General features: G+C 34.5%; 7 protein-coding genes and 1 pseudogene across 7 annotated transcripts; 3 read left to right on the top strand and 5 right to left on the bottom strand.

Annotated features, from left to right (window-relative positions):
• Nucleotides 1–16,429: 16,429 nt before the first annotated feature.
• Nucleotides 16,430–19,345, bottom strand: LOC106415416 (wall-associated receptor kinase-like 14). Its single transcript, XM_013856120.3, has 4 exons — nucleotides 19,090–19,345; nucleotides 18,097–18,911; nucleotides 17,910–17,981; nucleotides 16,430–17,805 (listed from the first exon to the last, which is right to left on the bottom strand). The coding sequence occupies exons 2-4, from the start codon at nucleotides 18,872–18,874 to the stop codon at nucleotides 16,538–16,540; spliced, it is 2,118 nt and encodes a 705-aa protein (XP_013711574.2). The 5' UTR covers nucleotides 18,875–18,911; nucleotides 19,090–19,345; the 3' UTR covers nucleotides 16,430–16,537.
• Nucleotides 19,346–31,061: 11,716 nt separating this feature from the next.
• LOC125592024 (uncharacterized protein At1g43920, Chloroplastic-like) lies at nucleotides 31,062–31,561 on the bottom strand. Its single transcript, XM_048767004.1, has 2 exons — nucleotides 31,403–31,561; nucleotides 31,062–31,313 (listed from the first exon to the last, which is right to left on the bottom strand). The coding sequence occupies exons 1-2, from the start codon at nucleotides 31,559–31,561 to the stop codon at nucleotides 31,062–31,064; spliced, it is 411 nt and encodes a 136-aa protein (XP_048622961.1).
• A 1,212-nt stretch (nucleotides 31,562–32,773) lies between these two features.
• Nucleotides 32,774–39,076, bottom strand: LOC106413972 (annotated as a pseudogene).
• Nucleotides 39,077–52,377: 13,301 nt separating this feature from the next.
• LOC106414097 (GDSL esterase/lipase At2g23540) lies at nucleotides 52,378–55,217 on the top strand. The gene is made up of 5 exons (XM_013854805.3): nucleotides 52,378–52,782; nucleotides 53,886–54,016; nucleotides 54,104–54,352; nucleotides 54,440–54,695; nucleotides 54,769–55,217. The coding sequence occupies exons 1-5, from the start codon at nucleotides 52,479–52,481 to the stop codon at nucleotides 54,990–54,992; spliced, it is 1,164 nt and encodes a 387-aa protein (XP_013710259.1). The 5' UTR covers nucleotides 52,378–52,478; the 3' UTR covers nucleotides 54,993–55,217.
• Nucleotides 55,218–55,891: 674 nt separating this feature from the next.
• Nucleotides 55,892–57,933, bottom strand: LOC106411787 (methylesterase 2). Its single transcript, XM_013852609.3, has 3 exons — nucleotides 57,385–57,933; nucleotides 56,374–56,508; nucleotides 55,892–56,299 (listed from the first exon to the last, which is right to left on the bottom strand). The coding sequence occupies exons 1-3, from the start codon at nucleotides 57,757–57,759 to the stop codon at nucleotides 56,018–56,020; spliced, it is 792 nt and encodes a 263-aa protein (XP_013708063.1). The 5' UTR covers nucleotides 57,760–57,933; the 3' UTR covers nucleotides 55,892–56,017.
• A 16,762-nt stretch (nucleotides 57,934–74,695) lies between these two features.
• LOC106414291 (reticulon-like protein B13) lies at nucleotides 74,696–76,205 on the top strand. Its single transcript, XM_013854970.2, has 4 exons — nucleotides 74,696–74,835; nucleotides 74,959–75,148; nucleotides 75,262–75,473; nucleotides 75,915–76,205. Exons 1-4 carry the CDS (start codon nucleotides 74,796–74,798, stop codon nucleotides 76,094–76,096), a joined length of 624 nt encoding a protein of 207 aa, XP_013710424.1. The 5' UTR covers nucleotides 74,696–74,795; the 3' UTR covers nucleotides 76,097–76,205.
• Nucleotides 76,206–79,700: 3,495 nt separating this feature from the next.
• Nucleotides 79,701–80,661, top strand: LOC106414204. Its single transcript, XM_013854897.3, has one exon. It carries the CDS (start codon nucleotides 79,995–79,997, stop codon nucleotides 80,487–80,489), a length of 495 nt encoding a protein of 164 aa, XP_013710351.2. The 5' UTR covers nucleotides 79,701–79,994; the 3' UTR covers nucleotides 80,490–80,661.
• An 11,330-nt stretch (nucleotides 80,662–91,991) lies between these two features.
• On the bottom strand, nucleotides 91,992–93,653 carry BNAC08G34360D. Its single transcript, XM_013854930.3, has 3 exons — nucleotides 92,663–93,653; nucleotides 92,284–92,586; nucleotides 91,992–92,202 (listed from the first exon to the last, which is right to left on the bottom strand). The coding sequence occupies exons 1-3, from the start codon at nucleotides 92,751–92,753 to the stop codon at nucleotides 92,123–92,125; spliced, it is 474 nt and encodes a 157-aa protein (XP_013710384.1). The 5' UTR covers nucleotides 92,754–93,653; the 3' UTR covers nucleotides 91,992–92,122.
• Between the last annotated feature and the right edge of the window lie 11,773 nt (nucleotides 93,654–105,426).

Genomic DNA, 105,426 nt, shown 5'->3' with positions numbered 1-105,426 from the left:
ACGTTTAAGAACTAACTGTAGTTTAAAAAGAGTCGCAAGCACGAACTTGCCCATTTTAAGGACTGAACTTAGGTTCACTCTCTAGGATGAACCTGTAAATTCACCTCACCATTTATGACCAATTAAAATGACACATAAATTATTAATTAAAAAACGTTAAATTAAACAAAAAATAACTACAAAAAATAAAAACACTAATTTTAACGACGCTAACGCTTTCAGCCAAACCCTAAACCCTAAATCTTAAATTCTAAACCCTATACCCTAAATTCTAAACCCAAATCCAAACCCCTAAACCCAAACCCTATACCCTAAACCCTAATCCTAGACCCTAAACCCAAATTATATACCATAAACCCAAAAACTAGACTATAAACCTAAACTCTATACCCTAAACCCAAGTCCTACACCCTAAACCCAAACCGTAAATCTTAAACTCTAATCTTAGACCCTAACCCCTAATTCTAGACCCTAAGCCCAAATTATATACCTTAAACCCAAAAAATAAGCTATAAACCCAAACCCTATACCTTAAACCCAAGTTTTAGACTCTAAACCCAAACTGTAAACCTTAACCCAAACCCTATAGCATCTAAGTTTGGGGTTTGAGTTTAGGGTTTACCATTTGGGTTTTAGGTCTAGGATTTGGGTTTAGGGTATAGGTTTTGGGTTTAGGATTTACAGTTTGGGTTTAGGATTTACCGTTTGGACTTATAGTTAATGTTTTGGGTTTAGGATATATAATTTGGGTTTAAAGTTTACGGTTTGGGTTTAGGGTCTAAGATTTGGGTTTAGGGTATAGATTTTAGGTTTATAGTCTAGTTTTTGGGTTCAGGGTATATATTTGGGTTTAGGATCTAGGATTATAGTTTAGGGTATAGGGTTTGGGTTTAGGGGTTTGGATTTGAGTTTAGAATTTAGGGTATAGCGTTTAGAATTTAAGATTTAGGGTTTAGGGTTTAGCTGGAAGCGTAAGCGTCGTTAAAATTAGCGTTTTTATTTTTTGTAGCTATTTTTTATTTAATTTAATATTTTTTAATTAATAATTTATGTGTCACTTTGATTAGTCATAAAGGGTGAGGTTAATTTAAAGATTCATCCTAGAAACCCGCGTACTTTTAAGAACCATAAATGTACATAATAAGGAAGCCACATAAACTGTGGTTTCTGTTAATTTGTCCACAGCTTTTCTTTTCAGTCTGTTGAAAAATTCGTAGCCAATAATATATAACATACAGTTTACATGTTAAAATAAAATCTGGACTAAGTTAAAATTGCTTAAAAATATATTTTAATTATAACAAGCGGAAGAATGTGTTAAAGAAAACTGTACTGAAGAATTTGTCAACAGAAATGGTGAAACGTATATATGATGATGAGAATTTGGTTTTCTTATAATTTTTTTGAAGTTTTGACATGAATTATGGAGTGGATGAAGTTCCTACAGTTTTCAGAAGCGGTGTTGCAATAGAGTATTCTGGTAAAGATAATTTTTACACAACGGAATAGATAGTTTTCACTTTCCATTTGGATGAATTTCAATGATGTAATTTTTTTCCCCTAATTTTATAATCCGGCATATTCCAAAAACCAAAAGTAATACGGACGAGTTTACGGTGTTAAAATCTTGGAGAAATTTTATGTTTAACATTTTCATGGTACCACTTTTCATCTTAACCACCAATAAATGGATATTTTCAAAAATATATTATTCATTAAGTGGCAAAAGATTCTTATACCCTTGCTATCTATATATATAATAAGTGGCAAAAGACTCTTATACCCTTGCTATCTATATATATAATAAATCATTATTTAAATAAATAAATAAAAAAAGAAAAAAATAATTTTTTTTAATATTTTCGAATTATACTTTTTCAAATTCGAACTTTTTAAAATTATTTTTTTCAAATTTTTTTTTTTTCAAATCGAAAATTATATTTGAAACTATTTTTTAAAAATTTTTAAGTATTTATTTATATATTTATTAAAATCCTAAATTTCACATTCCAAAATCCTACTCCACCGCTCAACTCTAAATCCTAAGTCTAGATTAGTTAACTTTAGGAGTATAAGTGTCTTTTACCCTTCATTAAAAGTGAGGGTAAAAGTGGTTAGTGTAAACATGAAAACTGATATTATGAATGTGGTATTTCCGACAATTTTCCTAAAATCTTCTTTCAGCTATAGTTCATGTTGACTATGTTTCACTGGTTTGAATTTTTTGATTCAGTGTAACTAGTATAGTTATTAGTGGCAAAAGAAATAGCCAATATGTTTAACCGAAGAACAAATGTACATTTTTCTTCTTTTTTTACCTTTCAGTTTTTTGTTCCAAATATTAGATCCCTTTTCAGTGAAACAGACAAAAGGATACTATTTTCAGTAATCTCTTAGGAATCTGCACTACAAAAATTATACATTTTTCATACATAAGTAAATATCGTTGGGGATTTTTATCAAGTAAACAACAATTCGACTGATTACCATTTGACCCTTTTAATTAGTAATTGTTTTGTTTGAAAAAAGTGATATGTTATTTTGACTAATAGTACACTACTTTAGCAGAAGAGGCAACATCGTGCACATTTATTTATGATACATGATTGCGCTATTCATAAATAATCTGTTACTATTTTAGCAGATGTCATGCTTTTATAAAATAACACAATTTCGCAAACACGTAGATACTATTTTTTTCCAACCCTGCAAAATTCTCAAAACTAGTTTTACATTTCACAATAAAAGGTGATTGGTGATTTGTTATGACATTAAACTAAACAACTAACATTAGTTTTTAACATTTGCACCAAAAAACAACTAACATTAGTTAATATTATTTACTTTATATGTACCGAAAATATAGTAATGCCAGATTCTAAAATTTTAGCTATAAAAAGCAATAGTTGACTTTTAATCAAAATAACTAAATCAATAGTTGATGTGATTCTGGTTATGAATGGAAGGACATGACAAGTACAGATCTCTTGCACGTGCAGTTCTTCCGCAATACATTCACCATTTACTTTTTCTGTTTGCAAAAGCGGTTTAAGCGGGAGATCTGCATGCAGTTCAATATTTTTGTCTTTTTGTGGAAAAAACGGAAGATCTGCATGCAAATCTCACCTGCTAACATTTGGTGGTGTTGATCTGCTTTCTTTTTTCTTTTTGATGATAAATAATTTTGTTACAAACACTTAACTTTAAAATATATTTATCTGATTTTATAAATAATGTACAATCATTAGCTCAAACTATATAGTTTACACTAATATTGTTTGTGTTGTTTTAAAATTATAAGCATGACGTTCAATCGCTGACAAAACACAACATTTTCAAAAGAAGAAGATATAAATCTTCCTACATAAATATCAACAAGGGTAAGTAGTTAATATTTTTTTTTATGTTTTAAAATAGTTAATATATGGGTAAATGATTGAAATTTTGTAAATCTATTGAGAGAAGAATATTTTAAATGAAATCTTAACCGAGAACGTGTATTTATTGAGTTGTACGATCAAATAATTTTCATGACTAATTACCGTTTCAAATATCTTACATCCACTGGTAGAGAGTTTCCCGATGGTAAATTTAACCAAAAGTTCAATATTAGTGTAATCTACCGCTTCTCTCAAGAAAATCTTGATCACCTAAAAAGAAAATAAAAGAAGTATAAAAATTTTATAAAAGATTTACAGGCATTTCGGCCGATCCTATAACATCTAAGATATTTGTTTAGATATCTTGGTGTAATTTTTATTGTTTTAATATATGATCTATAGTTCTGAACTGATTTTGTCATTCATAAGTTATAATAAATTATTTGATCGGTTTGATATGCTTCTCTCCTGCATGATCCGCTTGATCTGCACTTGTCCCGCTTGATCTGCACTTGTCCTGCTTAATCTGCTTGATCTGTCCCGCTTCAACTGCTTTTACCATTCGAAACCTATGTGGTGACTAAACGCACAATTGACAGTTTTTAGAGAACTACTGTTTGTGTTGATTACAAGGTTAAGTGGTTTTTTTTAAACTAACATACTCCCACCGTTTCGATTTAAATGTCGTTGTAGGGAAAAAATTTCATTTCAAAATAAGTGTCGTTTTAGAGTTTCAATGCAAAACTTATTAATAAGATTTTTCAGTTTATTTTTCTATTGGTTGAAATATGGTTAGGTGTATAGGTAATTATGTTTTTATTTTGGAAATATACAAAATCATATATTTTATTAATCTGTGTGCATAAACCTAGAACGACAACTAAAATGAAACGGAGGGATTACATGAAATTTCAGTTCTTGTCTTCTTTCATTGATTATAGAAATGCTCAACTTGAGTTTAAAATGTTTGGTAAGATATATATAATATATATATTTTATATATGTTTGGGAAAAGCAAATCGTACAAAAAGAAACCAAATATCCTAGGATTTTTTTTTTTTTTATCCTAGGATTTATTAACTTGGCCTCACGTTATATTGGACCAAAAATGTTAAGTTCAGTGATAAATAAACATAAGATAGACAAAAAAGTGACTAAGATCGTGAGTGAGATTCGAATAATGTTTAAAAGGTGTCCTGTGAGCCGCTAAAATATTTCGTAGGCTGCAACAACCAGTGGGATTATTAATTTAGTAGATCGTAGTACTTCTTTTGTGTTCAATATTTGGCAATAGCAGTAGTAGTCTTAACTAAAATATTAGACATAATTATGTCGGCGGGTAAAAAAAAGAGACATAATCATGTCAATAACACATGTGTTTAGTACTTCTTCACTGATTTCTTGTTTAACTGACTACATAGTCCCAAGTCACAACTATATAGTGACTATATATCTTCATTGCTAAAAACAAAGATCACACAATGCTGTCAGAAAAAAAGATCACATATACTCCTAGATTATTAAGTTCACTGTGTCCAACTATTGTAAAATTTAACTAATATTGAGATGAGATTTACAAACACATCTTTTTGGCATTGATAAAACTGACTGTTACCAAATCTTTCGTGAAAACGTTATTCTTTTTTTTGAGAAAAACATTTATTGTTTTCTCTGACAAATTATTTCTATGAAAAGAGATTTATTCTCGGATTCATTGCTGAGCTATTTTGTGTAGCAATATGTACATGATTAGAAGATACAGTTTAGAGTATTTCGTTTTTTTCATAGGTGAGAGCTGACTTTCAATGTAGCATTTTGTTGTGAATAAATTTCAATTGTCCGATTTCGCTGTGAAGATTCTATCGGCACATTAAAACTTGTTTCGAATTTGATGTCATTTTCCTATAAATACTTATCTTTCTTTTTTTTTTTTTCGTTTGCTATTTTAGTTTATGTTTTTAATCAAATATAATGGATAAATTTTCTTGTGATTGTATTCAAAAGGTTTGGCATTAATGAAAGTAATATTTGTTAAAAAAAATATTTCCGACCTTCTATTCTGAATTGTTTTATGCACCACTGTTTTTTTTTTTTGATAACTGTAATGTGATCCTAAAAGTTTTCTAGGCCCAAAGACTAATCACTACGACGCCCGCAGGATCAGCGTTTTCTTACCACTCAAAGCGCTTCGGATCGCCAAGAAAAATCAAACCCAGGACAATACTTACATCTATAGCTATGAGCCTTTTACCATTACCATTAGGCCGAGACCACTTGGTTAAGAAAATTGTTTTTTAGTTGCAACAGTTTTGAAAATTTAAATGTTATCAACAATCGATTTGAGCCTAAACGATTTAAACCAAGTCATCTTCGACATCATCCATGATCCATACAACATATACCACATTTTTATGATTACTGATAATTTGCTTTTCACAATACAACATCATTGTCGTGGTGTAAGTTGTACAAATTAATTTATTAAAAAGGTCAAATACATTCCACATACACACTCTAGTACTAAATTATGAAATTCTAAATTAAAACTAAAATTGCTTTTGATTAAGAAATCAGCGGTGATAGATGCACGACAGCATTGCAAATCAATTTAATATATGTATATGAATTTGTTTCGTGGCGCATGAGCTTGTTTAAAGCAACACATCCTATATGGCTCCTCTTAACTTCCAGTAGCCAACTCAAATGATTTCCACTCTTTATTCTTCTGTTCTTATGATCATAAGGATTTGCCATATATACATATAGAGATAAATACTTTAATCTATTGTCTATTGAACTAAACGTTAAGCGGGGTCTATTCAAGGGACTTCCGAAAAGGCAGGAGGAGCCAAGAAGAATAAAGTCAAAGTTCTAAAAAGTACTAGTAAAAGTTTAGATTCCATTAGTGCTCCACAAGATATAAGCGGTGTAATTAAGGAAGGTGCACGGTTGAAAAAAATTAGATGAAACTTGAAAGCTTCTTACCCCACCTATTAATTACTCCTTCCGTTTCAAAAAAATACATATTTTAGACTTTTCACGCATATTAAAAAAACACATTAAAACTTGATTCTAAATGCATTGTCTTTTTGTGAATAATAATTTTCCATAACTTTTAGCCAATATAAATCTAATAAACATCATTAACTTTTTTTTGAAATTTACAATTTTTCATTAAATAATACATTGAAAAGGTAAAAAATGTATATTTTTGAAACAATTTTTTTTTTCTAGAAAGTAGATCTTTTTGAAACGGAGTGAGTATTAATGATGTTAATTGTAATGAGAATTTCAATTTAATCACATATGTGATATCAACAAATTTATCCTTAAAGAATAATTATTTTCATAACTATTTTAAACTTGTGATAAAAATTAAATTAACTCTTTTAAATCATAATGATTTAAAAATAGTTTATAAAATATTTATAAAAGTTTATAAATCCAACTTTCCCGTAAATACTAAACCGTAAACAATAATCACTAAACCCTAAACTTTTTCATCGAAGACTATAGATATTAAGTTTTACTCAGCGCAATACACACTAACGCGATTGAATGTATATCTAACATTTTTGAAGATTGAATCCAAAGAGATTTTTACTATGGTTCTTTCATATTGAAGTATAAGTAACAAAAAGCGGTCGTAATTGTTTTTTAATCAAGCGAAAATATAAATAGAATAATTAATTAAATGATATAAAAATTTGAGAGATAAACCGTTAGGTGTTAGGATGAACCACGTGAAATTAGCGGTTGTTAATCAGTGAATTAAACATGGAAATCATTTTAAACGCTCTACAACTCAAATCAGACACACACACAATATAAGTTCCTGGCTCTGATATTTGATTTTGAAAACAAAAATACAGTATAACATCTTTAAATTAGTACTCTATAAATTAATATACACTAAAAATCTCTATAAAATAATATAATTTTATAGTCCCAAATTGAGTTTTTGGTTCAATTAGTATATCGATAAATTAATATCTCTATAAATTAATAAAAAATTATAGTTTTGGTGTAGTCCCAATATTATTAATTTATAGAGATTTCACTGTATATATAAGTTTCCTCTTGTTGTAGTGTTAATCATTATGTTTAAAAACCTAAGATCCTAAAATATTGTTTGAATTCAAGGAGTTATACATGCAAGAAATTTGGGTTTGATATGTTCACAAATCGTAATAGTCAATTATCATTGGCTAACGACGATTTACTCATTTACGTTATTTCAAGCATTTAATCAACCACTCTTGCTGTGTTAAACAATCTAAGATCCGAAACTTAGCTAATCAATTTTTAGCATAAATAACACCAATAGATGAAGACCTCCAAGATAGATCATTATTATAAACAATCTGATTCAACGATTCATCAGTTTCTTTGAACCCTAAAACTTAACTACATAATTACCAGACAACAGAAAAAATCACAGAAGGAGATGAAGAGAAACTCATGATGAAATCCATATATAACAAATTAAGGGTTAAAAAATCTTCTCCAAATTGTCTCAACTCACAAGAGGATTATAAATCTTCTCCCTTCCAATCTAAATACAAAAAAAAACATAAAATTCTCAGGCCAAAAAAGATGGCTTAAAATAGGTCTGAAAAAAGTATGTGTGCGATTGTGACAAGTTCTGGGATTATTTAGGTCAAAATTAGAATTTTCGTCGTGTTACTCATCCTAAGTAGCAACTGCTCCATTCTTGGCTTAATTGTTTTTTTTTTGAAACGCCAGTATCCAACATTAGTTATGGCCTTTTTTTAATTGTGACTATGTTTGCTTTCAAATTCAATAGTGGATATTTATTCAAATTCAATTCACTTAAAATCTAAAACCAAAAATACTATTGAATTCTTTTAGAATATTATATCAGATGTAATTTGATTTGGATATACTTTTCTAGTCAGATTGGTTTGGACTTTCGAGTTCAATTTTTTTGCCCACCACATTCAATTCTATTTTTCTCTCACAAATGAAATCAATAGTATTACCTCCGTTTCAATTTAAATGTCGTTGTAAAGTAAAATTTTCGTTTTAAAATAAGTGTTTTGAATATTTATTCAAATTCAATTCAGGTAAAATCCAAAACCCAAAATACTGTAGAACAAGATCTATTAAAATATTATGTCAGATGTAATTTGATTTGGATATACTTTTTTGGTCAGAATGGTTTGGACTTTCGAGTTCAATTTTTTTTTGCCCACCCCCATTCAGTTCTATCTTTCTCTCACAAATGAAATCAATAATACTCTTTCCGTTTCAATTTAAGTGTCGTTGTAGAGTAAAATTTTCGTTTTAAAAGTGTCGTTTTAGAATTTCAATGCAAAATTTATTGACTTTATATTCTAATCTATTTTTCTATTGGTTAAAATGTGGTTTGGTGTATTGGTAATGATGTTTTTATTTTAGAAATATGTAAAATTAATTTTTTTTAAAATTTGTGTGTCCAACTCTAAAATGACAATTAAAATGAAACTGAGGAAATATTTTTTATTAATTAATTTATGAAATGAAAGATAAATCAATATACCCTCTTTGTTATCATTTTAAGTGGGTTTTATGTTTTTGCACAATATTTAAGAAAATACATTTTTTATGTAATTTATCTTTGTTTAATAAAAATTACATTAAATAAAACTAGTTTAACCAATAAAAAATATAGTATTTTATAATTGGTCATAAATTTTAAATGACATTAAATTTTCTCTAGAATAGTGAGAACATCACTTATTATGAAATAAAATAAAATCTTTGAACATCACTTAAAATGATAAGAAGGGAGTATGTTTTTGATCATCCAGATTTCGGGTCCAACTGGTAACACCAATTCAGGGAAAAAATTGCAGGGAATACTACGTTCCTCTCAGTTCCTGTGTTTTTTTACCGGTCAAAGGAAAATTTTATTACTTGTGGGAATTAGAAATTCCTCCACGTTCATTTTCTTATGAAGAATATAGTGTAAATATATTCCATGTCAAATTAGATAAGGAACCAAAAGGAAATTTTATAAAAATGGTAGAAGATATATTAATATGTTAATGTACCAAATAAACATTTTAAACCAACTTCTCAATGTACGTAGGTTTGTCTTCTTCTATATAATATTAGTTCATCAAGCTTTTTTTTCATATAACCCTAATACATCTAGAAACAAGAGAAGCAGGTAAACTATATTTTAAGATTATTTATTATGTGTAAAAGAAAAAACACACGCAGTTTATGAATCAAAGTGACTATGGAGAACAATGATGTGCATATGCATCAAAGTGAGAACGATTCAGATGATGAAAATGATGTACGAGGAAATGAAGAAACATCAACGACAGTTTATATGAAAATTGTTCGAGATCAAATTGCTACACAATTGTGGTCAGATAAAAGACTTGGCTCCCGTCGAGTATAGGTCAGTTTTTGTTTTTCTCTTTATTATTATATATATTTAACTCTTATAAAATACACATTCTTGGATACGTTTATATCTCCTAAAAAGCACAATATATACTTTCAGTAACACAAGTTTTTGTTTCGTAGTTATGAGATACATGCATTGTGGCAACATGAAGTGTAGACCAAAAATCTTGCTTACATTCTTTATTATTTTCTAGAGTTAATTATCTAATTATTTATTGTTTGAAATTTTGTTTCTTGTTTTGGTTACCATTCACTAACAATTTGTTACATTCATTCTCTACAATTTTTCCTTCTAATTAATTCCATATCATTCCTTTGGATTCTTTTTCCTATGGTTTGTTCCTATCATTTTTAAAGTGGTCACCGGTTGGAGCCGTCATTGAAATGAAATCATTTTTTCTACATACGTCTAAAAGAGAGACATATGTAGCTGGCAGAAAATGAATTAATCCGCAGAATATTAGAGTTAAAATATTCCTAAAATGATATACGGTGGGAATATTAGAGTTAAAATATGGTTTGTGAGATTTGAGATTTATGATAAGTAGTTAAGGATTTATTGGGTTTAGGATCCGATATTACAAGATTCGGTTAAAGTTCATTGATTCGAACAATATTTGTTAAGTTGATTAGAAAATGAGGTATTCCAGAAAATGTGTATGGGCAAGTGTGTATAGGCGGAAAACGTGTTCAAACTATCAAATTAGATCTGAGATTTCATTATCATAAATTTAATCAAGAGGCCACTCCAATTCCTAAGTCCGTTTGATGATAAAAGATTTCCTTAATAATGTAGCTTTTGGTCGAAATTGTTGAAATTTATTGCCTAATTGACATCTAATTTTATAGTCTTACTAGATTTTGATATAAGCGCAGATTTATTTTTGGACTTAAATAAAAAAAGTTAAAATGAATGCTATATTGCCTCCTTTTCAATTTAATTATCGTTCTAGAATAAAATTTATGTTTAAAAATAAGTATCGTTTTAGAATTTCAATGCAAAATTGATTAACAAAATTTTCTGTTTATTTTTCTATTGGTTGAAATATGTTTAGGTGTATATGTAATTATGTTTTTATTTTGGAAATATACAACATCATATGTTTTATTAATCTGTGTGTATAAGATAGTATATAAGTCTGGAAATACTTATTCGGAGTCGAGGAACCAAACCATACCAAACTGAAAAAATGAATTGAATTTCATAAATAATCGAGCAGATCTTATATCTATGGAACAAAACATTGAAATTGAACCGAAAACCGAATAAGTATCTGAAGTTTTAAAATACAAATTATTTACCTACAAATATATTATATTTAATTTCTAAATAACCAAATATTTTAAAAATAATATTTATAAACAGAATTACCCAAAAAAAATTATCCGAATAATTTTTATTCAAAATATAAGCAATGTTTTCAGATCCGATCTGGGCCCGCGGTCAAACCAATAAACCCAGTGGCCGTATATAATTCGGATATGCTTATGTTCTTTATGTAGCATTCTATTAGATGTTCTATCAACTGATATATTTTCACAAAATTCAGATTTATGAAATTTTATTAATTAAAAATATGATAAAACCCAAAAAAAATTCATTAACCCGTGAACTGACACCGGCTGACCCGGTCAAAACCCATAAAAAAACTTAATATGCTCTTATAAATTGATTTAACTTCTCATATATTTTATAATAGTACATAAAACTAAATAAACTATTTGATTTGTCATATAAGGTAAATGCATTGTATTTATGTTATGTATTTTAATTTATAAGATTTTTAGTGATTATCAAAAGTTACATTTATGAATTTTGAAATTAAAATTAGTTATGATTTGGTTTTTCATAAAAAAAATAGAACAATGTTATCACACATTTGAACAAAATATGTTATACCATAAAATAGATATGAGAATACAACATTTATTATCGTGATCATGGTTCCCTTACAAAGTTATTAAACTTTTATACTTTGAATAAGGGTTTATGATATAACGATTGATAGAATATCACTGACACATGATACAAATACACATGAGTTTTTATTATATGGTATATAGCAGTATATATGGATTTATGTTTTCAATATTATAATGTGGCATTGTCTGTAAATGGTGTAACATAGAAGAACGTGTTAAGATATATTTAGTTTTGAAATTAACTAAACCAAACTGAGCATAAATCATAACTGACCGATTTCAATTAATTTGCTTTGATATTATATATTGGATCTATTAAAATTAGGTGTATTAAAAGGCAAAAAATGAAAAGATAAATAAAATCATTTATTATGATATAGTTAGAAAATATAAGAAAATATCAAATAAAAGGTTAGTCTAATGAAAGGTCCAAACAACTTTCATAGGTAGATTTGTTAGGATTCATTCCCTTTTTTTTTTTTTTTGACGGCGAACGGCCATTCTATTACCCAAGCTTGAGATAGTCTGGTTTCAGAATAGAACAACCAATGAAAAGTAACTCCCGACGAAAGGTCCTAGCAGTCTTAGCTAAAAAATCAGAAAACTGGTTGCGCACTCGTGGCACATGGGTGATTTTGAAGTCCGGGAAACAAATATGCAGCGTCTCTATCTTCTCCAATTCTGTCGTGAAGCTTGGCCACTCCTGGGATTTCTTTATCATTGCAATCAGCTCCTTGCAGTCTGTTCTAGAGCTCTGGCATGGCGAGTGTTGAAGCATATTCTCCATCGCCCATCACAGTGCTTCTACCTCCGAATGCAATGCTGATCCACATCTAGTTAAATTCCGTGTTCCCATAAGTTGTATGTTCTCCTCACTATCAATCCATACCCATCCACATCCACTAAAGCGATCATAAGCTGTCCAAGATCCATCTAACAGGCAAATATTACTCAAGCTTAAGACTTGGTTTTCCTCATTATTGTTGGCCTGTACTACTGGTGGTATCATCTCATTTGCATTAAACCAGGCTAGACATTCACTTTCTGCGTATCGAACTAGTTCCAAAGGGTCTCTGTCTTTTCCCCTGAAAAGTTTATCATTACAAGCCTTCCAAATATACCATATTATCCAGGGATAAGGATCACTGTCTTGGTCTGGTTCTAAGATATCATTCTTCCTCCAGAATAGATAGTCCATGTTTGTGTAGACGCTTGACACTGGAAATGTACATGGGCTTGTAAGAGTTGCTGATAAGGACCATACTTGGAGAGCTGGAGGGCATTCAAATATTGCAGGAGTTACAGATTCTTCTATTTTTCCACACCTTGGGAAATAATTATCGCACCTCATATTCCGCTTTACTAGATTCCTCGTTACTGCCACCTGACCTGTTATCAATTGCCATATAAGATGGCACATCTTCCTTGTCGCTTTCAACTTCCAAGCAAAGGCTTGAAGTTTAGTGATACTTAGTTCCAGTATTTCCTTTTCCTCTTCTGATTTCTACAGATTTTGAGCAACCCAGTATCCAGATTTAACTGTGTATTGGCCATTCCTCGTGTAGTTCCAGCAAAAAGTATCACGGCGATGAGTAGAGCTTATGGCCATACTACGTATGAGTGGTATGTCATCGGGATGGACATAATCCTCTAGTAGCCCTACGTCTCATTCCTTCGACTCCTGATTAATGAGGTCACTAACTCTCATATTCAGGTGCATCACAGGCGCTACATGTGTAGCTGGTCTAGCAGGTGTCATTGGAATCCACATATCCTCTCACACATTGACTTCATAACCAGAATGAATCTTCTGTCTGATCCTCAGAAGCAAAAGCTTCCTTGCTGCGAAAATGCTTGTCCACACATAAGATGGACTACTTGCAGAGATTGCTCTTAATGGCGAGGTCATTCTATAATATATGCCCCTCAAGACTCGGGCAACCAGTGAATCATGGTACTGAACCAATCTCCATAATTTATTTGCCAATAGTGCTAGATTAAACTCATGAGTTAAGCGGAAGCCAATCATGCCCTCTTCTTTTGGTAGACAAACATTTTCTCATTTCGCCCAGTGTATTCTTCTTTTTGGTGTATTCGAACTCTACCAAAATTGTGCAATGACTCTAGCGAGGTTTTCACAAATCTCCAAATGGAACAGAAACGTCGACATAACGTATGTCGGAAGAGCGAGTAAAATGGTTTTGATCATTACATCCTTCCCCCCTTTTGAGAGCCATCTACCTGTCCATCCATTTACTCTATGCATTAGGTTATCCTTTAGAAATGCAAAGAGTTTGCATTTGGAGCCACTAATATCCTCTGGGATTCCCAAGTACTTTCCCATCCCACCATCATTATATATTCCAAGTGCATCTTTAATCTCTTACCTAATAGCTGTATTAATCCTCTTACCAAAGAGTAAGGAAGATTTGTCAAAGTTAATACATTGGTCAGATGCTTTACCATATGTCCTGGCTACTTTCATTACTTCTTCACATTCACGGGGCTCCGCCTTTCAGAAGAAAAGACCATCATCATCAAAGAGAAGGTGGAATACCGAAGGACATGCGCGTGTGACACGCATCCCCGTTATCTTCCATTGGTTCTCTGCATGATTGAGAAGACTAACGAGCGCTTCCGTGCACAGAATAAAAATGAAAGGAGACAAAGGATCTCCTTGATGTAGGCTTCTACCTGGAATAATATTTCCTCTTGGCTGCCCATTCATAAGAAGTTTATATTTAACCGACGTAATGCACCTCATAATCCAGGTGATTCATGTTTCGGAGAAGCCCATCTTTCGCATCACAGCTTCAATAAACGACCATTCCATCCTATCATATGCTTTACTCATATCTGTCTTGATGGCCATCCTTTTATTACGTCCACTCGGTTTAGTTCGCAGGGCATGAAACATTTCTTGAGCAATCATGATATTATCTGAAAGCTGTCTTCCAGCAACAAAGGCTGACTAGGTTTCTGATATCAATCCTGGCAAAACTTTCTTTAGTCTCTGGCATAAGACCTTTGAGACAATCTTGTAGCTGACATTGCACAAGCTTATGGGTCTGAATTGAGGCTTAGTTGTCTTTGGGATAAGACATATATTTGTATCATTCAGACCATTGGCCATAGTCCCATCAAAAAGGAATTTATTAACCATAAGAGTTAAATCCTCCTTGACTATATCCCAAAACTTCTGGTAAAAAAGTGCACTCATCCCATCTGGTCTCGGGCCTTATCTGGATGCATGGCAAAGAGAGCTAATTTAACTTTCCATTTGGAAACAGGAGCTGTGAGGCTGTCATTCATTGATCCCGTAATCGTCGTAGGAACTTCAGATAACGCCTTTTCAATGTCTTCTGGAATAGAAGACTCAAAGATTTGCCGAAAATAGCTAGTAGCAATAGCTACCAGACCTTCCTCATCCTCGACTATGTTACCATTTGCATCTAGTAGCTACGTGATTTTGTTCCTTGTTCTCATTTGCTTCGTTAAGGCATGGAAGAATTTTGTATTTTTATCTCCCTCTCTCAGCCAAAACACTCTACTCTTTTGTTTCCAGAACATGTCTTCTGCTTTAAGAGCATCAGAGAGTTCTTTCAACTCTGCTGCAATTTCCTCAGTCGTCGCATTATCGTCTGCGTATAAACCCTCGACTTTCTCTTTTAGCTCCTCCACTAGATTCGCCGAGTTAATAGTGTGTTGTTTTCTCCACTCACTCAAGGCTTTTCAGCAGTTGGAGATATGTTCCATTATAGTCGCACCGGGGAAGATCAAGAGATTTCTATTCTCCAGAATGACAAGTATAGATAGATGAAACAAAATAAGACAAGTTACGATAAGATCATTGTAGTTTGTTCCTGCTCCACAGATGTTGGTTGGTCAACAAATTCGTTTATAATTGAATTAAAATATACTCCCTCCGTTTTATAATATAAGTAGTTTTGGTTAAAAGCGCGAAGATTAAAAAAATTATTATGTTTTTAAAAAGTATTTTATAATAAATAGGTTATATATAATTTAACCAATAAAAAATAAGTCTATTTAATTTGATTGGTCACACTGTATTCAATAAATGTAAAAGTTACCTAGAAATACGAAAACTATTTACATTTTGAAACAAATTTTTTTTCCTAAAACTACTTACGATATAAAACGGAGGGAGTAATAACTAGGAAAACAATAAATTTATTTAGTAAAGAACTCCGAGTTTGTTAGCAACGACAATCATACCTGAAAACGCGTTCAAATCCTATTTCAAATCTAATCATGACAATTTAACATTAAATTGATCTGTTTCTTTTCTCAACTAAAGAAGTCATTTCTATATATTATCAGTTCCGGCGGCTCTTCGATGGGGACAATGCGACCGAAGTCTGTTTTGTGTACCTTGATAAATAAAAAACTTAATTTTCATGTATTTTCTATTAAATTTTGCAAATATTAAAAAGACCCAAAAAATATTTTTATGTATATATTTTCTTTGCATTTTAAAATAATTTCATAATCTTTTAAAAATATGAAAATTTTAAGGGTTTTAAATATTTTTCCTGGTTAGGGTCTGTATAAATGTTAAGCCAGCCTGAATATTTTAACTTCTAATCTGATACGTACGACGATTAGAACATTCTTACTAGACTTTATGTGGTAATGATTGAAAGATCGTTTACATTTACTCATGTATAAAACTGTAGCCCCCATCGTTAATCTCGCTACTTATCATTATGAAAACTGAATGATGTTACAAGCTACACAAAGATGAACTTACAAACAATAAAGTGGTACAAAGCGTTTTGAGATCATTATCATCACCTGGGCATGTTACTGAGTAATGTATTTGTAGACGGTGAGCTCTGTGCACTTAACCAAGGATCTTGAACCGAGACTGGTGAGTTATCATTCATATCTTCAACAGAAGCGAGGATATCAGGTTGCTTGGGAGGGACAACAAGTCTTCTGCTTCCTGCTAATGCTTTTTTAACTGATGCCGATCTTTCGCTTCCTTGATCAGATGACCTGAGAGAACCGGTTGGTGAATCCAAGCTCATGTTTGGGATCCAACCGCTGAGCCGTATCTGTTCAAGCTCGTCCGCCACTTCAGTCATCGTAGGTCTCATGTCACTGTGAAAGGCTAAGCATCGGAACGCGAGCTCAGCCACGCTGTGTATAGACGAGAGGGTCCATGCGTCAAGGTTCAGGTCAAGAACCGGGTCTATAATCTCGTCTAGACAGCCTGACCCGATTTTGTCGACAGCAAGAGCTGCCAAGTTGATTTCAGTATGCGGTCGAGTGAAATCGACAACTTTCAGTCCTGTAATAATCTCAGCAAGAACGACACCGAAGCTGTAGACGTCGCTCTTGTCAGAAAGATGGAAGCATTGATGGTACTGCGGGTCGAGATAGCCAGGGGTGCCTTGAGGAGCCGTTGAAATGTGAGAGGTTTCAGTCATTCCGAGCCTAGAGAGACCGAAGTCTGCAACTTTGGAGTTGAAATCATAATCAAGAAGGATGTTGCTAGATTTGATGTCACGGTGATAGATAGGTGGGTTCATTGCAGAGTGGAGATACGCGATAGCTTTAGCTGTTTGAGTTGCAACAGTGAGACGCACAGTCCAAGGAAGACCGTCTCCTATCTCTCTTTGTAGATGTTCTGATAAAGTACCATGTGGCATGAACTCGTAAACGAGAACCGGGTCACCTTGGTCTATACAGCAACCCAAGAGACGGACAAGGTTCGGGTGACTCACAGAGGAAAGAAGTTTGATCTCATTCATGACTTGCTCAACACTTTCCGAGTCTCTGTGTTTGAGTCTTTTGATAGCAACCCATTCATCGTTTTGGAGCTTTCCTTTGTAGACTGTACCGTAGGCGCCTGTTCCTAGCCTCTGCTTTTCTGAGAAACAATTCGTTGCTTTCTCGACGTCCTTGTAAGGGAAGAACGCGACGCTTGTGTTCCCTGTAGCTTCAGTCAAAAGACGCTTTGCGCTTAAATGGCTTCTCAAAGAAGCAGACCGTCTCCGCTTACAAACGCACAAAAGAGCCAATCCAGCTAGCAAAAATGCTCCACCAACAGTTCCTATGCAGCAAATAAATTAACAAAGCCAAAGATCCATAAAAACGAACAAAAGTTAGAGAATCTAAAAAAAAAAAAAAAAAAAACACACTAAAGCAAAGAGTTACCTCCTACAACAATAGCAAGATTAGATCTACAATCTCCCCGGACCAGCCTTGAACCATGGCAGTTCGGTATTGCTGCAAAGGGAGACAACAACATCATTAAAAGAAGAGAAGTAATAAATAATCTATACATCAAACATCATACTTGAATCATCTACTCCAACTTTTGAAACCATTCCCACTGACTAACCTTTCCGGCAAGGAGACTTGATGTACCCGTCGCCGCGGTATCCCTCCAGACATGAGCACCGGTGTCCTGCACTTCCACCAGGAGTTTGAACTGGCGTACACAAGGCATTAGCCCCGCAAGTAGAGTCTCTCGTCTCACACTCCCCCTTCACCCACCACCCCAACCTAACCCGTTCAAACTCCAGCGCTATTCCCGCATTAGCACCTACAGACTCGAATGCAACCGACGAGAAGAGCTTCTTGCACGAGCTCCTCCTCAAATCCTTCATACTAAAAAACCTGGCTGAACCGTTGGAGCTCGAGTTCGTCTCAGTAGAGAAACAACTCACGTTATCCTTTCCCAGAGGATCACAGCTCCGCAGATTCAGCTGAGTCTCCAAGAACTTCTGTTTGATCGAACACCCGTCCGTCGCGTTCGTGCATTCCTCCATCAGGAAGCTGTTCTCCGACGTCGGTGCGTAAAGCTCCCCGAAGAGCGGCTTCATGGCTTCGATACTCCGGTTGCAGTCATGTGGAACCCCTACGAATATGCTCCCTTCCGTCACGTTCACGTTTTTCACGGAGAAGCCTCCGATCTGCGCTCCCTCGGTGGCGGAGCAAGTGAATTTGATCGGGCAACCGTGTGAAAATCCGAAGGGGTAAGGCAGGATCATTCCGCGGCATGTGCCGTTACAAGGCTCGGTGGAGTTAGACGGAGATGACGAAGAAGAGACGGATCCTCCGATGATTACGGTTAAGATTAAAAATAAATTCAAGTTATGAGAAATCGCCATCATCATCTTCGTGACGTATCGATCTTAATGATAAATCAACTTCCTGCAACAATAAGAATCATGTGATGAAGCTAAAACCCTAAGAGCTAGTAGGAGATTTAGTTGAGCTATTAAAGCTCTCTCAGCTCCTCAACCGTAATAAATAAATACACACATAGAGACGAAAGAGAGAGAGAGAGAGAGAGAGAGAGAAACTGAGTCCTCTCCATCGAAGTAAGTACCTCTGTTCTTCCTCTACGACGAGCTTTTTCTCTTCATCTTCTTCGCATCAATTTTAAGGGTCTTCCACTTCAAGAAACTTTCAAAATCGTCAGCTCTTCGGTGGAGATTTCGGCTGGTACTGATCGGAGAATTGATAAATCTCCGTTTTGGGGTTTTCCGGTGATCTGCTTCCTAATCGGGAAGAGATGATTGAGTGAAAAACTAAAAATTGAATTTTGATCAGAGACCGCAAGGGAGAGAAACGTAACGAGTGGGTGTCTATTTTTTCTATAAAGACGGATGAGTCCTTAGTAAAAGTGTGAGAACGGTTGTGAAGTGACGGATATACCCTTTTTTGGTCAAGGTCAACGAACAACTTGTTTATCTTTGACTTGGCATTGAGACATTTCTTTATTTTTATTTAATAATTGATGCGTGTGTGAGTGGACAGCATACAACTTTTTTCAAAGTAAAATTTAATTATGAAACAACGGAGAAAACTTTTCAAAAACAGACTTTTGACGGAATGTAATACTCCCTCGGTTTTGTAATATAAATAGTTTTATTGTTTCACGGGTAAATTTAACATTTCAATGCTATTTTGTATTTATTAAATATTATATGATCAATTAACTAATGGGAAAAATGTCAAACAAATTCTCAGCTTTCTGAATTGGACCATTATAATCTACAGGGTTCAGACTGACCATAAAAACCTCAAACTTTTTGTCGAATGAGTCAATTTAAACCCGCGTTAATTACACTAACAGAACGTCTAAACGCAGTTAATTCCCGACGTTAATCAAAACGACGCCCTATTCTGCTCAATTAGAAAAACACATCTTCTCATTATCTTCCAAAATCGATTTGGGGGTTTTCTCAATTAGGAACCCTAATTCACGAACCACCACCAAAAATCTCGAATCAAACATGAACAAGAGAGAAGATATGGGTAATGAAAAGAACAAGAAGTCTCGACAAGGGAACCTCGGTGGTGCCAGTTCTGTAGCCAAAAGAAAAGGTGGAGTCGTCACCGACGAAGCTGATGTATGTAAGAAGAAAAAGAGCAAAACAGACGACAGGGAAGAAGAAGGGGAAATCAGCGAGGATGACTGTGGTATTGTCGGTGACGACGAAGCTGATGAAGCCCCAGACAACGAAGACGTCCCTGATGATGAAGCAGACGGTCATGGTGGTATCGACGAAGAAGGATGTCGCGATTTGACTGTCTTCTTTGGAGAAGTAGCGAGAAATGATGATTGTGAGAATGCTGAAGATAGTGGGGACGAATGGTATTGGGAGCATGAAAAAAAAGTTCCGGATCCTCTATCATCAGATGATGAAAATGAAGAACAATCAATTCCCAGTTTAGCCTACATAGAAGATGTGGATCCAGAGGCAATGCTTGGAGTCAGATGATGAAAATGAAGAACAATCAATTCCCAGTTTAGCCTACATAGAAGATGTGGATCCAGAGGCAATGCTTGGACTGGGAAACACTTTCTCCACTACTGAAGAATTCAAGCATACCCTTCTCAGGTATACATTAAAAACTCGGCGTAACATCAAGCTTTATCGGTCCACTTCTTTGAAGTTAGGTGCGAAGGGTGAAGATAGCTCGTGTTCCTGGAGGGTGTATTGTTCTTATGAGAAGAGCAAACAGAAGCTGATGATCAAATGTTATGTGAATGAGCACAAGTGTGAGATAACAGGACACTCAAAGTTTTTGAAGTGTTCTACTATAGCAATGCTATTCGCTGAGAGGCTGAGATTGAATCCGAAAATCACCAAGCATGAAATTGCTACTGAGATCCAGAGAGAGTATAGGATGTTTGTGAGTGTTGAAGCTTGTGGGAATGCAAAGACAAAGGTTATGAAAGAAAGGAAAGCAAGCCACGAAGAACACTTCAACAAGATATGGGATTATCAAGCTGAGATTTTTCGAACCAACCCTGGCACTACAATGGATATCGAAACCATCCCTGGACCGACAGTAAGAAGTAAACAGAGATTTTTCCGGCTATATGTTTGCTTTCATGCGCAGAAGGAGACTTGGAAGACTACTTGTAGACCAATAATAGGTTTAGATGGAGCATTTCTAAAGTGGGACATACACTACAAGAAAACACATGCTTAACGACGAAATTTAACGAGGAAAAACAATCCTCGTAAATTTACGTCGAGTTTACGAGGAATTTAAGTGAAAAACTAAAGTCATCGTTATTTCCTCGTAACGTAACGACAAAAGTGTTTCGTCGTAAAGTGGATGTAATTTTACGAGTATTTTACGAGGAAAAAATATTTCTTCGTAAATACGACGTAAAATTTGCGTGTTATTTACGAGGAAATAGTTTACGTGTATTTAGCGAGGAAATTTTTGAATCCACCAACTTTGTAGGTGTTACACGTTTTTTTTGCCACCTAATTAATTTTTGTCGTAAATTCATAGGAAACTTGCAACTACCAGATTCGAAATTTTCTAAAAATATGGATGTTTGAACATCATTTTAAACACACCAACAACAAAAAACGTGAAAGAAAAAAAAATGGCTGGCTCCGGGACTATTTACGAGTTGCGGAAGTGGATGTATATGCATAGAGATGCTAACGGGAGAGTGACGAAAGAATACCTTGCGGGTCTGGAGACATTTATGCATCAAGCAGATTCAACACCGCTCGCCCAAGAAAGTGGTAAGATGTTTTGTCCTTGTCGGAAATGCAACAATTCGAAACTGGCAAACCGTGAAAATGTTTGGAAGCATTTAATAAATAGAGGTTTCACGCCAAATTACTATATCTGGTTTCAACATGGAGAATGTTTTAATTATGATCAGAACGAAGCTAGTAGTAGTAATAGCAATTTTCAGGAAAAAGAACCGGTTGATCATCATTTGCATAATGAACATAGTTACCATCAGGAGGAGATGGTAGATTATGATAGGGTTCATGATATGGTAGCTGATGCATTCGTAGCTCATGATGAAGATGAAGAACCTAATATAGATGCAAAAAAGTTTTACGAAATGTTAAACGCGGCGAATCAACCACTTTACAGTGGTTGTAGAGAAGGTCTCTCTAAATTGTCGTTAGCTGCTAGAATGATGAATATTAAAACTGATCACAATCTACCTGAAAGTTGCATGAACGAATGGGCGGACTTGTTTAAAGAGTATTTGCCGGAAGACAATGTGTCTGCTGATTCTTATTATGAGATTCAGAAACTGGTTTATAGTCTTGGGTTGCCTTCGGAGATGATAGATGTTTGCATCGACAACTGCATGATCTATTGGGGAGATGATGAGAAGCTAGAAGAATGTCGATTCTGCAAGAAGCCACGATTCAAGCCGCAAGGACGGGGACGTAATAGGGTACCGTACCAAAGGATGTGGTACCTACCAATTACAGACAGATTGAAAAGATTGTATCAATCAGAGCAGACTGCTGGAAAGATGAGATGGCATGCCGAGCATACTCAGACGGATGGTGAGATGACTCATCCATCAGATGCAAGAGCCTGGAAACATTTCAACAAAGTACATCCGGATTTCGCTAGCAATATCCGGAATGTGTATCTCGGATTATGCACAGATGGATTTAGTCCGTTCGGAATGTCAGGGAGACAATATTCATTGTGGCCAGTCTTTCTTACTCCATACAACCTGCCACCGGAGATGTGCATGCAACGGGAGTTACTATTCTTGACCATATTAATACCTGGTCCGAACCATCCAAAAAGGTCCCTGGATGTTTTCCTACAACCACTGATAAAAGAGTTGAAGGATTTGTGGTCAACAGGGGTGAGGACGTATGACTGTTCAACGAAGACGAATTTTACGATGCGAGCGATGCTTTTGTGGACCATAAGTGATTTTCCTGCCTATGGGATGTTGTCTGGATGGACTACACATGGGAGATTAGCTTGTCCATATTGTAATGGAACGACAGATGCGTTTCAACTGAAGAATGGTAGGAAGACAAGTTGGTTTGATTGTCACCGTCGATTTCTTCCCATTGGCCATCCTTACCGAAGAAACAAGAATTTGTTTAGGCACAAAAGGGTTGTGAGAGACACTCCTCCTCCATATCTAACTGGAGAACAAATTGAAGCGCAAATCGACTACTACGGAGCTAACGAAACAGTTCGTTGGGGTGGTAATTGGCATGTCCCTCGTAATATGCCAGATTCTTACGGTGTTCATCACAACTGGCACAAGAAGAGTATATTTTGGGAGTTGCCATATTGGAAGGATCTTCTTCTGCGCCACAACCTCGATGTGATGCATATAGAGAAGAATTTCTTTGAGAACATCATGAATACAATATTGAATGTCCCAGGGAAGACAAAAGACAACATAAAATCGAGGTTGGACTTGCCGGATATTTGCTCAAGAAGCGAGTTACATATTAAAAGCAATGGACAAGTTCCCGTTCCGATATTCAGATTATCTTCAGAAAAAAAGTCGGTGTTGTTCAACTGGGTGGCATCAGAAGTGAAGTTCCCCGATGGGTATGTTTCGAATCTCTCTAGATGTGTTGAAAAGGGTCAAAAGTTCTCCGGGATGAAGAGTCATGATTGTCATGTCTTTATGCAACGACTACTGCCCTTTGCATTTGCGGAGCTACTTCCAACAAACGTACATGAAGCACTTGCAGGTACGTAGTGTATTATATCACAATAATTTACAAAATAATATATGACTAACAATGTGTTTAATTTTTTTTTGAATATAAAAGGCATTGGAGCATTTTTCAGGGATCTGAGCACACGCACTCTTAAAGAAGAAGTTGTGGAACAGCTTCAGGAGAACATTCCCATCTTATTGTGCAACTTGGAGAAGATATTTCCTCCCGGATTTTTTGACGTCATGGAGCATCTAGCTGTCCACCTCCCATATGAGGCATTGCTTCGTGGACCTGTACATTACGGATGGATGTATCAGTATGAGCGAGCCATGAAATATTTGAAGGGAAAAGCAAAGAACCTCGCCAAAGTTGAAGGTTCTATAATTGCTGGAAGTTTGACGGAAGAAGTTTCTCACTTCACATCGTACTACTTTGCGTCAAAAGTACGTACCCGGAGAAGAGCTCCAAGAAGATATGATGATGGTGGTGTTGCGCCAACATATGCAGTTGCTGGTGTTCCAGACATCTTTAGCCAGATTGGGCGACTCGGTGGGAAGTCTAAAGAGGTTTGGTGGTCGAGTGAACAAGACGCTCATAGTGCACACACCTATATTCTACTCAATTGCGAAGATCCATTGATGCGTTATTTTGAAAGGTAACATATATTGACACTTCGAAACACATATAAGTATAATTAATTGTATAATTGCGAGAGATTCATTCCTATAAAATGTGATTTTACAGCCTATTTGTTTCTCAAGTCGAAGAAACATTTCCTGGTATATCCACAAGTGACGTAGACAAAAGGAAAGATCAACACTTCATTAAGTGGTTGCGGAATCAGGTATTAACTCAAACTTTTTTTTCATACATGATCTGTATTTCATTAACATTCTCTTTATTTTTGCAGGTTGATTATGACGACGACGATGCAGATTATCCTAAGTGGTTACACGAAGTAATTCAATCTCCACTTGTAAAGGTCACCACATCACAGATGTATTTCACACGAGGCTATACTTTTCATACATATGACTATGGTAGACAGCGGGCGACCAGTAACTATGGAATATGTGTGAAAGGGGAAACAGATTTCTACGGGATCTTGACGGAGATTATTGAAGTCGAATTTCCAGGGATACTGAAGCTGAAATGCGTCCTCTTCAAATGTGAATGGTTCGACCCCGTCGTCAACAGAGGTGTTCGGTCTAACAAATTCGGTGTAGTTGATGTCAACGGTGGACGAAGGTACAACAAATTCGAGCCTTTCATCTTAGCTTCACAAGCAGACCAAGTTAGCTTCCTTCCATACCCTCGGATGAGAGATTCAGGTATAAATTGGTTAGCAGTGATCAAAGTTACACCTCGAGGACGAATCATCAGTGGAGAAGAACCACCATTGCAAGAAGAACAGATAAATGAAGTCGAGGATCCTGAACAAGAAATTGATGACATCCTTCTCATTGATCCGCATAATCACGAGTACGAAGATCTTACCGATGATGCCACAGACGAAGCTGTTGAAGACGAGTTTAATGAAAATGATGATGTTTCTAGTGATGACGAGAATGTCGATGTATCCGATTGATGTATTTGTTTTATGAATAAGATGAGTGAGTTTGTTTTATGAATAAGATAATGTGGGGTTTGTTTTATGAATAAGGTAATGTGGGAGTTTGTTTTATGAATAAGCAAATGTGGGAATTGTGGTTTGGAATGGAAATAAAGATGGGGTTTGGAATATATGAAGTAGAAAATAAGGAATATGGGGTTTGGGGTTTCGGATTCTAAGGATTTAAACATAACACTCGTTAATTCCACGTAAGCACAAATCGTCGTAAAGTCCTCGTAGGTCAACGAGGACATAATGACGAAATATAAAAATAAAGAATGCGGGACTCGTTAATTCCACGTAGGATGAAATCGTCGTAAATACCACGTAGGATGAAATCGTCGTAAATACCACGTAGGGTGAAATCGTCGTAAATACCACGTAGGATGAAATCGTCGTACATATCACGTAAGACAACGAGGAAATAACGACGAAACTTAAAAATAAAGATGGGGTTTGGAATATATGAAGTTGAAAATAAGGAATATGGGGTTTCGGGTTTGGGGTTTGGGTTTAGGGTTTCAGGTTTCGGGTTTCGGATTCTAGGGTTTTAAACATAACGCTCGTTAATTCTACGTAAGCACAAATCGTCGTAAAGTCCTCGTATGATGAAATCGTCGTAAATACCACGTAGGATGAAATCGTCGTAAATACCACGAAAAGGATTTAAACAAAACACTCGTTAATTCCACGTAAGCAGAAATCGTCGTAAACACCACGTAAAAGGATTTAAACATAAAAATCGTTAATTCCACGTAAGTACAAATCGTCGTAAATATCTCGTAGTGTAAAAAATAGAAAAAAAAAGGAAAAGGAGAGGAATACTAGATTTACATGTGGCAAGACTTCCAGCAATTATAATACGTAAGTCTCGCCCACATTAATTCTAATATCTTCTCCTTTTCCTATTTTTTTCAAATATTTATATTTTGAATAAGATTTTGCTGAGGAATGTGATTTGAGATAAGGTGTGATTTGGGAGTTTGTGTGTGGTTTGAGAATGAGAGTTGTGGGTATATTTATAGGAAAGCAAGCCTCGTTAATTACTCGTAAGCTAAATCGTCGTTAATACCTCGTATAAAAAACACGGGCCTTTGTGATTCCTCGCAATTTCCTCGTAAAAAAAAACACGGGCCTTTGTAACTGCTCGCGATTTCGTCGTAAACTTACGAGGAATTTGCGACGATATGTAATCTTATATATACACCCGAGCACTCACTCTTTCTTTCCTCTCTACTTCCTCTCTACTTCCTCTCCATTTCGTAGCAATGGTAAGCCTCTCTGATTCCTCTCTAATTTGGTTAGTTTAGGATAGATTAGGTGGTTAGTATAGGGAATTTAGATAGGTTTGCGGATTTTATGTTATTTAGTGTTGATTAGGTGGATAATGTTGGGAAATACATTGTTGATGTTAATTTTAAAAATTTAATTTTTTTCCCAGGTTCGAAAAGGAAGACTTACTGCCCATTACAGAGAGATCTTCGGTGAGCCGGGTAGTCGTTTAGACCCGGCCTCTTCTTCCGCTCCCGGTTCTTCGGGTCAGGAGACTGTCCCCGAGACTCAGTACACTCAGAGAGTCTCTAGGTCTACTTCTTCTAGTGCACCATCGGCTCCTCATGTGCCTTCCTCGATGGCTCATCCGACGATGCCTCCTCATGTGCCTCCTCCGATGGCACCTCCGATGGGCCCCGATATTCATCCTGATTTGATGGTGCCTCCGAGTGCTCCTTACTCGCAGTAAACTGTAGAGGACATTCTCAGTCTGCCCAGCATAGAAGGTTTACCAGTCATCGACCCAGACCGACCGGACGGAACTTTGTGGTATGTTGCATTAATTTTTTTTAATTCGTTTAAATTTCTTTTATAACATTAAAAAATAATTTATATTTTAAATTTGTATTTTCCAGGTGGGGGATTGACGGATGTCTTGCATCGGACGTAACCGACACGATCAAGGGTTACTTCTCCATGCCACATCCAAACTGGAGTAAGACGCCTCACTACGTCAGAAAGACGTGGTTCAAAATTTACGCTGTAAGTTTCTATTAATTAATTATATATACTTTAATTTTTTCATGATTTATATATATACTTTCTAAAAAACTAATTGTTAATTTATTTTTTCCAACAGCAAAAATATAATTGGGCCTTGGGGATCACTGAGAGGGTGAGGAAGAAGTTTAACGCGAAGGCGAAAGCTCGCTTGTTGGACACGGTCTCCAACTGGAAGGGTGAATGGATCGTGAAGGGGTATGAGCGTGGCAAACCCGCTGAGCTCACCACGGATGTGTGGGATGACCTCATCCGTTATTGGCGCCTTCCTAATTCCATTAGAATCGCCCAGGCTTGCTCTAACTCCCGTAACACGGTCGATGAGCACGGAAACGGGCCGATGCTTCACACTACGGGCCAAAAACCCCACGCCGGTGTCCGTTTTGAAATGGTAATTAAATATTTTATTAAATAATTTTTTTAATATATATATTTTATTCTAACTTTCTTAAATGTTTTTTAGGCCAAAGAGACGGGAGATGTCCCGTCTCTTATGGAACTTTACGAGAGGACCCACAAGAACAAGGCGGGCATATTTGTAGATGGCAAGTCCGAGCAAATCTACAACGACGTAGTTTCTCGGGTTGAAGACCGCCAGACTCAGCTGACCCAGCAGTCTACCGACGGATTACCCGTCACCTTATCCACACTTGAAGTGGATAAGATTTACGAGGAGGTAAATTTTCAAAAAAATTAATTTTTTATTATTCATTTAATATAACTTTAAATTTTTACTTACAATATTTATTTTTTGTTTTTAAGGTTGTCTCTAAAAAAAAAGGGACGGACGCTGGGGATTGGTTCCGTCAACGATGTTCCGAGAGCGACATCGCCTTATGGTCAGTGACGGGATGATGAAGTCACTGAGCTGCGTAGAGAGTCCGCTCAGCTGCGTAACGAGTTGACCGCGACAAAATCTCGTATGGGTGGAGTCGAGGGCTTCTTGGACGTTATTGCGGCCACAAATCCGGAATAGGAGTCCATGTTGAGAAAAATGCGACAACAACATCCCATTCAAGGCGAGTCATCCGACGTACATAACGAGGCGGATGTTACGAGGAGGAGTGATGAATTCTACCAGGCGATGAACGACCCTTAGTTTTTTTTTTCGGTTGTTGTATTATATAAATTCAAAACTTATTTATATATAAAATATTTTCATATTGATTTATTTTTATTTTAAATTTTAATTTATTATTAAATTAAATAATTTTAATTACTTTTTAATTATATTTTTAAATTCTGTAAAATAATAAAAACGAAGTAAATTCGTAGCTAATGTACGACCTCTTTACGTGGAAACCTTACGAGGAAATGACGAGAAATAGTAAACGAGTATTTTACGAGGAAACATTTACGAGAAAATAACGAGGAAAGATAAACGAGTATTGTACGAGGAAATCCTTTCGTGGTTGTTACGTGTATTTTGCGAGTAAATGCTTTCAAGGTATTTACGTGTAGATTACGAGGAACTCGTTTCGAGGTATTTACGAGGAAATATAGCGATGTCCTTACGTGGAATATTGACATGGTCTTTACGACGAAAAGCTCTACTTCGTCTTTACGACGAAATATATTCCTCGCTAAGTTACGACGAATTAGCGAGGAAATATGTGTTACGACAGATGAGTAACGAGCAAACGCGCTTCCTCGCTAATTCGTCGTAAAGCCTCTTTTACGACGAACTAACGAGGAAAACCGCCCTCGTTAAGATTATGTTTTCTTGTAGTGATAAAGGGTCATCTCTTGGCTGCTGTAGGACGTGATGGAGACAATCGGATTGTTCCTATTGCATGGGTAGTAGTAGAAGTGGAGAATGACACGAATTGGGACTAGTTTGTGAGACACCTCGCAAATGACTTGGGCTTAAAGGATGGCAAAGGCTATGCTATATTGTCTGACAAACAAAAGGTAAACGTCTGATCTTGATTTTTTAAAGCTTTTAGTGCTTAAAGCATTACTGTATCTCAGTGTTCTTAACTGTCCCATGCTTGTAATTGGCATGGTTTAGTGAAAGCAGTCCACACCATTCTTCCAGAGGTTGAGCATAGACAGTGTTGTAGACACATTTTCGATAATTGGAAGAAAAGCAGCCATGACATGCAGCTACAAAGACTCTTCTGGCGAATAGCAAGGAGTTATACAATTGGAGATTATAAAATGTGGTGTGAGAAGCTGAAAGAGTACAATCCAGGCGCCTATGCTACTCTTCAAGTCACCAAACCAGAAACTTGGTCCAGAGCATATTTCAAATTAGGGACCTTGTGCAACGATAATCTCAATAACCTAAGTGAGTCCTTCAACAGAACCATCCGTGAAGCAAGAAGGAAGCCATTATTGGAGATGTTAGAGGATATAAGGAGACATTGTATGGTTCGAAATGCGAGAAGGGCTTTAATGGCTAAAAATGCTAAGACAAAGTTCACAAAAAGGACGCATTTTCAGATGGCTAAAGTGGAGTCAAAGTCTAAGGATTGTATGAGCTTTCCAGCAGTTGGTCCAATCACAGAGGTTGATTATGGTGGTGTGTCTTAGGCTGTGGATATGGATGAGCTAAGTTGTGGGTGTATCTAGTGACAAATGGCTGGAATTCCTTGCATTCATGCCGCCTATGTGATCCTTAAAGAAGGTAAAAAACTTTCTGACTTTGTTCCTCCTTGTTATACCATAGCTATGTGGCATCAAACTTATAGTATGGGGGGTAAGGCCTGTTCAAGGGAAGAAGTTATGGCCTGAGACGGGTAGATTAGGTGTCCTCCCACCACCTTGGAGAAAAGGAAACCCAGGAAGACCAAAGAACCATGATAGGTTCAAGAGAAAGGGTGAGACAGAGAAGGGCCCGAAAGTCTCTGCAACTGATAGTACGAAGCTAACTCGTGCTGATCGAGTTATTATATGTTCTAATTGCAAGCAAGATAATCATAACAAGAAGACATGTAAGAATGACTTTGTTGAAAGTCAGCCCAAGAAACCACGAGGCCGCCCTAGGAAAAATCAGGCAAGTTTCAAGATGTTTTTGGTTTGTTTCTGATCTTCTTATGCTCACTTGAATTTTTTTTCATTGCCAGTCTAATGCATCATCGTCACAACCAAGCCAGGGACAGTCTCATGCTTCATCATCACAACCAACCTAGCCACAAGTGTCAACACAGCCACAAGAATCAACACAGCCACGAGGGTCAACACAGCCACAAGGGTCAGGAAGATGGGAACAAGCCACACATGCACCACCAAGCTCAGATGCGTCGGGATGGGGACGATGGTTTTCGTGATTTCGAAGTTAGAAGGGACAAGGGTCAGAAGATAGTATTTTCGGATTGGTTTGTGTCTGTGTTTCAGAATCTATTTTGAAGTTTTAGTGCTTTGACACTTATGTTTCAGTTTTAGTGCTTTGACACTTATGTAATGTTTCAAGGTTTCTGTCTTGTATATCAGTATTTTCGGATCTATTTTGTAGTGCTTTGACACTTAACTTATATTATGTTTCAAGCTTTATTTAAGATTGATTTGTGTCTCAAACAACAACAACAACTTAGTTCATTACTTCAAACAACAACATAGTCACTGATAAACATAATAGTCATTGAATTAAGCCCCAAACATAGTCAAGACCAAACATTAAAATGGTCACTTAATCAAGTAAATACAACAAGAACAAACACCAACAATTTAGTTCTTCACCTCAAGCAAAGAACTAACTTAATTCTACATCAAACTAACTACTAGGACAATGATGATCACGCACATGATCACAAACAAGATCGTCATCATCACCTTACACCTCTTCACCTCTGTTTTGGTTCTTACAACCTCTTCCATCAACTCAGTGACCACGCCTTTCAAATCCTCAATATCAGATTTTTCTTTGTTAAGCTCAGCTTCAAGCAGGACGATCTTTGGTAAGGCATCTTGAACCTCTTCATAAACAGCATCCTCAACCCATTTAAACAAGTGGGTCTATGCAAAAACCATAAGATTTTAGGCATATTGCTTCATGTTCAATTTGAATAAACGACAACAATATAATCAAGAAGATAAGAAGCTACCTTTCTTCTCGTAAGACATCTGAAGAAAGGTCTCCCCAGATTCTTGTTAGTCTCCGACGTGTAGATTGTTGTCTTAGTCCCGCAAACACATCTCGCCGGAAACCCGCGAATACCGTATGTGTTCACGGTTGAACTCTCAGCTGTCGATTCCGAACTCATCTTCGTGCTAAGGGAAGTCAATCGTGTGGGATTGGAGGATTTTGAGTTGTAAATCGTGATTTTTAGGGTTGGTGTGTCAAGAAAATCCCCAAATCGATTTGGGGGAAAAAGATATTAGGGTTTTGGATCTTATTTTGAAGTTTAAGATAAAACGTCGTCGTATTGGCTAACTGCGCAAATTAACAGGGTTAACACGTTCCGTTAGTCTAATTAACGTTGGGTCTAATTTGATCCAGTCAAAGAAAAGTTAGCTGTTTTTTTAAAGTCAAAGGAAAGTGTATTGTTTCCGAAAGCTGGGGATTATAATGGTCCAAATGAAAAAGCTGAGGATTTGTTTAACATTTTTTCCATTAACTAATACTTTTTTAATATTGGTATTTTGAACTAAAACTACCCAATTTGAAACATAGGGAGTAATTATCGTTCTTTTCCTTTTAATACTTCTTCAGTTCCACAAAGATAAACTTTTCAGTGTTTTCACACATATTAAGAAAACACATTAAACTACCATAATAAATGTATCGTTTTCTGTAATTTTCAGTTTTCAATAACTTTTAACCGATAATAATTCAATAAAGTTAATTAATTTTCTTGGAGTTTACAAATTTTCATAGAAAACACAAAAAATACATTTTTGTGAAACAAATTTTTTTAAAAAAAAGTCTATCATTAAGGAACGGAGGGAGTATATTTTAGACAGCATAACTAGCAAACAAAATGGTTGCGTTACGTAGCTGTTAAACCGTTTTGTGTTTATCAAACAAATTCGATCAATTTGTTTTTTTTTACATTTAACAATCAAAGTTAATTGAATATCTTCGGATATAATGTTTGGTATCAGGAGATGAGATCAAATGGTTCGATAAAGATCTTTAACAAGTGTGTTATATGTTTTTGGTATTCATAGCATTTTGATTTAGATGGCCACGACAAATTGGTTCAATTGGAAAGGACTTGAGGCACTTGTGAATTGTGATATAGGTCCCCGGTGATCAACAAAGAGAGAAAGGATTAAATAACTAGTTTTTGTCCCTGGCTAGCCCATGCCTAAAATCAAGTACAAGTTTGAATTTCTATTACGTACAAGACATGTTAAGTATAGAAAATACCGAAATGGAAAGTATATATCCAACTTGTGTCCAGCCCCTACTCTATGCACAGCACTCAGCCAAGTTCCCTCTCAATTTTTTTTTTTTTTTTAAAATCACATTATGTAAAAAACAGTCTAAATGTAAATGGTATCACTTTTTGTGTATAGATTATTACACTTATTGATGTTAACTTATTAAGTCCCACATCAAAGAAAAAAAGTTTCAGTTTAGAGCATTCATCTCTTCTTTAAACTTAACCATTGCAGCTCTTGTCTACGTAATCATGACTTGAACCCCTCTGACCATGGAAGGTTCTAACCTCGACGCTGGCATGAACATACTAACAATTCTAGCTATCTCTGCTGGAACCACCGGGACAATATTCACCGGCTCACCCCACCCAAAATCCATCGATCCAAAAATCCCTATGTTCCTCCAATCCGTCAAACAAAATCTACCTTTGATCTTTAAATTCATACTGATGATACTTTGAATGTTCGCAAGCTCTTCTTGGAGATAATCTTTATCGTATGCCTTTCTTTTTGCTTGTTTTATGAGCTTCACGATGTCTGAGATGGTATGTTCTTCCACTTCCTTAACAGTTAATGGCACGTACACGTCTATATATGCATTGCCGTAGTATCCATCGGGCAAAGCTGGATTCACTGCGTTTCGGATTCCTACAGCTACACCTAAAGATGTGACTCCATCTCCATCCAAACTCAGAGCTTTAACTCTTGACTTCCACAAATAAGCCCCTATGACTTCGAAAGTAGTGAGTGTCTCAGTAGAGAAGTCACACTCTTTTAATGTAGCTTCTTTCAGTCTTTTTATGCTCTCAGCTCTAATATTTATTTTCTCAGTTACCTGATTACATATATCAAAAATGGGTAAAGTTTGAAATATTTTTTTGGATTATAAAATAAGAATAAATAAGTTAGCCCATCTATTTCTTTTAGTTGTTATAAAATGAGTTTTGATAAATGTTTCTGTCAAAAGAGTCATAATCATTTTTTCAAGAGGAACAAAAATATTTTGATATTTCTTTAACCTAAACATCTTAATTCTATTATACTTGTAGTCCAAATGTTGACCAGAAAAGTGTTATTCACATTAAAAAGTTTGTTGTTATTTTTTCTTCCGAATATACCAGGAAAAATGTTGAATTGTGGTTTCAAATTAGAGAATCACATTTTTTTCTTCCAAAACAGGAAATCCATGTTTTGATTTATAGATATAATCGTGATTTCAGTTGAAGATATCTTTCATTGAATATTGCAACCCAAAAAAGTAAGAAAGAGAAATGAAAAAGTTTTATCTATAAACTTTTGAGATATCTATAAAATATTTGTAGTTGTTCAAAAAAAAAATTTAGAAAATATTTGTCTTTTTATGAACTGTCAATTAGTTTTCTTTTTCTTAAAAAAAAAACTGTATTACTAATTTATAATAAAATAGCAATAGTTTTTTGGAAAATCGAAAATAAGAATCGCATGGATAATGCTCCTGGATAATTCTTCATGTAAGGAGAACCGTTCCCAGCCTATACTTGTAGGAAAATTATTCAAGTGGGAACCACTAAACAATCCTTAGCTAATTTTGAAATATACCACAACTCCAAATATGTTAAAACTGGATAATATCACATATTGTTTTCTTGTTTTTATCATAAGGGTTCATAAACTCGTGTGAAAGGGTCCGAAATCATTTGCAGGAAAGTTTCCTAAAACCTTCCTAAAGAAAATAGTCTTTTAATATTTTTAGAAGGGGGAATTGATAGATAAATTTTAAACGAATTGAAAAGTTTAGAGATTCCATTGTTAACTAGTTTAGGTTTTCAAAATCTTAGTAGAATTATTTGTTATTGGCTTAGAAACTTATAAATTCCAATAAAATCTTTCTTTATTCAAAATATTTCATTAATTTTGTAAATATATATTCAATTCTCTTGTTATTGCTGCATAATTTTTTTAAAAAGTTTTACTCATAAGATTCAATTTTAGAAATATATTCTTAAAAATTATCTAACAAAAAACAGATACACAAACACGCATTTTTATTACTTTTATTCTAAATGAAAGAAATGAAAAAGAGAATTATAGATAACAAAATCATCAAAAAGTGATGTAAAAACAATTTGATAAAATAGTATCTAGAATCATGAAAACATTATAGGTTGATCTTGAATAAGAATGTGAACAAAGATCATACAAAACTTGAAACAAAATCAAACAAAACAATACAAAATGTCAAAGAATCATTACTAAAATGCAAAAAAACTATTTTAATATTAAAGAATTATATTTTATGTGAAAAGTTCATAAATTTTTAGAAAACCTGTATATATATATCGGCGCCCGGACCAACTGGCACCGGCAGTTTGAAAACTTTGGTGGACGTCCTTGAGGCATTATACAAAATAAATTCAATATTTGTTAAATCTTAGCTTATAAAAATCTTCTAACTTATTAAATTTTCAAACTCCACGGAATTTCGATTTCCAATAAGCCTCTCTTGGTTTCTTTAGGGAATTTCAATTTTTGTTTTTTCTCTGACTATAAGATTTATGTTGGGAATTTCAGTTTTTGTTAGTTTTTCTTTTGGGAATTTCAATTTTTGTTAGTTTACTCATCTATTTGTAGTTTCTATTTCCTCTTGCCTTACCAAATCTAATGAAATTTTCAAAACTATGTGATCTTGTATTGTACACATACCCAATCATCAGTAGGTAAGTAGGATGAAGCAGCCGTGTCGCCTCCGGGAATAAAAGAATGTTTATCGTTTTCTTTAGGCTTTCCCACGAGCCTCTCTTTCCCAAACCGGCGTCGCCATTGGCTTCTTTTTCCCCCGGGCCAACTCCGTTAAGGCACACATGATAGAACAAAACCATAGGGGTGAACCCAAGTTTGGTTCCACATGATATGTCCCTCTCCATATCCATCGCACATTGAATGCGACAGAGCAATCCCTAAGATGAAGCCTCCACATTCAAAGTTGGTCACCTGTCATCATGATTATTTCACTGAAGGTGTTTTTTTTTTTCTTCGGAGAAAATGGACAAGAAGACAAGTTTTAGGGGATTTGGGAAGACCAGCCCGATTTTATTTTATTTTATTTTTCTCACACTCTCGGTACTCATTAAGGTAAAATCTAAAGGTTTCAAATTACAAATCCACTATTCTTAAGAAAAATCAACCTAATCTATATTTCTTAATTAAACGTGATCAAATCTATGCAAGATAAGTAATCGTTCTAGCTATTTGCATGCATGAAATGCTCGTCCTTATCATATGAAACATAAATGATTTATGTACCTGCAAGGCAAAAGGTGGATAACCGTCCTTATCCACTCGAAGCTCTGGCAAGAACTTCAAGGCTGTATCTGATTCAATGTTCTCTAGATACTTCAAAGAAGAAAGCTCCACGTTTGCAGTAGCCACCGTGAAAGGCACACCGCCTCCGTCGCCGCCACAGCTCAACTGAATCTTCCGATCAGTCTCCCGCCGCTTCATAGTCCCCGAAAGTGGGTAGTAGTAGCCAAGAAGAACAGACAAAGCCTCCCTAACCAAATATTCCGGCTGGTTATCATCACCAACGACGTTCCTGGCTTTGAAAACTTAACATAGCTTGTAAATAACTTCGTTGTAAGGAGCATTGTCAAGTGTTTAAAGAGAAAGAGTATGTGAAGGTATGCGCTTTGGGGGTTTCACCATTTCGGTGAGTTTTTTCTCGACCAATAAAGGGATCGATGAGCTTTTTTGAATCGACATGTTATTTTTTCTACTTGTTTGATGAATAAAACTCCTAAGAACTCTTTCGTCTTTTATAGAGAGAAGGGCATCTGTCAAGATGTTAATTCCCGTTTTGTTTTCTTAGTGAATTGAGTGGCGGAGCAAAGTTAGGTTACCGGAAAGGGACATAAGAAGACTATAGGTTGTCCAGATCTGGTAAATATAGCCCCTCCCTGACACGCACCAGATCTGGTCACTTATCAAGATTATAATTCACTTTTGTTTTCTTATCATAAAATGGCCCGCAACGTTAAAATGGTCCGCAACGTTGACGGTGGACATTATAATAGCGCACGTTAGTCTTGGCCACGTCAACCTTTAAGTTTTTAACATTTCAACAACTGTTAATCTTTGCATATAAGACTATCAGATTTGAGCAATAGCTGAGTGTGTCTATGAAAAGTTCTACAGGAAATTTATTTTCCTAATCACACGCTGCTCCTATTGTTGCTCACGCTGCTCATATTGTCGATGTTGCATTGTCTGCTGCATTTATAGTATTTGTTGCAACATTTGCATCTCAGTAACAATTTTGTTGTTGCTAGCGTTGTCCATGATGGCGATATTTTGGTCTTTGATTTGGTCGATAATAGAGAGAGTAATGTTACATATACATAACAGAGAGGGAAACAAAAGAGGTTAGATTTATCAAGGAGCTTGAACAAACAACAAAAGAAACATAACAGAGGGAAATGGCAGAGTGAGGAAGAGAAAGACTGAGAGATAGTTTAAGTTTTTCTTTTTGAAAAAAGGGCTGATAGTTTAGGTTTTTCGTCCCAAACATCTTTTAAAAGCCATTTTGGTCCTTCTACTCTGCATTAGTCTTGCACCAATGCTATCTAGATTAGATTCTTGAGTCGGTTTCCTCTTACTTCAGTTTCTCGAGTATTCACTGAGTTACCTATGGTCTTTCTCTCCGGGCTGAGAACCTGAACATCGACCGCAAGACGAGTCTGATGTCCTATCTTTTCTTGAGCTCTTGGAATACTATATATCACCAATGTGGGAACATGAATGATCTTGTTTATCCTGCTTTGGCGGCTCAAGATCCTGAATATCATCAACCAAAGGAGTTTGATCATGCACTGAGGGCAAGACGAAACTTTCGTCTGTGTTTTCATCTTCCTGTTTCTTCAAGGAATCACCATTTTGACTTTCCATATTCTGAAGCTTTGGTACTTCATTAGGGAGATCATCATCAACAATGTTCGTAAGTTGTTGTGCTTCTTGTCGCCGAGTTTAGATATCTGGAAACAATCCCAATAAATTAAATCTTCAGCTCTTGATTCTATTCAAATGTCAGAAACACACACAAGATGAAGTAAAGGGCTGATAGTAATGCACCCTTCTGCAGTTACAAATCCCGCGACAAACAGGGCATATCCGGTTTGGATTCTCGATAGCTTCGAGCACATGTTCCCCATATCTATTCAACAGACAAAACAAAACACATTCGCTACCAACAACAGAAAACTCCATTGCTAGTGATCTTACACAAATGTGTCCAAGAAAAAAAAACGGAGTGTACTCACCTCATGAACAAGCAATATCCACAGAATTGTCTTTGGACCAAGTTGCATTCGCTGCACTTTGGGCGATGATCAAGAGTTTTTCTGCCTGTAAAACACATATACACTAAAGCATTAAGCAATTTTCCATATCAAATTCTCTGATGACAAAGACATGTGGGTTTAATTTACTTGTCTTCATCTTTGATTCAGATCTGTGTAAAAGAGGACTAAGCACACAGACAGCATCAAGCAACTTCGTTTAACAGAGTTGAAAAAAAAAATTGGTTTTCTAAAAATTACACACTGAAGTATTCAGATTTATGTGGAAGGAAGGCACAAGAATTTGGTTCATTTTAATTATGTTTGAGTCATGAGTACATAGAGAAGACTAACCTGCACAGGTGACAAGTTTTACCCTTAAAGGGAACGTAAATCCGTTTCCCATTCCTGTAATAGCCATCAACAAAACAAGTCCAGCTTCGTTCTATGTTCCCAAGCAGCTTCTCATGTTCCTCAGTATAAACCTCGAGCCTTGAGCCTTCAACAACCACCAAGCTCTCTCGTTTACATCTTTAACCCTTCACAGTGGCACTGGCACCCACACTGTAGATAACAGGAGCTGTGTTCTCCAATCTAACAAAATGACAAGACGGAGAAATCATAAACCCTACTCAAATAAACCCTAAGCCCTCCCCTGAAAACCCTTCTTTCAAACCCCAATCTTTCATTTAGAGAAGATCATAAACCCTAAACCCTGAAACCCTTTGGTAAGTTGTAAGTAGCACCAGTTGATGACATGGAATAAGAAAGGAAGGAAGCTAAGGCTCTGAGAGAAAGGGAGGCTTTGACAGTGACATAAAGTGATGGTATAAATAAAGAGATAGAGTGAACGATGATCTTCATCGATGTATTAGCTCAGAAGTTCCAATTGATACATTGTATTGTGAGAGAGTGAGAACTTGAGGAGAGATTCACTAGAGGTGCAGTGTATTGTGTGTGTTATGGATCAATCTAGAGTTGGTTCATAACACCCTTTTCTACAGAGAACTCGTAAACCCTTTCATGTTCTCATGGCGAGCATGATGATGATGATGCTATTAATTCCCACTGGTTTTCAGAAATTATTTTCTTAATCCCTCTCTGATTCGGAGTAGTAAGTTTCTTTTACATTTTTTTGCAGCAACGGTCGGATGTTTAAATTGAATATGCGCGCAAGGATCTGGAGAATTGTGTTGGAGGGGTGTATTGGTTTTCAAAGAAGGTTTAAATAGCTATCTTGGGCAAATCCAAAGAAGGTTTCCCGGTGCGTTCATCACAAAAATTTCTAGATTTCAATATACCCAACGCCAAATAGCTGCCAAGAAGTACAAGCCAGAAAACACGATATGTGCTGCGGCTACCCCTTCGTAACTCCAAAGACCCGGATTCGTTATAGTCTCTCCTGTAATATTCCAACCGCTCCATGAATTGGTTATTCCTAAACGAGTCATGAAAGGTATAACAAACATACCTTGTCTCCACATTGGATCAAGAACATGGTCGGAGGGATAAAAAGCAGCTAATTCATATAGAGCCATGGAACCGGCCCAACCAGCAACCAGTATGCATTATATGAACCGAAAGCAAACGACCGGGATCATTCAATACAACAGTATATATGAACACGATACCAAGGTAAACCCATGGAAATACCCCTTTATCAATGAAAATAGATACTATGTAACTTTATTGCATTGGAAAAAACTATGTTACGGACCCTCTCCTCCTTTTTTAGGTAATTATTTCAGAGAAATGATTAATATTTGTTATATTCTGTTAGTAATAATGGAACAATTCGGTTCATAGGAAAAAAGGGAAGCGGATATATTCTATATCTGATAAGTACCAATACGCAATGGGGATGAATCCTATTTTATATGAACCAAGATAACTATTTAAACATCCGACCGTTGCTGCAAAAAATCTGTACGTTCCATAATATTTGCTTCACTGCTCTGATCTAAATATTTGATAGGTCTTAGAAGTTTTTTTTAATACTATGTATCATTGAGTGGCATGGGCAAACAGTTCCATAATATTACAAAAAACAAAGCATAAGGTTATACCAGTAGGTATGTCACAAGAGAACATATAGAAAATACCAAAGAGTTTATCCGAATCAAAGAAAAACAAACGCAATACACTCACAACAAAGACAAAACTCATATGATGGTATGCGTTTAAAGAAGTCCTATGATGCTGTGTTTTAATAGGAGGCTGGAAGAGATGCTAGTGCTTCCGCATAAACCAAGTATTATTTTACACCCATCTGCGATGAAAACTCATTGCGAAAACTCTAGGCAATTTCTGAAATTCATACCTTTTTTTTTTCTCATGAGCTCGAATTCTCCAAAATTTTTTGGCTCTTATTTTATCCACATTAGCGGCTTGAAAATAACTCGCTTTCTGGAAGTTTGTCTTCAAAAGATCAATCTCACAATTCTGACTGCCGCAACAAAGGAGATTAAGCAAAGCGCGACCATTGCCCTTACTTTCCATCAATGACAAAGACCTCAGTCCATTAGAAGAAAAAATAGATGATAATACCGTTGCTCCATAACGAGTCGGTGATATCTTATGTACTTGCATGATTTTAACCATCTTTTTGTTTACATATAGATCATCTAAATTACCATTTAGGTATATTTAGGTTGCATTGCATTACATTTGTCTAGATCAGGTGTTGGAGATGCTTATTGGTGAGTTTGAAGACATTTGAAACGTTTTGAGGCCAAAGAAGTGAAGTTTGAGGCGGATTTCCCAACCTAAGTATCATAGAGACCTCGGTGTAGTGACATGAAGAAGTCGTTAGGACGGTTTGCGAGTGTCCCTAGCAACGTGCATAGCGACATGTGTAGGTCGCTACGAGTTCTGAGAAGCTGAAATATTCCTAAGTGTTGTAGCGACCAGACCATAGCAACCAGAGCATGTCGCTACAGACAAAAATACCCAACTTTTTATGGTCAACCCAGGTTTGTTGGGTTGACCCAGCTCATTTTCAGGCTTCTATATATATTTTTAGACCTAATTTTAGATCTCTATCTCATTTTTTTTCAAGATTTTGTCTAATTTTGTAAAAACTTGAACTTTTTGATCATTTAAAGAAGTACCTCATTTTGTATGTGTGTTTTTCATGCTCATTAACATGATTAGCCTTGAACCTCATACGGGTTTAAGGTTTTTCATGGAGATTAGTGAGTAGTCACTTTGTGATTCATGGGTTAGATAGATTAGGGTGATTAGGTGGATATTTAGGATGTTTCTTGTTTGATTAACAATGTTCTATACTTGCTAAGTGTTCTTAATGCTAGACTAGACTTGATCACTCTCATCTAGACCTTAAGTTATTTTATGTCCGAAAGGTGTTTGTTAAAATGCTTGAATGAACTTAGTATTGCTCTAGCTTAAATAACCAAAGAGATTTGATTTTAGGATTGCTAGATGGTTAGTAGACTCGAGCATAATGCATGCTTGAATGTGTTAGGCCACTGGGAGAGTTGATGTTTACTGCATGATTAGCATAGAGATTATTGTCACGGGAGTGGATTAATCTATTTGAATGAGATCTTGATCTATAAACTTATTGATTGTTTTGTTTGAACATCCTAGATTGAACCTTGATCACCTTATATCAATTATCTTTGCCCATAGATTCATCCTTAACATTTGATTGAAAGTTTAGTTCTTGCACTTATTTCTTGATTGGATTTGAGATAACATTTTTTTATATTTTTAAGGATCATAGCTTATTACCAATCATCAATCTTCTTATTTTCTTAGATTAATGAAGTTTGTGTATTATTACTGTTATAGCTCACTAGCTTTTTGTAGATTCGATCTTAAAGTACTGCATCGATATACCATTCGATTGTGGTAACATGCACATTAGGTTAAGACTTATTCTTGAGTTCATCCAATAGGGTGAACCTCTAGGTTTACCAACCAATAGGATTGTGTTATTTCATATTTGATATCTTTTAAGAAACGAAACAAAATATTTTCAAGTTATATTATGTTTTAAAAATAAAAAGATAAAAAATAAATAAATAAAAAATAGTAGTAGTTACAAAAAAAATGTTTTTTTAAATAATATTTTTAGCGTCATCAGCAAAACACTAAATTCTAATCCCTAAATCCTAAACCCTTGGTAAACCATAAACCCTTAGATAAATCCTAAGTTCTAAATCAAAAACACTAAACACTAAAACACTCAAGGGTTTAGGGTTTAATGTTTTAGTGTTTAGTATTTTTGATTTAGAGTTTAGGATTTATCCAAGGGCTTATGGTTTAGGATTTAATGTTTTATTGACGACGTTAAAAATATTTTTTTAAAAATTATTTTATTGTAACTCCTCTTATTTTTTATTTAGTTTTTACTTGTTTATTTTAAAAACATAATATAACTTATAATATTTTGTTTCCAATTTTAAAAGATATCGAATATGAAATAATTAAATCTTATTAGTTGGTGAATCTAGAACCTAGAGATGAACGAGAAATTCTTGGGTTCACCCCCTAGGGTGAACCTCTTGGTTCACAATCCAATAGTGTTTGAGTATTTGATATTTGATATCTTTTGAAAAAGGAAACAAAATTGAATTTCCAAATAAGATTATATTTTTAAAATAAAACAATAAAAATACATAAAAATAGTTACAAAAAAATAAATAAATAAATATTGTTAAACCGTTAGCAAAATACTAAATCCTATACCCTAAATCCTAAACTCCAAACCCTAAATTATAAACCTTAAATCTTGGATAAACCGTAAACCATTGGAAAATTTTAAACCCTAAATCATACATTAAAAACTAAATCTTAATAACACTAAACCCTAATCACTAAACCCTAAACCCTTGGATAAACCCTGAACCCTTGGATAAATCATAAACTCTAAATCAAAAATATTTAAAATTAAACCCTAGAGTTTATGAATTATCCAAGGGTTCAGAGTTTACCCAAGAGTTTACCCAAGGGTTTAGGGTTTAGTGATTAGGATTTAGGGTTTAGTGTTATTAAAATTTAGTTTTTAATGTATGATTTCGGGTTTAAGATTTTCCAATGGTTTAGAGTTTATCCAAAGTTTAAGGTTTAACGTTTAGGGTTTAGGGTTTAGGATTTAGGGTATAGAGTTTAGTATTTTGCTGAAGACTTAACAATATTAATTTATTTATTTTTTGTAACTATTTTTAAGTATTTTTATTATTTTATTTTAAAAATATAATTTAATTTGGATATTTAATTTTATTTCTTTTTTCAAAAGATATCAAATATCAAATACTCAAACACTATTGGATGGCGATGAACCCAAAAATTTTTTGAGATGAACCCAATAATAACTCTTATTTAATTGACTTGTGTAAAATGCAGTCGTCTCAAAAGTTACTACACCACACAAAACGAAGAAGATCTGAATCACATCAACTTATCCGCACAGAACCTGAAATTCTCAAACTCAAAAATCACCACCAAACCTAAGAAACTAATAGTGGACAGATTAGTAAGAGAGTCTACTCACAACGTCAGTGAAAATCAATGTTCTAAAAATCGTTAGACGGTAACTAGGCGCTTTATAGAGGGCTAGCGACTAAGCGGATTATTCGGAGCCTAGGCGAGGCCTACGCGTTAGCAAATTGTTGATTTATTTTATATATTTTATACATTTGTATAACATATTTTAGTTTTTAAGATTAATTATAAAATTATTGTGATGAATTATCAAAATTAGATATACAAAACAGAAGAAAGTAGACAAATTTGTAGATTTGTAATAATATTATTGCTTTATTTAACATACATAGACAATTTTAGATTGATTTTAACCAATTTTAACTGATTTAGAACAATTTAAACCAATTTGAATCATATAAATCGGTATAAATCGGATTTTAAAAAAATCATTTCGGATAGGACCGAGTTGCTGCCTAGGGACCGATTTTTAGAACCCTGGTGAAAAGTCAGAGCAAACCCTCCAAACGGCAAAAAAAAATCAGAGAAAAAAAAAATGAGAGAGAGAATAAACCAGGATCGATTTCCTTTGGAAGACTACCATTATCACTTTTAATTTGTTTTTGAACGTAAGGCAACAAATCTGCCTAATAGTTATTATGCGTAATTTGATTCTATAGTTGGATATGTGTGACTAATTTAGTTATTATCCAACTATATTAAAATATATTTATTGTAGTTAACGATTATTAAATATAATTTTAATATATCTTAAACAATCATTGTTGTTAAATGAAATATATCTTAAACAATCATTATCTTAACCATAATTTTTATTGACTAATTAATTCCATTTCTAAGTTTCGTTTGTTTACTTAATGATATGCGTAACTTTGTTTAATTAACAAAAATTTGAGATCTAGAATGAAAGTCACAATTTGGTGTTTTAAGTTGTCTGCGCAACAATAGATATTTGCTTTAACTGATGGAAATGTGAAAGTTGAGACTTTTTTTTTTGTGCCCAACCATTTTCATTAATTTTAACCCAAGTTTGTTACAAACCCACTAAGGGCCTGCTTTGCTAAACCATCTTCAAAGCATAGAGTATTACGATGGCAAAATTTAAAGGAAGCGGAAACAAAAGACGATGAAAGGAAATTGATATCAGACAAAATCCCGTGGATGTCTGAGAAGCTAGGACCACCCGCGATTGCAGAGATCAGTTGGAGTGAGTCCGATTCAAAGCACACTCTGTCCAATTGCATAGTGAGTGCATGTTCCATAGCTGTGCGCATTGCCAGTCCCTCCGCCACAAGAGACGAGATCACAAACGCCACTGTTTCACTGTGAGAGGTAAATCTCTCATTTCGATTGTTGGAGAAGCTCCAAGCCAGCCCCACCCCGTTCACTTTCTTCTTCCATGAGGCATCAGACCTACAGATAACATCAAAGTCTCCATCGAACCGAGGATGGGGTTTGGTTGATTTCGAAGGTATCAGATCCAATTGAGCTGCTTTCCACTCTTTAGCATCACAAATAGCTTTAGTCATTGTTTGTTGAGCAGAGAACTCCCGTTGTTGGAAAACCTTATAGTTTCTGGTTGTCCAGATCGCAGAAATTATCCATGGAGCCATGGGGCAGCTTAGGGGGCCAATCGGAGGTAGGAGAGTTGCTCTGAGTGCCTTAGTCCACCCCGAATCAAACGAGTTCAGAGCGAGAGTGTCGAGGCTCTCTAAGAAAGGTACCACTTCCCAAACTCTTTGTTCAAAGGGGCATTGGAAAATAGATGTAAGATAGATTCGTTACCATAACAATGAATGCACTTAGCAGAAGGTAGGATATGTCGTCACACTAAGACCTCCCCAACAGGTAGAACATCGTGCTTGATTCTCCAGAGGAGTAGTTTTAGCTTAGGTGCTGTGTCAAGGTTCCAAACCTCTTTAATCCAGTCTTGGTGATTTGAGTGTGGGATTAGGGCTGTTGGATGGTGCTTTCCCAAAGGTGCATAGTACCCAGTTTTTGCAGTATAGCTTCCAGACCTATGCTTGAGCCAGATTCTCTTATCTTCTCCGCCCCATTTGCTTGGTTTTATTGACATGATAGAGTCCATTAGGAGTGGGAACAGGTTTTCAATTTTCCGAGGATCCCATTCTCGTGTTTGATCTTGAAAGAGGTCAGACACTTTAACATTACCAGTCTGAGCAAGGGCATGACCTATTGGGCATTGCCAGTTGTCAGAAGATAACCATGGTTCCTTCCACGCAAGTATTTTCTCCCCATCTCCTACGCCCCAGCCTAGGTGTTCTTTGAGTAAGTCCATGCCTATTAAAATGCCTCGCCAACCATGTGAGCATGAGCTAGGCACTGCCACATCTAGGAACTCTTGGTTGTGGAAATATTTACCCGCCAGGATCCGAGCTAGTAGGCATGAGGGAAAGTTAATTATGCGCCACCCTATCTTTGCCAATAGAGCATCATTGAAGCTTTCGCTATCTCTGAAACCGAGTCATCCATACCTTTTAGATTTAGTCATTGTGTCCCAACTGATCCAAGACATCTTCTGATGAACTGGCTTGTCATCCCACCAGAAGCGTGTCAATGAGCTTGTATTCTCTTACAGAGAGAGTGGGGTAGTTTAAAACTGTGCATAGAATGATTTGGAATCGACGATAGCTGATATCACTCAAATTACCCTAAGGAGTGATTTATACTCTCTCAAATAAGAGGTTGAGTTGTAGTACTTAGGGATTGAATTCACACGGAGCTAGGGAACCTAATGGATCTAATATGATTAGGTTAGAAAACTTCATAGAATAGTAAAATAGATATTAATGGAGTTCCAATCACAAATTATAACTTTGAATCTTCTCTCCAATCTATCACAATCCTAAAACCTTTTGCTGAAAGTAATAAAACTAAAAACACAGAAAAGCACACTTTGCCTCTAACATGGTGGCAAAGCTTATATAGTTAGGTTAAAACTCGTCAGGGGTAATCTTGTAAATTGGTGAAGACTTGGGCTTCAAGTCGGCTGTGACCAAAAGGGCTTTTTGTGCGATTCGCTGTCGATCGATGTTCAGGTGTGAACATCGATCGATATTCCTTCTCCAATATCGACCGATGGTCGAGCTCGATGGTCATCTCGGGTGCTTGCTCCAAATATCTCCAAAATGCTCTAAAATCATCACTTATCTCGAAATCACTCTTGATCTTATAAATATAATAAATAGACTCTATAATATAATAATAGATAGTAAAAACACCTATAAACTATGGATGAAAATGGGTCAAATCCATGGTCTATCAATAGCACAATTTTGAGCAGAGTAAGCTTGCTTGCCTTTGAGAGATGTCTGTTGGAATAACTCGCTGCCCTTTGCTTGATTCTGTCTACTATGGAAGTAAACAGGTCTCTCTTCTTTCAACCAAAGTGTTCAGGGAGTCCAAGGTACTTTCCATTCTCTCCTTCTTTTTCAATTCTCTGAGTTGTCTTTATCTTCTCTTTTAGCAGCAGCGAGGTATGGTTTGAAAAGGTGATACCTGACTTTTCAGTGTTGATTCTTTGACCAGAAGCTTGCTCATAGAGTGCTAGGATCGAGAGCAGAGCTGAGACACTTTTGTCGTTGGTTCTACAGAAGAATAAGGTATCATCCGCAAAGAGAAGGTGATTAATCCTTGGGCTATTAGTGGCCACTCTGATACCCTCTAGCTTCTTTTCCTCTTGAGCCTTTCTGCACAGGCCAAACAAGACTTCGCTACACAAGATAAAAATATAAGGGGAGAGGGGGTCCCCTTGCCTTATTCCACGCTGCGGTTTTACCCTTCCTTGAGCCGCTTCGTTTATCAAATAGGAATAGGATACTGTCTTTATGCACTGCATGATTAGGTTCATCCACACCACGCTAAAGCCAAGTTGGAGGAAGACAACTTCAATGAAATCCCATTCTAGGCGATCATAGGCCTTACTCATGTCAGTCTTCACTTCCATGGAACATCTCTTAGAAGCTTTGAACGTTTTAAGGAAATGCAGAACTTCATGGGATATGAGGATGTTGTCGACTATAGCTCGCTCCTGGACAAAGGCCGATTAATTTTCTGAGACAAGGTCCGGGAGAACTAGTTTAAGCCTTTGAGCTAGCACCTTAGAGATTATCTTGTAGTAGATGTTGCATAGTGCAATTGGTCTATAATCTCCAACAAATTTAGCTCTAGTGCTTTTTGGTATTAGCCGGACATGGGTATCATTAATAGATCTCGGTAGGGTACCAGAGGTGAAAAAATATTGGATCTCGGTCACTATATCAGGTCCCATCGTAGGCCAGTTAGCTTGGAAAAAACTTGCAGAGAATCCATCCGGACCAGGAGCCTTATCTGGATGGATTGCAAGTTATGCCAAGTGGATCTCTTCTGCATTAGGGACTGCAACGAGGTATAGGTTTGTGATCTCCGAAATCTTTGGGGTTAGGGCTTCTGCTACAATGTGCTGTCTGTCCCCCGGAATATTTTTGAATAGGTCAGAGAAGTAATGGACAATCGTTCCAGTTATTTCCTTCTCGGTAAAGACATGTACACCATCACCATTTTCCATAACTGAAAATTTATTTAAGGCTTTCCTCCCCCACCGTTGAGTTTTCGAAGCAAAGTCTCGTCATTTACTGGACTGACCATTGCTTGTTCCAGCTCCTCCTTCCACTTACTAATAAGTAACTTGTTGTTTCTCTGTTGTTCCTTATTCCATAGCACAATGGCTCTTCGGGTTTGACTGATCTTGAACTGGACAGAGCTTGGGCCTGCTTTACTCCAAGTATCTTCGACCAGGTTCTTGATTTCAGGTTTGTCTCTAAGTCTTCTATCAAATCTGAACAGCCCTTTCCATTTTTTTCCTAATTAGGTCGAAGCAAGTGAGTATAGGTCTATGGTCTGACCCTTCATAGTTTAGATATTCACAGCACCCTGATTGGAATCTTTTGAACCATAGACTGTTATCTATGGATCGATCTAGTCTGCATCTTACAACTTCTTCATTTCTTATGCCTCTCTAGGAGAGGAAGTCACCAGTATGAGGAAGATCAAAGAGATCACATTCGGAGAGAAAGGTTCTAAAATCTCCAAAGGAGGCTTCTGATCGAGTTCTGCCACCAGTTTTCTCCTGGTTGGTGATGATATCATTGAAATCACCAGACAGTATCCATGCAACATCTCTATCACGAGCTTCATCAACAATTTTTCCCCATAACTGTCTTCGTAATTGGTAGTCTGGATCTCCGTAAACGAAAGAGGTAAGAAAAGGCTTCTTCTCATAATTTATTTCCGCATTGATAAGGTTCTTACAAGAAGATATAACATTAAGGTGTATTCCTTGCTTCCAGAACAGCGCTAAGCCGCCACTTCCATGGCTTTCAGGAGGTATTAAGTACGAGTTCAGGAACTTCAATGAATTGCATTTCTGGAGGACAAATTCGTTGACATTCTTTGTCTCCAAGAGGAATATTATGTCAGGAGAGAATCGCTTGTGGATCTCTTTCAACTTCTGGACTGTCAAGGGATTCTCCAACCCTTGACAGTTCCAGCTCAAAATCTTTAAGGAATTGGATCTTGTGGATTCTGAAAATCCACTTTCCTTCTTACAATGGCCGGAATGATTTTGGCCTGAGGTTGCTTGTTTGTAAGAGGGGGTTGAGGTCCTTGAGCTGAAGTCCCCTGAGAGTTTGTCGCTTTACCCTTTGCACTGGTTCCTCTAGTAGAAGAAGAAGGAGCATTACGTCTTTTTGGGGGATATGCGAACTTGGGTAGTTCTCCTCTTCTTTGCAACTGCGCTTGTACTGACCCCGAGAGGATTAGGTAGCTTGTTCTTTAGAGGGGGCCGCCCTAGCCTCTTTTTTGCTGGAACTCTAGTGCTTTCAAGGTTGGAGTGTATAGCATTATCGCCATTCTCAATTGGAGGGCCTAGGCGTTCAGAAGCAGGGATTCTGGTTGGGCTTTGAGTGAATGTATCATCTTGTCTGTTCTCTCTCCTCCCACCCGTTGCATTCAATGCATTAGCTATATTGGCAATATTAATCACATTGGCTGTGATAACCATATTGCGAGCTACCTCCTCTGTTTCTCCTTTCTCTTCAGCTAACCTCATTCTTTCCTTTCTTGCAGCACTCTCACTTGGATCTGCATAGCTAACATACTGTACCATAACCTCTCTCAGCTCTTCACGGGCTTTAATAAGAGCGTCTTATGGGATTTGGATATTGAAATGTGGAGGTGAAGAATGCAGGGTGTTTCTAGCCTGAGAATCAGCATCTTTTGAAGGTCTCATGCTCTGGTTAGGGGAGGCTCTGTTTCCAGTAGATTCACGGTCTCTGTTTGCACTATGGGAGGGGGTTATGTCTATAGATCTAGTTATTTCCGGAGGGATCCTCCTGCCTGTATCGACCCATCTTTGACCTCCAGATCTGTGAGAGGAAGCTCAGAATTGCTGAGAGTGTTGTTCAGATCTTGAGGCATGGGTACTCTTCTGTGTACTTCTTGTGTCACCAGCATAATATATATTATCAAGGTGACTTCTCAAGTCTTTTTGATTATATGGCAGATTTGCTCTTCGAGCATCTCTCATAAAGCCTGAAAGTTGGCGAGGGTCATTTCTAGCGGAGTGCCTTTCCACTGAAGGTGCGATACGGTGTGAAGGTAAGGATTCCTTCCTCTGAGATTCCATATGGGGGTTTCCTTCCAGCTTTTGATTAGTGTGAGGGTTTAGAGGGCAATCTTCCTTTTCATGGTCTAACCTAAAGCATAATTTACAATGTTTTTCCAGTTTCTCGTAGAGCAGAGAGGCCGTGACCTCATCACCATTAGAGTATTCCAAAGTTGAGGTGAATAAGAGTGGGAGGAGACCATTGATAATGACTCGCACTATGGCCTTAGTGTCAGTAATCTCCCCTCTGCCAAAGAAACCCAAATCTTCAGCAATACTGCAAAGCATCGCTTCGCTCCACAAATGGACTGGACCCCTTGTACTTCAATCCAAAAGGGTATTTGGTAGGGAAATTCAGGAGAGATTGTAGGCTCCCACTTCTTGCATACAATGTTTAGCAATAAGTGTTGTTTCCCTATATGTTCGAAGATATAAGTGCAAATATCTAATACTTATCACATGAATATTTATATTGAAAACAAGATATTATCTTACTATATATATCAACTGAGAAGTCACTTAATTGACTTTTGTTTATGTGTCGCTTATATGTAAAATTTTTTAAAAATATTATAGTTTAATTGGTCAATGATTTTTATTATTTATTTATTTGAATGATGGATTATATTATTAAACCATATAATCAAAGAGTTGTAAACAAGGTGAACCACGAAAACTTATAAATAATTGTTTATAATTGGTTATCAATATATTTATAATTACAAAATTGTATATTCGTTGGAATGATCATTGTGTATAAAAATTACTTTTATATATTATTATTTATTTTGTGTTTATTTACATATTATGAAATAATAAAATAATAAACATATATTAAATAATTGAGAAGCTAATAATTATTGTGTTTATAGTTTAATTGGAGCAAGTCATAAATCAAAACAATCACTCTTGTTTACTTAAAATCATTTTATGATAAATTAATTAAAACAGTCATATTTATTAATTTTATATGTTGATATAATATTATAATTAAATTTAAATGATATCAATATAAATACATATAGAATGATTTTATGATATTTGTATCTTTGATATAACACAAAAAATTAAAATGTTGTATCACAAAATTTTCAGTGTGCGTAACTTTTAATTTTTTTAGTAATTTATAGTTATTTTAAAAAATTCAATGCAAATTTTAAAATTAAAATATTAATTTATCTCTGTTTAGGAGAATTGTTTAAAAAATATATGCAATTTTAGTGGATTTTGCAGCAACGGTCGGATGTTTAATTGAATATACAGTATTCAAATCACAGTAGTGAAGCAATACACCCCTGCAATTGCATATCTAAAAAAAAAATATGTGATAGGTCTTAAGTAGAAGTTAAAATCTTTTTTTTTCTAATTGCAATATCAGCTGGGAATATGGAAAGTTGTAAACGATACTTCCTACAATGGAAAGTTGTGAAAGATACTTGCTATAGCTACTTTCTGCAGATTACAAATGAGTGATAAAGTTTCAACTTCTTGAGAGAAGTTCCCAAAAAATGAGTCTCACCTTCTTGACCAAATTAACACCTAATCTCTTTTGGAGGAAAATTCTCTCATTTACTGCAAAATACTGAAATAGTATACGATAAAAAACTAAAACATAGCTGTATTTAAAATTATTTACTTAAATATTTGACACACGGTCTCTTTCTCTACAAATCTTTTTGTAACTTTTCTCCACTTCTACCTCAATTTTGTTACGGTTTACATATATATATGAATAAAAAAGTAGTAATAAAATATACTACTTGTATTTTAATTTTGATTGTAAAAACTACTCTCTCTCTCTCTTCTAAGATTTTCTAGAATATACATGCTTATTAAGAATTTAATAAATGTTTATAATTTAATTTATTTTGTACTTTATTATACACTTTCCAATAACTTTCCACCAATGAAATTTAATCAATTCAAATATTCTCAATTAATGTTCCTCAAAAGTATAAAAATGTATCTTAACAATATAGAAAATCTATCTTTGTGGAACAAGAAAAAAATCTAAAACATCTTATTTTCAAAAACGGAGGAGGTAGTAAAAAGTAGTAATAAATAATTTTTTGGAATGATGTGCATCAGTAATTACTTTTCTTCTTGGAAACTGATATTTTATTTATCCAACAAATGTGAACTACTTGGATTAGATGTGACTCTATATCCGGAGATCTCAAGCGTCCAACGAATCAATGGTTCACAAGCAAAAGGAAAAATTAGTCCACGTTGATGAACCACCACTTGAAAAATCTTGAAGCACAATCTCACAAGTTTCCTTTCGATCCCAACCCCATCTTTTATAATATAAATTCCATACAGAAGCACCTAAACTTCTCAAAATCGTGAGAAATGGCCACAAAAGCTTGTAGTCCAAGAAGAGATATGGACGTGACTATCTTCTTGTTCTCCTTCCTCTTAACTCTCACTGCTCTAGTGGAAGCTGCTGGTCGTGGAGTTTCCAATAATAATAACAAAAATGGCGGATTAGGAGCTTCGTTTATATTTGGAGATTCTCTAGTCGATGCCGGAAACAATAATTATCTACCGACCTTATCTAGGGCCAATATGAAGCCTAATGGTATCGATTTCAAAGCCTCCGGAGGAAACCCTACCGGTCGGTTTACTAATGGCCGGACCATTGGTGACATCGTTGGTACGTAGCTATCTATATTCGGTAACGCATATCCCCTCTATATTAAAAAAGAATCATTACAATATTTGAGGTAGACAAGTGTAATGATTTTTAAAATTCTTAGAAAAATAAGTTGGTTTTTCTAAATATATAATAAGATTTTTATTAAACTAACCATAAATTAATTATTAATATTCTCAATTATTTCCTTAAATAAAAATTTACGGAATTGCCTAACATGACTAAAGTATATATGACAATTAATGATTTTGAATAATAAAGATTTGATACAAATTAGTGTATTCTCTATCATTTTTGTTTAACTTTAAGTTATTAAAATAAATTAAACAATCACATTAACAATATAATATAAATTTAGATTTTTCCGTATATGTTATATTTTGAACTTTATAAAAAATCTCACATTGAAATTTTTATGATCCATGATTTAATTTTTTTTTATGACAATATACAAATTATTACAAAATCATGTAAGTAGAAAGTTTCATATATATTAATATCTTTTAATTAAAATATATACCATAGAAAATACATAAAGATTTTAATTTTAAATTTTGCTTTGAACAATTTTTTTCTGATAAAATCTTTGAACAAATACTGACAACTTAATATTTAAAATTTAAAATTTGCATTAAATGTTTATAAAAAATATAAATTACTAAAACTTTCAAAAATATTGCACAGTGAAAATTTGTTATCAGCGATTTAATTTTTTTGTTATAAAAGATACAAATAAGTAGAACTCATCATTTAACAATATATCAATATTAAAAATATACTATTTATCTATGTATATATTATGTAAATTTAATTATATAAATATAAAATAGAAGAAATGATCGTTTGGATTAATAAAATTTATTTACGTATTCACACCAATTTAATTATATACGTAATAGTTATTGATTTTTTATTATCCAATATTTATAATATGTTAAAAAAACATATAATATGTAAAATAATTTATATATATACGATATTCATCTCACGCAAGTCTTAATCTAGTATATAGTAAATGAAATGTGGCATACATCATTAATATATATGATATTGATGTTTATTTGCTCTATTCTATATGAACGGTTTGATTTATGATATTTCAGGGGAAGAGTTAGGGTCAGCGAACTATGCGATCCCGTTCTTAGCACCAAACGCTACCGGAAAAGCTTTATTAGCCGGAGTGAATTACGCGTCTGGAGGAGGAGGAATCATGAATGCAACCGGGAGAATCTTTGTAAGTTTTAGTCATCTGGATTTGATAATATGTTAAAAATGTATTTTAGAGCTTTAACTTTGTGGGTAAAATGTAAATATTTGGTAGGTGAATAGGTTAGGTATGGATGTACAAGTCGATTTCTTCAACACCACACGAAAACAATTTGATGACCTACTTGGAAAGGACAAAGCAAAAGAGTATATAAGCAAGAAATCAATATTCTCAATCACTATCGGAGCCAACGACTTCCTCAACAACTATCTATTCCCACTTCTCTCCGTCGGAACACGTCTCACGGAAACTCCTGATATCTTTATTAACGACATGCTTGATCATCTACGCGACCAACTAACCGTAAGCAAAACCAACAGATAGTTTTGTTACCTTTTGAGTCATACGTTATAAGCTTACAGTTAATGAATCTTTATGGTTACAATGAAGAGGTTGTATCAATTGGATGCGAGAAAGTTTGTGATCGGGAACGTTGGACCGATCGGATGCATACCGTACCAGAAAACCATTAATCAATTAAACGAAGACGAGTGTGTGGACTTGGCTAATAAGCTAGCAAATCAATACAACGTTCGACTAAAGAGTTTATTGGAGGACCTAAACAAGAAGCTTCCCGGAGCAATGTTCGTGCATGCAAATGTCTACGATCTGGTCATGGAACTCATTACTAACTACAAAAAATACGGTAAATTTTTGTTTTATTCTTCTATAACTCACACACACATTACTAACACATACGTACGTTTTATGCCTTGAAGGGTTCAAAACTGCGACAAAGGCTTGTTGCGGTAATGGAGGACAGTATGCGGGTATAGTACCGTGCGGACCGACTTCGAGTTTGTGCGAAGAAAGGGATAAGTATGTGTTTTGGGATCCCTATCATCCGAGTGAAGCAGCAAATGTTATCATCGCCAAGCAATTGTTGTATGGTGATACTAAAGTTATATCTCCGGTTAATCTCAGCAAACTTAGAGATATGTGATTTGATTGTCTGCTGAACAAAGCGTCTCCTTGGATATTCTATAAATATTTTTCTTGCATTTACGTTTGTTATACGCAAAGCTAAGATCCATCTTTGTATCATTGTATGTGTTTGTGTTGTGTTTACTTTTAGTGAGAATGCTTTTTTTTTTGTCAAGATATATGATAGAAAATTCGAAAATGTATTTGTCAAGAAAGTGATAACAAATTTCTGGTTCTCCTTCTACATTGCCTTCTTTACTTTCCGCATCTTGGTTTAATCTTAGACGGTTAGTTTCCCACGTATACTCTTTGTACATTGACTATTAGTTCTCTGAGATCCAGAGAATGCCAAACCAACACTACATTGACTGTTAGTTTTTTTTTTCTCTTTTAAAGCATAGAAAGCAATAAACGTCTTGAATTTTAGAAATTTCCATTATAGAACACAAACTTTATCGCATCTAATCTACAGTGTTCCTTATTTTTTAGGATATGCTCAGAGCCTCAGACAGAGTGACGGAGCATTATTTTTCTAAGAATATGCTTAAAAGAATACAGAGCATTAAAATGATTATTTTGAGCAACTGAATGTCCCACAATATGCTCGGACAGAGTGACAGATTTCTGTAAGGACATTTATGCTTTTAATTACTAACTTACCCGTGATGATGTATCACTTTTTACCCCAGGTACTACATTTCTGACTGAAGAAGAAGTCCATGCGCCGTGGCAGAGCCCATGGGCGAAGACAAACCGCTTCTTGTACTCCTTACCTATTATTATATGGGATACTTCTGCATCTTGGCTCAACACTTATATAGACGACTTTCTCACATATACTTTCTGTATAGTACTGAATACTGATTGTTAGTTTTTGGTCGTTCTCTTAGATCTAGAGAATGCCAAACCAACACTACATTGACTGTTAAGTTTATTTTAAATTATGTCAAACATTTGAACGCGATAAAAGTCTTGATCTTTAGAAAGACCCATTTGCAGGACAACACTTATTTGTATCCAAATACATTTTCATAACAAGATAATTTAAGCTAATTTTTCCGCGATTTCCAAGAGATAGTCACTTAGTAACTGAGGCTTGCAGAACATTGGCATATGATCTGTGTCCTCCATCTCCTTCACTACTTTCGTCGGATAATTATCGATCATCCACCACTGAATTTCTTTTGTAATTGTTTTGTCCTCTTTGCACACAATGTAAGCTCGAGGAACAGATCCATACCCTTTGTCCGAAAAGTTCTCCACCTTGGATAAATCGTTGATGAACAATGATCCGGGCCTCTTTAAAAGCAATCCAAGCTCAATATCCTAAATCAAGATTACCATATACATGAGTATTTATCATTTTATCATGAGATGTTGATGATGATACATCAAATTACCTCAACAGGAGAAAGTTGATAGAGAGCGTGCTTCATGAACTCAGTGCTGAAAGACATTGACACACCGGAATTGTCTGAGCCATATGATTTGAACTCCGAGCCCAACCATGCTTCTGGTGGCGTATCCCGTTTAAACTTGTACGTGATGATCATAGAGTTAAAATTTAGATTTATCTTTCTGGTTAAAAACAACTAAATTATAGAAAGATACGGCGGTAAAATTTTAACCACTTTGAAAGTACACTACTTGGACTTTTAGTAATATAGGTGAAATTAAACTCATTGTACCCACATACACGTTCGATGGGGCCATGGGGGAGATATATCTAACATCATATATATAAGAACGACAAATCCATTTAAAAATACTTATCTTGATTATAAGTGTGAGACATCGCATATGACCACGAGATTTCAAAAGTAACCCATTATCTTGAAGACAAAGAGATTGTCTAAGATGTAGGCGATTTTTGAAAATAAATCCAGCTAGGGTTTTTGTTAGACGGCAAAGTTTCGTGTTGATAACGTGAATAAAGAAAAATAAGAAATCGGTTGATCTTATTATTCCATAGATAATAATACATATATGTGTACAGATACAAAGCTAGGGTTAAACCCTAGAACATAGGTTTAATGGGCCTAATGGACATTCACACGGTTCATGACAATTTGTGTGTTTCATGATAAAAATTCATAGTTTAAAAATTAGGATCAGAGCTATGGATCATATGGACGATTTCCCACGTCATACCGGCCCATCTTGTAGTGATATTTCTTAGATAAGCACAAGATAACATATAGAACTAATAATTATATAGAAGTAAGTGCTGCGGATGAAATAATTAATTTCTAGATAGTTTAAGCTCCTACGTTATAATTACTTTTATTTAAGCTCGTAATTACTTCTGTTTAAATTTCAATTCTTAGAGATTTGGCTCTCTCTTTTTTTGAACAACTGAGAGATTTGGCTCTAAACAGGAAAAAAGGTAGTGGTCGTTAAACAGATCGAACCTTATCCACGACGAACGATGGTGAGTGTTTGGTATCGGGCATGAAAGCAGTCACGAAGACTGAGACAGAGATTTTGTCTGGAAACTTATCCATGGCCATGGCTAAGCTGAACCCTCCAAAGCTATGACCAACGAGCACAACCTTCTCATCACTTGGTAATGAGGCGATTAGCTGTATCAATGGCTCAGAGTATTGTTCGCATGTGGAGATCTCAGTGATAGACCTGGTTGTGTCTATACCCGAAGCAGCTAGGTCTAAGGCGGTTACGCGGTGGCCGGAGGCCTCGAGAAGCGGCTTAACCTTGTTCCAGCACCACGCGCCGTGGCATGCACCATGTACTAGCACGAAGTGCTGCTGATTCTTCTCCTCACCCATTTTTTTTCTTAACCTTTGATTTTGTATATTATTTCCTACTCCTCACAGACCGACACCACACAACATATATAAAGAGATTTTCTCTCTCTCTAAATGCCGATACGTCAGCGCGTCAGCCTTCTGTTACTAGTTCTTCAGTTTATTTTCCAAAAGAACAATCCACGTTAACCAACGCGGTTGGCCTAGTGGTAGTTGAGGAAGAAAATTCAATACGCTCCCCGCAGGTTTGACTCGCGTTGGCCATTCGGGCCCTCCCTGCTAATTCTTGGGGAGGAAATTACGTGGCTGCTGCGGGCCTCGTGAGATTAGTCGGTTGACTTCGGTCGTCGGATCCCCACGATTACAAAAAAAAAAAAAAAAGAACAATCCACATCAGCACAATTTTAAAGCAGCTTTTTCTAAATAAATAGTTTGTGATTTTTTAACTACATATGAGAATATTCCAGACATTATTTACAAATTGATTTTAACACATGTACTCTCTACCATCAATTCTACTAAATAAATCTGATATGGCATGTTAAAATGATGACATGGTTCATGGTTAAATGTAACAAAGACGATTACATTTAATGTGTATTAATAAATTTGTTAAACATTTTAGATTATGGTAATAAAGTATGCATCAAAATTAAAGGAAATCTATTCAAATATGACATTAAATAGGGTAGTAAAGTATGCACAAAATTAAACTAAATCTATTCAAATTTTGAAATAGTTTTTTTAATAATTATACAATTTTATTACTAAAAAATTTTGCAATTTCTTATTATTATTTTTAAAACATAAATTTTAATCGTAATGCTATTATATATCTACAAATTTTAAAAATATTGTTTAGTTGTACTTTTTGATAATTATATAACTTTTATATCATAATTAATTTTATACAAGTTGATTTAATATATTTTATCCAAAAGAAATAGATATAAAAAATCTGTCTAAGATTATAATTTTAAATATATACATATCTATTTTAAATATAATTTAAAATAAACATAATTTTTTTTCATCTTAATTTTATGTTCAATTCAATCAAATTTATATTAAAATATTACAAAAAATAATAAACTCTAAAATAGTAATAAAATATTTTTAAAAAATTTAAATTTAAATTTTTATTACTGCACGTGGTATAGGAAAACATCTAGTAAACTATAAATTTAGTGAATTTAAATGTTTAATAGATATGATTACATATGAAAAATAAACTATAGACTAAATAACAAATATTCAACTTATGGTGAATATATCAAAATACGAAAGAATAAGCACAAAAATATGAACTTTTACATGACGATTGAATTTTTATTTTTGTTTATATTTTTTTACTTAATTTGGAAATAATATCAAACCTTATAAACTCTAACACCGATAAATCCTCAAGTTGATCGTCCAATCTGCATTAAAATCGTCACAATCAAATATGCTGATCAAGATATGCTCTGAGCTTGCGAATTTGGTTTGTATGGTTAGTTCAGTTCGGATAATTCATTTTTTTGGTTAGTTCGGATCTTACAAAATCTTACAAAACTGAATAAAAGATTAATTCGATTTGGTAATTAGTTAGTTTAGTTTTGTATTTTTCTACCAAACTAAACTGAAGTTTTTGATTTTTGTCAGATTTTAGGTTTTAGGTAAAATTTTCGAACATTATGTTTGGTTAGTTCGGATATTTCGATTAGTTTGGTTCAATATTTGGATATGATTTTGGTTTAGTATGGTATAAGTTCAAATGTTTTAATTAATAAAATTCTAGGAAAATTAAAAAATAAAATCAAAATAACTGTTCACTGATCCGAATCGATAACCAATTTTTTTTAAAAAAATGTGTGAATTGAATCTTTAATTAAAGTTTAACTGAAAACTAAATATTGTGGTTCAGTTTTGGAAGTTCAGTGTGGTTAGTTTTCACAGTCCTAAGAACAACAATACTAGTAAAACATTTTTGAAAGTTTTCGTCAATAAAATGTTAATATTTAAAAATTTATTACTAAACTTTAATTTTAAAATATTAAAGTAATTAAAATGGCGCACATAGAGAATCTCTCAAATATTTTGGAAAGTATTTTGCACATGTAAAATTATCAAAATAAAATTTTCTTTCTCCTCTATTTTTTTATTTTTATTATTTTGATACTGAAGTGCTAGATATCAAATGATAATAAAGAAAAAGAATTTTGAAAACCAAGGACGATAATGATTTTCTAATAAATTATCACTAAGAGCATCTCAAACCCCACTGCATAATTTACTACAAAATAGAATGGGAAATGGAGTAATGAGTTTTTTGGAGTGGAGTTGGAGATGCACTATAAGTCACTATATCCAATATATCCAATGTAACTCATATAATAATAACAAGCCTTTTTTCAGAAAAAAAAACTCATATAATAATAACACAAAAAATATGAGATATGTTATAAAATAACTTATAATTTTATAGTATCGAGAAATTTTAAATAGGACAAAATTTTATACCCGCTGGAAGAAAATAACACTGATAATGAAAAATAATGTGTTATAAGAAGAAGAAGGGATGATGTATTACAATTGATCGAAACGATCGTTTATATAGAAGTGAAAAAAAAAAAGTTATTGTGCGTGCATAGTGACAGTGGGCTCCACACTTATTATATGCACAAGCAGTTTTCGTTATTCGGTGCTGTCATTTTTGACATTTGATTTATGCACGTTCATAACACTCCCCCTTGGAGACCAGTGTCACTATCGTTTCTTGCTTAACGTATATGTTGCCTCGTTAAAAACTTTTCCAGGAAAACCCAATGGGAAAAACCATAGTAAGGTAAAAAGAGTACAACTACGTAAGCTCCCCCTCGAATGAGCAGTCATAGATCCTTCTGATAACGCATTCCAATGTTATGGACATGTTTTCTGAATACCGAAGTCGGAAGTGATTTTGTAAAGAGGTCACCTGCATTGTCGCATGATCGGACATATCTTACTTCTATCTCTTTCTTCTTCATGAACTCTTGAGTGTATGAGAAAAACTTCGAATGAATATGCTTCGTTCTATCGCTTTTGATATATCTGTCCTTTGTTTGAGCAACACATGCTACATTATCTTCATATAGAATAGTTGGCTCCGTATTTTCGTCAATCCCGCTGCTTGAACAGATGTGTCGGCTTATTGATCTTAGCTATACACATTCTCTACTTGCTTCATGAAGTGCAATGATCTCAGCATGATTTGAAGAAGTAGCCACGAGCGTTTGTTTCTGAGAACGCCAAGATATAGCAGTGCCTCCGATCGTGAAAATGTATCTTGTTTGTGATCGGGCTTTGTGTGGATCTGAAAGATATCCTGCATCTGCAAAACCAACCATTTGACCTTTTGAACTTTTAGGATAAAACAAGCCTAAATCAATGGTCCCTTGGAGGTAACGAAAAACATGTTTAATCTCATTCCAATGTCTTCGAGTTGGAGATGAGCTGAATCTTGCCAAAAGATTCACAGCAAATGATATATCAGGCCGTGTACAATTTGCAAGGTATATCAACGCTCCAATTGCACTTAGAATGGTACTTCCGGACCAAGTATCTCTTCTTTCTCCTCAGGTGGTCGAAATGGATCACTTTCAATATTAAGTGACCTAACGACCATCGGGGCGATAAGAGGAGTTGATTTATCTATGTTAAAACGTTCCAACACTCTTTTAGTGTATGTGGATTGATGCACAAATATACCATTTTGTGAATGTTCTATTTGTAGGCCAAGGCAATACTGTGTCTGTCCAAGATCTTTCATCTCAAATTCTCCTTTGAGATAGTCTAATGCCTTTTTTATTTCCTTTTGAGTTCCGATAATGTTAAGATCATCAACATATACCGCGATTATTACAAATCCGGATATTGTTTTCTTGATGAAAACACATGGGCATATAGGATCATTCACATATCCTTCTTTTGTTAAATGATCACTGAGACGATTATACCACATACGTCCAGATTGCTTTAACCCATATAGTGATCTTTGCAATTTTATTGTACATAACTCTTTAGGTTTTGAACTTAATGCTTCTGGCATTTTAAATCCATAAGGAACTTTCATGTAGATATCAGTATCTAATGATCCATATAGATAAGCTGTAACAACATCAATGAGACGCATCTCTAGATTTTTATCAGCTGCTAGACTCATCAGGAATTTAAATGTGATTGCATCCATAACTGGAGAATACATTTCTTCATAATCGATTCCAGGTCTTTGAGAAAAACCTTGAGCCACTAAACGAGTTTTGTATCTCGTAACCTCATTTTTCTCATTTCGCTTTCGAACGAAAACCCATTTGTACCCAACTGGTCTCACATCTGCAGGTGTGAGTAAAATAGATCCAAATACGTCTCGTTTATTAAGCGAATCAAGTTCGGCTTGTATTGCATCTTTCCATTGTTCCCAATCATGTCTCTTTTGACATTCATAGACATATTTTGGTTTTGGATCATCGATTTTTTCAATTATTTCACTTGACACAATATATGAGAAAGCATCATCAAGATCATCTTGTTCATTTCTATTACATATCTTCTTATTATGGATGTAGTTGATAGAAATTTCATGATTACTTTCCGACTCATAATGCTCAACTTTCTCAGCATCCTGATTATTTGTTTCTTCCAAAATACATTCTGCTATTTTGGATGTGTCATTAATCTTGACATCCTTCTGTTTTCTAGGATTTTTATTCTTAAAACCAGCAGGTCTGCCACGCTGCAAGCGTGTTTTAGATTCTAGTGTATTATCTGCTTTTCCTTGCTCATTTGATATTTTGATACAAGCAGGAGCATTCACGGCTGGTATATGAGATTTAGTTACCGTCTTGGTATCCGCAAATGCATCAGGTAGCTGATTAGCTATACTCTGTAAATGCATGATTCGTCGAACTTCTAGTTCAGACTCTTTAGTAGGAGGATCAAGATATAATAACGAAGGTACACTCCATTTGATATCATTTTCTACATTTTTGTTTTCTCCCCCTAGAACTGGAAATACTTTCTCATCAAAATGACAATCGGCGAAACGTGTCATGAAGACGTCACCAGTCTGTGGTTCTAGATATCGTATGACTGATGGAGAATCACAACCAACATATATTTCCAATCTTCTTTGTGGTCTCATCTTTGTACGTTGTGGTGATGCTACAGACACATATACCGCACAACCAAAGATTCTAAAGTGAGAAATGTTTGGTTCTCGACCAAATGCTAACTGTAGTGGGGAATACTTATGGTATGCACTCGGTCTGATCTGAATGAGTGCTTCTGCATGCAGAATGGCATGTCCCCATACAGAGGTTGGAAGTTTTGATCTCATGATCAATGGTCTTGCAATCAATTGCAGACGCTTAATTAAAGATTCGGCCGAACCATTTTGCGTATGAACATGAGCAACCGAATGTTCAACTTCAATTCCCATTACCATACAATAGTCATTGAATGCTTGGGATGTGAATTCACCAGCGTTGTCTAGTCTAACTTTTTTAATAGTATAATCACGAAACTGTGCTCGCAGTTTGATTATCTGAGTTAGAAATCTCGTAAATACCACATTTCGAGATGATAATAGACAAACGTATGACCATCTACTGGATGCGTCAATTAATACCATAAAATAGTGGAATGGTCCACAAGGTGGGTGTATAGGTCCACATATATCGCCTTGAATTCTTTCAAGGAACTTTGGTGATTCTTTATGTATTTTGATTGGCGATGGCCTTACGATCAATTTTCTTAGAGAACATGCAACACATGTCATTTTATTCCCTTGAGAAATCTCCTGGATTTTCAGTGAATGACCATGTGAACTTTCTATGATTTTACGCATCATTGTAGTGCCTGGATGGCCGAGGCGATCATGCCATAATGTAAACTCTTCTGAGTTCCGTTTTACTATAAGATTTGATTCGATTTCATCGATATAAGTATGGTGTAGCCCGAAAGGAAGTTCTGGAAACTTTTACAATATGTATTTTCTGCCACATTTCTCAGAAGTTACATACATGTATTTCTTTCAGTTGCAGACTGAGTATCATATCCATGAAGATATATGTCTTTAAAACTCAACAAATTCCTTTTAGAACTCAGAGAATATAGAGCATTATTTATGGAAAATTTTGTTCCATTCGGCAACGTAAAGTTTGCTTTACCAGTTCCTTCAATTACGTCTGCAGGACCTGATATTGTATTGACGACAATTCTTGTCGGTTTTATATCGGAAAAATATCTCTTTTGTCTCAGAATAGTGTGCGTTGTTCCACTATCTGGTATACATATTTCACAGATCCGTTTCTTGGATTTTGCTCCATTAGCATTTTGATCCATTTCTGAAATTGTCATAAATATTAATAAAAGAAAACATAAAATTTATTCATATAATAACCATATAAGGAAACACACAATAATTATACATTAAGGTGACGTTAAAACATCATTATTTGTTTAAAACAGGAAGAGGTTGATTGTTTACAGATTTTGAAGTAGTTTTTGGCTTTTGTTTTTGGAAAAACCAATTTTTAGACAATCAAGTTTTTAAGAAAATAGATTCCCTACATTTTAGGAAAACTAGTTTTTCAAATAACTGTTATTTTCTACAGAAAAACCAAAATCTCAATTTTCTTGGTTTCTACATCTCACGATGCTTTTTCTTGTTTTTTTTTTTTTTAATTTAAAAGTTTTGTTACATTTGTGCATTAATATACGAATAAATAAATAAAATGCTAACTACTATAAGTATGAGCAAATAAGTTTTAGTAATAAGAACTTGTTTAACATATATAATACAAAATAATATATAGTAAGAACATTCTTTTAAATTTGCCACTAAAATTAATTTGATTATTTAAATTTACTTTTATGTAAAGTTTGCATTTTTTGTTAATAATCTATTGGTGTTATTTTATTGAAAACTGTGATATATTCGTATAGTAATTTTAAGTTTGTTTAAAAAATAAATTAAATTATAGGTTAAAGTTTTCAAAAAATAACAGAAAAACTGAAATATTTTAGTAATCAAATTTTAGAAAAACAAAAATGCAAAGAAATAAAATTCAGAAATTTAATTTATTGTTTTATTTTTGTTATTAATTTATATTTCAACTTCAAACAAAAATAATTAACTAAAATATACTAAAATTAATTAAAACCTGAAAAAATATCATTTGTGTTTTTCTAAAATCTAAAATTACAGTAAAATCAAAAATCTAAAGCTAAAAACCAAAATCGCCATTCGAGTTTTTTCAAAATCTAAAAACTACTGCAAAATCAAAAACCAAAAACTAAAAACCAAAATCTAAAAACTAAAAACCAAAAGCCAAAAAACCAAAAACTAAAATCTAAAAACCCTTCAAACAATCATCACCGAAATGTAATAAGTATACATGACAATATTGAAAACTATTCAATAGTCTTATTATAAGCATTTCGGCTCTCTTCAGGAGTAATCTAGTCCAACTCATTTGCGAAGTCGGAGGCATCGAGGTACGATGTCCCTTCAAATTTTTCAGTGAGGTTCACTTCTTTAGCTTTTTCTTTCGTGGACTTTTGATATAACTTACAGAGATGTGGAGGAGTACGACAGGTACGAGACCAATGTCCTTTATAGCCACATCTGTAACACACTGTCCCACGCTTCTGGGTGGTATCTTCTTGAGTTTCTTTACCCTTAGAAACTTTTTCGGATCTAACCCACTTGTTAGATCCCTTCCATTTGGGATTGTAAGTTTTTCCACGTTTGTTGTTGAAACGGCGACCATGACCTCGGTTGGTCTGGTTTCTCCTTTCCGAATTTTCTACGGCCGTAGCATTCACTTCAGGAAATGCTTTGGCTCCCGTAGGTCGGGAATTGTGGTTTTTGATCAGGAGCTCATTGTTCTTTTCAGCCAACATGAGCGCAACAATCAATTCAGAAAATCTCGTGTACCCGCATTTTCTATAAATTTCGGGCAGAAAGTGAAGCTGTTTGTGGAAAGTGTTGTATGTTTTATTCATCATTTCTATCTCAGAGACAGGGTTACCACAATACTTCAAGAGTGAAACTATCCTCAGGACAGCGGAATTGTAATCCTCAACCTTTTGAAAATCTTGGAGCCTCAGATTTTTCCACTCTTCTAGAGCGTGAGGGAGGTTGACTTCTCTCTGGTTATCGAACCTTTCTTTTAAAGTTTGCCACAGTTCAGCTGAGTCTTCTACGCTTGCATAGTCGTGCGTTAGATTTTCATCTAAATGCTTCTTCAGGAAGATTATCGCTTCGGCTATATGCTCGGGTGGCGATTTGTTACCGATTTTTACCGTTTCGGTTATCTTTTTCATTACAATGTAAGGTTTCACATTTGTGACCCATCCGATGTAACTTTCGCCAGTTATTTTCAGAGCCGGGAACTGAAGTTTCTCGATGTTTGCCATTTGTATTTCTAAAACACAAAATAATATATTTTATTAGAATTTCGTAATTTAAAAACAAACCATTTATATTAATAATACACGCAATTACAAGGAGAAAAAACACATAGAAAAGTAAACCGACATTAAGCGTAAATTCTTCAGGAGAAAATTCTCCAATAAAAAGACCGTACATAGAAGCAAAAATAAAAATTGCACATAAGACCAAAAATATGCGAATCATCTTTCTTGCAATGAAAAACCGGAATGGAGCGATTTGAAAATATTTGAGAGAAGATAAAATGTTTTGGATGAAGTAAATGAGTGAAGTATGAGTGTATTTATAGATGAAAAACACTGTTCATAGCCGTTTGAAAAAGGGAAAAAATTTGAAAAATTTTCTTTGTGACCGTTGGGATTAAATCGTATGAACCGAAAATCAATCTGAAAATATTGTAATAATCAGTCAACCAAATTCCGTAAATTTCATAATATTCGATATAGGTGACCAAACATTTATATAATAACCATTATTTAATAAACAAACAAATATCAATCATATTATGGTGATATAAAAATTATAACATTAAATAAATTATGCGGCGGTAGAGCCAAGCCAATAATTATAGTGTAATTAGCAATCAAGGTTTATTAACGAAGCGACATACCGCCCGCATTAATAATAATAATTAAAACTGCCACTATAAAATTATTAATAATATAGGCGATATACCGACCATTATAGCAGAGTAAATATGATACATATAAATTTTACTGAATCGCAGAGTGATCGTGCTGATAACGTGTTATAAAATAACTTATAATTTTATAGTATCGAGAAATTTTAAATAGGGTAAAATTTTATACCCGCTGAAAGAAGATAACACTGATAATGATAATGAAAGAGAATGTGTTATAAGAAAAAGAGGGGAGAGTGTATTACAATTGTTTATAAAAAAGTGAAAAAAAAAAAAGAAAATTACTCTACATGCAATGCATAATGACAATGGGTTCCACACTTATTATATTCATCCGCAATTTTCGTTGTTCGGTGCTGTCATTTTTGAATTTTGATTTATGTACGTTCATGACAAGATCATAACATATTTCGTGTAATGGAGCCCACGTTCATGATAAGATCATAACATATTTCGTGTAATGGAGCACAGTTTTGCTAACGAAACCGTCAATGATTGTCTCCTAAATATATAGACAAAACGGCTATTTTCATGACTGGCTGCAACTCGTGATAAAAAAAGATTATACTCTTATTGATTGGGTTGCAAGTCGTTACCATCGTGATTTGAAACGCATCCCTGAAACTGACGGAAGTGGCTTTATGCTACCCACACTAGTGGTCTGATAAATAACTAGGTGTTTTCCTGCACTATGTACGGTAAGTAACTTTTTAAAATTAACTTATATTTAAAAATAAATTTTATTAAATATTATATATTTTACTATTTTTTTACTAATATTTAATATAGATTTGATATATATTAAATCAATTTGTATAAAACTAATAAAAATAATATAAAATTGTATAATTATCAAAAATTTAGCGTAAACAATGTTTATAAAATTTGTAGATATATAAGAAACTAATGATCTTGCGACTAGATATTTAAATTTTAAAAAAAATTGTAGAAATTTTTGAAAACTTTAACAATACAAATTGTATAATTATACAAAAATAATAATATTTCGAAATTTAAAATGTTATATATGAATATATTTATTTTATAGATAATGTATGAGTTATTACCATATTTTAAAAAAAATTTACCAAAAAAAAATATCAATATTAAATGTAATATATGAATTATTATCATATTCTAATAAGTTTGCCAAAATATAAATCAACATTAAATGAAATTAGACATGTCATATTTGTTTTGTGAAATTGATTGTAGAAATAACATGTGACAAAATCACTTCGCAAATATAGTCTAGCCGATAACCTAAAATACATAAGAAAAAAAAATAGCAATAAATGAGTCTAACGGGACCTTTGGCCTTTCCGCAAAACAGAGCGTTGAGAGGTGGCTTGGCCTCAGTGTAGAGAGATCTCAAGTTGTTCCGGGTACGAACATGGAGTTCTTGTCCTAAATATCTTCTTGACCATATTTGTGACCTCACATTCCAGTTCCACATACCCTTATTCTCTAGTGATGCCAATACTCTCGTCAACGATATTTACAGAAGGATTTAGAACCATTTATACTAGATTTGATATAGATATAAATATAGGTGTGTTGTATCAAGCACGAGGAATAGTAAGTGTTGATTAAAAATCATATTTTAAATCTAACTGGTTTCGTTAGACATAATTTCAATTTATTTTGTTTTATAATTAATCCAATTTTTCAATATAATGGTTTGGTGTCTGGCTGCTCTTATTTCTTTTCTGTAACAGTTCATATACACGCATTAACTTGCCTAAACTCGGGTTGTGACAGTGACATCATCAATACTAAACCAGTAGAAAACATCAATGTATGTGCTATTCAAAAGGCCATTATTACTGCTGTGTATAAAATAAACAATCGTTTCTTCCTAGGCAACGGGCTATTTTTGGTTTTTAGATCGGCTTCAACCAGTGAAATACCATGTATGGAATCGTTTTAGGCTTTAGATTGGCCCATGTTTCATGTGCCCGTCTTGTATTTGATTAGATGCAGTGTTTTTAAAACCGGACCGACCCGATGGTTGGATTGGGTTCGACCGTGAACCGGTTATATAGCTGGGTTGGTCTAGTAATTGGTTTGACCATGAACCGGCCACATAGCCGGATTATATTTCAAACTTATTAAACCAATAAAAACCACTAATACTATCGAAATCTATAAACCATCCATATAAACAAGAAACTAATTTATATTTATAATATTTTATGTTCAAAATTGATTTATCTTTTAATTATGCATCATGTTTACTAATATTACTTTTATATTTACATAATAAAAAAATATTAAACCATATTATTGAACCAGGTTTGACCCGGTCGAACCATATTGAACCGTGACCCAAAATATTTCCGGTTCAGCTTCTGGTCCGGTTTTAAAAACACTGATTAGATGTCACAACTTCATTAACTGAATCAAACCAAATATTTAAAATCTTGATCTGATTGATCTTTAAGTAGCATTATAGCAATGGGAAAAAACGATCAAAGAACTAGGGATATTTATTGTGTGTCAAGACTGGAATACAAACTCATGATGAGCGAAGTCAAAGGTTCCGAGAATACATAGTCCTCGTGTAGGAATGTTCTCAATGGTCTTGAACAGTGGCGAAGCTACTTACGTTTTAGGTACGCCAGTTGCCCCCTAGAACATCCAGTTGCCCCCTAGAACATCCAGAAACTATGGTGAAACTGTTTCGATTTAAAATTATGGTTCGTATACATAATGTTCTGTGTACTGGATGTTCCCATTGATCCTCATTCTTCTGTTGGTTAAAAGTTAAAACCAAAGTGATTTATCTGTATTGTACCATAGTGAAACGATCCTTGGAGTTCAGTCCTTGGTGGTGCATTCACCATCAAATTTAACCTAAATTCAACTTTAAATTTGTTATGTGTTGAAACAGAACATTATGTATACGAACCATAATTTTAAATCGAAACAGTTTCACCATAGTTTCTAAAAATTAATAGACCTATATAACTGAGCTGAATTTGCATCCCTGGTGCGAGTTATGTAGCCAAAAACACACCTACGTTTCTTGGTTAGTCCAATGTGATCTTTTAGTATAAACTATCTAATAGTTCTTACTTGTTTTTTGGACCAGTGGATATGGCAAGTATGACCAATGGAGAAGGGGGTGAGATGGTCTTATTTTTGGAGTCTTGATAACAGAGGATTGCAGTCGGACAGTACTGGTTTGGTAAACCAGGTTGAAGCCACTGTGAAGTAGTCCTACGCCAGAGCCTTTAATGTGACCAGAACAGTCAAGGACTGACCAACGTGTATATCAAGCGACTCATAGACCTCCTCCAGAGTGTGAGAACCTTCTACTTCAACGAGAGTTATCATGTGTCCTTGTATCCCAAAGTTAATCGATGTCAATATTCCAACACTCATTATCCAAAACCTGTAAATGTTGCCATTAGAAACTGAAGAAATATGACATCACTAGAGAGATCAAATAATATAGTCTTGATTTTAAGGGGAAACAAAAAAGGAACCTTGGTATAATGATGAAAGTTGACCGGTAAATGTTACACTTTTAGAAGGATCATCGATCAGAAGATCATCAGGAAAGGGAATATTACGAGCAAAGTCCAGTTTTTTTCTAGCACCTTGATTAAGGCGTTTAAGCACACACCAATTAACCTAATGTGCCAACAATACCACGGTCAAATGATATGTCATTGTAGCATTTTAGGATCAAATCCACGAGGAACTAATGATCTATAACACTAAGAATACACAAACTTTCCTAATCTAAGCAAACCAGAATATGGATGATTTTGTAACAAGCTAATGTCCTAGGAATATAAACAATGTGATCTCAAATTCAATAAATAAATAAGTGCAAGAATTCAATCAAATACTAAGGATGGATCCATGGGCAATGATAATTGATATAAGGTGATCAAGGTTCAATCTAGGATGTTCAAACAAATCAATCAACAAGTCTATATGTCTAGATCTCATTCAATATAGATTAATCCACTGTCGTGGAAAAAACCCTATGCTAATCATGAATTAAACATCAACTGTCGTTGGCTAACGCAATCAAGCATGCATGAATCACAAGTCTGCTAACCACTTAAACATCTCGGACATCAACTGTCGTTGGCCAAATATGTAAAAGACAATACTAAGTTCATTCAAGCATTTTAACAAACACTTTTCGGACGTAAAATAGCTTAAGGTCTAGATGAGAATGATCAAGTCTAATCTAGCATTAAGAACACTTAACAACATAGAACATCGTTAATAACATCCTAAATATCCACCTAATCACCCTAATCTATCTAACCCATGAATCACAAGGTCACTACTCACTAATCTCCATGAGAAACATTAAACTCATGTAATGATCAAGGCTAATCATGTTAATGAGCAAAAAAACACAAATATAAGATGAAGTAATTCCTTATATTATAAAAAGAATTAAGCTTTTACAAGTTTAGATAAAGTATTGAGAGAAAATGAGATAAGTCCCAACTTGGGGATTACAAGAGTATTTATATAGTCTTTGGAAAACCTAATGGTTTCCATAGAAAAGTCTAAAATACCCTTTAAAAACACTAAAATTCGACCAGCTGAAAAGCGTCCCGGGGAGAGGTTGGGTCGTCCAACCCGCGCTGGATCGTCCTAGGTCGTCTGCGCGGGTCGTCCAACCCGCGGTGATCTACCCGCGCTGGGTCGTCCTAGGTTGTCCGTGCAGGTCGTCTTAGGTCGTCCGTGCGGGTTGTCTAACCCATCCTGGATCGACCAGGGTTGATAAGCATCTAGTAAATCGATCATAACTCCTCCAATACAGCTCCAAATGACTTGAAATTCCGTTGGAAAGCTAACTCAATTTACTATGTCTTCCCAAAATCTTAGCAACTGGATATATCTTTAAGACCTCCACCCATGTTCATCTTTTACCCTTTTGCATCACAAATGTCTCTAAACACTTCCAAAAACTCCATAGCACACTCGAGCACCTAAAAAAGACTCATGCATGCATAATGCAACCTAAAGATGACTAAATTCTAATCTATATGATCAAAATATACAAGAATGAATGGATAAAACAATGCAAATATGCAAGATATTACACCTGCCAGAAACAATAGCAAGAGGCAGTGTGGAGGGAGATCGCTAGTTAAATCCTAAATAATAATTTGATTACTTGGGAACTAAGTTAAGTCAAGACTTTGTGGTACCTGAGTTATGGATAAGGGAAAAAAAGAAGATTGATCTCTAGTTATTAGTTAATGTTGAGTACACCAAAAGCACCATTTGCTATGTGCATCGACGCTTAAAGCAAAATATGTATAATTTGCAATTTGGTCTTTAAGTTGGAAATGGTATGTCCATTCGAGTTTGGTTGGATATGATAGTTTGTGCCTAAAACTCCATCTTGCCAGTACATTCTTCTATTTAATTATGTTCCGACATATTTTTCTCAATTGTCAAGTTGTAAATTAATAATAAAAATGTTTAATTATAAATATATCATTAATTATATAAGAATATTATATATATATATATATATATATATATATATATGTCATTATTAAAAACAATAGTTTGATTTCCTCTTTCTTAATAATATCTTGATTTTATATTTTTTACCAAACCATGTGAATATGAAAAACAAAAGTATATATAATTTTCTAATCTGGATATTTTATATATAAAATAAAAACGTGAATTCAAAATTAGTTTTTATGTTTTGCTCTCCCGTTAATTTTTAAAACGACTAATTATAAAGATATTCATACTAATGTATTGATTGTTATTAAAAATAATAGCTTGATTTCTTTTTTTTCTTAATAATATTTTGATTTTGTTTCGTATATTTTCTTACCAAGCCATATAAATATGAAAATCAAAAGCTATAATTCTTTTTAATATGAAGATTTTATAGATAGAATAAAAGCGTAAATCCAAATCAGTTTTCTATGTGCTATTCTCACGTTAATTCTTAAACCGTTAATTATAAATATATCTATAATAATAATAATGTATTAATATATATATATTATTATTTGTGATTTGATGTTTTGGCATTCGAACTCTCGTGTTAAAATTAGTCAAAACATGAAAGCAAATTTATATTTATTTGATTAAATAAGTGATTAAAATTAATAATAATAAAAATGATCTAAAATCTAAAAATATATTTAAAAAAATATATAATTCATATATATATATATATATATATATATAGTGTTGTTATCTGAAATATCTTTTAATAAAAATTAAAAATTAAAAACAAAAAATACACAAATAAATATTAATCAAGTTAAACAATTTTAATTTTATATAATTGAAAGTATAATATTGACTGATTTCTAAGATTTATTTATTAATAACAAATATAATATACAAAGAATTTTTTTTAAAAATTATAATACTTAAGCATTTTCAAATAGAAAAAAAAAATTATTATTATTTTATTTTAATTAGTAATGCATGGATTAATAAGTAATTATAAAATATTTATACCTGCATTTTTTATATATAAATTTCACGATTAAAAATAATAGTTTGATTTTCTTTTTTTTTTCTAAAATAATGGTTTTGATTTAGTTTGCATTTTCTATAGTTACCAACCCATATAAATGTGAAAATAAAATATCTATAACCTTTTTAGGATAAAGATTTTATTTATAAGACAAATACATGAATTCAAAATTAAATTTCAAAATATCTATAATGTTGTTTGAAAAACAGTTTCATAAATTCAAAGAGAAAAAGACAAAAATAGTACTAAATCAAGTTTTTGTTCCCAAACTATCAGTCAAGGTCAAAAGTCATAAAAATAGCACTTAATGTTTTATCAAAAGTCACAAACTTAGGGTTTAGAGTTAAAGGGTGGGGTTTAGGATTTAGGGTTTAGGGTTTTGAGTTTAGGGTTTAAGGTTTAGGGTTTAGGGTTTAGAGTTTATAGTTTAGGGTTTAGGGTTTAGGGTTTAGAGTTTAGGATTTAGGGTTTAGAGTTTAGGGTTTAGCGTTTAGGGTTTAGAGTTGAGAAATGAGGTTTTGGGATAAGATTTCAAATTTTGAAAAATAAAAAAATTAAAATTTTCAAAAGATAAAATGCTATTTTGGTCATTTTAGTTTTTAAGTGCTATTTTTGTGATATAAACTTAGAAATGTGTTATTTTGGAGATATGCCCAAATTCAAATGTCAGTGTATTTTAAAAATGGTGGTATCTAACGTATTATAGTTCAAGCAATTTCTTCCTTTTTTGTCATGATTTTTAGATCATAGATTTGGTTGATAAGTGTAATAATTTTTTTCACATTTATGATTTTCTAAAGTATCAAATCTCTTCCACATGCTTTATACACTTTTTAAAAAAAGTTATATTTTTTAAAAAATAAAATATTGGTGTTTTTGTTTTGAAAGATTAATGAGTAAATCATGAAGTTTTCTTAAACCTATACTTCAAATTTTAGAGCATTAAAATCTACAAGTATAACAACTTAGAGCATTAAAATCTACAACTATAACAACAGCAAAAATCTATAATCTTAATTCTACATGCAATCCGACTTACAACCATCGGATATGGATATGTGGCTTCTGTCCAAACATCATTGATTCTCATAAATCGGATTTTGTTTTCTAAAGATATAATATATTTTTTTTTCCGAAGCTCTATCGGTTATCAAATTAATACAATTCAATCCTTTACTTTCATATCGAACCGTCCAACGTAGTTTTGATAAAAAAGAAAAAATATTTGATAAAGAACCGTCCAACATATTTTCCGTAAAACGAAACACATATCAACTTTGCATGGCTCCCACGTCACCGCAAAGTCACCACGACGTGTTACATCAAGAACTAATGAAGAAACCTTTTTCACACACACACCATTCTCTAGAATCCTTTCAATTATATACATCGTAAGCTTTTATTTTCTTATTTTACTACCAGCATCATCTATTACCATAACAGACATGGCCAACGATGTGTCCAAAAATACATCACCTAAATCTGGTAAGAACAATAGTCTGAGAAACATAATGCTAAAAACTAGAAAACCTACACTAATTTGATCTGAAAGTTTTAGACATCATTTAACTCTGATATCTTCTTCGTTATGTTTCATGAATTACATAGAAGATACTACTTTGGAGGACATATACTTATGGAGGAGGAAGAAACTAGCCTTCTCTGTACTTCTTGTCTCAACAGCGACATGGGTTTTGATCAATATTTATGGTTTCAGTTCTATAACCATTGTTTCTTGGGCAGCCATGGCCATTGTCTCTATGGTCTTTCTTTGGGGCAGTTTACTTCGCCTCAGCAAGTATTCAAATAATTCCTTCTCAAAAAGTTGGGCATGTTGAAAGACGTTCATGAATTAATATCTATATTCTGAGGAAAGCTGTTTTAATTTTTGTGTTTACTAACTTCGGACAGGGTTGAACCGGACTTGTCAGGGTTAGAAGTGTCAGACGAGTTTGTAGCAGAGACGGCGAGGTCGTGTCGAAAGCTAATGGAAGAAATTGTTAGATGGATGTTCACGGTCGGTGTTGAGAGTGAATGGTTTGTTTTCGCTAAAACCATTTTGGGGGTCTGGATCTTGTCAAGAATAGGAAACCTTCTCGATTTCCATACTTTTCTCTTCATCGGTACGTAAGTACTTAAAAGATTTGCAATATCGACCGTCCCATTAGGTATACCCATTAGGTATAAGTATAACTCGGTAATATTCCAAAAATTTAACTTAACATAAATAAGACTATCAGATTCTTAAACTGATCATTTATGCTATACGCCAGATTTGTCTAATGGTTTGTATCACCACCTTGGTTTAAACATATAGTGCATGTTTGTGACAAACAAAACAAAAGGTCGAACTTGATCAAACATGATGGTATGTTTTGTTTTACGTTGCTTTTGATTAAGCAAGCATTCGACTTATGTTTTTTAAGAAACTAGCAACATTAGGAATATTGTACGAATATGGTATAAGTAGTGGGAGAAGATTAGCATTACCTGTCTTGTTACCGTTTCAACCATAGTACTACAGGTAATAAATCTACTACTCCTTAACTCTTTGGTATATGTAGGTTTAGTGATCGGCTTAACGCTTCCGAAGTTGTGGGAGAAGCATGGAGATCGACTACAAAAGCTATCGAGGAATCTTAAAGATAGATCAAATGAAGCGTATAATAACAGTCGTGAGAAGATTTTGAAAATGAAGAAAAAGTTACAGCATGGTACAGAGGAGAAAGTTAAAAAAGCAGAGTAAATGGTACCTGGTGTTTTGTTTTGTACAAAAATGTTACCTGTCTTGTAAAGCAAAAGTATATGTGTAAAATGTGTAAACAAAATGGAGTAGTAGATTATTATTACCTGTCTTGTTACCATTTCAACCATAGTAAGAATCTGAGATGATGAAAACATTGTGAGAACGATGTTTACCCTTTCTATGTAGGTTCGATCTCATTAAGTCATTAAGTAAATAAATATTTTGATGGGCCAAGCGTGTTAATGCTACGAAAATATACTGTATTAATGCAGTTCAGGCCAGCCCAAGAGAAAAAGTGGAAAGGAAACGAAAGCCGTTATCAGAGTCAAGTTTCGACCCTAGAGACCTGTGGAAATGGACCAGAAATAGACCACAGTTTCGGTGCGCCACTTTTAGACCATTTCTAATTCAGTTCTATCATTTTTCTAAATTTACTCTAATGGTTGTTTTTATAGTAGAAATACTCTATTATAGAAAAAAAAATACAGAAAAAAATAGGATTAGGTTAGAGAAACCATAAAAACATTTAGATTGAATTATATAATTTTTTCTATACTTTACCATATTGTGCATATTTACTACATGCTATTTACTACATGCTATGCTTGTTCTTCAACATTTGTTCTGGCCAAATCGTTTAAATTACACCAACCACATTTATTTTGTCTCATATACTTGCCTTATATCGGCCATTTAAATATTATTATCATCAGTTTTATATTCTTTTATAACTAAAGAAAAAATAATAAAGAAATTGCTTAAAATATCATATATTAGTATTTATTTTTAAAAATAATTTCAACTGAAAATATTATGATATTTAAGTTTTAAAATATAATGATTACTGTTTAAATTTTAGTATTTAAAGAGTATAATTGTATACAAATTTATAATTAATTATCAAATATTTCTAATTAATTTAATAAAGAAGTTAGTTAATTTTTTTAATAGCAAATTTAGATAATTATTAAAATGATCATCTTTCATAGATAAATTTGAAAATAAATATCAGGTTTGCAGTAAAATTATAATTTTTCAAAATAACATTATCCACAACACATTTATATTAACTTAAATCTTGATTATAAACAATAATATGAAAAGAGATATCACAGACCAATAGAAGACTTTGACAAACTTGTCCAGTTCGGTCAGGTAGGACACACATCTTGATGACACGTCAAAATGATTTGACACGTCATTGCTTAACTACTATGACATATGTCAGATTTGGCCACGTCATATGTCCCGTTCACTCGATCTTTTGTTGTCACCGTCGTTCTCGTGAAAGCCACAAACAGAGCCGGTCCCAGTATTTATGAGACCAGAAGCAAATATTAATAAAATGGTCTATAAATTAGTTGATTCTAATATTTTTTAAAAAGTTAAAGAGGAAGAATCGAACCTACTTCCTCTTGTCCACATAAGAGCATCGCAACCATTAGTGCTGTAGAGAACTTTTGTAAAATTTGTGGCCGCTAATTAACATAATCTCACGGCGGCCGGAAGCACAAGCTTCTTCCGCTTCCGTCCAGGGCCGGCACTGGCCACAAATTCTTTTATTTTTTTTACCTCTCTCATTTAAATTCTGGTCATGCAAAAGCCGCGTATACATTTCTAAATTCGTGTACAAATTATTTTCAGTTTTGATAAAACTAATTAAATGTGACAGATTGAAACATAAATACTGTATTCTAGTTCCAATCGGGTCTTGTTTTTTTAAAAAAAAATTCTTAAGGATATTAGGGCCCTGTTTTGTTAGAATGTATAAATACTAAGGTTTTAGTTGTGAAAGTAACAATGATATACCTAAACTTATTAGAAAAAATTCAACTCAGCGTAGGGTCTACTTAATATTTAAGCCGGGTAGTCACCAGTGGGCGTATAGATTAATTTACTTCATATTCGAATGTCAAATAAAAATGTACAGTTATTGTATAAGATCATAAGAATTGCACATATTTGCTTAGAACTAGTTTGTATACATCTTACAGAGAGCATATGTTTTATGGACCTTGTAAGTGATAGCGAGTTTTTGGTGTTGATAAGTTCATAACAAATTAGTTTTATAAATGTTGTTGACTTGATGCAGAACACTTCTCTATTTAATTTACTAAATAATTATGAAAATTAACTCATGAATATCTCATAAAAGCAGATCAAATGAATATATCTCCTAGTTCTAGTGGCCATCCCATCCCTACATACTCGACAATGAACTTAGATAATATTAACGATTGTATCTCGTAGCTTCTTGGCCAATCAAAATCGTTGTTTAAAGGATATGAAAGCCAATAATCTCTGTCTGTTCGACATAAATATAAATAAGATGCTTTAGGAATAATGCAATTTATAATATAAAATGCATGGTCCGTATTCGTTTACTTTTATGGGCCCCTACTTTTATTACGTTTTTGTCAAGCAATGGATTTCAGATCATGCAACTTATACATATCCCCACATTCAATCATCATCATACATATTATACATATAACTATGTTTTCAAAATAATAATAATAAATAATATTGCGAACCAAACAAATATGATGGAATAGAAAGCTAAGAGCATTTGACCAAAAAAGGGAAAGCAAGCCAAGAGTACTTCCATCTGTCAGGAAATCCAATGGTAATTCTTAACAAAATTATATTAGTATTTTGCTTAATTATATTGTAAAAAACACTTGTAAGATAGGTATCTAAATTTTTATAACAAATCTAAATTGAAAAATTACCCCTTCGCCTTTCTTTAATATTTTATTTTTATTAGTGGATGACTACTACATTCATCTTACTAAAGGAAATGCTCAAAAAAAAAACATAAGTTTCTTAATATTTGCTTAGAATGAAAAAAATCTGAGTAGCAATTAAATAAAATGATAAAACATTTTTTGTCTTCAACAAAATGATTGTTATGCACTGTTTGATATTTCAAACATTTGTGTCTTCAACAAAATGATTGTTATGCACTGTTTGATGATTTTACCTTTTTCGTAAATACTATTAAAATTTGGTATTTTTTCTTAGTATCCTCCGTTTGAACGGTATAATTAAATATAAATTTTATTTAAAACATCATCTTTGAATCTTTTAAAATGAATTTCTAAAAAATATTTATTTAAATTCTAAAACTATTTAATTAAATTTACTATTTAAAAATGGATAAAAATATCTTGTTGTTTACTAATATTAATTAAATTCTAAAAAAAAATTACTAATATTATTGAAAATTTTAAACTATCTTGTTGTTTAAATACTTGATGGATACTTATGCAGAGAGTCTCTATTTTTCTTACAAAAATATTAGAGTAAAAATTGATATTTCATTTTTTCCTTTTTTTGAGTTTAAATGCTTTTGTGTAAACAACTTAAAATACTTTTCAAAAAATACTAGCAACTATATTTTTATATAATACAAGTATTGCAGAAGTGTATAATTTTTTCGTATCATGCTTCTACAGAAAATACTTTTTTATACACTTCTAAATTTTCTGCCATATTAACTGTGATTTTTTTTTCTAATTTCTATATGATTCTTTATATGTTCAGCACATCTCTGATCAATGTCAATCTATTTATGGTGAAATAACATCATAAGTCAAACTGATCGATGAGTTTGTTCATAAACACAGTCCCCAAAACTTGTAATTATACCCTAAAACGAAGGGTAGACTAGTCTCAACATAAAGCTGTCATCCTCCCAACTTTCATACACAGCCTGTCATTGCTTCCACTGGTCGTTCAAACTTCAAAGTTCAATAACAAAAACACTATCACAAAAAGACAGAATCCTACGTGGCACGTCCTTTTTATATATACACACACATAAACTCATTACCCATCATCAACTCCAACGATTCCTTTTCACCGGATACCAAGTCGACTCAGTCTATCTACCAAAATGGGTATATGTAGCTCGTACGAGTCGACACAAGTGGCGACGGCGAAGCTTATCTTGCAAGATGGGAGGATGATGGAGTTCACGACTCCAGTCAAAGTTGGTTACGCTCTACAAAAGAATCCAACGTGTTTCATTTGTAACTCAGATGATATGGATTTCGACGACGTCATATCTGCCATTAGCACCGAGGAGGAGCTTCAGCTTGGACAGATTTACTTTGCTTTACCTCTCAGCTCGCTCCATCAGTCTCTAAAAGCGGAGGAGATGGCTTCCTTGGCTGTTAAAGCTAGCTCTGCTCGTATGAGAAGTGGTCATTCTTGCGGCCGAGATAAATGTCGGTGTCGCCGGAAATGTGTCGCTCCGGTTATCTTCTCTTCCCAGAGAGTGGCGGCGTTGGGATCCGACGGCCAGACGAGAAACGGGAAAAGACGCGGCTGTAGTGGTGGTAGTGGGAGAAGGAAGTATGCGGCAAAGTTGAGTATGATAGAAGAGTGAAGGGTAGTTTGGGGATTTAGTTATTGTTGTAGGGTTAGTTTCGTGAATATCTATATTATTAACGCAGGATCATATTGTCCTTTTTTTAGCTTAGACTGTCATTTCTTTACTAACATTGCATGTTTCATTAAGGCCAATCAAGTAATATTAATAACACATCTATATTGGGCCATTTTTTTCGGATCCAGCCCACTGTCCACGTCAGATCTCTCTTGGGTCATTTGGGCCGATTAAGAAATCAGATCTAATTCTCACATTTTTTTTTCTTTGGGCCATTGAATCCAAGTTCAAATAATTTTTTTTCAACAATTCTTAATTATTATTTTTTTCTTAATATAATTTAAGCCTTTATAAAAAAAAATTGATTTTTTCATTGAAAAGTATAAATCTTTATTAAAAGTATATAATTTTTTTTATTAAAAATATTAACCACATAATAAAATTAATTTATTAGAGTTATACCAACTTAATTCATTAAAAAAATACAGTTTAATTTTTTAAACATAAATAGTCATTTAAAATGAAATACGATAAAAAAATATAAAATGTTTAAGTCTTTTATAAAATAAAACACAAATATATGAAATATAACATTTACTAAATATTTTGACGAACGAAAAAATAATAATAATAAAGGAGGATGCATATTGCATTTCAAAACGTGGGAAATATGATTGTACTTGGTTTACTATCGTATCATTGGATGATTTTTCCCAAATTTCATACCAGAACAAAAAACATCTGATTATGTACCGAAGTTACGATTGTATCCTTGTCTTTTACTTCAAACAAGATCAAGTGCGGTAAGGTTTAAATGCAATGCGATACAAAACATTTATCGATTAAATGCAATTGTATTCAAAATAATTATTTTTATAGTACTAGTTTAATTATTTTCGCAAATAAATATTTTTTAAGTTCATGTTACCGATAAGCTTGTTTTTTTTTTGCAAACAATTATTGTTCGTTCAATCCTTTTGTTGTGTATCGTATGTTCCTATGTTCCCACGTTACCATTTAAGCCCCAGGTTAATTGGATGGTCCATATTATTGAGACTAAGATGGGTGTAGTTTAATCCAAGTAGACTACATTTACGGATAAGAAAGGTCCATGTGTCCGATTTTTCTTGCTAGTATTTGATAGGAAAATTAACAAAAGAAAGCAAAATAATAATAATAATAATAATAATAATAATAATAATAATAGCTTTTGGATAAGTCTACATCATGGTCTAAACACCATTCATTATAGACCTTTGAGAAAGTCCATTTTTGCTCAGTAAAACATTTGGAATCTGGCATTTCGCTTGATCAATACATCTATACATAACATGGAGTTGTAATTAGTAAGTAGTTGCATTGGTGATAACAAGTAAACAAAAATAATGATAATAATCTTTTTTTGAACGAGTAACATACTGCATTAATCGAAATCAGTTCAGTACAGGGGAGAAGGAGCCATGATCTAAGGCCGATTTCGCAAGGGAATCAGCGGTAGAGTTTTGAGCTCTTGGTACAAAAGAAAACAAGATAAAATCGAAGCTAGAAGATAGGAACTCGACATCCATTAGAACCCCAAAGAGCTCCATTGGATAGGTTTTCGAGTTGATTGCTCTAATGAGCACTTGAGAGTCGGATCGCATCCAGACTTTGGGAAGAAGAGCCTCCTTCGCGGCTCGGAGGGATTCTCTGATAGCAAGCACTTCCGTGAGTAGGGGTGAAGATACATGACCGCAGGCAGAAGTTCCTTGGAGTGTATGTGAGCTGCTCTCATGAGATATGACCCATCCTAAACCCGCTCGCAACGTTTGACGTGACCATGCTGCATCTGAGTTGCAAATAGCCGTATTCAGGGGTAAGGATGCGGGGAGGATGGTCGTTGACGGCATCGGGTTCGTAGGTCGGGGGTTTGTTGCACCTGTTTCCACTCTCTCGCATTGGATATGGCATTAGTGATTACAGCGTCTGGAGAGGTCCTGCGGTTTTCAAACACCAATCGATTACGAGAGGTCCAGAGGTTCCATCCAATCCAAGAAAAGAGATAAGCGGTAATGCCAGTACGAGGTAAGCAAACGAGTGCTGGAGCCATCGTAAGAATTTGGTAGATGGAGACTGAGTTGAAGAACTCTGTGGTAGGACTGATAGGTGCAAGCTCCCAGACTTGCTGAGCGAATGGGCAATGGAGGATGAGGTGTATCGCTGTCTCTAGAGCATTGCAGTGGGGACAGTTGGTGTTTGTTGTTAAGCCCCTAGTTTGGAGATTAGCACCTAGCGGTAGCGCTCCTTGTGCTAGCTTCCAGAGAAACAATCTAAGTTTTGGTGCTGTCTCTACCGCCCAAATATTCTTGTGCCAGTTAAACTCCCGGTTGGTTACTATTTGGTTAGTAGTTGCCTCTGTACACTCAATCATGGAGTAGTATCCGGAGCGCACGCTGTAGATACCTGACTTCGTTCGCTGCCAGCAGAACTTGTCCTCGGCGTTCAAAGAACTTGGGAAGATCTGATAGATAAAATGAGCAACTGTGGGAAGGATATATTCGACTTTCGATTCATTCCACCGAGCTGAACCACGCAGCATTAGGTCCGCAACGACCAAGTCTCTATCAGTCTCATTTGGTGGTCCACATATTGCAAGATGCTCTGTCGTAGAGAGCCAAGAATCTCCCCACACTTTCGTTGTCTCGCCATTACCGATGGCCTTTCCTAAGTGACGCACTAGGAGGTCCCGGCCCGTTAAGATACTCCTCCAGCCATGAGATGAGGAAGTGGGACATGAGACCGAGCGAAAGCTATTGCTGTGGCAATATTTCCCAAGCAGTGTGCGTGCAAGAATGCAGTCCGGCCTATTGAACAAGCGCCACGCCAATTTTGCCAGCATGGCCACATTAAAGGCTTGTATGTCTCTAAAACCGAGCTCACCAGTGTCCTTTGAGTGCACTTATTAAATATTAACCTAGATGTACGGGTTAACCTCAAAACTTATTTTCTTAATATTAACCTTATTAAATATTGATTTGAAATATATTATAGACAATATTATCCAAGAGATAATATATATCGATGACGTCAAAATAATTATGTTCTGAGTGATAAGAAGATAAACAAAAGACATTCTCATATTACAATATCATATGATCATCTATTACTTTTCACCACCATACAATCACAATCTCATGACTTAAAATGGAATTGCCTTCGAGGAATGCCTATGCAATCACAGCTGAGTAATGGACTGGCGAACTAAAATGGATAGCTGCTGGGAAGGAAGAATCCGCAATGCTTTGACATTCCTTTTCAAATGAGTTGTGCCCAGCCCACTTAGTCTAATAGGGGTTTTAATACTTTGTCAATTTTGTTCTAGAAGAGTTCATTCTAAACAATGTAAAGTTTAAACTCCAAAGTGCATACTAGATAATAAAATCAAAAATTAACTATAAAAGTTAATTTTGTTTCAGTAGTAACATAACAAACAAACAATGAGTGCTACCTTATATATACAAGAGCACTTCTATTGGTTAGATGTTTAGAGATGTTCTCAAATAAAATATCAGTATTTTTAATAAGTTTTATTATGCATAAAATGTTGATTGAAACTAAAACTACACCAACCAATAGATAAATGTTTTACGATTTTCTCATATGAAATTTTATTTTTATTTTTGTTATTTTTCTTAATTATTATTATTTTCATTAGATTTTGATCAGTGCTTTTAAAGCGTTTTTATTCACAAAAAAAATTTAATAGAATTGATAGCTTTTACATAATTTATGGATTTTTAATGTTTGCATGATTTTATTTGAATAATTATACGTTATTTATTTTCTTAGGGGTTAATTTTTGGATTTTGAGAATAATTATAGTTATTATTCTACAAAAAAATTAAATTTAAATATTTACAAATTAGATGAAAATATTTTGTCAGAATTGTCATTCTCTAGTTTTATTACATGTGTAGAAGTTTATACTAGCGATCTTAAATTTATGAAATGAATCAAAAAATTTGATTTGGAATGTTAAATATGTTTATTTTTAAGATTTGTGAAGATTAATTGTTGATAGAGCGGTTATTTACAGTTAAGCTATTGACGACTAATTTGTACTATAATGAATTATAATTTCAAAATTATAATATTTTATTTTGATAAAATAATCATTTTAAATTTGATATATATCATGTTTATTTATAATATTTTAGTTATTTCGATAAATTAATCATTGTAAATTTGATATGTATTGTGTTTATTTATAATATTTTAGTTTCATGGAATATCATATATTCAAATATAAGTGTATTTGTATTTTTAATATTCAATACTTAAACTAAAATTTATATAAATATAAATAAAAAATAATCCGTGTATTTAAGCTATTTGGCATTAGTTTTAGTTTTGTTTTTAACAATTTAAAATTAAAACGTATTAATACATATTTTACCATGTATCACGTTAGTAACTTTTTATAATATAAATGAGTTATTTTTTCATAAAGTCATTTTGTATATTATTTTTTACTAATTTAATAGGATAAATAACTAATAATTTTAGGTGATATTATCGATAATATTTGATATATCAAGTAATATTAAATTTTAAAATAGTATTTTTGTTTTAATAGTACAGATAAATGACTTATCTATATTATTTATACGGAATACTTTAAATGACAATACTCAGATAAGTCATCTTCGGCCGGTCTCCCGTCTTCCAATTCAAAGTTTAGTGTCCACATTTTCGCGGTTGTAATAGTGAAACAAAACATCACATAGACTCAGTAATTTGACTTAAAGTGACCATACACGCTAGGGGTTAAGTCTTAGACGCATCACCCGATTAGGTCGTATCTGATGCATTACGACAAAGTCAATATCTCGGGATTGCGATGACATCTGATATATTTTTGGTTACAGGCTTACAGCTATTGATGAATTAGATAGACTACATCACGCACTTCATTTCTTGATTTTGGGTTGGTGTCGTTTTCATTGGTTTTATAGAAATCTAAACCAGATAAAATCACCATTAATTTTTTCGGTTTGATGTAATTGAATTTGATTCAGTTTGAATTTTAGTTGTTTTAAGAGAATTAAGAAACGAATTATTATTAAGAATCGTGTGTCAGTATTATGATAGGATCTTAAGTGATGTAACCATTAAACCTATTCCTGGTTTGCGACAATTAATCACAGTTTAAAGAAAAACTAATTGATTTTAAGTTATTTGGTTGTTAGATTACGATTTTTTTGTGTACTTGTATGTAGGTATGTGAACTGCACTATCAAATGCTGGAAATAATAAAGGAAAAAACAAAAGGGAGTGGGACTGTGGGAGTAATAAGTTTGGACAAGACTTTAATGAGACGGTACGTGCGGTGCCTAACCATCAGGGCCTACTTTTAAAAGCCCACTTCTTCGTTTGTATTTTTGTATATGATGGATTTTTTTTGTTCACCTATATGATGGAATTTAAAATCAATTAATTTTATATACGTATATTATATGTTTGTATATGTTAGATTATCACAATAATTTAAAGAGTAGTGTAGACACTTTTTATAGATGGACCACTTAAAGTGTTTTTTTTATTTATTTAAAGAGAAAGTGAAAAGGAAGAAAAGAAAAAGCAAGAATTTTTAGCAGAAAAACAAAAAAAAAAAGAAAAGAAAAAGAGTTTATGTTCATAAAGCTATCAACCAACTTTTTATCGAAGGTTTGTGTACATATCCCACAACTAAAAAAGCTTTGAGTTTGTTTATTTTTCATTCTTATAATAAGAATGTTGAAATTTTCCAAATGTTTTTAAAGAAATTTTGTCCAACTTTTTTTCAAATTACATAGATTAATGGGAAGGAGTTGGTTAAGATTAGTTAACTATTATTGGGTGGAAGTTTAAAAGATAGGATGAAGTGATCAGTGAGTAGTTTTCAACGAGAAAAAGTAAGGGAAATCGGTCTGACTAGCTATGAAATAAAGTATAATTAGATATCTAACTAAAAAAACATTTTCTATTATTATTACAATATATATTATATTACCTTTTTTGCTGGTTAATAAGCGTATAAACTTCTTCTTCTTCGGTTACCTGCCACCATCTTTGCTTCCAATCCACCATCACTTTCTGTAAAAAAAATAATTTGAATAATTTGGATTTTTATTTATCACCATAACTATTGTAATCTTTTTTTTGATTATTAGAATCTGTAATCTTCACTTTCATTGTTTTCACATCCTTCAAAACAATTCAATATCTTTGATATCAGTCACCACCTCTTCCGTACTATACGTTTTCGATTGTACTATGTTATTCGAACAATATATACTATGCTATTTCGTTGTTACTATTATATTTTGATAATGTTTCATACTCCCTTTGTTTCATTAAGATAGATCTTTTATAAAAAAAAATTATTTCACAAAGATGTATTTTTTGTGTTTTCTGTGAAAAATTGTAAATTTCAAGAAAATTAATTAACTTTATTGAATTACTATTGGTCAAAATTTATTGAAAATTTAAAATTTAAAATCACAGAAAACAATACATCTATTATGGTAGTTTAATGTGTTTTCTTAATATGTGTGAAAATATTAAAAAGTCTATCTTTGTGGAACAGATGAAGTATTATCTATTATGTGCATGTTTTAATATTTGGATTATGGTTTATATTCCTTTTAATGTTTAGTGATTAGTGTTTTATGTTTGGTTTATGGAAGGTTTGGATTGACATTGGGGTAAACATTATTTCATTATCTTTAATCATAGACATTTCAAAATTTGAATAATATGTACTAAGCTATTTCGTTTGTTACTATTATATTTTGATTATGCTTCATATTATGCACATAGTGTATATTTTGATATTTGGATTAGGGATTATATTTCTTTTTAGGGTTTAGTGATTAGTGTCTTGGGTTTAATTTATAGAAGATTTGAGTTGACGTTGGGGTAAACATTACTTTTTTTCCTGCAATCAGAGACATTTCAAAATTTAAATAACATGTACTATGCTATTTGTTTATTATTATTGAATTTTAATAATGCTTCATATTATGTACTATTAGCATATTATGATGTATAGGTTAGGATTTATATTTTTGTTTAGAGTTAATGATTAGTGTTTTAGATTTAGATTATGGAAAGTTTGGATTGGGTTTACTTTTACTATTTTTGAATGTAAATAGTAGGGCTGGGCAAATAAATTGAATCCAAAAATCCGAACCGAACCCGATCAGATAAAAATGAATCCGAACTGATCCGAACCCGGTATAAATATCCAATGGATCTTGTTTTATGGTATTTCGGGTTATGGATATAATCCGAACCGAAACCGAACCTAAATGGATACCAGATAGAACCCGAAACATTCAAAATTTTCAAAAAAGAACTTGTACCAAATATGATCTCAATTCCTAATATGTATTCAAAATATATTGAACATCTAAAATAATTATCTACTATATGAAGATTGATGGTTGAAGGTGACGGTTGAAGTTTTTAGATTTTGGTTTTGTTTTCATTGAATAATGTTTTTCATTTCATGAGAACTTGGTTTTCGTTTTATGCTTTCATTTATTTGGTTTTTTTTCGATCAATAACTATGTTTACCTTTTACTTGATTTTGAATGATCACATTTAATGTTCATTTCTTTTTTTTGAATCGATTTTATTTATGTTTTGGTTACAAAATAGGTATAAATCAAGTATTTTAAATCCGAAGAACCGATTTTACTTACTTTTTGGTTACAAAGTAGATATAAATCAGGTACATTTAAAACGAAGAACCGATTGGGACCCGAATCCGAAAGTACATCGGGTTGTACCAGTTCTTTGAAGATTTACTAACCCCGACCCGAACCCGATAGAACCCGATAGAACCCGAACCGGTGTCGAACCGAATTTTCATATAACCCGAATGGAGCTGATTTTGATAAACCCGAAAAACCGAAATCCGATTGGACTAAACCGAAACCCGATTGGGACCCCGAATGCCCATGCCTAGTACATAGTATGTATATTTAAATTATTTTATAATTTTATTAATATATATAAACTATACTTTTTACCATGTTCGATTCTATTTATATATTACCACCATACTCAATATCATTGTGGATGCCATAACCATCACCACTCTAACAATATTTTTTTTATTTTATTTTATGTAAGTGATAGATGTCTTTTATGTGTTTACCGTCAGCCGGGATAGAGAAAGGAGAAAACCAGAAAAATATGAAAATGCTAGGAAATCAAACAATGTCAACATAAATGGTATATTCTTCATTTTTTTCTGATTATTACACAAATTAATCCAAAAAATAATTGATGAGTATATGAGTATGGGTTGACCGAAAAAAAAAGAGTATATGAGAATGGGTGAAGATTGACGGTTCTGGATGTTTAGGTTAAAATATCAAATGAAATTCTACAAATTAGGCTATAGGGAATCGATACAGAAGGTACTCAAAGTCCTTCGTGAATTTGAACTTCGATCAGGACTAAATATCAGTTTCGAAAGGACTTTTCTTTGTCAGAACAAGAACTTCAAACAATCCAAGCATCAACAGACATGAATATGGGCTCTATGCCATTTATATACCTCTGTGTTCCCCTGAACTCAAGGAAGCCGAATCAAATGAGAAATATCATCTTGTTTAATATCTAACCAGAATATGAACAACCAACCCATATATAAACATTTATAATAATAAATTATAAATATTATCTATTACAAATTTAAAAATACATTGCCGATATAATAACAAATTATAAATATTGTCTATTACAAATTAAAAAATACATTGTCGTTCAAAATCTAGTTCATTTTAAATATCAACTATTTGGTAAAAATTCATTTTGAACTCGGATGTATAAAAAGAGTAATTTGGATATTATTTAATAAGTGATTAGGAGGTTATAATTCAAGTAAAAGGTGCTATGGATTATTTTAGCAATTTCCTATAAAAAATAGGTTGGTTATTTCAGGCAATTTTTTCCTGAAAACGATAATGATTCAAGTGCTAATAAAATGAAATAATGTATGGGTGAGCAAGTTACTCAAGGTCTTAAGAGAAAAAATAATAAGGGAATTAATTTAGTATGTACACAGAAGAGAATTGATTTAATAATGTACACATACCTATTCTCTTAAAGAAATAGATTCATCTAACCAAATAGTTCTCTGGCTATCAAATGCCTAAACGCGAAACTATGAGGAGTCCATTCAACAATGCTCTTTCGAGATCTCAGAGCAAAGTTTCTTTTAATTATTGTCTCTGGGAGACATTCTTGAATCATCTCTACCAATGCCGCTTGATTCAACCCTGAATCTTTCCTCAAAGACTCGATGATCTTTGGTAAGACTAGCTTCTGGTCTTTCTTTACACCAAACGTTGCGCTACTGTACTCCTCTTTTGCGGTTTCTAGCTCTTGGTATATTCCCTTGTGCGTATAAACACGAATCTATAGCCAAAGAAGACACATTCAAGATCTCTTAACTTTTCACAGAAGTTAGAGATTTCTCTGCTTACAGCCGGATCAGAATGGTTGCCTGAACAAAGAGCAAAGTATAGGAGAGAGGCTCGGAATGGTCGAGGGAATATCCTTGATGCTCATCTCCGGTTCTGGACTTTCTTGGAAAGAATAATAACTTCACCCACTATAAATAAAAAGAAAGAAAACTTAAGAACATAATATTGTAGTTGTGAGATAATAAAGAAGCGAGTCTTACCTGGCCAGGACGAGGCATCCTGATGCGTGGAATATAACTCTGTACTGCTTCTACACTTACCATGCGACCTCCTATGTTGTAAGCTGGCTGGAAAATATATACATATAAAAATGGTATTTAAATTATCTTCTTGAAGCAAACCAAAGCCAATTGATAGTATTACCTTGCAGAGCAGTAAGAACCGTTTCCCATTATTCTGTGGAACCCCATTTACTAGAAACATCTGCAATGGTGAAAAGAAACTAGTATAAGTACAACGAAGACATAGGGTTAGATCAAAGGACTACAGAGGAGAAACACCACGTACGTGCATGACAAAGTGCGTTATGTATGTTAATCCAGAACGCTAGTTTCTCTTGGTGAGACAGCTTTCTTGGAGCAACACTTTCCAGTTTCTTGATGGGCAAGCTGTATAAGTATACAAAAACCAATGAATACTATCACCATTTAAAAAAAAAACTGAGTGAAACTTCTTATATAAAAACTGTGACCTGAAGTTTGGATTCATCAAGTCAAGGTCTCGTCCTCCTTTCCTATGGTTTTGATGAATGTATGACACTTCAATCATTGAGCTATATAAGGTCCGCTGGATTCGAACTGATCATAGATCCAAACTGGCTCCAAAACTCGTTTCCTTCATGGGTACAGAAGTGTTGTCAAAGATTCAGAAACCGAAACAACGTCCTAGTAACCAAGATATCTTGTCTGCTGCTCGCTCGGCTTGCTGTAGGCTGAGTCTCGAGACCTCAATAGAGGCTAAGTTCGGTGTTTTGCCTCGGAGGATCTATCTCAAGGCAGCAAAACTCTGCGGTGAGCATGGTGTAAAAGTGCAATGGCATCTGAAAGGATACATATGCTCTAACGGATGTAATAAGACTTTTAAAGAAACACAAAATCTTCTATCTCCCTTGATCCCTAGACTGACAAGAGAATGATGGATGTCGGATAGCTATGGAAGCTTCTGATAACGGTTTGGAAGTGGACGAGTGCCATTGTATCATGGAGGCTCATCATTTTAGTAAGAGAGGTTTTGGAAAGACTACTGTTTTGTGCAGTGACATAAGCTTTGGTAAGGAGCCAGTTCCCATATCTTGCGTCGTGGATGAGGAGAGTCTTTTAATTCGAGAAAAGCCTTGGGAAAGTTTTACTTACGTCACAAAGTCGATGCCTAATATGAAAAAACAAGATTGTGTCTCTCTGACATTTGTTTTTATTTGTCCCATGCAGAAGGTGCAACACTGGTGTGGCTGTCGTGGTTTGGTATGCTCGCCTTTAACTTGTGATCATGTATACCTTTTCGGTAACGATTTCGAGGAAGCAAGAGACGTATATAGAAAATCCATGAGGTGTAGATTCCCATATGATGACAAAGAACGGATCATCTTGGAGGTAAACTTTAAGAGTCTTGTTAATGTCACTCAACTACATGTGATTTGTTTCAATCTTGTTTTTTCATCTCTAGCTGCTCGGCTAATCTTGTTACACACCAAGTTGTTGTGGAAAGCATGGAGTCTCTTCTTGCTCATATCGGTCTATACGCCAGTACAGATGTAAGGCTCTTCTTCTTGTTCTCTGTTAGCTTGAAAGAAGTTTCACCTGATAGATCTTTTATGCTATGTTGTAACAACAGATAGCTGCAGGAGAGGAGATCACGCGAGACTACGAACGCAAACCGGTAACATCTGGACAAGAAAATGAACATTCTTGTCATTGTAGAGCTACAAATTGCAGAAATCATTTTTGTTAGTTTTGGGCTTTTTTTTAAGTCAATTCTTTGCAGATTTGTTTCAATCTTTTACTTTCTCATTGAATCTTATTAGACAGCTTTATCTGATTTGCAGCCAGTTCTAGGTCGTAGCGACATTGCGAATGAATGTAATTATAACATACATAATCAAAATAAGAAAAGTAGTTAAATCTTGATTTCTCCATTCTGTATGGTGAAGAACCAAAAGGGAAGTCCATAGCCAAAGATTACAGTTGCAGCCATCCCTGAAAATCAACAAGAACTGAGTCAAGTTTTGAAATGTGTGTTTTCTCAAACCAGAGACTGAACCATGTTCTTGTTCTTACCAAAGTCAACGGACTTCTCTTTCGGTATTGAACAAGAAGCTTGTAGTTGCAGAACCATAGAAGCTATCACCAAACCACTTCCGATCTTCTCTCTCACAACTCTATGAGTGAGATCCAAAGACAAGATTCCAACCCTCTCTGTTATGACATCCTCCGTAATGACTTTAACCAACAAGAACAAACCCAAGCTAAGAGCTGTTCTCGTTATCTGTCTAATTCTTCTTGATTTATTACATATTTTTCTTGAGTTGATCAGATTAACTGCAGAAGCTAGTGCGTACAGAGGAAGCCAAAGATACCAATCTGCATGAACACACACAACTTGTGAAGTTTAACATGATCTTGAGAGAAAGAGAGAAGAAGAGACAAAGTGAATTACCAGAATCATTAAGCTGGACAGATGCAGAATAAGCAAATAAAAACGCCATTAAGAAGGAAGAAACCATAAAAAGATTTCTTGGTTTTTCCATATATTTCCTTCACGTTTGTGATCTTCAAACTCTAGTACTAGTTATGAAGATCAAAACCAGGTCGCTTATGGAAATCGATCGCAGGGATGATAAACCGGATCAATAACCGACGAGATTCCAAACTTACACCCGGTTCTTTGGCATCTTCCGGTTATCAACAATAACCGCTGACACGAGCGCATCTCCAAGACGTCTTTGAGCCATTTCCAAAAATGTTTTATTTTTTTTTTATTTTTTTGCTCAACTTCACACTAATTTTGGTACAAAGCTGTAACCTCAACATAAATTATACTACAGGCAGTCATGCACTATAAGGCTATCTAGACTAGTATCACTCCGAATCACTAAATTGGATTCAAGTTTACCTAATCGCCATCATTGTATTTTTTTAACCACATTTAGATGAATCCACTCCACGACTCAAAATGAATCATCACTTAGTCTTCCTAAATTTGACATCAAGTACATGCACGATGAAACTAAGTCTATTCCAAAAATCTATTATGTGACCAAACTATTAGTGACCAAAGGATCAGTTTGATGTGCTTGTACTAATAGTATTAACGTCGGAGGCGCATATCCAAAATAGACCCAATACCACCGGCCTTCAATGTCTTGACCTTCAGACACTAACCGTACAGAGACTCCGGATTGATACATCGGGCTTCAACAGCTAACCCCAGCCTGTTCAGAGCATGAATGTAGATAACCTAAAAAAACTGTTTTGGGGTTTCGTTTGGGTTTTCTTTACGGCTTTGGTTTTGGATAACTTATTTAATATGAAAATATAGTGTTTCAAAATGTACTTCGGGAAATTTGTTCAGTGTCAGAAACTTCACAAAACATAGTGTTTAGATATGAAGTATATCAGGAATTAGTTTAAGTGTTGGAAATCATGTTCCAAAACCGAAACCCGCAACAAATATTCTCCATTCTATTTTAGATAGTATAGAATGATAATTCAAATTTTATATATTTTTATTTTATTTTATTTTTAAAAAATATTATAATTAGAAATCAGATTTAATATTTGGGTTTTGATTTAGAGATTTGAATTTAGGGTTTAGTATTTAGGTGCGGAGTTGAGTTTAAAATTTCTAGTTTTATTTCATATGAAGGTGTTTTGTTTGTTTCTATCAAACATAGTACTTTTATAAATGGAATAGAACATTTATATAGCACAGTTAACATGTACGTGGTGGTAAAGCATGTGACGTGGATATATTTGCTTGATTCGTTAGTTAACAGTACATAGTGAATGTGATCCATCTCTTAAGTTTTCGATGTCATTTCTCCTTTTGTTTTAACCGGTAACTTATTTCCAGTGGGGGAATAACCGGCTTGAGAGAAGGTAAAATGTTATTCACTCAATAACGTCAAAATCATAGTCATCTGTCTAATTATACTCTCGATTTTGACTATCTCGCAAATTTACCTATGGAAAATTTTCTTACGCAAGTAAACGAAACTCTCACTTATACGACTGCATGTTACTTCACATTAGCTCCAATCAGTGGTGGGCCCGGATTTCATTTTAATCTGGGTCAAAGTACAATTTAAACCAAAAATGCCGAAGAATCTTCATTGTTTCTATCAACATTTTTGTTGTGAAACTAGAGAATAGAATCTGTATGTTTATGTATTATTCATAAACATAATGAGCCCTTTATATATAGGGAGTTACACCGTCATACAATAATGGAAAGACTAGAAAAGGAAATACAAATATGAAAAGAGTACAAATCATAATCGAAGAAGGAAAAGGAAAACCAAAGGTGGCCGACTCTCTCTCTAGCCGTCTCTCTCTCTCTCTAACGGTATGGGTCGGTTATGGACCGGGTCGGTTATGGACCGGGCCGGTTATGGACCGGGCCGGTTATGGACATCCACAATATAATTTATAACACTCCCCCTTGGATGTCATAACCATACAGAGTTTGTAATACGCTTTAGATGTTGCCTCATTAAAACCTTACCAGGAAAACCCAGTGGGACAAAACCATGGTGAAGGAAAAAGAGTACAACACGTATTACTCCACCTGTTCTGAACATCACTGAAGGTCTCTACGCATCCCAATCTGATGCGTGAGCTTCCTGAACGTGCAGGTAGGAAGTGATTTGGTGAACAGGTCGGCTGAGTTGTCAGTGGAACGCACTTGGACGACTTGGACCTCGCCGGCTTTCTGAAGCTCGTGCGTGAAGAAGAACTTAGGCAGTATGTGCTTCGTCTGGTCTCCTTTGATGTAGCCATCCTTAAGCTGAGCAATGCAAGCTGCATTGTCCTCATACATTATGGTTGGTGTGTCCTTGCCTTAGGTCATCCCACAATCAACTCGGATATGGTTGGTCATGGATCGTAACCACACAGACTCGCGGCTGACCTCGTGAATAGCCAAGATTTCCGAATGGTTTGATGAAGTGGCTGTGATTGTCTGCTTAATGGAACGCCATGAGATGGCCGTACCACCATGAGTAAAGACGTAGCCGGTCTGTGATCGAGCATTGTGAGGATCCGAGAGATAACCTGCATCAGCAAAACCAACTTAAACCTTCTTTGTTTTTGGTTAGTATAAAATAAACCCAAGTCTTTCGTTCCTTGCAGGTAACGAAAAATATGTTTAATCCCGTCCCAGTGCCTTTGGGTTGGACAAGAGCTAAATCGAGACAATACATTCATGGCAAAACATATATATAGTCGTGTGTGACTAGCCAGATACATCAAAGCTCCTATGGCACTGAGATATGGCACTTCGGGACCAAGGACATCTTCATCGTCCATCTAAGGACGGAATGGATCAGTGTCCAGGCCGAGAGACCTCACGACCATGGGGCTAGATAAGGGGTGAGACTCGGCCATGTTAAATCTCTTGAGTATTTTTTCTGAATATGTCATTTGATGCACAAGGATTCCATCTCTTATGTACTCAAGTAGTAATCCCAAACAGAATTTTGTTTTTCCTAGATCTTTCATCTCGAATTCTTTTTTAAGATATTCAACTGTTTGGAAAATCTCTCCAGAGGTTCCTAGGATATTCAAATCATCAACATACACTGCTATGATTACAAAGCCCTGGCCGAATTTTATTATAAAGATACAAGGGCTGATCGGATCATTCTTACATCGCTCTTTCACTAAGTACTCACTTAGCCTATTGTACCACATTCGGCCTGATTGTTTCAAACCATAAAGTGATTTATTCAACGTTATACAGTGTTGTTCTCGAGTACTTGATTTGTTTTTCAACTCTATACCCTCTGGTACTTTCATATAAATCTCATTATCCAGTGGCCCATATAAGTATGCAGTTACAACATCCATTAACCGCAAGTCTAATTTTTCTCTTATAGCCACACTTATCAGGAATCTAAAAGTAGTAGCATCCACCACAGGGGAGTATGTCTCCTCATAATCTATTCCTGGTCTTTGTGAGAATCCATATGCAACAAGCTGTGCTTTATATCTAACGACATTACCATGTTCGTTTCTCTTTCTCACAAAGACCCACTTATGGCCGATTGGTTTAACATCATAAGGTGTCCGGACTATTGGTCCATAGACATCTCTCTTCTTTAAAGAGTTTAACTCCACGTTTATAGCTTCTTTCCATTTGATCCAATCTGATCGTTGAGTACACTCATAAATAGACGTGGGTTCATGATCCTCATTATCATTCATGATTTCAAGTGCTACATTGCATGCAAATATATCATCAATGTCGACATTCTTTCTGTTCCATTGTATCCCAGATAAGACATAGTTTATTGAGATCTCATTATTATCAGGACCTCCAGTACCTTGAATCTTGGCGTCCCAAGAAACAATATTTGATACATCAGGCCAGCCGCATCTAAGCATTCATGATCGGCTGCGATCGCTATTAGGGTTTTGGGATCACCGCGGCTAAGTCTCGAGATTTAGGAACGGTTGCGGTCGTGTCTAGGGTTTTAAAAACCTCGGTTTCAATCTCTGCACCTTTCTTAGTTTTCCGAAGGTTCTTATCTTTGGAACCTATTGGTATACCACGTTTCAAATGTTGTCTAGACTCTATAGAAACTTGATTGTGTCCTTCTTGAACATCAATTCTTATTGGTGCATTAGCAGCTGGTATATATGACTTAGTCACTCTTTTCGAATCAACAAAGGAATCTGGCAATTGATTAGTTAGCTTTTGTAAATGTATAATCTTTTGGACTTCTAAATCACACTCTTGAGTCCGAGGATCTTGCCAAGATAAGGATGTTTGATTCCATGTAATTTCTTTTACCAGCTTACTATTATCTCCCCCTAATGTTGGATGTTCGGATTCATCGAAATGACAATCCGCATATCTGGCCTTAAACAAATCACCTGTAGTTGGCTCAAGATACTTAATAATCGTGGGAGAATCATATCCAACATATATCCCCATCCTCCTTTGAGGTCCCATCTTTGTTCTCTGTGGTGGTGCAATTGGCACATAGACGGTACAACCAAATGTCTTAAGATGAGATATGTCTGGCTCATGACCCGTAAGCAATTGTAATGGGGAATATCTATGTTCACTAGACGGTCTTATACGAATCAGTTCGGCCGCGTGCAAGACCGCATGTCCCCAAACTGTGGTCGGAAGCTTAGACCTCATATTCAATGGTCTAGTTATTTGCTGAATTCGTTTTATGAATGATTCGGCCAAGCCGTTCTGTGTATGTACATGTGCCACGGAGTATTCCACACTTACGCCCATGGACATACAATAATCATTAAACACTTGGGACGTGAACTCACCAGCAGTGGTCTCTATCATTCTGACCTTAGTATAGTAAAAGGCCAGTAGAGAGCGCATGTGTAGACTCTAAGACTTTTTTATAGCCTTGGCCGATCTCTATGATCTGAAGAAACTCTTTGTTTCCTTCGCCCTTAGTTTCAATATGAAAGTCATTCATTCGAATGTCTTTAAAGCTCAATAGGCTTCTCTTAGAGCTGGGTGAATACAATGCATCAGATATCTCTAGATGCGTACCCTTAGACAACATGATATTAGCCTGGCCGTAGTCCTCTATGAGACTTTAGAGACTTTTATATCAAAAACTTTCATTCATTAATAAAATAAGTTTAAAACAATCAAAACATAAAAAACACAAATCAAAGAACACAAAAACATAGATGTCGAATTCAACTTCATTCTTTTAAACAATCAGACGTTTCATACTCCATGAGATCGTCTTGTTCATGATTGAAATCATCTTCACCATCTTGATAAGTCATATGAGCTTTAGGATTCTTCCCTTTCAAATTCTCTTGGTAGAGGTCAACGAGATATTTGGGAGTCCTACATGTCTTAGCCCAATGATTATCCATACCACATCTATGGCACACGGATTTGGTTGAGTTTTGTGGTTTAAATGATGTACCACGGCCTCGGCTATGACCACTGCCTCCATAAGAGTTTCCTTGGCCACGACCATATGAGTTGCCTCAGCCTCGACCAAACGAGTTTTGGCCTCGACCACCACGTCCATGCCATTTTCCACGACCACGGCCGTGTTGCCTATCACTCTGGACATGGTTCAATTATTTCTAATCATCTACGGCCGCATGTGCCTCAGGTAATGGGTTTGTTCCACGAGGTCTCAATTTACTGTTTCTCATCAACAGTTCATTGTTCTGCTCAGCGAGCAAGAGACAAGAGATCTGATAAGCATAAGTTGTGAAGCCCTTCTCTCGGTACTGTTGTTGTAATAACACATTGCTTGTGTGGAAGGTGGAAAAGGTTTTCTCAAGCATATCCTTATCCGTTATATCCTCACCACACAGTTTCAATTTAGAAACTATCTTAAACAGGGCCGAGTTATACTCGTCCACGGACTTGAAGTCCTGGATTCTAAGATTCCTCCAATCATACAAAGGCCATAGCCTTTGGTAATAACACCGTTCTCTGGTGATCATATCTCGTTTTCAACTCTGTCCAAATATCTAGAGGATTCTCAATAGTCAAATACTGATCTTTGAGACTCTCAATAAGATGATGGCGTATAATTAATATAGCTCCATATCTATCTTTCTCACTTGCATATTGCCCTCAGTGATATATTCACTTAGTCCCTTGGATATTAGGATGATCTTAGCATCAAGTGCCCATTGCAAGTAATTATCTCCAAAGAGATTTAGGGCAGAAAAATCCAATTTGTTGATTTTCGACATCTGAAATCATATATTTCATTCTTAGGATTTATAATGTTCTTATAATGCATACAAGACAATCAGATATATAATGCATATTGGTCACACGGCCAAACGGATATGATGAATTTAGTTCATACGATTATGCATGCATGATATGTTAACAAGCCGCATTGCCAAACAATCCAAACATGCATAATGCAAGACAAGCCGCACGGCCAAGAGTATGAACAATCTTAGCAATCGGTTTCTATATGATCTTAATGCAATTGATTATTCATCTTTAGCAAGAACGATTCTAAGTGATCATGAAACCTCAATAAAACAATCAAGCAATGCATCAAGGGGTTTAGTTACTATCAACCTAACGATCATATTCAATGAGATTAATGCAATTAGGGTTTCAATATGAACAAGCCGGTCGGTTTCAAGTTTTAAACAAGATGAGAACTAATCAACTTAGGCAATTTCTATCACAAGATAACATTCAATTAGTTCATCAATTCAATCAACCAAATTCAAGTATGAGATTAATCAATCCTATCAATCGGTTCTATGTGATGATAATCAGATTCAAAACATTCAATCACATAAACAATCAAATCAAATTTCGATTAGGGTTTGCATGGTATGCATGCGGCTAGGCTTTAGGGAATTAGGGTTTCGATTTTAATCAAGCAATAAGATTCAATTTAGGTTATTAGGGATTGGATCTATTGCATTAGGGTTTGGTTCTTAGGTTTTAGTTTTACCTAAACCTCAAGTCAGGTTGAATGGACCACCGAATAGAGAAGAACGCGAGCTGATCGTTGCTGTCGGGTCGCGAACGGGTTGATGTCTGTCGCGAACGGATTGAAGCTGAGACGAGTCGCGAACGGGAGCAAGCAGCCATCGGGTCGTGAACATGCTGGCTATCGAACGGTATCGGATCGCGTCGAGCAGGCTGAGATCGTGTCTCGCGAACAGGCTGAAGTCGCGAGCTGAGGAACGGACTTAGGTCGCGTGCTGAGATCGGGAACGCCTTGAGTATGGGGTTTTAGGTTCTCGATCAGATTAGGGTTCGTCGTCGGGTTTAGGGTTTATCGTCGGGATGAGATTAGGGTTTTAGGGTTCGGACTTTAGCTTAGGGTTTAGAGCGTAATCGTGCTGATAACGTGTTGTGAAACTAGAGAATAGAATCTGTATATTTCTGTATTATTCATAAACATAAGAAGCCCTTTATATATAGGGAGTTACACCGTCATAGAATAATAGAAAGACTAGAAAAGGAAATACAAATATGGAAATAGTACAAATCATAATATAAGAAGGAAAAAAAAACTAAAGGTGGCCGTCTCTCTCTCTCTAGCTCTCTCTCTCTCTACCGGTTATGTAAATCCACAATATGATTTATAACAATTTTCAAATTTATCATATTTTTAGGGGTGTTATGTTACACCCTAGTTGTCTTAGTGGGCCCGCCTCCGGCTCCAATCTTCTTGAGTTAAATGCTTATTACACCTGATTCTGCTTAATTCTTTATGTTGATTCTATATACGCTAGAGGAGGGAATATGCCAGTGTTGGGTAAATAACGAGAAGAACCAAATAAGTTATCGTTCTAGATCTAAATAAAAGGATGAATTATAAACATAGCAAGTGACACTAGGGAGGCCTCAAGCAATAAGAGACATGGCCGATTCTAGCACAACCTAATGAAACATTAGCTTTGGTTCTTAAACTTGTTAGAAATTATATATGTCTCTAAATAAAACTATGAAATAGGTCTCTAAATTATGAAAACAAAAAAAATATTAAAATTCTTAAGAAATGTTTATAATCCTCAAAATTCCAGATCCGACCATGGTAAAAACCGAAAACATGAAAGATGTTTGCTTAACTAAAGAAAAACAATATAATCAAACCACTGTTTCATGATAATATTTCACATGTTACCATTTACATGAAAAATACAACAAAAAAAACAGTTTGATGGTAAAAGAATATGGGTAAAAGATATGTTACTAACATGTATATTAATCAGTAAAATCCCAAAAAATCTTTTTTAGTTTTTTCTTAGGTGAATATTTTTGTCAGGATTTTTTTGGATGACTGTGTGACAGGCAAGGTTGAGAGTCACATGTCAATTTAATAGCAACAAATATTATCCATTCGACCAATGCTACTTATGTGAAATTATGTAAATTATCTTTTTTTGTCTACTTATGTAAATTATCTATGAGGCCAGACTTCACATCATATGGAGATAAGACAACAAGAAGATACGACCTGTCCTCTAAAATTTAATTATTCCAACAATACTGTACCTTCACTGTTCTACAATCATTCTGTTCAGGAACCCCAATACATTTATTGTTTAGTTATTAACTTATTATTTATATTTTTGTTAAAAAAAAAGTTATTATTTATATTAATGCACACATATAATATAACGTATTCTTTTTGTAACTTATTGGTGTCGACCAGCACGTTTCTCATACATTAAATTAGCATCGTTATTGCATCACAATTATATTCCTCAAACTCGGGTAATGCATTTTTTTTTTGATCAACCGGATAATTTCTATTAAAACATGCCTAAAACAGTTCAAGACTGGGCCGAAATAGAAAGTTTAGAAAACATACATGATTTAGAGAGCAGATCCGCGAGCCCATTAGAGGCCCGGGGATGAAAGTAATGCGACAAAAAGAAAACGAAACGATAGTCGCTTCAACATCCGATATCACTCCGTGAAGTTCCATCGGTCGTCGAGAAGCGGAGATGGCTTATACAAGCCCTTTGCAGTCTAATCGAAGCCAGATACTGGTGAAGTTGAGGGAGGATGCGTGGAGAAGAGCATTTCAGATTGTTAAGGCCTCCGCCATGCAAGGGGAGGCGACATGCTTTTGGAATTGGGTTCCCCTTGCTAGCTCTTGGGATGATAGATCAGTAAAAATCCAAGCCATACCCCCTTCTCGTGTGATAGGATTCCAAGCTGCGTCGGTGTTGATGAAGTCTGTTCCTGCCGGTGGTGTCATCTGTACTTGGAGAGCTGTTATGTTGTGATTTATGTTGGGAGATTTTGATTGGGCGAGTTCCCATTCCCTCTGAGATGATATTGCTCTGGATATCGTTTCACCTGGGGTTTGGTTTTTGTTCTGGAATAGGAATTGGTTGCGGCAGATCCAGATCCCCCAGCAGATCCATGGAAAGGGATTGGTAATGACCGGTGGGAGGGAGGTTGATCTTGTACCTCGAAGCTTGTAGAGCCACTCTGAAAGAATCCACGTTGCTCCAGTCAGTAGGAGAAGACCACGGGCATAGGTTCCATACCTCTAAGGCAAATGAGCATTCAAAGAAGATGTGTTGGATGGTCTCCAGTTCTCCGCATAGCTTGCAGTTAGTGTTGCTGAGACATCCCTGTTTCTGAAGGTTCTCTCCCGTTGATAGAGCATTTTGAGCACATTTCCAAAGAAACATTTTGATATTTTGGAGTAATGGCGGAGCCAAATCAGCTTTTGCCAGTCCCAAGCGCTGTCATTCAAGAGTTGTGGAGTCGATGGAATAGAGGCTTTGAGTATATGCCTGACTTCTGTTGGGTCCATTGATAAGTGTCTTTGGAGCCGCTAACACTCGGTCTGATGGAGAAAATGTTATATGCGAGTTCTGGGAGTAGTTTGTTGACAAGTGAGACGTTCCACTCCTTGGTTTCTCGAGATAGGAGGTCCGATACCATAAGGTCTTGGTCTTGAGGGAGTGATGGGCCTATCGGTTTTAGATCAGCCTCAGGGTGGATCCAGGAATCCGTCCAGACTTTAGTAAAGTCACCATCTCCAATTGCTTTGCCCAAGTGCGTGAGGAGGAGATCTCTTCCCCACACGATGCCTTTCCAACCATGTGAAGACGAGGTAATTGGGGTGAGCTTTATAAAGGAGCTCTTGTGGCAGTATTTTCCCAACAATATCTTGGCTAGGAGGCAATCAGGTTTTGTGAGCAGGCGCCATGCTATCTTTGCAAGGAGGGCTTGGTTGAAGATCTGGATATTGCGAAATCCCAGCCCCCCCCCCCCCCCCCCCCCCCAGATTCTTTGGTCTCGTAAGTTTCTCCCACGCTGTCCAGCAAATCTTCTTTTGTCCATCGTTTGCATCCCACCAAATTCTAGTCAGAACTGACTGTATTTGTTTGCACAGGCCCACAAGTAGCTGGAAGCAAGTCATGGCGAAATTCGGTATTGGAGAGAGGACTGACTGCAACATAGTAGCTTTCCCGGCCATAGAGAGGAAGTGATTGTTTCAGCTGAGGGATTTTTGTTTCATCCTGTCTACTACTGAGACGAAAATGTCCTTCTTTTTTCTTCCAAAATGTTCAGGTAAACCCAAGTACTTACCCACATCACCTTCTTTATCAATGCCAAGCTGAGTTTTCACTTTGTCTCTTGTTTTAGGTGGAGCTTTTACGGAGAAAGAGATTGAGGATTTGTCAGTGTTGATTTTTGGGTAATGCATATTATTAAGAAGACATTTATAGTTTCAAGCTTTAAGCAGATTCATTCATGGCCAAACAACGGCATGAACATAATAGTTCACGTTGCGCTATATATTAGCTGGCTATTAAATTAAGAATAGTTAGTAAGATTAATTAATTCTTTTGATAATTTACAGGCAATAATTATATATCAATTGAAATACTCGACTGAAATAAACTCCACTAATTCATTCCATATATTTCTTGGGAAAAGAAACTCTAAAATATAGTTATATCCAAAATAGTTTTGTAACTAAAAAATAGCAGCCCTTCGCCATTAACAAGTGCTCGTTAGTCGTTAGTCGTTAGTCGTTAGTCGTTAGTCATTAGTCATTAGTCATTATACAGAAGAGAATTCTTAAAATAGACTAGGTTCAAGACTTACTCATATGCATATGCAATTACGTGTGTGTGATCGAATATTTAAACAAAATTTTAATGAGGGGACCTATTTGATCATAAAGTATGATTGTGTGATGGGTAGCCATCAGATTCGGCGATCACTAAATTCCATGATGACATGGGCCCAAACCCAATACCATTTTAAATAGGCCCCACTTTAAAAACAATTGAGCCCACACAAGTTGGTAACATGTATCTAGGGTGTCAAAAATGAGGTATAACTCATGAGCTGTCTCAACTCGGCTCGTTTTTGCATGAACATGATCTCTATATTTTAAGCTCATTTAATAAATGACTGTAGTGATCGATCTTAAATTAGATCACGAGTTATATGAACGATCTTTAATGAACATGAGCTGGCTCATGAGCTCGTTCTTTTTTATACTTACAATTATATATTATATTATATATATATATATATTATGTTTGGATAACTTCTATTTTTATGTAAAAAAAAAATTATATATTAATCATATTTATCTTCTAAATTAAAACGTAAAAGATACATATAAGTAATATGGAAATTAAACTTTTAAAAGTTATCTATAAATTTTTCGACGAAAGAAAAAAGAAACTATATTGTTTAGGAATTATCAAAATCTTCTATATAAACCCACATTAACCCTATCATCTCTCTCACAAACTTCATGGATCCCAAATTTGACATACTTCTCTCACGCTTTTGCTTATCGTAATTCAGAACTCTCGGTAAGTTATGATTAATAGTTTTGGATCATTGATTTTGCTTTAATTTAATTTATATTAGGTGTTTTTTATTTTATTTTTGTCATGTGTTGGTTTTTATTTAGTATTTAATATTTATGTTTAGTATTTTTTTAATATTTCAATTTTAAACAGTATTATAGAAGTTATTTTTAATTTAATTTATAATTATTATTTTTATGTAGATCAAGAGTTAGCTCATTTAACTCATGATCTAGATGATTTGAGTTCGAGTTTACATATCGAAACTCATATAATAAATGAGCTGAGCTGAGCTAGCTCATGAAAGAGTCGAGGTTGCTATGAGCTGAGTTGAGTTGAGCGAGCTATCTCATTTTGACACCCTGATATGTATCTTCGTCTTCTACTCCATTCAATTCTAGGACGATAAAAACGTTTGTGTAAAACACATACCAACTAATTAACTTCAAAATATTATTTTCCGGTGCAATATTATGAAACATAATAACTCGAGAGCTTAACTAGTATACATTTTTAAAAAGGGAGCTTAACTTCTTCTTTTTTATCAAAAGTGAGCTAACTAGTATACATATAAAGTAATATACATCAAACGTTGTGTTTCAAAAATATATATACATCAGACAATACCTTGTTAAATTTTATGATGCATGAAAACCTATCATGCGTGGTAAAACCATCCACACGCACTGCTAGACATAAATTTGACAGCATATGCATACGTTTGCATATGGATTATTAAAATGGCAGGCCCTCCAGTATTAAAATCAAGAATCTAAGACTCACGCATATGGATTTTCTTGTCATGTATATTTATTTATTTTCCTATAAGTAAAAGACAAAACAAATTGACATTTCAAACTTTTGTATAGCAGCCCAAAATGACAATGAATTAAATCAGTATAT

This window comes from Brassica napus, chromosome C8 (genome assembly GCF_020379485.1).
Source record: "Brassica napus cultivar Da-Ae chromosome C8, Da-Ae, whole genome shotgun sequence".
Classification (NCBI taxonomy): domain Eukaryota; kingdom Viridiplantae; phylum Streptophyta; class Magnoliopsida; order Brassicales; family Brassicaceae; genus Brassica; species Brassica napus.
This window is presented reverse-complemented; position numbering and strand designations above follow the sequence as displayed.

What these genes read in the sequence shown, in the direction of transcription:
- LOC106411787 (XM_013852609.3), bottom strand. Translation starts at nt 57,759, where the DNA reads ATGGGTGAGGAGAAGAATCAGCAGCACTTCGTGCTAGTACATGGTGCA. An exon ending in CATCGTTCGTCGTGGATAAG is followed by an intron (nt 56,509 to 57,384) that starts GTTCGATCTGTT and finishes ATCACGTACAAG; the next exon opens with TTTAAACGGGATACGCCACC. An exon ending in ATCAACTTTCTCCTGTTGAG is followed by an intron (nt 56,300 to 56,373) that starts GTAATTTGATGT and finishes ATCTTGATTTAG; the next exon opens with GATATTGAGCTTGGATTGCT.
- LOC106414204 (XM_013854897.3), top strand. Translation starts at nt 79,995, where the DNA reads ATGGGTATATGTAGCTCGTACGAGTCGACACAAGTGGCGACGGCGAAG.
- LOC125592024 (XM_048767004.1), bottom strand. Translation starts at nt 31,561, where the DNA reads ATGAGTTCGGAATCGACAGCTGAGAGTTCAACCGTGAACACATACGGT. An exon ending in GATGTCTTACGAGAAGAAAG is followed by an intron (nt 31,314 to 31,402) that starts GTAGCTTCTTAT and finishes GTTTTTGCATAG; the next exon opens with ACCCACTTGTTTAAATGGGT.
- LOC106415416 (XM_013856120.3), bottom strand. Translation starts at nt 18,874, where the DNA reads ATGATGATGGCGATTTCTCATAACTTGAATTTATTTTTAATCTTAACC. An exon ending in CAAGTCTCCTTGCCGGAAAG is followed by an intron (nt 17,982 to 18,096) that starts GTTAGTCAGTGG and finishes CTCCCTTTGCAG; the next exon opens with CAATACCGAACTGCCATGGT. An exon ending in TCTTGCTATTGTTGTAGGAG is followed by an intron (nt 17,806 to 17,909) that starts GTAACTCTTTGC and finishes TTTGCTGCATAG; the next exon opens with GAACTGTTGGTGGAGCATTT.
- BNAC08G34360D (XM_013854930.3), bottom strand. Translation starts at nt 92,753, where the DNA reads ATGGAAAAACCAAGAAATCTTTTTATGGTTTCTTCCTTCTTAATGGCG. An exon ending in TGTCCAGCTTAATGATTCTG is followed by an intron (nt 92,587 to 92,662) that starts GTAATTCACTTT and finishes GTGTTCATGCAG; the next exon opens with ATTGGTATCTTTGGCTTCCT. An exon ending in AGAGAAGTCCGTTGACTTTG is followed by an intron (nt 92,203 to 92,283) that starts GTAAGAACAAGA and finishes GTTGATTTTCAG; the next exon opens with GGATGGCTGCAACTGTAATC.
- LOC106414291 (XM_013854970.2), top strand. Translation starts at nt 74,796, where the DNA reads ATGGCCAACGATGTGTCCAAAAATACATCACCTAAATCTG. An exon ending in AAATACATCACCTAAATCTG is followed by an intron (nt 74,836 to 74,958) that starts GTAAGAACAATA and finishes TGAATTACATAG; the next exon opens with AAGATACTACTTTGGAGGAC. An exon ending in AGTTTACTTCGCCTCAGCAA is followed by an intron (nt 75,149 to 75,261) that starts GTATTCAAATAA and finishes AACTTCGGACAG; the next exon opens with GGTTGAACCGGACTTGTCAG.
- LOC106414097 (XM_013854805.3), top strand. Translation starts at nt 52,479, where the DNA reads ATGGCCACAAAAGCTTGTAGTCCAAGAAGAGATATGGACGTGACTATC. An exon ending in GACCATTGGTGACATCGTTG is followed by an intron (nt 52,783 to 53,885) that starts GTACGTAGCTAT and finishes ATGATATTTCAG; the next exon opens with GGGAAGAGTTAGGGTCAGCG. An exon ending in TACTAACTACAAAAAATACG is followed by an intron (nt 54,696 to 54,768) that starts GTAAATTTTTGT and finishes TATGCCTTGAAG; the next exon opens with GGTTCAAAACTGCGACAAAG.